The sequence below is a fragment of the Schistocerca gregaria genome, chromosome 1 (assembly GCF_023897955.1).
Source record: "Schistocerca gregaria isolate iqSchGreg1 chromosome 1, iqSchGreg1.2, whole genome shotgun sequence".
Taxonomy (NCBI): domain Eukaryota; kingdom Metazoa; phylum Arthropoda; class Insecta; order Orthoptera; family Acrididae; genus Schistocerca; species Schistocerca gregaria.
The window spans coordinates 750318340-750462518 of NC_064920.1; the positions used below are offsets into that span (position 1 = coordinate 750318340).

The window sequence follows — 144179 nt, forward strand, 5'->3', positions numbered from 1 at the left end:
CCAAAAATTGATTTTCCTCTTGAATGCTCGAACTTTGTCGATAGCAGTGACCTTTGTTTCACTTTGCCCTTGGAGTGAAATACTCATTTTGTTCATTTTGGAGAAAATATCTGGCAGATAGGCAAGTATACACAACCAATTTTCGTCATTAATAAGGTCTGCTAATTTGGTGTTATGCTCCAAAAGGAAAGCTAAGACTTCCAATCTTAATTCGTACAACCTAGAGAGTGCATTCCCACGTGAGAGCCACATCACTTCTGTGTGGAGAAGCAAATGAAGGCTTCCCATATCTTCACACAGTATTGTGAAAAGTCTTGACTTCAGCGGCCTTGATTTTACGTAGTTGATGATTTGAATGGATTCGTCTAAAACTTTCTTGAACGAAGCAGGCATTTGTTTCGTAGCTAAAGCCTATCTGTGAAGAGCACAATGACTACTGCTGCAATTCTTGGCGTTTTCTTTTATTTTCGTTATTGCTCCGACTGTAGGACCCGTCATAGCTTTTGCACCATCTGTGCACACATCTATGCAATTAAACCCTGAAACTTCGTTAGTCCTTAAAAAATCATCCAATAGACGGAATATTTCAGCACCTGTTGTGTTGGCAGGTAGTGATCTGCACAATAAGAGGTCCTCCTCAAAACATCCAGAATATTCATAGCGGACAAAAGCCAATAAAATCGCCAATCCTGCAACATTAGTGGATTCATATATCTGCAGAGAAAACGAATTGTGTTGGATGCGAGAAACAAGAGTGTCTTTCACATCATTTGACATGTCAACAATGCGTCTCTTGACAGTATTGTTTGATAATGGCACCGAAGATACAAGCTTTACTGCCTTTTCGTTTAGCATGCAAGAAACAGTATCATTAACACACGGCTTCTTGTGAATTTCTGCAATGGTATGAGCTTTGCCTGTTTTTGCCACTCGATAACTGACCAATAAAGAAGCTTTAAATGAATTTTCATTAATTGTTTTTGCAAGAGTTTTAATGCAATGCTGAGAAGAAGCTAGTTCAGCACTCTTCCATTTGTTAAAATCGATGTCTTTAGCCTGGAAAACCGGGTGAGTACCTTCAAATTGACGGCACAATTTAACTGGTACCATTGAACTGTTCGGAAGGACTCACGCACAAATTACACACTGAGACTGAGCTTTACTCTCCTTTGTCTCCATGAAACCCATTTCTAAATAGCTTTCGTTGTACTTACGCTTCTTGGTTATTCCACTTCCACAGGACATTGCAACCAATGGAATACTTGCAGCGTTTTCACATAATAAATCTGGCTGTGGAGCTTCTTGTGATTTTCTTCCTTTGGTCGTCCTCCCTCCTCATTCATTTCAACTGAAAACTTCCCGTTGTGAAGGCGATGGAGAAACTACACGCTTCTTCAATGATCCTGACTTCAGCCACCTATCCATGTTAGAGGAAATAAACTGGTCAAAAATTGACTTATGAAATAGGTAGTGCACTGACAAAGCAAGTTTAACATTTAATGATGCCTGGGGCCGCATGCGTGCCAGCGAGCCTGTGATTGGTCGACAAAGCCCGCTCCGCGCATGCGTAAAAGGTTTCAGTGCATCTAGCGCCGTGAGCCGTATTGTTGCGAAACAGACGTCAGACAAGCCGCATTCTCCGGCACTTAATTGTGTATGCGTTCTCACTTAGGCTGCTTGGGAATACGACCTGAAGTAAAAGTACACGTTTTTCACACGAAAAAAAGTGATGAATTTGATTTTCACACTTTTATTCAATAATTTTACTCATTATTTTACACGATTTGGCGAAAGGTGGCCGCGGACCCCCTAGAAAGAGCTGGCGGACCCCTAAGGGATCCGCGGACCACACGTTGGGATGCCCTACTCTATACGATACTATGTACTGACTGTCAGGCGATAGTGTCATACCTGCATGTTTCTTAATCTTCATCTTATATAAGATAGCATACAACTAGAAGATAATGGTCTCCCTATCCCTTCAGAAAAATGAGTAAGGATACGGAGAAATAATTAGTCACCTCTAGGAGACGTTACACTAATACCGTTTATCACCACCTCTAGCCTTGATAAAGGCCTAAGTTCGCCAGATAAGAGAGTCCACAACTCTCTTCAGGTATGCCATATCGAGCCGAAACCACTCATTGATGATTAGATCCCGTAGAGCTAGCAAATTTCTGGGACATTGACTAGTAAGTTTCACAAATTGTTCCAAATAATCCCAGACATATTCTGTGGAATTCAGACGGAGTGATGTAGCGAGGCAGTCGAGATGCGATAGAATACATGAAGTTTCGTCAAAGCTTGGACATATGCGTCCAGATCTGTTGTCAGCTTGGAGTATGTTAGCGCCCAAAACATACTCCTCATGAAGATGTAGAAGACAGGCCAATACTTCGCCATCGAGAACTTTTAAATGAACATTCTAGTTCATGTTCACGATAAGCTGAATGAGTGAGCCCGAGTCATGGTACGAAAACTCCCACAAAATTTGGAAGAACCACCTCCGGCCTGAATTACACCTCCACATGCTCCTCATTGAAAACCTCACTTGACGCCTTACACAATTTGAAATATAGGTAAAATCTTGACTCACCGGACCGCACTACACGACTTCAGTCAGTTGCTGTCCAGCTTTTGCGATGTTTGGGCCACTGCAGATGTGTATCTTCATTTGGCACTGTGAGCAAATTTCCTTTGCACTCAGTTGCCTTCACAGTGACGACGCGAAAACTGGTTGAGAAGGACTTATATTCACTGACAGCAGATAGAGTTTGAAAGCGATTTCACATGGGTTGGAATTTGACTCCTGTCTACGCCGATTACGATCTTTTTACGACCGCTATTCTTACACGCATGTGTTAGATGGCCGCGCGTGGTACACTTTTCCTTGTAGACAGTTAGCTTTAATACACCAATAAATCGGGTAGCTTCAAGTTAGCTTTAATACACCAATAAATCTGGCAGCTTCATTCAGCGTGTGATCACGGACACTACCAAACACGATAGCTTCTCTCTGTTATTCTGTTACGTCCCCATGTACCTTTCCACTCTGACTCCATACGAGTGACTGCCACATACACACCTCTTTACTGTCATGACTTTGTCAGCGGTGAAGGGTCACGTGACCGCCTGGTACCAGTTTTAAAACATCAAGTGCGCTAGAAAGCTACTAGTTGCGCAGTTTTAATATTTTGTCCAGTAAGTTTATACTTTTACTGTTCTTTACTTTTTTTTGCTCAATCACCAAAATTTACTGGACTTGTCTTATTATGTGATCTGTTATCAGCTACTTTGTGATCTATATCAACTTACACAAATCTGTTTTAGTCGTCATATGCACCATTTATGTAATATGGTGCTTCCTGTACGGTATATACACAAAACACGAACATATATCATTAGGTATCGACAGTCATTTCTGGAGCTAGTGTTTCGCCGTACAGGAACCCGTTATCGCAAAGAATGAAGAGATGTCGCTGTTACTGCAAATCGGACCAGGCTGCACGGTAGTGAGACAAACTGCCCTACATCTACATACAAGCTTTGCAATAGAAATGTACAGTGTACCTTCATTCGTAGCCCAGTTACCAGCAAATAGTTCCTGTTCGTCCTAGCTGATACTCTGGGTGCAGCACTGGATCTAATTTGTGCTGCGGTTGCGCGAGCTATCAGTGATAGCTCGTTAGAAGCGGCTGCACGGATCTGTACGTCGCTGCCATCCGGAATCAAGGCGGCGGTCAGGTGCACCTTCCTCAGACATCAGGCGGCAACCCATGTCCAGCATCTTAGATACTCTTCGAAATGCCAAAATAGTTGCCTGCAAGTGAATGACTATACTTCACTGAAAATCAGTTAATGTTTACTGAGCCATTAGATCCTCAAAACAACAAACCGCACTTTTAGCAAATCGGATACAATCGTTACGACGTCAGCGTTTCCATCGTCAAGTGCCCTCCTATTTTTGCTTCGTTTGGTACTGAATTAGATCATTTGTAAAGAAATCTGACAACGTTTAGGGACATTAAGATCGGCGGCGCCCACATTGTAGCCGGAATGTCGACGATCTGGTAGTGTTCGTCATCAATGGAGTATATATCGACGCAATACATGAGGAGGCTGAAATAAACGGGAATGAAAAGGTGTTAATTCATGGGTGGGGTGGTTCTAATTAATAGAACAGCTTAAAGCTGTGGGAGTCTTTTTACAGGTAAACAAGGTAAAAACAACCTCGTACAACTGGTGGTTGATTCTACAACCCGCGAAACAATTAGCGAAAATGTACACAAGTTTTCTGGCCACTGAAAAGAGACTCAGTTCCAACAGCAGACTGAGAACACCTTATTGTGTCACATTCCAGTTATTTCTTTTGTAATAATGTAATATATAGCTTCTGTTATAGCTACATCAAAGTATATATTTAAAAAAATGCGTCGACAGCGTGATGATTTGAGTCTCTGTCTTTACTGTTTCCCGTAATTGCACGACACGACTATATGTGCGTTCACTTTCCGCATAAGTGTCATGAAATTATGCTGGTGTGCGTTTGAGGAGGTGACACAGAACGTCAACGCTCTTGTTCGACGAAGCATAGTTGATTATCGAAGCAACAGGATCGTGGCTGTGCATCGCATTTTAAGTTTAACAATGTGACAATACAATTATTACAACTAGTGCTTTATTTTTATATAGTATTACTGCAAAACATCTTTTGGAAATGTGTCAAAGTGTTTCTGTTTATGGTCACAAATGCAGCCGCAGATCTTGTAGCTTAGCCTAGGATAGAGAAATGACGGCATGTTGCAGCAGCCAGATGAACGCTGGTAATATGAACAACATTGACTCAGATATTCTAAGGACAGTCCATTGTGAACTGGCCAATGAAACACTGGCACAGGCCGCACGATGGCTTCAACCAAGGGCGATGCAACTGCAGGTACACTGATGGCTTCAGAGGATGTCTTCTTGGTAGCTGGAACATATTGTGCATTGGTACTATTACACTTAAGACGAAAGATAATTAAAAACACATCTAGATAGAAGCAGCATTGAAATAAGTATTTGTCTTTATTGCGATTACAGGTAATGGAAATGAGTATGCCAACTTTACGTTTACACCATTAAGGTGGTTTTTAGTACTGCTAAAAATTATTTGCAATCTGAGGAAAACAACTGTCCAGGCACAGGGAACTGACCATGGTACTGATTAAATCACTAAAAAAGAATTTCACTACTAACCTTATATTTCAAACATAACATTAAATTTTCTGCTGAAAAGGTCCTATTCATTTTTATTTAGGACTAACAGCTTCCGTGTTGCATGGAATGGGATTATCGAAGATTATTAAAAATGGTATTTTAATGCTATAAAATTGATGTTTACTGTTAAATGAAGTGGATAAAAGAACAAATATGAAAAGTGTGTACCACATCGAAGTGCAGTAGAAAATTAATAGGGGATAAATTGTGTTCTGTGGATGTAAAAGAGTGGAAAGATGGGGTTGGAGGTAGGAAGTGCCGTAGGTCGCCAGATTGTGGTTGTGCACTTCCCTCCTTCGTAGATCTGCAATATGAAGATTTAGCAGGCAGTTCCCCATTCTCTCTTCTACACTATGTCACAAAAATCAAACTACAGGGTCCAGACTGAAATTTTCACTCTGCAGCGGAGTGTGCGCTGATATGAAACTTCATGGCAGATGAAAACTGTATGCCGGCCCGAGACTCAAACTCGGGACCTTTGCCTTTCGCGGGAAAGGGCTGTAGCAAATGAGCTATCCACGCACGACTCACGATCTCTCCTCACAGCTTTACTTCCGCCAGCACCTCGTCTCCTACCTTCCAAACGCCCGCGAAAGGCAAAGGTCCCGAGTTCGAGTCTCGGTCTGGTACACAATTTTGATCTGCCAGGAAGTTTCAAACTACAGAGTGTTTAACAAAGCTATACCAATCCTTCCAAGCTTGCCTTACGAACCACTGGCGACGCAGTGCGCAGACAATCCTGAGACGGGGGACTATTCTTCACGAAGTGTGTTAGCACTACATTGAACACAATATGAGTTGCTAATAATACTATCGCAAGAAACACATATGGACAGAATCTATACAATTCTCTGCTAGAGGGGAATTGATTTTTTGCCATCTTGTGCGGCAGCTGTTGTGTTCTTCGAGGAAAGGCAACTTTCCCCATCTTGCGTGCTGTTCGTTTTTCAGTTCACAGACAGTCTATACCTCTACAGCATTTCATTTCCATTTCTCTTACGTATGCGGACATAATAACTTTACAGGGCTCATGTTTATATAGTGGAGTTATTTTCAATTTATTAAGTGAGTACTTATTTGAAATTGTTAAATGAGGATGTGTTCGATCACGATCAATTTGGATTTAGGAAATGTAAAGGCGCCACAGAGGCAGTTCTGAAGTTGTGGTTGATAACGGAAACAAGACTAAAAAAACATCAAGACACGTTCATAGTATTTGTCGATTTGGAAATAGCATTCAGCAGTGTCAAATGGTGTAGGTTTTACATATTCTTAGAAAAGTAGGGGGAAGCTATAGGGAGAGATGGGTATTTTGTACAAGAAGCAAGAGGGAATAATAAGAGTGGAGACCAAGAACGAAGTGCTCAGATTTAAGAGGAAGTAAGACAAGGATGTAGTCTTTTGCCCCTACTGTTCAATCTATTCAAAGAAGAAGTAATGATGGAAGTAAAAGAAAGTTTCAAGAATGAAATTAAAATTCAAGGTGAAAGGACATCAATAATGAGATATACTGGTGACATTTCTATCCTCAGTGAAAGTTAAGAAGAATATGGACTGAGACAAAATCGAAAAAAAAGACGAAAACAATCACAAGTAGCAGAAATGAGAACAGTGAGAAACTTAACGTTAGAAAAGATGGTCGCGATGTAGGTGAAGTTGATGAATTCTACTACCTAGGCAGCGAAATGATCCATGATGGATGGAGGAAGGATGACGTCAAAAGCAGACTAGCACTGGCAAAAAGGGCGTTCCTGGCCAAGACAAGTCTACTAGTGTCAAACATAGGACTTAATTTGAGGATGAAATTTCTGAGAATTTACGTTTGGAGCACTGCATTGTACGGTAGTGAAACATTGACTGTGGGAAAACCGGAACAGAAGAGAAGCGAAGCATTTGAGATGTGGTGCTATAGACAAATGTTGAAAATTAGATGGACTGATAAAGTATGAATGAGGAGGTTCTGCGCATAATCTTAGAGGAAAGAACTATTTGGAAAATACTGACAAGAAGAAGGGAGAGCATGATAGAACTTCTGTTAAGACACCAGGGAATGACCTCTGTGGTACTGGAGTGAGCTGTAGAGGGTTAGCTGGCCGTTGTGGCCGAGCGGTTCTAGGCGCTTCAGTCTGGAACTGCGCGACCGCTACGGTCGCAGGTTCGAATCCTGCCTGGGGCATGGATGTGTGTGTGATGTTAGTTATGTTTAAGTAGTTCTAAGTTCTAGGGGACTGATGACCTCCGATGTTAAGTCCCATAGTGCTCAGAGTCATTTTTTGTAGAGGGTTAAAACTGTAGTGGAAGACAGAGATTGGAATATACCCATCAAATAATTGAGGACGTACTTTGCAAGTGTTACTCTGAGCCGAAGAGACTGGCACAGGAAAGGAGTTCGCAGCGGGCCACGTCAAACCAAACTGATGACAAAAAAAAGTGGAATTTTATTTTATGTAAAATATATTTCTATGAACAATGGCGGGAGGTGCTTAATTTGTAAGTGTGATGTTGTCAGTGAGATATGAAGTGTTGGTGGAAAAGGAGTTGGAATTGTAAATGTGGCACCTTGTTGCTGTCTGTCTTTTACAACATATTGTAAAGTCGTCTGGTAGTGAATTAATGAATTGCCAGAAAGTTACTTCACTTCTCTCTCTTGCAACTGTGTCACTAGCAGACTGCGTAATTCTTTTCCAATTGTGGATATTCTGGCACTTGTAGGTGGGCTGCATTGAGAGGAGCAACTTAGCACACATCCACAGTATATCTTGGAAGGTAGACGTCAATATATCTGATGGAATAAGGCAGCCATGTTTAAAACTAGAAAAGTAATCTCTGACTTGCGTTGAAATATATGAAGTTCGATAATACCTACATGATCTATTTTTGTTAAGAGGGAACCAATTTGAGCACTTGCGACTCTTCAGATGTTGGGACTGTTGAGGCTGGGGTGATGCGATTGATACCCTCAAGTATTGTACCCACTGATCGTGGAGACAATGAAATCGAAATTGTTGAATATATTTTCACAGCATGATGCGCCTGTCGCAGGCTCCTCAGTGTGGCAGACAGATGACAGTTCCATCTGTTGAACTATTTTATACGATAGCTCATTTAAGAACTGAAAGTGGCTACTCAGTAAACGGAAAATAGCTCCACCATCTAGATAAAAAAGGTAAGTGAAGTTATTCTGTCTACTCATTTGAGTGAAATGGACATGAAATGTTGGGGAGGTATAGACTGTCCTCAGACTAAACAACGAGTAACAGTCGCCGTGCAGGAAGCTGCCTTTCCCCGAAAAACAATACAACTGCCTCACAGAATAGCAAAAATCAGTTTTCTCTAGCATTATATAACAGTGTGCAGGGATTTAAATAGATTCTGTCCACATGCGTTTCTTGCGTTACTATCATTGGGACTTCATATCTATATTCCAAATGGTGCTAACGCACTTCGTGGAAAATAGACACCCCAGTATATACCCGCAGACTGCGACGCCAGTGGATCCATAAGGCGAGTTGCAGAAGGGTCAGTGTAACTTTGTGAAACACCCTACATTTGCTTTTTGAGATGTAGTGCGGTAGAGCGAATGGAGAATAGCCTAATCGCTCTGAATTTTGCAGACCTATGAAGGAGGGATTTGCATGACCACCCGCTGGAGACGTAACCTCCCTCACACTTCTTACATCCACCCCTGCCTTTACACCCTGTTACAACTCCAGAACACAATTTATTCCTTAATACGTTCCTGACATAGATATGGTACAAACATTTAATATTTGTTCTCATTTAACAATATACATCAATTTATACCACCAAAACAATATTTTTTGATGATCTGCAGATTTTCCATCTCCTGCAACGCAGGAACTATTAGTAGTAGAGAAAAATAAATTGGATCTTTTCTGTTGGAAATTTCATTTCTATACCATGACACCAATTTCTTTGAGTTCTGTACTGGTGGTATGCATGTCAATGTGTCGGCTTACATTACAGAGATACCACAAAAATCTCCGACTGTAATGAATTCGAGAATGCCTTCGTTGGCGTACTGAATGAAAAATTTCAGCGTTTTCGAACGTGTAATCAACTCGAGAATGCCTTCGCTGGCATATTGAGTGATAAAATTCAGCGTTTTCGAACGAGTTGCACTCTAACCTACTGTCCAGTGATGGTGGCATGCTTTTTAAATGCTCTGTACTAGCTATCAGTCCAGAGTGACATACACTGTATGATCAAAAGTATCCGGACACCTGGCTGAAAATGACCTACAAGTTGGTGGCGCCCTCCATCGGCAATTCTGGAATTCAATATGGTGATGGCCCATCCTTAGCCTTGATGCCGCTCGCGGGCATACGTTCAGTCAGGTGCTGGAAGGTTTTTTGGGGAATGGCAGCCCATTCTCCACGAAGTGCTGCATTGAGAAGAGGTATCGATGTTGATCGGTGAGGCCTGGCACTCTGTCGGCGTTCCAAAACATCCCAAAGGTGATCTATAGGATTCGGGAAGAAGGAAGGTGCTCAAAACATCAGTGTAGGCCTGTACTGTGATAGTGTCTCGCAAAACAGCAAGAGGTGCAAGTCCCCTCCAAGAAAAACACGATCACACCATAACACCACCGCCTCCGAATTTTACTGTTGGCACTACACACACTGGCAGATGATGTTCACCGGGCATTCGCCGTATCCACACCCTGCCAGCGGATCGCCACATTGTGTACCGTGACTCATCTCTCCATACAACGTTTTTTCATTGTTCAATCGTCCAATGTTTACGCTCCTTACACCAAGTGAGGCGTCGACTGGTATTTAGCGGCGTTATGTATGGCTTATGGGCAGCCGCTCGACCATGGAATCCAAGTTTTCTTACGTCCCGCCTAACTGTCGTAGTACTTGCAGTGGATCCTGATGCAGTTTGGAATTCCTGCGTAATGGTCTGCTTAGATGTCTGCCTACTATACAAAACGACCCTCTTCAACTGTCGGCGGGCTCTGTTAGTCAACAGACGAGGTCGGCCTGTACACTTTTGTGCTGTACGTGTTCCCTTCACGTTCCCACTTCACTACCGCATCAGGAACAGTGGACCTATGTATCTATAGAAGTGTGGAAATCTCGCGTACAGACGTATCTCGCAAGTGACTCCCAATCACCTGACCACATTCAAAGTCCGTGAGTTCCGCGGAGCGCCCCACTCTGCTCTATCACGATGTCTAATGACTACTGATGACTACTGAGGTTGTGATACGGAGTACCTGGCAGCACAATGCACCTAATATGAAAAATGTATGTTTATGGGGGTGTCCGGATACTTTTGATCACGTAGTGTAGTGGACAAATGTCAGTTAAGGTGCTTTAGAGTGTCTTAGATACAAAATTTAATCTCTTCAGATAATACTGCATGCCATATTAGGCATATCTGGGATATGTTGTGTCTGGGGTATGGTGTGTGGGCAACTATTAATCACGGTCCTCCAGATTCTGCTGTTAATGTTTTGTGATCTCGTGTACAGACTGCGTGGACAGAGATCGAAGCTTTCTTTATCCTATGCCACCCAGTGTAGAGGCTGTCAATACAGCCTGTGACGCTTCCTACCATACTGAATTCTGATAGAAAACTTCATATATATTAAGCAGTGACAATAACAACTACAAAAACTATAGTTTGACAAATCAGTAATGGTTAATGTAGTTGTTTTGATGACCATCATTTTACGATATATGAGGCAACCTCTGCCCTCAGAAAATGAAATACATAAAGCGATTTATGACATATGGAAATAGCACAGGTAATTTGACCAGTGATAGTCTCAAAACCAAAAATTAAGTCTGAGGGACTATCAGTAATCTCCTTAAGGTAGCGGAGGATTATATACAGTGTGAGCAAGACTTCACTTGAAAATTCATTTCCTTGTAAAAGCCGCCTGTTTGATGGAAAGTATTATTTTCCGAGACAAGACGGTACTATAAGCCTTAGAGGATATCCTAGCAGAAAGAACGTGCGCAGCTGGCACTGTTGGGCAATGTCATGTGGAGGGAACGAAGCTCAGCAATTAGCGGAGGAGACATTCCCCAACACAGCAGTTACTTCCAACTATAGCCCCATTAACAACATATGCCACGGGAGAATTTTGTACATCCTCCGTGATTACATATCAGTGGCGAATTTTGTACATACACCGTGACTATATAACAGTTGAGTCGCTGTAAGATTTTTTAAATATTGCAGTTGTACTTACCGGACGATACCTCAGTCAAGTCCACATTAGACTGTCGCCTTGTGAGCTTGTTTCTAAATGCCTTGGCAAATGGGTTGTTGCGAATTTTAAGGGCTGCCAAATCGTCATTCTGAAAATAGGTAATAAACCAAATGAGTATTTGAGCCCAGACGTGGCTTCTCTCTCTCTCTCTCTCTCTCTCTCTCTCTCACGAACGCAAGCATGCACATATAACAACATGCACTTGTAACTGTATAAGATATTTAAAATCATGAGATACTGTAAGCGTCATTTGGTCACATGACAGGTACAAAATATAGGGTGGTTATAATTGCACTTTCACTACTTGAGATAGTAAAGACAGAAAACTATTTACCGTATGGTACCCAACTTTAAAGGAATGAAGTTCAGATTCTGCGTTGTAGGATTTGCTCTGTTAGTAAAGTTAGTATCATGATTTGCCGCTAGGCGCCGTTATTGGTACGGCGACGTGGGGGTGAAAAACAGTCATCAGTGAGCATTATAGTTGCAGACAGTTAACAGGGGGTCTGGGCAGATAGAGCAGGCTTTTAGTCGTAAAGCTGTTTTGTCAAAACAACAGAAATAATGCTGCTACTCTTCGCGAGTATAGACACGTTAAAAGAATATGTAAAGATCCTCTTTTCGCCACTGGTTGAAGAACGTGATTCTGAAGTTCGAATTAACTGAAGATTCGTGAACTGCTTTTAGGAGAGGCCGACAGCAAACTGCGCCACAAAATGTTGAATAATTTACTGTTGCCATGGTTACGATGCAAAGTGCAAAGCACAATGTTCTATTTTCAAGTATTGTACGAGTTGGCCACGACAACTTCATTCCACAGTCCTCAGTTCGAAAAGTGTTGCGAACAATTGTGAAATGGTATCTCTAGTGCGGTTCCAGGCTGTCGTGGACAGAGATGGTCGTCACACTGAGCAAAGTAACTTGGAAATTAAACATGGTACGCAATTAAAAAATGTTGCCCTCTCATGTGGAAATTAAAATGAGTTAGTTTCAATGGTTCATTCATTATTTCTCTTCCACGTGTCCATACAATGTTTCCATAACGTTTCACTGCCCTACGATCATTAGTTTTTAGTAAGGGCACTGAAAAGTAGCGAAAGTATAATTATAACCACCCTGTAATTAAGCATAGTTAAAAATAGCTACTCTTTCCACAACACAATATCGTCAGCAATAACAGTAGCGGCGACGATATACACTACTGGCCATTAAAATTGATACACTACGAAGATGGCATGCTACAGACGCGAAATTTAAGCGACAGGAAGAAGATGCTGTGATACGCAAATTATAAGCTTTTCAGAGCATTCACACAAGGTTGGCGCCGGTGGCGACACCTACAACGTGCAGACATGAGGAAAGTTTCCAACCGATTTCTCATACACAAACAGCAGTTGACCGGCGTTGCCTGGTGAAACGTTGTTGGGATTCCTCGTGTAAGGAGGAGAAATGCGTACCATCACGTTTCCGACTTTGATAAAGGTCGGAATGTAGCCTATCGCGATTGCGGTTTTTTGTATCGTGACATTGCTGCTCGCATTGGTCGAGATCCAATGACTGTTAGCAGAATATGGAATCGGTGGGATCAGGAGAGTAATACGGAACGCCGTGCTGGATGCCAACGGCCTCGTATCACTAGCAGTCGAGATGACAGGCATCTCATCCGCATGGCTGTAACGGATCGTGCAGCCACGTCTCGATCCCTGAGTCAACAGATGGGGACATTTGTAAGACAACAACCATCTGCACGAACAGTTCGACGACGTTGCAGCAGCTGGTTCATGAGCTCGGAGACCATGGCTTCGGTTAACCTTGATGCTGCATCACAGACAGGATCGCCTGCGATGGTGTACTCAACGACGAACCTGGGTGCACGAATGGCAAAACATCATTTTTTCGGATGAATCGATGTTCTGTTTACAGCATCATGATGTTCGCATCCGTGTTTGGCGACATCGCGGTGAATACAAATTAGAAGCGTGTATTCGTCATCGCCATACTGGTGTATAACCCGGCGTGATGCTAAGGAGTGCCATTGGTTACACGTCTCGGTCACCTCTTGTTCGCATTGACGGCGCTTTGATCAGTGGACGTTACATTTCAGATGTGTTACAAATAATGCACGACCATCTTTCTGGATACAGAAAATGTTCGCCTGCTACCCTGGCCAGCACATTCTCCAGATCTCTCACCAACTGAAAACGTCTGGTTAATAGTGGCCGAGCAACTGGCTCGTCACAATACGCCAGTCACTTCATGAACTGTGGTATCGTGTTGAAGCTGCATGGGCAGCTGTACCTGTACACGCCATCCAAACTCTGTTTGACTCAATGCCCAGGCGTATCAAGGCCGTTATTGCGGCCAGAGGTGGTTGTTCTGGGTACTGATTTCTCAGGATCTATGCACCCAAATTGCGTGAAAATGTTATCACATGTCAGTTCTAGTGTAATATATTTGTCCAATGAATACCAATTTATCATATGCATTTCTTCTCAGTGTAGCAATTTTAATGGCGAGTAGTGTATATACGAATGCTAGAATCATGCTCCATATCCACCCGATTGTTAGTTAAAATCTAGTGCGTCTGGGCTCTACGCGGAACGATATTTTGAAATAAAGCATTACGGGAGAATGATTGTTAAATACGGAGCTGTATCAAATATTAACAGGAAATGCGAGATACAGTACCGGAATTTCAGTGAAAGGAGTCGCTCTGTCGCAAGACCCAAACAAGAGCAGCTTATGGTTGAATGTGTAGTAAGTAAGTGTTCGAATGGTTTGCAGTGACAATTGCAGAGCATGTATTGAATAAGAAAGTTCACAGTTGGAAGCAAGATAAACTGACGGAAAAATTGCAACACCGAGAAGGAATTGTGCAACATAAACGGAAGTTGGTAGGCGGGTTTCTTCGCCTGAAATGTGATGTCTATTAAAATTTCGCTCCAGTTGCGTAACAGTGGTGGTATAGCGCCGCCATAAGCATGCAAGTTTGCTTTAAATGCAACCCGTATCGGACATGAGCTTTAGTTATCTCTGTGATTGGACGTGGTGAGTTGATGTTAGTCAAGAATGCCTTTCAGGCGAAGAAGACGCCATTATCGACACCTCTCTGAGATTGAATAAGGTCGTAAAATAGGTCTACGAAGAGCTGATGTTCCTTCTGCGCTAATGCACAAAGATTTGGCATGAATGTGGCCACTGCACATGATTGCTCTCAGCGGTGGTCACGAGTATGTACTGTCTCACAAGAAGACCGGGCTCCGGACGGACATGTGGCACTACCGAAAAGGAAGACTGGTTCCTTCGCATTGTTCTGCATCCGCAGCAGCAATTTGAGTAGAAGTTGGCGCCACAATGGCATAAGGGACTGTTACAAATCGGTTACTTCAAGGACAGCTCCGAGCTGGACGCTCTATAGCGTCCCAAACACTGCCATTTGCGATTTCAGTAGTGTCCAGCGAAACCTCGTTGGAGGGCAGGGTGGAAGACTGTTGTGTTTTCTGATGAAAGCTAGTTCTGCCTTGCTGCCAGCGATAGTCGTGTGTTGGTTAGAAGGAGGCCATTTGGCGCCTGCAACCATCCTCTCTGCGTTCTAGACGCACTGGAGCTACACCCGGAGTTATGGTGTGCGGTGCGATGTCGCATGACAGCAGGAACACTCTCGTGGGAATCCCACGCACTCTCACTGTAAATTTGTACGTCAAGCTGATGATTCGACCTGTTGTGCTCTCACTTATGAATGGCGTTCCACTGCCGGCCGCGGTGGCCGTGCGGTTCTAGGTGCTTCAGTCCGGAACCCCGCCACTGCTACGGTTGCAGGTTCGAGTCCTGCCTCGGGCATGGATGTGTGTGATGTCCTTAGGTTAGTTAGGTTTAAGTAGTTTTAAGTTCTAGGGGAGTGATGACCTCAGATGTTAAGTCCCGTAGTGCTCAGAGCCATTTGAACGGCGTTCCATGTGTTGGTTTTCAACAGGATAACGCTCGCCCACATACCACTGTTCTAACACAAAATGCTTTTACAGAGTGTCGACATGTTACCAGATCTGCCACCAATCGAGCCATATGGGACCTCATCGGACAACTACAGCGTCATCCACAAACACCATTAACCGTCCCTGTATTGACCGACCAACTGCAACAGGCATGGAACTACATCCCACAAACTGACATCCGGCCCCTGTACAACACAGTGCACACACATTTGCACGTTTGAGCAGTCTGGCGGTTACACCGGTTACTTGTGTACCAGCATTTCACAATTGCAATGGCTTGTCTCGCACTTACATTAACCTGTGTTCTTGCTTGTTAATGTCTTAAATACGTTGTCTAGACAAATACATGCACGAAATTTCATTATTCAACATTAATTTGGTGTTGCAGTTTTTTCCCTTCGATCTATTTTGTTACGCTCGTTCAGTTACGGAAGTTACTTTCACTGTCGTCATTGCTTCGGTGATCTGCAATAGCAGGGCACAGTCACCATTCAGCATATCTTGTGGTAGCCTTCCTGGTGAAATCCAAAACCTCTTTGAAGAACAGTACAGTATAACAGCATAATACGCTACTGCTAACTATGGCCGTGGTAAGATATTTAGCTTGTTACTGTTAATAATGCAGTAGGTTACTTGCCGACACCTTGCTCGACCTCCCCCTGATATTCCTTACCGTTCTGCCACGCAGTTGCATAAATAGAACACTGTTATTTACCACATTGTAATAAAGGCTCGATCATACGAAATGCCTTCACAAACTTGTGGTGGCTCGAGGAACGTATGGCTCATAGCGCTTAGGACATTATATCGATTGGCAAATGTTCAACACAACCGAATTCAACACAAGCGAACTTGACATCAGGTCTGTCCCAAGGAAGAGTAATTGGACCGCAAATGCTGTAAACATACAGCAACGATTTAGCGCACTGATTTGACTTAAGTCTCAGATCGTCGTCTGCAGGAAATTATCGTCGCTCGACGCTTGCAAGGAAGTGCGGAACAACTTACACTGTGCTTCTACTTGGTTTGGTGACTGATAGTTCAATAGTTCGCGTATTGATTTAAGTATCAGGAAGTCGTTTCTGAAAGTATTTGTATGGAGTGTAGCCATGTATGAAATCGAAACATGGACGATAGATAGACAAGAAGAGAATAGAAGCTTCTTAAATGTGGTGCTACAGAAGTATGCTGAAGATCAGATGCGTAGATCACATAACTAATGAGAAGGTATTGAATAGAATTGGGGAGAAGAGGAGTTTGTGGCGGTAGTCCATGGTGCTGAAAACGTCATCGAACTGTTCGTGCAGTTTCGGATGAATCCAGGTTCTGTTTACAGCATCATAATGGTCGCATCCGTGTTTGGCGACATCGCGGTGAACGCACATTGGAAGCGTGTATTCGTCATCGCCATACTGGCGTATCACCCGGCGTGATGGTATGGGATGCCATCGATTACACGTCTCGATTACCTCTTGGTCGCATTGACGGCACTTTGAACAGTGGACGTTACATTTCAGATGTGTTACGACCCGTGGAGCTACCATTCATTCGATCCCTGCGAAACCCTACGTTTCAGCAGGATAATGCACGACCGCATGTTGCAGGTCCTGTACCGTCCTTTCTGGATACAGAAAATGTTCGACTGCTACCCTGGCCAGCACATTCTCAAGATCTCTCACCAATTGAAAACGTGTGGTCAATGGTGGCCGAGCAACTGGCGCGTCACCATATGCCAGTTACTACTCTTAATGAACTGTGGTGTCGTGTTGAAGCTGCATGGGCTGCTGTACCTGTACACGCCATCCAAGCTCTGTTTGACTAAATGCTCAGGCGTATCAAGGCCGTTATTACGGCTAGAGGTGGTTGTTCTGGGTACTGATTTCTCAGGATCTATGCACCAAAATCGCTTGAAAATATAATCACATGTCAGTTATAGTAAAATATATTTGTCCAATGAATACCCGTTTATCGTTTCCTTTTCTTCTTGTTGTAGCAATTTTAATGGCCAGTAGTGTATAAGACGGTTTAATGGATCAGATCGTTAACCTTTAGTCGCACTTGTAGTTAGAAAACGCTTCACTACGAGCTTATTGCTGCAAGACACAGAAGCTGGTTCTTCCTTAAACATGTGTCAACTAATGCTCGGGAGGGAATCGCAATGAATGCACACTTAAAGTGGAAGATATATGTGAGTGTTGCTCACTCCTGCTCTCAGTAAGATCCACCTATAATTGGTGAAAGCCATCATTAGTGAAACAAGGAGAAATGAAAACGTGTTACTTCGACAGACGAAACGCTTTCTGCCTGTATGTGAATGTTGCGAAGCCTAATTTTGCAAACGCGTTTTCTCTGCTATTGTGTTCTCGGTAGTATATTGCATGTCCCTGTGCCAGGTGCTAAACCAAGGAGAAAGTGTTTCAGATGTGCGTTAACTGATAGTATGATCTTTGTGCCAAGGTGTGCTTCCTATTGGAGATCCAAAATTTAGATATCATCAGTGTTTTTGTTGACTATAATTCTTCCCAGTTAAAAACATAATGCTGTTTTCCTGAACTTGTATTACCACCTCAGCATTAATGGTACTTGGAAGAAATTCCCGCAAGAAAGAAAAAACACCAACCAACCAATCTTAATAACGCTATTTATTTACACAATTAGAACCGTTACCGTTTTCGAATCGAAAGGCTCATCTTCAGACGGTTGTTCAGGGTTACATTACATTTGTTGTTTTCATTAGCTGTTGGTCAAAAAACAGCCAATGGATAATGTAAACAACGAAAAATGTAGTATAAATTCTGAAGAGCCGTCTGAAAATGAATCTGTCGGTTGGAAACCTGTAACGACGGTATTTGTATGAAGAAATTGTGTTATTAACAGTGACTGGTTGCAGTTTTCTTCCTTACAATAATCAGTATGGAGAAACTTTCTTCTTGGCACTTAGGAGCAATAAGTTCCGTGGTGTTGCACTTAGAATATTGTAAATAAAGTATTTATTTTCTAGGGTGACTCTAGTGATTATTTTGTAGTGATGTGGCGAGCAGTATAATTCCATGGCATCAGAATACCTTCTCAGTTTGGATACAAATCAGTTATGTAGGCTACAAACAGAAAAAAATGTCAGATTTGGCACTTTGAAAGTTTCATTTTCCATTTCCACTCTTGAACTGTAAGCAATATATCTTGCCAATTGCACAAGTATCTGTGCTGACGTGGGCCCGTTTCTGCTGGGGGGGACACGTTCTGTGCTTGAAGTAAAACGTAACCTGAAACATAACGGCGACAATGGGCCGTTAGATGACGATGTTCTGTCGCTAGCTCTTATCTTAACGGCAAGCAAAACACTGCCACTATTGTCTTTGATGACGCTCATTCCTCACGCCACGGTGTTAAAACCGTAACTGTTTGTAATAATATGGATGAACGCACTAGAACTCCAAGTCAACATCCAAATAATCTTGCTGCCTCCTCGAGTTGCTGTGAACGGGAACTTTTGAAGATTTGAGTATACGATGTACAGAACTCTGTCCACTGGTCACGGTGAGTCGTAGCAGCCAATGTGTTACACATTATTAAGACTAACGTAATTTTTTGTTTTTCAACACTAAGCGTATTTGTATTTGCATTATTACTAATATTAGTTGAGCAGCATTAATCAGTCACAACAGTCTTAACTTCAGAGACATAATTCCACTGAGAACATCTAAATTTTTGTTCACTCTTTAGAGATGGAATTAACTGTCATTTTAGCATAGTCAAACAGACTTCTTTTTATCTTTCCAGTCACCAATTGTAGAACGAATGGCTGCTTGGTTTCTGTGATAGATTAGGTTTCGTCCTTAGAAAGTCCACCAGAGAATATTTTTCAAAATTTCTGTATACCCACCTAGGAGTAAAAGACACCGGTGAGCAGCATACTTGTTCACATTTGAAAACATTCAGTATCCACAGTTAGTGCAATCTTATACGATTTCCACGACCTAATTGCAGTATTGCAGTATGTGAGATAAAGTGTTTTCTCAGGAACGTCTTCCATGGAGAAACTGTTGCTTGCCAGTGTCCTATCAAAGAACTGAAGTCTTATTTCCTGTACTCACTGCGAGGCATATGTATTCGTTCATTTTCTTGTCGCCATGCAGTTTTGCTCCAAGTTATTTGTATAAAATGGCTGGGCCATTTATGACTTAAAAATGCAGTCAAATGCCACGAAGATGTTTTGTCGATACACAGTACATTGGATTTTCCTATTTTAGGAGAGATCTAGTCTTTACACCAGACTAATATTTGCGAAAATTTGACTGCATATTACTGCAATAGAACCTTCTCATAGATAATCCGGTATTCTTAAAAATGCCTGACGTTGCAATCAACATCATTCACAAGGAACGTAGATTTGGTTATTTCACTTCCCTAAGAACACACAAAATTAGTTATGTGTCTGTGCATAACTCTGATTCAGAATAACGTGCCATGTTATTGTTATCGAGCATCGAGCATCAGTTCATTAGCAATTCTGATTAGCTTTCCGATACGAAAGCAGTTGCTCGAGGGACCATTGTTGTGACACTGAATCAAAAGACTACCGATAGAGAAGCGACACCCAATCCATTATCTCAGCAGTCTACCAGTCAACATCATGATGGATTTCTGTTGGTCATAGCTGTGATAGCCGATCTAAGGCTAATGCAAAAAGTGAATGGGAAAGAGCTGATCGAGCCGCCAATATACTGCTCCAAGGTCAGCGAATGTGGCGACCTGCTGTAGAGGTTGTGATTGTGGGTCAATGCGGAGGGAGCCATGGCCAGAGGTTGCCTGCTCTACCCCCTATCCCCTGCCCCTCTTTCCATCATCGAAGCCTTATGTGCTGGTACCACACGGTCCGTACCCAGACCGACACAAAAGTCTGGGGATTGCTAGCAGTCCTGATAGTTTTGAGATGATCTCAGTTTAATGCGAGAACTTCATTTCAGTTTTTGGAAACATAGGCGTTTTACCGATATTAATTGGTTACCCTGAGTGAAGGGTGACGCGTTTACAGTGACCTGTAGAACTCCGCCTTGTCCTTTCAAAGCCAGCTGTTGACAGCCATCCACACAAGGATCGGTGACTGACGGTGTGACTGACTGACTGATCAAACGACACTCTCATATCATAGTGCGTGCTTTATCTTACGCATTTCTAGTAAAGGCAATTGAAAAAAAACTTAATCTAAGATCCTCATTCGCTATCAAATATTAACGCAGTCCTCGCTCTCGACACTTCACACGTGTCAGCTCATGTTATTCGTACATCACAAATGTTGTATGTGGAGATTTAATTATATTGTGATTCTTGAGTTTCTCGCGGCGTATTTGATAATCAAAATATCCACGGGTGTACTGCCGGTCTATAGTGTCCAACGGGCACAATATTTCGGCGATCAAACATGTCGCCATCATCAGGTGAACTGACGGACTGAGCTCCTGTGAACGTGCCGGCACGGAGATCCGTACGCTATGGCTGCTCAGGGGGAACTGGGTTCGGTCGCGGTGGCGGCCGATTTAAATACCCATTTAAATACCCATCACACCGACGTCATCTCAGACGCCGTCGAGATCTGTTCCACCGCGAGACCGTGGCGCGGGGCGCGGACGGCGGAAGGAGCGCGCCGCGGGCGGAGGGTATTTAAATCGGCCGCCGCCGCGACCGAACCCAGTTCCCCCTGAGCAGACATAGCGTACGGATCTCCGTGCCGGCACGTTCACAGGAGCTCAGTCCGTCAGTTCACCTGATGATGGCGGCATGTTTGATCGCCGAAATATTGTGCCCGTTGGACACTATAGACCGGCAGTACACCTGTGGATATTTTGATTATGGTTTAATTATATTGTTGCAGTGATGTCAGTTTTGTCTTCAATAAGGCTTCATAATAGTCTGAAATCATTTAGTATTGCTCCTAATTTAGAGTATAATAATAATAATAATAATAATAATAATAATAATAATAATAATTAAAGCTTTCGAATTATGAAGGAGAACCTCTAACATTCATGATGCAACACGTATCTTGGACTCTCTCGATATTTCGTAAACAAATCAAGAGACTGAGACAAGATTTAGAACCGGCCGTTGTGGCCGAACGGTTCTAGACGCTTCAGTCCGGAACCGCGCTGCTGCTACGGTCGCAGGTTCGAATCCTGCCTCGGACATGGATGTGTGTGATGTCCTTAGGTTAGTTAGGTTTAAGTAGTTCTAAGTCTAGGCGACTGATGACCTCAAATGTTAATTCCCATAGTGCTCAGAGCCATCTGAGCCAAGATTTAGACAAGTAACTGTGCTCAGGAAAAATGACTTTACCAATAGATTATACCAGGAAATTTCTTATCTACAGAGATAATGGAGCAACAAGGTTTTCTTAAAAAAAAAGAAAAGAAAACGGGACTATGTGCTTTAACGTCGTATGATGAATTCTTGGGAAGGAGAGATAGCAGTACGACGGTTGTTTGCTTTGCCACTAAACTTTTCTCAGAAAGAAACAAGGAACGTGCTCACCGGTGTATTTTGTCCTGTTAGTCATGTTAACATGGCATGCGTCGAGCTGGCAATTTTGGTCATTTAGTACATTCTTCGCCGCTTTCTGACACAAGTTGTTCGCCAAACCAAAACAAACGTAATGAAACGATACTCGTCTTTTCGCAGGATGCCGTTATGAATATAGACCTCTATTATCAACCCCAGTGCTAGTAGTATCTCAGCAACAATCAGTATTCATCATGTAGTAAAATGACTACTTGACTCCAAAATGTACGTATGACAATAAGATTTCCGCAAAACAAGAGTATATACAAGACTGAATTATCTGGAGGCGGTAGTTTGGGTACTTGTGTAATACTCATTGTAAGTTCCTAGCGTACTGTTATGTCAGAAAGGAACTTTTGATCTTTGTGTTGCGTAAAGAATCAGTAATATAAAATACAAAGTAAAAGACTTCGTCCTTTGAGTGGTCTTACTTTCTGAAAACACAATTTTGAAATACTAGCCGGAGCGCTGGCCGAGCGGTTCTAGGCGTTTCAGTCCGGAACAGCGCTGCTGCTACGGTCGCAGGTTCGAATACTGAATATCTGATGTCCTTAGGTTAGTTAGGTTTATGTACTTCTAAGTTCTAGGTGACTGATGACCTCAGATGTTAACTCCCATAATGCTCAGAGCCATTTGAACCATTTGAAATACTTAACCACTGCATTACAGAAAACATATTATATTAAACTGGGGCCAAAGGCAGCGAAATTTCCACATTTTGAAAAAAAAAAAATGATCCGCAATGGCTATAGAATACCTTTTATTAAAAGTCACGAGTGGTTTCGCGACAACTGAAGACGCATTTTCAGGTGGGAAAGATTCTTTTTAACAAGACATCACCGTAAGGTAACTGCCATAGTGCTACTCCCCATCATTCAAGTCAAGTTGTACACAAACAGCGCGCCAATAGCGGTAGTCTACAATTAAAATGAAGGGGATAGCAGATCAGTGCCACAAGCAGGAAGGCGGTTGAGCGGCAAGCAGACAAGGCAGTGAGTTGTTAATAAGAGTCTTTTCACCTGAAGATTCGTATTCAATTGATGCGAAACCGGTCGTGACTTTTAATAAAAAGTATGTCACAGCCAGTGTGGATAATTTCATTCAAAACTGCGGAAGACACTCTGCATACAGATTATTAGTGACTGGTTTTAAATCGCTGTCGTTGTGCTGGATTAGCCGAGCTGTCTAGGCGCTGCAGTCGTGGACTGTGCGGCTGGTCCCGGCGGAGGTTCGAGTCCTCCCTCGGGCATGAGTGTGTGTGTTTGTCCTTAGGATAATTTAGGTTAAGTAGTGCGTAAGATTAGGGACTGATCACCTTCGCAGTTAAGTCCCAAAAGATTTCACACACATTTGAACATAAATCGCTGTCATTAATATAACGACAAATAGTGTGTTATTAGCCCCGGGAAGTTTCATAGTTAAACTACTACTAAAAGAACGACTGTCCGCATGCCTTAGAGAGAAGTTTCGTTAACGGAAGTCCTTGTAAGTGCACGTTCATACAGCAGTAGCATCGACACGCATCTACTGCATTGAGAAACGCAGACTTAAGTTTCATTGTTTTCTGTTTTACCGGTACCGTTATTTTCATATTGATTTGTGACCTTGAAATATTTAAAAATAGTTTCCATTTGAAGTGAGGAATAAATTTGAATAGTTAATTTTTTCATCAACTTCGAATATTTAAAAAGTGTTTCCGTGGATACTTGAAAGTGAAAAACTTACGAAAAGGACAGTGAGGCGTTCAGGTCTCTTGTTACTCCTTGTTGGGTTGAAGTATTTGCACTACGCAGAAAGTTCCTGCTTTGGTCCGCAAGTGTCGTATCATTAGCGGGAGAAAGCTGGGATATCCTACGGTTCTGATGACATGCAGTGGTGTCTGGTGGTGTTTCGAGACTGTGACGGTGAGGCGGCGAAGTAACACTGTTACAGTTCGGAGCAGTAGTAACAAGGCTGTCCTACGTTAAAATGCAGGCCATCTCGCTTGACTTTTAGTGAGGAAGGCAGTGAAAGATTTGAAAACTTTTCTGAATTCTACTGAGGTGACTAATTTTGCCACACTAGTTAAATTGGAGGGAGTCACTATGTGGGCATTCTAAAAAATTCTATCACCGGATTGCAAAGAGAGATTATGAAATGAAAATTAAAGAAAGAAGGGAGTGACCTTCCAAGCGAGTCGGCAAGTAGCATGTTACATGCATGTCAGAAGTCGCTGCAACATACTGGAATGTCAGAGGGCGCAGACGCTCCACTGTGTATTACCAACTTTGCCTACTGAACCACACCTACAGTAAGGCGGCTGAAGTTAGCCGCTACTAACTCACTATTTGCGCTTGCACTCTCCTCTTATCGTATCCTCGCCCTTTTGACAGCGAACATCTCGTGGCGAGAACGTAGTAATTGTTTGTGTAGCGATAGCTCAATAAAAGGTTTTCCCTTGTTGCAATATGAATTAGCGCATAGTGTAAAAATGAGTAGGATTTCAATGTATTTCTCGAAAACTTGAAGGTGCAGCTATTCTGAGTTCATATACTATAACTGACAAATCAAAAATACAGTTAACAGCACAGAGGGATATGTAGGATATCATTAGCGTCGAAGCTGCTTGAAAAAAAAAATGCTTACGATGAATTCATAAGAGCAATTGTTCAGATTTTACGTGTAAGAATAAATGAACTCACAAAGAGAATATTCATAGCCTTCGTATGCAAACAAGCTAGTCTATTAAAAGGTCTGCTGACAGAATTCCGAGTATTGATGCTCAGACCCGCAAAAGGGGTGAAGAAGATACTGAAAATCCGGACTGACGCGCCTAGAACCGCTCGGCCACCGCGGCCTGCTGCGTCCTGGGGAAAGGTCTCAGTCTTCCACTGTTTTAGAGGGGGACAGAGGTATTGCTCCCGGTGCCATGGCGTGGTGAGCCATCGGATACGACTTCACGACTTCAGATTACGGCTGACAGGAATTGAGCTAACTCTGACGGCAGAACGAGCATCATGTGTCTTCACGTAATTACTTGTCAAGCGACAGTGTTGTGGTGTCATTTTTCAACAGGATAATGCTCATAGACACATCGTACATGTCTCTATGAAATTGATGCTCAGACCCGCAAAAGGGGTGAAGAAGATACTGAAAATCCGGACTGACGCGCCTAGAACCGCTCGGCCACCGCGGCCGGCTGCGTCCTGGGGAAAGGTCTCAGTCTTCCACTGTTTTAGAGGGGGACAGAGGTATTGCTCCCGGTGCCATGGCGTGGTGAGCCATCGGATACGACTTCACGACTTCAGATTACGGCTGACAGGAATTGAGCTAGCTCTGACGGCAGAACGAGCATCATGTGTCTTCACGTAATTACTTGTCAAGCGACAGTGTTGTGGTGTCATTTTTCAACAGGATAATGCTCATAGACACATCGTACATGTCTCTATGAAATACCTGACTGATGTTGAGGTACTTCGTTGGCCAGTAAAATCTGTCTTCAATGGAAGATTTATGAAACAGGCTCGGACGTTAAATCGACCCCAGTGCCATTATCCAAGGAATGAAAGAGCAGTTAAAACAGTTGTGTGCCACTTACCTCAGAAGAGGATACAACGGGTTTACGACACTTTTCCCAACCGAATGAGTGCATGTATTCAGGCCAGAGCGGATACATTGTTATATTGGACTCATCTTGGTAAGTTCTTAGTAAATTAATTTGGAAAATTTGCGGATTTTGTAAATTACTTAATTTTCAAAGAAGTTCCCGGAAATATTGCAAAAAACAGCTCGTGTCCATCCATAAATAAATCCAATCGCATCAAATGACAAGCTGTAGTCGCACAGGAAAAAAATGGTTCAAATGGCTCTGAGCACTATGGGACTCAACTTGTGAGGTCATTAGTCCCCTAGAACTTCGAACTAGTTAAACCTAACTAACCTAAGGACATCACACACATCCACGCCCGAGGCACGATTCGAACCTGCGACTGTAGCGCTCACGCGGAGTCGCAGAGGAAAAAGAAGTGAAAGGGCATGGCAGTGTAAAAAGTGTTTCGATTATCTACGGCTGTTGGGATATCTGTCATACTCACAGTCACACTACCTGATGTGTATTAAGTTTTATTTCACAAAAGCCAGTAGGGTATCTAAATACGATGTCAACGAGTTAAGTTGCGATAAACCGAAAAATGCAAGAGAATCCTCCCGAAATTTTAGAAAAAGGCGGTCCTGTGATAATTCGAGATATAATTTTCCTGTGACAGAGATTATTTAAAAAATATGACAGTGAGCCACTATGTTTGACACAAATATAAAAATGTGTTTGTCTACCGTATTTTGCAACTACGTAAGAAGCAAAAATGTTTGCATTCACTGGCCTCAACCAGAGATAAATCGAATGAATAAGGATGGTACATTGTCCCATTGAGTGTTGGTATCAAATAGTGTAAATAACAAGCAAAAACGATGATCGTCATTTAGTTACATATGACGTTCACTGGCAGGACGTCTTGTCCAGCTGGATAATATAGTCTAAAAAAAAAAAGGTCAGGTGAAAAGGTTTAAGGTGTTTGAGGGTGGATCACCCCCAGTCCTGGAAGTCTTTATGTCAGTAACTTTTAATCTCCAACAGCTTACACTTTCGATTGTACTACATGCCAGTCGAGTACAGTATCAAACGAGAGTCAGACTAACTGCTCCTGTACCTAACAAAAAAATTCGTGAGGTCGCAGACTTGGACTTAAGTCTCATGGGACATCACACAGCGTGGGAGCAAACCTCCGTAATCGCTACAGCCCCCATAGGCGTGCCGGTACATGGATTTTGATTTATTTTCAGCTATGTATTGTTTTTAATGAGGTGCGCTAATGTACAGCTGGAGATCTGAAGCTATCAAGTAGAAAGTGAGGATGGAATTAATGTTTATTTCTACAGGCAGTCGTAAGAGATGCAGTTACTACAGTGTTCAACGTTAAATTTTGTGCCTAGAATAAATTAAGCATCTTCACCGTATGTTTAATAGTTACTACGATAGTGTATTACATTAATAAGGAAGAAATTACATTGCAAAACCAATTGCATTAATTGAAGCTCAAGTTGTAGTGGTAAGTTTCAACAGTTAATGCAAACCTTGGGCGGAGTAGAATTTAAATTAAATTAAACGGGAACTTATTTTGGCTTTGGACCAAACTTATTCATTTACTTCGGTTTTGAATGACTTACAACGCAGTAAATGTTATTGCTTTTAATATAAGAAATGCCCTGTGAAGTAGTTCAAAAGACTGTAAAAGCAACAGCTACAGAGTTACGGAATCTAAGCAAAAGTTTTTACAGATTCCGGTTTGAATTAAGCATAAGTAAGATAGGTGCCACATGTTAAATTATTATCTAATGAATTCTAACAATTTATATACCTTAACACATTCTTATTACTGAGAAAGAATTCCTTATGAGTAATAATGAGATATATGAAGCCCACAGTCATCATAACTACCTATTTCTTTGAAGATGTTTTAATTATATAGTTTCCATCTTCATTGTTGATGTGATATAGGTGGAAATTCTGATATGGCTGAATTATGTTTTCCACCCTAATTAAATGGTAGTGGCCCCTCAACATGTTATTTCAGATGACCTGTTAGAGACTAGCTGAGTTTAGCAAACTACTTGTCATTCTACCGGAGGGTACTCATTGACTACAATGCTGGCACACTATCAGAATGGATCTCGCATATCAATGTAAGCAAATTACTCTCTGCCTCGCTTCTCGAATGACTGATAAGTACAGACAACCAGAGAAATGTAATCTCTATGGAGAATGGGCAATGAGTTAACTTTAACTCCAGTATGCAGATAGAGTTATTTCTATTGAAGGAAGTTACGTATATTTGCTGTCTAGGGTGTCAGTTGTTAGAAATAAAATCTTTTATTTCATCCTTTCGTTGGTCCATTTCTACTGCTTATTGATTATCATACATACATACACTAACATCACTTTTTATTAGTGAGTGCCTGTCACCAGGACGCGTACACTATTTGATGTTGTTATGCAGTGCAAGGTAGGTACACATATCAACAAAAGTGTTGCATCGTCTGTTGCTACTGTGACTGTTCCCGTACCGATCGGAAAGTCACCCCTGATGTTATTTGTAAACATACACACAGTTGCCATGAGCGGTATACCTAAGGTAGAATGTCGAACTCGAATGGATTGTAGCATTTCAGCTGAAGTTAAAGCACCATTAGGAACGCATTAGAGATGTCTGGTGAAACAGTAGAGTTAATAACTACCATGCGACGAAGAAAAGTGGCGACCATCACGTTAGCCGCAGAAGGCTAGTGAACCTGACAAGTTGCTCGACATGTGTGCCTGAGTCAAAGTGATTTAGTGCGGACAGGGAGTCGGTACCAAGTGGCAGGTAGTCTTGAGGACTTACACCGCAAAGGCCGTCCACGTTAGACAGGTGCACAGGATGATCGATACCTACGACTTTTGAGTCAAAAGAACCGTGGTCTTAGTGTTCCATAAGTGAATTCGGTATTCGAAGAGGCAACAGGACGCCATGTATCGTATCGAACTGTTAGGAGGACGATTGCATGATGTGAATTTCCATTCCCGACGGCCATGGCGAGCACTACATTGTGTACCACAACCTCATGGACTCAGAGATGGGCAAGAAATCATGCAAAATGGACGCTCCAGGATTGGCGTCGGGTGTTGTTTACGGACGAAACTCAGATCTGTTAGCACCCTGATAGTAGCAAAAACGTGTTTCAGTACGACCCGGTAATATCGAGCGATCGCAACTCTGTGTCTCGTATGTGCAAAAATGTTGTGCTGGAGAGATGTTCTGAGACGGCCACTGTATACATCTCATCGTTGTTGAGGGTAATGTCAGTGTTCTAAGACACGAGATTCTGCAGCCAATAGCGGGAGCGTTCCTTCTTCATGCTAGTGTTACCAAAATAGAGTGGCCTGCCTGTTCCAGTTGATTGAAGTGAGCTGTTTTTGGATATCGACAACGAGCATGTGCTGTGCGCGACTTACGCAGAACCACCAATGAAGTGTGGACAATTTGTACATGATGTCATCGATGGTATGTCGCGACAAATTTAAGCGTCTTAACGTTGCTCAAGAGTGTAGTTAACCCCCCCCCCCCCCACTCCATGGGGGACAGATGACTTTGTCGTTACACACACACACACACACACACACACACACACACACACACACACATATATATATATATATATATATATATATATATATATATATATATATATATATATTACTAGTGATCTAGACACCTTAACAATCACTATATTCGCATGCCTCGGAGCCAGGTTTTGTTTTCTGTGCTATGAATTTTGTCATGATGGGGTGATACAAAACCTTTGTTGATGTGTGTATTTGCTCTATTGAAGAGGCCACACACTTATCTGTATGGTCGATCATTGTAGTACTCACTCTTGCTAGAGTATTTAGTCATATTCGATAACAAGTTGTCGAAATCGGCTGGTAGTGGAACTGAAATAAAGCAATGTATTTTATTGCCAACCATCAGCAGCCTATCCAGGACAAATGACTTATTTCGATAAGTTTATCATGGCTGTGGATCAACGTTGGAGAAATTTATTTTATCAATATTTTGTGTATAGCATTGAATGCAAATAGAAGGCAGAAACTTCACAAAAGTATAAAAGAATGAAAAATTTTCACAACCAGTACTGACACAAAGGAAATTGTATTCAATGTCCAGATGTTCAATGCATTTTACAGCCGATAGAGATGTCTCCAGGAAGTCAGTCTAGTTTCCATTGCAAGAGCCCGAAGAACATTTGCTGCGAAGATGCTAGTTAGGTTGCCTCAGAGCGCCACAGTCACCGACCAGAGATTTTATTTTTCTCCATGCACAGTGCGCATCCGAGTTAGTGTCATCCGATATAATCAGTTCAATTCAATTCCTGAAAGCACTTCATTTATTTTTCTTATTCTAGTCATGTGTAAGGCTATCTCTTGATTTGCAGCCGTTGTTTTGAAGTTGTTCAGCCAGATGGAACGACAGCTTGTATATAGGTTTTCAAAGACATTTTCCACATTTGGGTATTGAACTGATTAATTTTGGGCCGACAGGGACTCGAACCCGGATCTCCTACTTAAGGCGAGTGGTTACCTTAACGGCTCCGTCTATCTGAGCACGCTTCCCACCTGACCCAAATTCCCACCCTTTCACACGCTACTATCGTAGCGATCCTGAGCGCCAGCAGATCCCGCTCACCGGCCAATCCTGCATGCCTGCCGATCCCGATCGTCGGTCCATCTCGATCGCTAGCCAATGGCATTGAATGGATTACAAAGCCACTCTGCTTCCTTGACTCAGTGCGTTTCCATCCGATTTCAGCTTTAGTGGATGTTGTACTTTATCATAATAACAGTATGTATTTACATAATTATTTTTACATATATAATAGGGAATGTATATACTGTTTTTATTTTTTTTATTTATTTAACTCAATCACAGTAATGCCTTCTGAAGACTTCTTATATTGAACTCGGTTTTTTTATGTAACTTAAAAACTTATTACATCACTGTTACTAGATATTTCTCCTTTTGTCTGTGCGTATTAGTCATTTTCCTGTTACACCCTCTTGTTAGCAGTTATTGATCTTTCCGCCTTTTCCATGGTCTTCCAAAGGGCATTGTGCTCGCTGGGTGATAATTCATTATTAATTTGGGTATGTTGTTTCTCTTTATTTTGACAATGTCCATTCAGTTGTTCGTGTATTCCTTAATCTACTCATTTAAGGTTTTTACTCCTTGTTCTTCTCTAATGTCAGTACCCAGTTACTCTTCTTATAAATCACATCTCCAATGATTGTTATTCTTTGTTCATTCCTTTTTGTTGCAGTCCACGATTCACTTCCAAATGTCATTGTTTGTTTTGACATCGTTTCGTATATCTTAGTTAGAATTTCCTTTCTTCCTTTAGTTCTGAAGGTTCTATACATTGTTCTTTTAATACAATTCAAAGTTTCTAGGTTCTTTTGTATGTCCATTTCTGTTATGAATGCGATAGTGTTTGCTACGATATGTAATGAGTTTACTATGTCTATTTTCTGACAATTTGCTGTTGTTTCGTTGGGAATTGGCCCCTGGCCTCCGAAAGGCATAGCATCTGTTTCTTTGAGATACAAACAAATTATATCCCTTAACTGTTGTGGATAAAATATGGACAGCTGTCTGCAGTGTTTTCTCGACGCCAAGAAAATCATGACAGTGCTGCTATCATCGAACTAGACAAATATTTATCGGAGGCATGTTTTACTAGAAACAGCGATAGCTTGAACTGGTGGGAAAACAGCAAATTCTTGTGCCCAACACTATACCAACAGGTTCTGAAAATATTATGTAATACAGCTATGTAGCGTCCTGTGAATACCGTTTCAAAGCAGGACAAAGATGTGCCAGGAAAAGAACTGACTCTCTTCGAGTAAAATAGATAAAATTTTATTTATAAATCATAATATTTTCTAATTTTTCCTTGTTGGTACATATATTGTCATACGGACTGTAAATGACGCCTAAGCACTTAATTACAATTACGTTTATGTATTCTATTGCATTTTGTCGCCAACAAAATTATGAACACATAACAAGAGTAAGTCTGACGTCTAAAATTTTCGCACTTAATGAAAAATGTATTTCCTATTTTGTTCTAATATTTTTATTTTTACAGGTGATAAAATGCAGAACATTTAAATTTCAGAACTACAAGGGACATAACAAATTTATTACTTATCTGCTGCTCACAGACTGTTAGCAGAATATGGAATCGGTGGGTTCAGGAGGGTAATACGGAACGCCGTGCTGGATATCAACGGCCTCGTATCACTAGCAGTCGAGATGACAGGCATCTTATCCGCATGGCTGTAACGGATCGTACAGCCACGTCTCGATCCCTCCGTCAGCGTATGGGGACGTTTGCAAGACAACAACCATCTCCACGAACAGTTCGACGACGTTTGTAGCATCATGGACTATCAGCTCGGAGACCATGGCTGCGGTTACCCTTGACGCTGCATCACAGACAGGAGCGCTGATATGGTGTACTCAACAACGAACCTGGGTGCACGAATGGCAAAATGTCATTTTTTCGGATAAATCCAGGTTCTGTTTACAACATCATGATGGTCGCATCCGTGTTTGGAGACAGCACGGTGAACGCACACTGGAAGCGTGTATCCGTCATCGTCATACTGGCGTATCACCCGGCGTGATGCTATGGGGTGCCATTGGTTAAACGTCTTGCTCTTTGAACAGTGGACGTTACATTTCAGATGTGTTACGACCCGTGGATCTACCCTTCATTCGATCTCTGCGAAACCCTACATTTCAGTAGGATAATGCACGACCGCATGTTGCAGGTCCTGTACGGGCCTTTCTGAGTACAGAAAATGTTCGACTGCTGCCCTGGACAGCACATTCTCCATATCTCTCACCAACTGAAAACGTCTGGTCAGTGGTGGCCGAGCAACAGGCTCGTCACAATACGCCAGTCACTACTTTGATGAACAGTGGTATCGTGTTGAAGCTGTATGGGCAGCTGTACCTGTACACGCCTCCAAGCTGTGTTTGACTCAATGCCCAGGCATATTAAGGCCGTTATTACGGCCAGAGGTGCTTGTTCTGGGTACTGATTTCTCAGGATCTATGAACCCAAATTGCGTGAAAATTTAATCACATGTCAGTTCTAGTATACTATATTTTTCCAATGAATACCCTTTTATCCTCTGCAGTTCTTCTTGGTGTAGCAACTTTAAAGGCCAGTAGCGTAGAATATTAACAGCGTTTGTTTTCTTTAAAAAGCATTAAGAGTTTTCACGTAAAAATTCAGATGTATTACTTTTCAGGATGCCTTCGCAGAACAATCCGTAACTATTCGGTTTAGGTAGACAGACGTGTTGCGACACTGGAATAATGTAGGTGGGTCATAACGGAAAGTGTTTCTAGGATAAAATTGTAAATACTACGCCATCGGTATTGGCGTGTTTATAGTCTAAATAATATTGCAGTGGCAGCCTGCGGGTAGTTATTGTGTACTCTTACCTGATAAGCAGTGACAGCAATAAATTCTGCTTCTGGGAAGCTGAAGCTCGCTTTCTGACAGGTTTCTAAGTTCATCAAACTGCTTGTCTTGAAAATGTGCACAACTGGAACGTACTTATGCATGGACGACACCAGTATCTGAAATTGAAATAGCCGTTACCGTAAAAATATAACTTTTTTATGAGATACGTGTTTTACACAGTGATAATTGACTTATTGTCCATCTTAATGTGAATGTTAAGACGTATTATTAACGTATTTTTTGTAGAAATGTCCCACGATGTGCACTGAGAGTCATAAGCGAACTCCAGCGTTGAAGAGGCGGCTGACAGTCAGTGTGTGCCATTCTGCGGCGACTGGTGTAAAAATGGATAGAGATAATCTACGTAAACTGGCTAATTCACCATTTTTCAGAAACACTTCAGATGATTCAAAGTCACATATCTAAAATTTTGTAATTACATAGAATTATTGTTAAAATACTTTGTATAAAACTGATTTACTGTTGCCTTACACTATCATTATTTTTAAGTATTTCTTAGTTTATCATTGAGCTAGAAGTGCAGTGCATACGTAACGCGTTTTTGTGAACTGTAATTAGTCATTATTAAAACAAACTGATGTTCGCAGCTAAAGAGAAAAAAAGAAGAACGTACGGAAATTTCGTGCTTCGAGGGCAATGACAGAAACTGTTGTCAAAGCGTTAAAAGTCTGCAAATTGCATAGTAAAATGACGTTCATATGAGACTTCAGATATTAATTCTTGGGTATGACGCAACTTCACGTATGTCACAGGGAAGCCTGTAGGGTCTCTTGCTGATCACGTTGTATATTAATGACCTTGCCCAGCATATTAACAGAAATTTCTAATCGCCCCTTACAGTAACCTCAGACTTTCTGCAGATGATGCAGTTATCTACAGTGGAGTACAGCCTGAAAGATGCTGCACAAATATTCCGTCAGATATTGATAACGTTTCAAAATGGTACACAGACTGACAACTGTGTGTTCAGAAATTTAAATTCTGCATTTGATAAAACGAAGGCATGTAGTATCCTACTGCTACAACATCAACGAATCACATTTGGGATCGGTAAACTCATACAATTACCTCGGTATAACATTCTGTACGGACATGAACTGGAACGATAATACAGGCTCAGTCATGGGTAAAGAAGGTACCAGACTTCGGTTTATTAGTAGAATACTAGGGAAACGCTACAAATCAGATTTCTTACAAATCACACATGCGACCCATCCTTGAACATTACTTGAGAATTTGGGACGTTTTCCAGATAGGACTAACAGGGGATGTTAAACGTGTACATAGAAGGGCACTACGAATGGTTAAGGGTTTATTTTATGCATGAGGGAGTGTTAAAGCGATTGCGCGAACTGCAGTTATTTGATGCTGTGTTGTGATTTTTGAGACGATAACTAGTGTGTGAATGTGTGTATGAATATGTGCTTATGTGTGTGCGTGCGTGTGTGTGTGTGTGTGTGTGTGTGTGTGTGTGTGTGTGTGTGTGTGTGTGTGTGTGTGTGCATGCCATAATTTACCTTTTAGTGGTTAATTAATTGTGTAAAATTTACTGGTAACAGTATGATACCAGTTCTGTTTCAAGCTGTCTTCGGTTACAAAGATTGATTACACTACTGCGCAAAATATTTATTATTAAATTTCACATATCGATATGCATATTCAAAAGTTAACCAGCTGTTAACGCGATGGACTGAAAACTTAGTATCTGATGCATGATGCACTGATTGTCATAATTATTACGGTCTAGTTTTCTTTTGTGAACGTAATTTAGTGTAATAATTTTATCGCACGTGTTATTGTTGTAATACTGTTAGTATACGTGTATGTCGGATGAACATAATCAATGTGCAGTCATTATGCTTTTTTCATAGAAATGAAATTGTTGGTATAATCGGGGGAAGTTCTCACTTGGGAAAGTGAAGAACAAATTTTGGTATTTAACTGCACCAGACTTAAATGAGAGTTTCAGAGTCGGTCAGAAGCGTGGTTGGAAAGCCCAAACAAAATTTTATAGCATCCATATCCCTTGTTTAACAAGCTGTGTCGCAATACACTGAGGAAACAAAAGTCATGGGATAGCGATATGCACATAGGCAGGTGGCGGTAGTATCGCATATACAATGTATAAAAGGGCAGTGAATTGGTGGAGCTGTCTTTTGTACTCAGGTGATTCTTGCTAAGAGATTTCCGACGTGCTTATGGCAGCACAACGGGAATTAACAGGCCTTGAACGCGGAATGGTAGTTGGAGCTAGACGCACGAGACAATCCATTTCGGAAGTCATTAGGGAATGCAGTACTCCGAGATCCACAGTGTCAAGAGCGTGCCAAATTTCAGGCACTACCTCTCACCATGGACAACGCAGTGGCCGACGGCCGTCACTTAACTCCCGAGAGCAGAGGCGTTTGCGTAGAACTGTCAGTGCTAACAGACAAGCAGCACTGCTTGAAATAACCGCAGAAATCAATGTGCGACGTATGACGAACGTATCCATTAGAACAGTGCGGCGAAATCCAGCGTTAATGGGCTATGGCAGCAGACGACCGATACGAGAGCTAACAATAAGTCATCGTCTGCAACGCCACTCTTGGGCTCGTGACCATTTTGGACCCTAGACCACTGGAAAAACGAGGCCTACTCAGATGAGTCCCAATTTCAGCTGGTAGAAACTGATGGTTGAGCTTTTGTGTTACGCAGGCCGCAAGAAGCCATGGACCTAGGTTATCGCCGAGGCACTGTGCAAGCTGGTGGCGGCTCCATAACGATGTTGATTGTGTTTACGTGGAAAGGGCTGGGTCATTTGAATAGATTGTTGATTGGAAATGGTTATGATCGGCTACTGTGAGTCCATTTGCAGCCGTTCATGGACTTCATGTTCCCAAACAACGGTGGAATTTTTATGGATGACAGTGCGCCATCACCGGGCCACAACTGATCGCGATTTGTTTGAAGAACATTCTGGACAGTTCTAGAGAGTGATTTGGCCACCCTGATCGCCCGTAATTAATCCTATCGAACAATTATAGAACATAGTTGAGTGGTCAGTTCGTGCTCAAAATATTGCTTCGACAACACTTTTGCTGTTATGGACGCTATACAGACAGCATGGTTCAGTATTTCTGCAGAGGACCTCCAACGGCATGTTGGCCCCATGCCACGTGGAGCCGCTACACTACACCGCGAAAATGGAAGTCCGACAGGTTATTGGGAGGTATCCTATGACTTGTCACCTCAGTGTGATACGAGAATTATCGACAAGTGGCTGACAAAAATAGGTGCGAGTAGGATTCGCCCACTGAGCGTTCCGCAGAAGCTTAATCACGTATACCGACAGTTCATTCATTCTGGGAATCGGGGATCTCGACCATTTTTTAATATTATCGACATCGATACTGGCAAGATATCGAGTGATTCCAATATTTTCTGCATGTTTTAATTACAATAATATAAATGTAGCATAATGTAATGCATGAGGCAACCGACCATTATTATAATAATCAGTAGTTATCCATTCCCCCTGACTGATCGCAATGGTAAAAGTCGAACATCAGGGAAGGAATAATTTCGTTTGTAAATTGATGGTGAAGGGGCGGGAAAGGAAAGCAAAGGAGAGGAAAGGGAACGGATTACTGATGTCAGCAGCAGAGGGACATTAACTGAAATCAGCGACGAGTGGAAATGTGTAGCAGAGCGGAATTCTAACCCGGGATCACCAGCTTACTAGTGAACAGGGTGGTAGCCAGTCAAGGAATATATTAGGGAATTTGTTTAAAACATTCATTTCAAAGGGTCAGTCAAATCTTTACAAGTTTTCTTCCAGAACAACTTCCGCTATGCCTAAAAAATGGTTCAAATGGCTCTGAGCACTATGGGACTTAATTTCTGAGGTCATCAGTCCCCTAGAACTTAAAATTACTTAAACCTAACTAACCTAAGGACACCACACACATCCATGCCCGAGGCAGGATTCGAACCTGCGGTCGCGCGGTTCAAGACGGTAGCACCTAGAACCGCTCGGCCACTCTGGCCGGCCGCTGTGCCTACGGGACACAAGTTGCCTGCCTTTCCGAACCGGGGCAGTTCTGCCCAGATGAAACTGCTGACAAGAGACGCCTTGAGCTCTCTGCTGAAACTGCTAGTGAATTCACGCCATCGGTTTTAGTCAATAGCGTGCGCGGGATAAAAATCACGTGTGCGGACGCTGGAGGATTGTGCCGTGCAGAACACAATTGCTACGCTCTTTAGTGATTCAGACCTCGAGCAGAGCAGACGTCTTTTTGGGAGGCAGAGCCTCTGGCTCTGCGTTCCGTGACCGGCCACCGAAATCGGCTCACATGAGCCGCCTGCCCATCCGTTGCCCATTTCAATTACTTGTTCGACATCCTAGACTGGTCTAAGCCTGGTAACTTCCGACCCTTGGAGAGCCCCTTATATACACTGAAATGTACTCTCTTTATTTTACCTAATTTCCTGTTCTGCCACTTAACGGCAGCCCTGGATGCCCACTCAAGTCCTGACCGCTAGACCTCCTGTACACTACGCTCGTAAGCCGGATCCAACAACCTTTTCCCCCCTTCCCTGCCCATGTACGCTAGGCAGGTGCGTTAACCACTGCGCGAGCCGGTATACAGTGTGATCGCAACTGCGCGGACTGTGTAAGTAGGCTGTTTAGGTTTTTTTTATTGGTAACGCCGCCGCCACGTAGCGCTCTGTATGAAAATCACTGGCTGTGCCGTGTGCAGTCTGTGGCTGGTTGGCATTGTTGTAATACTCGCCATTGTAGTGTTGGGCAGCGGCAGCTGGATGCCAACAGCGCGTAGCGTTGCGCAGTTGGAGGTGAGCCCCCAGCAGTGGTGGACGTGGGGAGAGAGATGGCGGAGTTTTGAAATTTGTAAGAATTGGTGTCATGAACTGCTATATATATTATGACTAGTGAGGTAAATACATTGTTTGTTCTCTATTAAAATCTTTCATTTGCTAACTATGCCTATCAGTAGTTAGTGCCTTCAGTAGTTTGAATCTTTTATTTAGCTGGCAGTAGTGGCGCTCGCTGTATTGCAGTAGCTTGAGTAACGAAGATTTTTGTGAGGTAAGTGATTTGTGAAACGTATAGGTTATTGTTAGTCAGGGCCATTCTTTCGTAGGAATTTTTGAAAGTCAGATTGCGTTGCGCTAAAAATATTGTGTGTCAATTTAAGCACATTCGTGTATAATTGTTCAAAGAAGACGTTTCACATAGCACAGTCTTGTAATAATTTTTCTAAGGGGACGTTTCAACTGTATCGGCACGCCTCACGGCCGACCCACATTCCCACCGAGGGCCACCTGTTCGCATTTCCTGTTCCTTTCCTCAGATTACCGCTGGAGGTCGGACGTACTTGTGGATCCGCACTCGAGAAGGTGGATCCATCGGATATGTCCGAAAGAACAGAGAACAAGCATTCATATAGATGACTTTATTGCTCCTATAACGATTTTAGAAATATATCTCAAAAATGGTTCAAATAGCTCTGAGCACTATGTGACTTAACATCTATGGTCGTCAGTCCCCTAGAACTTAGAACTACTTAAACCTAACTAACCTAAGGACATCACACAACACCCAGTCATCACGAGGCAGAGAAAATCCCTGGCCCCGCCGGGAATCGAACCCGGGAAGCGAGAACCCTACCGCACGACCACGAGCTGCGGACTAGAAATTTTTCTATCATCAGATATCCACGAGAGATTACCGCATGTACATATGGGGTTTGTAGTTTATGTGAAAGACCACTTCTTTGTGCAGTAATGCCCCCCCCCCCACACACCCTCCGCCCCCCCCCCCCCCCCCCCCCGGTCTGCCCTTGGCTGTGTAGTGTCATCTTCGTGCCGACTTTTTAGTGCAATGTTTCCATGGAGTGTTAAGTGTTGTGCGTCTTTTCCGAAGTATTTCGAACGGAAATCATACTGTCGCTGGCTGTGATTTTTATATCTCTTGAGAACAGAAACCAGACTGTCGTCGTGTTTTTTTAATTGTCTGTCTACCATTTTACCTGTCTGCTTCCTGTGTATTTTATTCGCATCGCCAACCCTTTGTTTTATGTTTTAACTTTCCAAAATTTTCCGCCGTTTTACAATTTAGGTCACCGTTTTATCGCCCTTCGGGAGGAATCGAAATCCAATAAAGGAAAAAAAAATCTGTGCAGTAATCGCTCCTGGATATCCGATCATGGATAAATTCCGAAACGCGTCATATGAGCAATAAAGTCATTCTTCGCCTGATGTTTGACATTTACCATTGTGACCCAGTTAACATAAAAACACAACTACTGATCGTTATAATTTCAAATTTGACGGCGGATAACAAATGAGGACTGAAAAACTTTTTTCATGTGATATTGGTACAAATTCATAATTTTAGTATTTTTCCATTGAAAACTTGTATTCTGAAATCCTGCGTCTTCCCAAATTTCATGATTCTACGTCAATGGGAAGTATCCTGTAGGTTTTGATAAGTGACTTTGTGTGCATCAAAATATGTGACATAAACGGCCGTATCTTTTGACTGCATTGACTTAGAACCTTCAATTTGTGATACCGCCGAGGGACCGTAGACCTTAGTATGTGACATTAATTACAACTTGATACGTCTGACCGTTCCTAGTAAAAGCAGGTCTTAACAGACGGACTGACAGAGAGAGTCAGATGATAAATGACAAAAAAATGTTTCGTCGGGCTATAGAATTACAAATTTACAGTTCTCTGAATTTTTCCTTAGGTTGTATTGTGAAACCTTCCTCTTCACCATATTTCATGATTACAGGTCAACGAGAAGTACCCTACAGATTATGATGAGTGTGTTTTCGAGTATCAATTTATGTGGCATAAATAGGAGTAACCTTTAACTGCATTGACTTACAACCTAAAAATTCTTGCACTGCCAACTGACTATAAACCATAGTTTGCGACAAAAATTTGAATTTGATACTTGTTCAAAGCAACACGTGTCTAAACAGACAGAGAGACACACGGATGAAATTTACAAAAATATATTTGTGTTATAATATTACAAATATATAGTTTTCGGTTTTTTTCCTTTGATTGTACAATGAAACTTGGATATTGCCAAATTTTATGATTCTACGTCAACAGGAAACACCCTGTAGGTTTTAATGAGTGAGTTTTTGAGTATCAAAATATGTGATCTAAATGGCCTTATCTTGTACTGTATTGACTTGAAATGTTTACACTGCCAAGGATCCATAGCCCTTAATGTGTGACATAAATTTGAACTTGACACGTCTACTTATACCTGAGAAAACTGATTCTTAACAGCTGAACAGACACACAGAGAGACGGACAAGAAAGCGAACCGACAGGTTTTCGGTTTTACATGTTGAGGCACAGATCCCTAAAATGCGACAGTGTTACAATTTTAATTTCAAAATCTTTGCTTTTCACTGTGCAGCTATTTCTTTCTATATATGTGGTATCCGCTTTTTTCATTTAATCCTGGACCCACTGTGGATCACCATACAAATGAATTAGTGGCGTTAGCTACCATAGCGCACTGATTTAAATCGATGGAGAAAGTTGGAAATTTGTGCTGGCTCGGGATTCGAACACATGTCTGTTACGTAGTAGGCACATTCGCTGACCACTAAGCCATCCGGACACAGTGGTCGTTCCAACTGCACGCACTACCCAAGCAAGCTTCCCGTCAGAGCCAAATTCTCAGCTTATCCGCACACCACTGATGTAGTGCCCCTTGGCCATTATCCTCATTACTCGCGGCATTTCACCGAAAGCCGTAAGAATTTGAGCGAGGTGTGCATCCGCACTGAAGTGATCAACCGGTCGTCCTTGTCTCACTTATATATGTGGTGTCTGTTCTTTCTGACACGTTCGAAAAGTTCACCCCCTTAGTTGAGTGGTCAGCGCGTCTGACTGCTATGCGGTGGGCCCAGTTTCGACTCCTAGCCGAATCGGAGCTTTCCTCCTCAGGGAGTGGGTGTTGTGCTGGCATCACGGTAGCTCAGCGTGATCGGTTAGAAGGCTGCCTGCCCTCTGTAATAAAAAAAGAAAAACTGATATAAGTATTCCATGATGAATTTGAAGGTGTGTTATGTGACGTCCGTCCAGGCCAAATGCCGAGTATAATGACGAAAAATACAGAGAGAGAGAGAGAGAGAGAGAGAGAGTGAGAGAGGGGGGGGAGGGAGAGGGAGAGAGCGCAGAAGACCCAGTTCGGATCGCAGTCTGGCACAAATTTTCAGCTTTTCCCATTCACGTAAATCAATGGCCACGGCAGCTACTGTCATTAATTCATTTGTGTCTACTTCTTCCTATTCATTTTGTGGTTTTTTTTTTTTTTTTTTTTTTTTTTTTTTTTTTTTTTTTTTTTTTTTTTTTTTAGGAGCAGGGTATTCTGTGTCAGAACAAACTCATCTAATTACATTACGTTTCAACACTGCGCAAGACAACTAGATCATCACATCATAGGCATTCCTCGACGTTAATTAATAAAGAAAGATTTGCCTGAGCGATTCCTTGTTGCTGAGTTGGCGTTCTCGGTAGTTGTGGCACGCTGGAGATTGTTGAAATGGGTTTTTATCCGTATCCTACAATTGATATAAGGAACAATTAAATGAAATCGAGACGGACTATTGAAGGGGTATGGAGTGGACTTTAGAAAAGCAGGAGGTATATATATATACTAGGAATCAGAAAAGAACAGCGCGAACATTTACCGCTGTGTCATCTGACTGTGAATAACATGCTCGTAGCCTACACGTGATCGACGTGAGGTCAAGCGAGTCGTGTGTGCGTAGGACTTCACTATGGAAACCGGGAAAGAGGAAGAGCGAGGAGAAGTGCTGTTTCTGACTGCGTAGAGTATCAAGAAGTGAAATTCATGCCCGAATGCCTGCTGTGTATGGCGAACTGAGCAAGTCACGTAGGCGTGTGTTTGCGTCGAATAAACTATTTCGAGAAGGTCGGGTGTCATTGAGAAAGACAGCACTCGTCAAGGACAGGCTTGTCGTGTCATAACCCCTTTCTGTCATTACTGCAGTGGATGCTAACGCCAGAACTGACCGATGGCGGAAGACATTCGGGGTACCGCTCACACCATCACGACAGGGCATCCGAAGTTCCGGAAAATCTGTGCGCAGTGTCTTCGTTACAGCCCGACGGAGGAGAAGAAGTTGAACAGAGTGTCGAGAACACTGCAGCACCTGCAACGGTATCACGATAAAGAATATCTTATCAGCAGTGTCGCGCGAGATGAAACATGGTGTCATCATTTTCTGTCGGGGAGAAAACATCAGAGCCAATAATGGAAGTATATGATTCCGCTTGTAAGTAGGTTTAGGTTTTTTTATTGGTAACGCCACGTAGCGCTCTGTATGAAAGTCACTGGCTGTGCTTTGTGCAGTCTGTGGCTGGGTGGCATTGCTGTAATATTCGCTATTGTAGTGTTGGGCTGTTGGCTGTTAACAGCGCGTAGCGTTGCGCAGTTGGAGGTGAGCCGCCAGCAGTGGTGGATGTGGGGAGAGAAATGGCGGAGTTTTGAGAGCGGAGACAGTACATTTGTAATACTGGATGTCATGAACTGCTATATATATTATGACTTTTGAACACTATTAAGGTAAATACATTGTTTGTTCTCTATCAAAATCTTTCATTTGCTAACTATGCCTATTAGTAGTTAGTGCCTTCAGTAGTTTGAATCTTTTATTTAGCTGGCAGTAGTGGCGCTCGCAGTATTGTAGTTGTTCGAGTAACGAAGATTTTTGTGAGGTAAGTGATTTGTGAAAGGTATAGGTTAATGTTAGTCAGGGCCATTCTTTTGTAGGGATTATTGAAAGTCAGATTGCGCTGCGCTAAAAATATTGTGTGTCAGTTTAGTGTTGATCAGAATAGGTAAAGAGCGATATGTCTGTGTACTTTCAGTTTTGCTCAGCTGTTTGAAAATCAAATAGCGTAAGAGTTTTATCAGCATAGCAATTCATAAATTTTTCTAAGGGGACGTTTCAACCTCCACCGAAAAATCCAAAGTTATGTACGCCAGGTGCGGGAAACTTATGACGACCTCTTTCATTGACTGCAAAGACCGACTGGTCATTGACTTTCTAAAACACACAGCGCCACAATTAACGCTCTGCTGTATGCGGATGCTTTGAAAAATCTGGCGCGTGCCATAAAGAACAAACGCTAAGGGATATTGACGGGTGGCATCATTCCATTGCAGAATAATCTCCACCTACGTGTTGCCGAGGTTGTTTAGACTGGGCTGCAGAAGTTTCGCAAGGAAGGTCTTAAACATGCTCTTTATAGTCTCGATCTCTTCCCACTCGATTTCCAAATTCTTGGAGCCCTGAAGAAAGAAATTCGTGGCTGTCAGTTAGCTTCGGACGAAGAGGTGCACGCAGGAGTACAATCACTGTTCTGTAGGCAACAGCATATTTTTTCCAGGGAGGCGTTGACCATCTTGTCTCACCGTGGGATAAATGTTTAACGTTTTCTTTTGAAATAATAACCAGTTTACTTACTTTTTCCATATGTCTAGTTTTCATTTCACTGCCCCTAATAGTGCGTACTTTCAAATTACACGTCTTAAACTCTAGGCTAATTTAACGTTTTCTGTTGGTGTCTCTGTAGAGTGCCCTGTTCTGTCAAAAAACTTAAAGAAAATAAATTGTGTATTCGTCGTATTTTACTTCATCAGCATAGAAAAGAAAAGTTCCATCTCTAGATGTTGATAACTGATACAACGCGTTACGTCTGTGGGACGCCTTGCATTGAGTGAATAGTGTCTGTGTTGCACCACGATCCTTTCGTGCGACAGATATAGACTCGGGTAATGTTAATGAAGCCTGACAATGCTGGTGCCCATAATGTATTCAGCAGGGCCGGGAAAACTCAGGCAACATGGTGAGACTCTAGACACATATACAGAGGAGCCTAGATTCAAATTACACTAAACTCATACCAGTTGAGATTATCTGTGACTGCCGTATCAACTGTCACAATCAAATTCTCTGTTGGTCCTTCACAAAGACCACGAACTTTTACTTAGCCAATAAGCGATTTGAAATGCAAATACACGTATTTGATATGGAAATAAGGTGACACATCAGCTACGGCTCACAGGTTAATGGCACGCTAAGTTAGTTTACAAGGTCTGTGACAGTTCCGGCAAGCAGGCAGCGAATAGAAAAGCCTGCAAATGGAATCAGCCTCTACGTGGGACGGAGACTAGATAAAAAGAAGTAACTTATAAAAATGTGCTTGCTACTACATTCCGCAGAATAAAGTCTTTCTTGTCAATTCGACCACACGAATATCGCTATGAAAAGGTCGAAATGCTGAGAGAGGACATAATTTTGACACACCTACTGACATAAAACGAGAAATGGATCGTCTACGGCAATGCAATTTGTAAAATGACATGGAGACATAACGATGAGTGATGGCAAACAAGGCGAAATTGCATCCCAAGATGGGAATCTCTTTCGTGAAGTAGAAATTATGTGGCAGTTATTTAACAACTGGTAGCGATAAAGGAGGGATTAGAACATGTTCTGTTCAGTAAATAGCACCCAACCCAATTTAGAAAGAACTGGTGAGTAAAAATAGCAAAAGAAAGAAAAAGATCGTGGAGAGTGATATAACTTAAATTTTGTTAAACAATGACAGTTTGACAGACTCGATTAGAACGTACCCTCGATTAGAATGTGCCTCAGGTAGGAGAGATGAGAACTTTTAAGATGTATTAAGATATGCAGTGTCTTGATAACATGACGCACAAAGACATCAATGAAGAATGCCTAAAAGGCAGGTGGACCACATAAGCTATCTAACGCTTCTTTAGAGGGTAATCGACTGAAAAATAAATTCAGAACTGATGACGGCGATGACAACTTGGGGTACAACGAAGTGGGGCAGTCAGTAAGATCAATGGGTCGATAACTGGCAAATCTGAAGCGAGCTCACTTTGATCACAACAGGTTTGATATACTTTTCATTCTACTTCGACAGTCTTTTTCTTCGTTTACAACAATTTACGTATGAACGACTGTATTTAAAAGTGACGGTAATTTTCTTGAAAATGTTTCAGATGAAGGACGTCCCGAAACTGCAACCACAGAAGAAATTACCGAGAAAATATACAACATTATATTGAACAACCAGCGACTGAAGGCGCATGAAACAGATGGTTCCATAGATATATCGGAAAATGACAACGGTACGCTCTGGACACATAATTAGCTACAAGAAAGCCGCATAAAAGATGGATGCTACGTGGGCTGAGCGCTGAACAAAATCAAATCCAAAAATGTATTAATCATGAATATTTTAAAAATAATTCAACTGATGTTGTCCATTGTTCAAAATGTTCAAATGTGTGTGAAATCTTATGGGACTTAACTGCTAAGGTCATCAGTCCCTAAGCTTACACATTACTTAACCTAAATTATCCTAAGGACAAACACACACACCCATGCCCGAGGGAGGACTCGAGCCTCCGCCGGGACCAGCCGCACAGTCCATGTTGTCCATTGATTTGTTGCTGTCGATGAAACGTAAGTCCGCCGTCTGCTACTTCACCAGTTAAAGTAGTAGGTGGAAGCGGATGGCTATGCGAAAAAAAGAAAGGACTTTTATCTCCTCGAAAGGGTTTGGACAGCGTTTTGTAGGATGCAAAAGGGATTCGAGTTAAGGACATGTCACAGAAGATAAAATAATAAGTGCCAAAAATTATACAAGTTTTCTAGATTAGCTAGATAAAATTTTTCGAAAGAACGACATTTTTGTCGTACTGGTAACGTCAGTGATGTTTCAAATGCTAGTTTTGAAAATAGTGTATTTTCGGCACAATTCTTATAGAAACTGTACGCACGCGATTGTGTCGAAAATAAACTGTTTCCAAACAGACAAAAATTATCTTTCCTCAGATCAACCTATATGCCAACAGTAGTGTTTTGGTAACTCTCCAGTTTTGGCACAGTCTAACTTCCGCCTTTCCCCACATCTGATGAAGTCATGGCTGAAAAATACACCGAGAGCAATGTGAAAGCTATGGCTGCCGTAGAAGACGTGTTGCAGACCTCCCACAATCGCTCTGAATGGAGAGCATCTACAAAATTTAAATGATTGTGCAAGGTATATTGATCAAAATGGATAGTACGTCTAAAAATAAGCAAGCCAGATAATGTTTTACCGCATCTCCACTAGCTATTGTGGCGTGACTAAGAAACATAACATATTTACAAATAGTGATCTGAGGTAGAGACTGGTATTGAAAGTCAAAGAGAAAAAAGGGACGAGGCCCTGACAGGATCAACATCACATTTTACGCTGATTACGATGCGCAGTTATACAGTTTCCCAACATATAATTATCACAGTTATAGAGAAAAATTCCGTGCAGCGAAAAGTCCAGCGTGACTGGAAAAACTCGCAAGTCATTCCCTTTTACAAAAAGGATAAAACAACGAATGCACAACGTTGCGTACGAATATAACTAACGTTAGTTTGTTAGAAAATATTATAAGCACAAACATTATGACCTTTCTGGAGGAAATTAAGCTTCTTTCGAAGAATGAGGAAGATCTGCTCGTGTGAAATACAACTTGCTTTATCTCAAAATGCTATCTGGCAAACACTAGGCGCGATTAAACTCCTCTGGTCTTCATAGATTTCCCAAAAAGAATTTGGCACAGTGTCGGCTGGCAACCAAGATAGTATCATTTAGAGAATCTTCACAGATATGCGATTGGTGGTAGTTTCTTGATTATTAGAATGCCGAACAGAAACGAAAGAAAGGCCGGGTGTGCCCCAAGGAAGTGTAATAGGAATACTTCTAGTTTCAATATACATAAACAATTTAACAGATAGGGGTTCCCTACCAGACTGTTTGCTGACGAAACAGCTGCCTATGCGAAAGCACCGTCTTTGGACACACACACACACACACACACACACACACACACACAGAGAGAGAGAGAGAGAGAGAGAGAGAGAGAGAGAGAGAGAGAGAGAGAGGATTCGTGTAGTTAGAGCATTGTAAATAAACAATAGTGATTAAATATTTGGTCATCCTACATCAGGAAATGTATGATGCTGCAAGCCTAGGTGAAACAAGACCAGAAAGACCGGTGTCGAACGCACGACTATCAAAAAAATGTGCATGCAGACGAGACTTTCAGGTGCAAGCAGAAATTAGACGAAGATACAGTGCACGAAAACCGCGTTCCAATACCTTATGAAACGACCTGATTTTAGCTCTAAGCAATCCACTGGCGTCATCTCTGAAGACCGATCTGGCTGTGCAACAGGACAACCGCGCCAAATTCATTGTTGTCCAAACTGATATCAACAGCAAGTACCGTGAGTAAATGCAACAAGTTTGTTTTCAAAGAAGACACACACACACATAGTCGATGTTTCCAGTGCTGTGCATTTATACTGCAAAACAAAAAAACCAATGCACTACGATGCAAATTGGTCACGATCTGATATTCATACAATCATCGACGGCAAATGCAAAACTAAACTTTGGCGGATGATGGATGGATATGTGACGCTGCAGTGCACTTTCACTGCGCAGCTGCAGAGAACAGTAAAATGGGGACATGTCGATACCAGGGCATATGTTATTGTTGTTGTGGTCTTCAGTCCTGAGACTAGTTTGATGCAGCTCTCCATGCTACTCTATCAAGTACAAGTTTCTTCATTCCCAGTACCTACTGCAACCTACATCTTTCTGTATCTGTTTAGTGTATTCATCTCTTGGTCTCCCTCTATGATTTTTACCCTTCACGCTGCCCTCCAATACTAAACTGGTGATCCCTTGATGCCTCAGAACCTGTCCTACCAACCGATCCCTTCTTCTAGTCAAGTAGTGCCACAAACTTCTCTTCTCCCCAATCCTATTCAATAACTCCTCATTAGTTATATGATCTACCCACCTAATCTTCAGCATTCTTCTGTAGCAACACATTTCAAAAGCTTCTAGTATCTTCTTGTCCAAACTAGTTATCGTACATGTTTCACTTCCATACATGACTACACTCCATAAAAATACTTTCAGAAACGACTTCCTGAAACTTAAATCTAAACTCGATGTTAACAAATTTGTCTTCTTCAGAAACACTTTCCTTCCCATTGCCGGTCTACATTTCATATCCTCTCTACTTCGACCATCATCAGTTATTTTCCTCCCCAAATATGAAACCTCATTTACTACCTTAAGTGTGTGATTTCCTAATTTGATTCCCTCAACATCACCCGACTTAATTCGACTACATTCCATTATCATGGTTTTGCTTTTGTTGATGTTCATCTTATATCCTCCTTTCAAGACACTATCCATTCTGTTCAACTGCTCTTCCAAGTTCTTTGCTGTCTCTGACAGAATTACAATGTCATCGGCGAACCTTACAGTTTTTATTTCTTCTCCATGGATTTTAATACATACTCCGAACTTTTCTTTTGTTTCCCTCACAACTTACTCAATATACAGATTGAATAACATTGGGGATAGGCTCCAACCCTGTCTCACTCCCTTCCCAACCACTGCTTCCCTTTCATGCCCAACGACTCTTATAACTGCCATCTGGTTTCTGTACAAATTGTAAATAGCCTTTCACTCCCTGTATTTTACCCCTGCCACCTTCAGAATTTGAAAGATAGTATTCCATTCAACATTGTCAAAAGCTTTCTCTAAGTCTGCAAATGCTAGAAACGTAGGTTTGCCTTTTATTAATCTAGCTTCTAAGATAAATCGTAAGGTCAGTATTGCCTCACTCGCTCCAATATTTTTTACGGAATCCAAACTGATCTCCTCCGAGGTTAGCTTCTACCAGTTTTTCCATTGGTCTGTAAAGCATTCGAGTAAGCATTTTGTATCCGTGACTTATTAAACTGTTTGTTTGGTAATTTTCACATCTGTCAACACCTGTTCTCTTTGGGAGTGGAATTATTATATTCTTCTTGAAGTCTGAGGGTATTTCGCCTGTCTCATACATCTTGCTCACCACATGGTAGAGTTTTGTCAGAACTGGCTCTCCCAAGGCCGTCAGTAGTTCTAATGGGATGTTGTCTACTCCCGGGGCCTTGTTTCGACTCAGGTCTTTCAGTGCTCTGTCAAACTCTTCTGCCATTTCATCTTCACCTACATCCTCTTCCATTTCCATAATATTATCCTCAAGTACATCGCCCTTGTATAGACCCTCTATATACTCCTTCCACCTTTATGCTTTCCCTTCTTTGCTTAGAACTGAGTTCCATCTGAGCTCTTGATATTCGATAAGTGGCTCTTTTTTCTCCAAAGGTCTCTTTAATCTTCCTGTAGGCAGTATCTATCTTACCCCTAGTGAGATAAGCCTCTACATCTTACATTTGTCCTCTAGCCATCCCTGCTTAGCCATTTTGCACTTCCTATCGATCTCATTTTTGAGACGTTTGTATTCCTTTTTGCCTGCTTCATTTACTGCATTTTTATATTTCCTCCTTTCATCAATTAAACTCAGTATTTCTTCTGTTACCCAAGGATTTCTACTAGCCCTCGTCTTTTTACCTACTTGATCCTCTGCTGCCTTCACTACTTCATCCCTCAAAGGTACCCATTCTTCTTCTACTGTATTTCTTTCCCCCATTCCTGTCAATTGTTCCCTTATGCTCTCCCTGAAACCTTTACAACCTCTGGTTCTTTTAGTTTATCCAGGTCCCATCTCCTTAAATTCCCACCTTTTTGCAGTTTCTTCAGTTTTAATCTACAGTTCATAACCAATACATTATGGTCAAAGTCCACATCTGCCCCTGGAAATGTATTACTATTTAAAACCTGGTTCCTAAATCTCTGTCTTACCATTATATAATCTATCTGAAACCTGTCAGTATCTCCATGCTTCTTCCATGTATACAACCTTCTTTTATTATTCTTGAACCAAGTGTTAGCAATGATTAAGTTGTACTCTGTGCAGAATTCTACCAGGCGGCTAATTTCTTTCCGTGTACTCAGTTGGACAATAAATATTCCTCGCAGACTGGCGATTGAACACTGTATGCAGACATCAGCATTTGAGAGAGGACAGAATATAGTTGCATAGCAGCGACGCCACTATTCGACTATTTGGCAGGAATGGATGGACCATGGCTGGACACAGCGTCAAGAAGGAGAAAATCGACCTAGAGAGACGACAGAATGTGTGGACGGAGCAATCGTCAGAGAGGCACACAGAGCCCAGGATTCATCATTATCATCCATCCGACGTCAACTGGTGCTGAAGTGACCACAAGGACCACTCATAGGTGGCTTACAGAAAGGTGGCTTAGCTCACATCGCCCCTTGCACCGACTACTATTGACCTCTCTACACCAACAACCTCGTTCGCAGTGGTGTCGGACCCATTCGGCCTGGAAGTTCATTGAATGGAGTGGAATTGTCTTCAGTGGTGAGTTCCGCTTCGGACTGTGCTCGGATGACCAGCAAAGACGTGTATGGAGACGACCCAGACAGCGGTGGGATACCAACCTGTCGCCCGCCAGAACGCCTGACAACGAAGAATGATGGTCTCGGGTGCCACTACTTTTCATAGCAGGAGCCTTTTGATAGCCATCCGCGGCACACTTAGAGCACAGCGGTACGTCAACGATATAATACCCCCCGTTTTGTTGCCCTTTATGGCAAACCAGCCTGTGCTTACAATTCAGCAAGATACTTCCCGCACACAAACAGCGACAGTTTCTACTGCTTGTCTTCCGGCTTGCCAAACCCTGCCTTGGGCGACAAGGTTACCTGATTTCTCCTCGACTGAGAACGTTTGGAGCCTCGTAGGCACAGCCCTCCAACTAGCTCCGAATTTTGACGAGCTAACGCGCCACTTGGAAGAATTTCGCACCAGATTCGTCGGGTGAACATCCAACGCCAAGCCGAATAGCTGGTTGCAAGAGGTCCAGAGGTAGACCGTCACTTTATTGACTTGCTCAGTTTGTACGTTCTCCCTTGAATAAATTACCCAATATTTCTGAAATTATGATCATTCATTGGTCTGCACATGTGCTTCACATCGACCGATTTCCATCCCATTCGCATAATTCCTTCGTGGTGCATCGTTTTTTTCTGTTGCGTATTATCAGTGCAATACACATACAGAGGTAAATAGGGGTAAGAAATCAAACCAAATACAATTACGCTGAAATAACGCGCAGAAGATCACGGCTCCCTTATACCAAAATACTCAAAACGTATCATGGAATAACCCACGGAACTTTGTCGGTGGAGTTGGAGCTCAACTTGTATAAAGCTTACTCAAATGTTCAAATGTGTGTGAATTTCCAAAGGGACCAAACTGCTGAGGTCATCGGTCCCTAGTCTTACACACTACTTAAACTAACTTACGCTAAGAACAAAACACACACCCATGCCCGAGAGAGGACTCGAACCTCCGGCAGGAGGGGCCTCGCAGTCCGAGACATGGTGCCATAGACCGCTCGGCCACTCCGCGCGGCTAAAGCTTACTGAGACAGGATGTCTTTGTAAGGGGAAACCAGCCTGTTAGACGACAGTATCAAACAAATGGCTGGATAAGATGGGACGATCACAGTAAGCAGCTGCTTGAGCCTCTGCAACTGATCGAGTGGAAGATTTTTAAAGGAATAAAACGGTATTGTTTATAGTCGGCTGTAATTTACCACAAGCAACAGCACCTCAAACGGTGCAAAAATCTGGGAATTGACAATCCACATACTGTTGTGAAACACGTTTTATGCTCGTCACAGTTTCATTTCCTTGATGGGGCCGATCATTAAAGGGCATTTTTATTTGGATAAGTTGCAAAGCAGGTTCCTGCCACAGATAGTATGAACAATGTGGATTTCATGTAGCTACAGGATGATGGCCCACCTAGCATGATTTATTTGTTATCTTTGACTGGAGTCACACTAGTGGAACAGAAATGCTGTGACTGCTAGCATGTAGCCATATGGTGATCGTGCCAGGACTCAACTAATAACGGATCCTGTCAACCACTGACACCAAAAAAACATGCAAATGAGCAAAGCAACATTAGTTTATGAACTAAGTTTTTCAGGAAATGTTCTATTTTTTGCATGAAAATTAAAAATCGGTGATTGCCGATTAGTGTACTAACTTTGTCATGCAATTTTTCTTGTGACTCTTAAAGTAAATTTTTCGTTTAAAATCTGGTTTCTTCGAAGTTTATACTCTTAACTTGCAGTTTGATATTTGATTCGAATTTTTCATGTTGTCATAATTATTGTGATATTCTAAATTAAATAATAAATCTATTTAATTTGGGGAGTTTGCAATGGAAGCCTTAGTTACTGGTTATATTTCGCTTGGTTCACTTTTGTTATATATTGGCGCAGTAGAAACGAAGCTAACATATCGAAAACGTTTTAAAGCTGGAGGAAAAGCCATATCTCTCCTCTCTGGAGTAAATAGATCTTATCTAGTAGAGATATAATGCGCCACGCCGCTCTTGTAGCCGTCCAAGCGTGCCAAGCTAAATGAGCTGACGTGTGCCTGCGTTTCTCTTTCACATATGATTTACCAACTCACTTACACAAGTTTACTTTTTAGTTAATGTTTAGCATGCCTTTAGAGATAAAGATCCGAAGTTCCAGCAGTATTCAGGTCTACAGGGTTATTCTAAAGTAACTATACATGCTTCGTGGTTGCAATGTATGCATCAAAATAAGAGTAAAATGATAAATATAGTTTAGTCTGAGAGTGGTTTACTTACGAGATATGCAGCAGAGTAGGAATCACAAGCTCACTACAGGTAACACAAAATAAATTCTTGGCGATTCAAGAGCAACTGTACTCACTTCGTGGGTTTAATGTACGTATCAAAATAACTGTATAATGTCAAATAATGTTTTCGTCTGAAATTGCTTATTTCCGAGCTGCGCAGTAAAGTAGGGATCAAAAGTGAAAGAGAGAAACACAGCATTAATTCTTCTCAGAAAACAACGACACAAGGCGACCCAAACTTCAACACAACTAAGTACTGCAGATGTACCACAGACCATGATCAAGATGATGTCCATATAGGTGAAGACGTCATATCACTCTCGGAATATTACAGGCTCCGTTCATCTTATTCTGCACAGTTACACAGCCACTTGCAATTCGCTGCTGTAGTTGTGCTACATTCTCAGTTGTAGCACCATACACGAGCACCTTGAGACGCCCCCAAAAGTGCAAGTCCATGGAGCTAAGACCCGGAGACCTGGCATGCCAAGCAACTGGTCCTGTACCACCTGTCCACGTATCGGGGATAAGCAACATTGAGAAACTCTCTTGCCTCCCGACTGAAATTAGGAGGGACACCGATGTGCAAAGCTCGTAAGTTAGTACGTTTAGCAAATGGAACATCATGAAGTAGACCAGCCAATTCATGTTACAAAAACGTCGACACAATCCGCCAGTTGGGTGCTGTGGAACAGCATTTACATCTACATCTTCATGGATACTCTGAAAATCTCATTTAAGTGAAACTTCCTGGCAGATTAAAACTGTGTGCCGGACCGAGATTCGAACTTGGGACCTTTGCCTTTCGCGGGCAAGTGTTCTACCAACTGAGCTACCCAAGCACGACTCACGACCCCTTCTCACAGCTTTAATTCCGCCAGTACCTCGTCTCCTACCTTCCAAACTTCACAGAAGCTCTTCTGCGAACCTTACAGAACTAGCACTCCTGGAAGAAAGGATATTTCGGAGACATGGCTTAGCCACAGTCTGGGGGATGTTTCCAGAATGAGATTTTCACTCTGCAGCGGAGTGTGCGCTGATGTGAAACTTCCTGGCAGATTAAAACTGTGTGCCGGACAGAGAGCACTTGCCCGCGAAAGGCAAAGGTCCCGAGTTTGAGTCTCGGTCCGGCACACAGTTTTAATCTGCCAGGAAGTTTCACACTAGCGCACACTCGGCTTCAGAGTGAAAATCTCATTCAGGCACATTTAAGTGCCTGACAGAGGGTTTATCGAACCACCTTCACAATTCTCTATTATTTCAATAGCTCGCGGAAAGAATGAGCACCTATATCTGGTTTCCTTTGTTTTATCGTGGTGATCGTTTCTCCCTATTTAGGTCGGTGTCAGCAAAATATTTTCGCATTCGGAGGAGAAAGTTCGTGATTGCAATTTCGTGAGAAGATTCCGTCGCAACGAAAAACGCCTTTCTTTTAATGATGTCCAGCCCAAATCCTTTATCATTTCTGTGACACGCTCTCCCATATTTCGCGATAATACAGAACGTGCTTCCTTTCTCTGAACTTTTTAGATGTACTCCGTTAGTCCTATCTGGCAACGATCCCACATCGCGGAACAGTATTCTAAAAGAAGACGGACAAGCGTAGTGTGGTCGGAGAAACTGATTGTCCACTATGCCGTACCAAATGTTCCCCGCAAAACGATGTTGATATCCCCGTAATGTAGTTCGCGAGAATCCTTATGCGCTCACACGTGCATATCATAAGCTTTCACGATACGCGCTTGGGCAAAGAGGCTCTCATACGTAAACAGTACCCGACAATCGAACAGTGGATCATCAACATGGCGCTCGAGTAAACAATGACAGAAATTCTGACTTGTAGGGTAGCATGCAGGTGTCAGCTCCCGTACCTTCTGCAGGTGAAATGGGAGGAAACAGCGGGCGAAATACAGTTGACTGACGAATCTCTACAGCAGTGTAGAGTGGTGTGCAAAGTGGCTTCAGTCGATATGCAGAGGAACACTTGACGATCCGACGTTGTAATGCCTACCACAAATGACATTATTCGTCATAACTCAGAAATAAAGCAATTTCAGGAAAAACTTTGTGTAACATTTTACTTTTATTTTGATGGATACATTATGCTCGCGAATATACAGAGAATCATCCTGTATATTTGTCATCCTATTTTGTCTGATGTGAAAAAGCTTAATGGAAGAAACCACCTTTCAGTAACTTCTGTTGTAAATAATGCTTTAACGTAGAGTTGAAAGGGGAATAAATAATGGTGAATTAGATAAATTGAAATACATTCGTAAATTAATTTTGAAAGATATGAGCATGTAGCAACTTTTCCTTTCATTGACATAATTTAGTTTAAAATGTACTGATCAGCCCTGACATTATAGCCACTGCTCACCGCGAGATTGAATGCCGCCTGACAGCGTTGTGAGCAGGTTCCTGCCTCGGGCATGGATGTGTGTGATGTTCTTAGGTTAGTTAGGTTTAAGTAGTTCTAGGTTCTAGGGCACTGATGACCTGAGATGTTAAGTTCAAAAATGGTTCAAATGGCTCTGAACACTATGGGACTCAACTGCTGTCGTCATCACTCCCCTAGAACGTGGAACTACTTAAACCTAATTAACCTAAGGACATCGCACACATCCATGCCCGAGGCAGGATTCGAACCTGCGACCGTAGAAGTCGCTCGGTTCCAGACTGCGCGTAGAACCGCGAGACCACCGCGGCCGGCAGATGTTGAGTCCCATAGTGCTGAGAGCCATTTGTAAGCAGGTGACGCGGCAAGAAAAGTGTATAAGCGGAGCACAGACGGCTGCGGATTCATCCCAGCAACCATACAGGCCGTAAATAGAGAAGTCAACCTAAATACGAGACTTTGCTTAAGGACAGATTGTTGCAGAACAGCTCCTACGGACTAGCGACTCGGAAACTGAGTAAGTGGTTGGCTGTTCGCGAGCTGCTGTCGCGAGCATCTATAGAACGTGGTTGAAGGTTCAGCGCACGTTATTGAACCCCGCAGCAGACGATCCTTACGTGTCCCCATGTTGACTGGACGACATCATCAGTTACTACTGCCGTTGGCACAGAAAATTTGACATTGGTCCGTGCGTCAGTGGAAACGTGTTGCCTAGTCGGATAAATCGTGTTTTGTTTCACTAGTGACGTCATAAGCGCGTGACTGCGTGTGAGATCGCTCTCCAAGTTTTTATATATTTTTAGGTTTCAGATATATATTTTAACGGTTTTTTGTGATAATATTTACTATATAAGTGACTTATTAGTGGTTTCTTCATTCACCTCTGTCTTTCTTATGTTGTGACCTGATATTTGTGAGTGTTTCGTGTCGAGCAACTTAACCTCTTACCCGTGTTTACATTCCGCGCTGACCAGTTGCAGCTGTAGCGGCGCATCGAAAGCTAAGTACTAATTAATTGTTTGTGTATAATAGTTTATTTAGGAACTTTAGTAGTTTTCAACCGGTGTTCTTAGTGTTCTTCAGAAGAAATTTTTGTGAACTGCTTTCAGTTTCGTTACTGTGTTACTAGACGTTTGATTTTCTTTCTGTGTTAGTATTTTGTTATATTCTCATTTGTTGTTGATTAATACTGTCAATAACAGTAGTTACTTCCCTTGTAGAGCAAGTTTGTGATTATTGTAGTCAGTTTTTAACATCTTCTTATTGTAGAAGCTGAATTTAGATAAAGTTGTTTTCTTGTTTCAATAACTGTAAAATTTTACCTTGAGTGAGAAGTGTGGGCTTTGCTGTAGGTTCGTGAGTAGTGGATTGCGGTGTGAAACTTGTTCGAAGTATTTTCACTGGGGGGAATGCAGTGGGGAAGCCAGTGGGTATTCTGGTGAGATCCTCTCCTGGAACTGCAGGTTATGTAGCAAGAGTATGTTGATAGAGGAGCAGGAGCGTAAGATCTGTGCCCTTCAGGTGCAGTTGAAAAACCCACAGGAGGAGCTAGATAGGATGAGGAGGGAGAAGGGGGTTGGGGAATGGGAGCTGGCTGTTGGCAAGAGATCTGCTAGGAGAAGGAGATTTTCAGATAGTTTTACTGTTGGTGTTTGTAATAGATATGACCAACTGTCAGAGTCTAGTGGAGAGGAATCTCTAGTAGCTGTAGATGTAGGAAGTATGCAGCAGACCTCAGCAGTTACGGTGGCTAGGACAGTTGCAAAGTCTAAGAGAAAGAAGAAGGTTCTGCTGTTAGGTAGTTCTCATGGTAGAGGTGTAGGCCAGCAGTTGCAGGAAGTTTTGGGGAGTGAGTACCAGGTCACCAGCATTGTGAAGCCTAATGCAGGATTGGCCCAGGTGACTGTTAACATAGGGAGGTTATGTAGGGATTTTACTAAAGAGGATCAGGTAGTGATTGTGGGTGGGGCTGGTAATAGTATTGATAGGGATGGGGAGTATGACATAGATGGTGACCTGGAAAAGATAGCCACTCAGACTGGCAACACGAACGTGCATTTCGTGGAACTGTTTCAGCGTCACGATCGGCCTCATCTTAATACAGCCGTCAGGCGTAATAACATGAGACTTGGGGGTGCGCTGATGACAGAAGGCATGAGTCACATTTCAGTGGTGTCGGTGGAGTCTATCAGCAGGACGGGTTTCACTAGACATGGCCTGCACCTCAACAGGTATGGAAAGGGGAGGTTGGCAAAGCTTATAGGTGACAGCATAAGTGGGGGTGGTGGGATCACTCATGGGAAAATTACGGTAGTTGTGGGTGTTAGAGCTGCACCTTTTTTAGATTGAAGTCAGCTGATAGGTATTCCTGCTTAAGTGAAGTCTCTCTAACAAAGAAACCACTTTCGACAAAGCTTAGGTATCAGATTAATGAGGGAATTAGTATATTTCATCAAAATATACAGGGTATTAGAGATAAAGTCAGTGAACTGCTTATAGATGTTGACTCTGAAATTATTGGTATATCTGAACACTTCTTAAATAAGGAGATAATTCAGAGGCTTCCTTTACCAGGATACAGGTTGGCTGGGAGCTTTTCTAGGAGTTCTTTGCGGTGTGGGGGAGCAGCCATGTATGTGAAAAACGGTATCCCATTTGAGTCAATTGATGTTTCAAAGTACTGCACTGAAAAGTTGTTTGAATGTTGTGCAGGTGTGGTTAAATTTAGTGGAGCTAAACCTTTTACTGTTGTTATTTATAGATCCCCAGACTCCGAGTTCACAACATTTTTGCTAAAGCTAGAGGAGGTTCTTGGTTCACTTTATAGGAAATACAAAAAGTTAGTTATATGTGGTGACTTCAATATTAATTGTATAAGTGATTGTGCAAGTAAAAGGATGCTGGTAGAACTCCTTAATTCATATAATCTTATGCAAACCATATTCTTTCCAACGAGAGTGTAAGGGAACAGTAGAACAACCATAGACAATATTTTTGTTCATTCCTCATTACTGGAAGGGCATTCTGTTAACAAAAAGGTGAATGGCCTTTCAGATCATGATGCACAAATTTTAACTCTAAAAGATTTTTGTGCTGCATCACGTGTTAAATATAGTCATCAGCTGTTTAGGAAAGCAGATTCAGTTGCTGTAGAGACATTTGTAAACCTCAACAAGGAACAAGAGTGGCAAGATGTTTATAGCGCTGATACGGTAGACGATAAATATAATGCTTTCCTCAAGACTTTTCTAATGCTCTTTGAAAGTTGCTTTCCATTAGAACGTTCAAAACAGGGTACTAGCACAAACAGGCATCCTGGGTGGTTGACTAGAGGGATAAGAACATCTTGTAGAACAAAGTGGCAATTATATCAAAACGTTAGAAACAGTCACAATCTAAATGCAGCAGCCCCTTACAAACAGTATTGTAAGGTGCTTAAAAAAGTTATTAGGAAGGCAAAAAGTATGTGGTATGCAGATAGAATAGCTAAGTCTCAGGATAAAATTAAAACCATATGGTCAGTCGTAAAGGAAGAGGCTGGTCTGCAGAGACAGGTAGAGGATATAGAATCAGTGCATAGTGGGAATGTCCGTGTTACTGATAAGTCGCATATATGTACAGTATTTAATAATCACTTTCTGGATATAGCAGGTGAACTAAATAGAAACCTAGTCCCAACAGGGAATCATATAGCGCTCATAAAAAAAAGTGTTCCAAGACTGTTACCTGAAATGCTCCTCCATGATACTGACAAGAGGGAGATTGAGTTAATAATTAAATCACTAAAGACCAAGAACTCTCATGGATATGACGGGGTATCTAGCAGAATACTGAAGTATTGTTCCATGTATGTTAGCCCAGTACTTAGTCATATCTGTAACTTTTCCTTTAGGAGTGGTCGGTTACTTGACCGATGAAAGTACTCGGTAGTGAAGCCACTTTATAAAAAGGGAGACAGGGATAATATTGACAATTATAGACCTATTTCTATGCCATCGATGTTTGCTAACGTTATGGAGAAGGTTGTATATACAAGGTTACTGGAGCATTTAAATCCACATAATTTGCTTTCAAATGTACAGTTTGGTTTTAGAAATAGTTTAACAACTGAAAATGCTATATTCTCTTTTCTCTGTGAGGTTTTGGACGGATTAAATAAAAGGTTACGAACGTTAGGTGTTTTCTTTGATTTAACGAAGGCTTTTGACTGTGTTGACCACAAAATATTACTGCAGAAGCTGGACCATTATGGAGTAAGGGGAGTAGCTTACAATTGGTTCGCCTCTTACTTTAAGAACAGAAAACAGAAGGTAATTCTCCGCAATATTGAGAGTGGTAGTGATGTTCAGTCCCAATGAGGCACTGTTAAGTGGGGCGTTCCCCAAGGGTCGGTGGTGAGGCCACTGCTGTTTCTTATTTATATAAATGATATGCCTTCCAGTATTACAGGTGATTCAAAAATATTTCTGTTTGTTGATGACACCAGCTTGGTAGTGAAGGATCTTATGTGTAATATTGAAACATTATCAAATAATGTAGTTCATGAAATAAGTTCATGGCTTGTGGAAAATAATTTGATGCTAAATCACAGTAAGACTCAGTTTTTACAGTTTCTAACTCACAATTCAAGAAGAACTGATATTTTAATCAGACAGAATGGGCATATTATAAGCGAGACGGAACAGTTCAAGTTCCTAGGCGTTCAGATAGATAGTAAGCTGTTGTGGAAAGCCCATGTTCAGGATCTTGTCCAGAAACTAAATGCCGCTTTATTTACCATTAGAACAGTATCTGAAATAAGTGACATTTCAACACGAAAAGTAGTCTACTTCGCATATTTTCATACGCTTATGTCATATGGTATTATTTTTTGGGGTAATTCTTCTGATTCAAAAAGGGTATTTTTGGCTCAAAAACGGGCTGTTCGAGCTATATGTGGTGTAAGTTCGAGAAGCTCTTGTCGACCCCAATTCAACAGTCTGAGAATTTTGACATTTCCCTCACAGTATATATTTTCTTTAATGTCGTTTGTTGTTAGCAATATTAGCTTATTCCCAAAAGTTAGCAGCTTTCACTCAGTTAATACTAGGCAGAAATCAAATCTGCATGTGGAATGTACTTCCTTGACTCTTGTGCAGAAAGGAGTGGAGTATTCTGCTTCATCCATTGTCAATAAGCTACCACAAGAACTCAAAAATTTTAGCAGTAGCCCAAACACTTTTAAGTCTGAACTGAAAAGTTTCCTCATGGCTCACTCCTTCTATTCTGTCGAGGAGCTCCTGGAAGAGCTAAAAAATTAAGCAAATTCCAGTGTTACATTTTTGATTTTCTTTATTTAAGTTAACGACTTGTCGCCTGAATATGTTTCTTATATTTCATTTTGTCTGTTTGTACAATCCACTACTTAATATGTTTCTTATATTTCATTTTATCTGTTTCTACAATCGTGACACAATTTCATGTACTGACTCGTTCCATGACCATGGAGACTTCTCCTTAATGTGGTCCCACGGAAGAATAAATAAATAAATAAATAGTTCGATGGTCGCGTCCAGATACGCCGACATCCAGGCGAACGACTGGTAGAAACATGCACCGCGCCTCGCATGCTCGCCGGTAGGGGCAGTATTATGCTATGGAGGATATTATCTTGGTGTTCCATTGGATATGTGGTAGTAATAGAGGGTATTAAGACAGCTGATAAATAATGTAAACATCATCACATTATTGCGGACCATCTGCATCCCTTCACGCTTGATGTCTCCCCTAGGGACGTTGGGATCTTCCAGCAGGATAAACGTCCGTGTCCCGTGCTACAGTGGTTTGAGGAGCATGATAGCAAACTCACTTTAAGATGTTGGCCACCAAATTCTGGTGATGTCAACCTGTTGGAACACATATGGAGCGCCAGCACTGCGCTAACAACCAAACATCCTATAATATGCAGGAATTACGTGACTTGTGCGTAAACTCTGGTGCCACGTACCCCAGGACATCTAACAAGGACTTATCGGACGAGCTAGAGAATCGCTGCTGTATTTAAATCCAAAGGTGGACCAACAAGCTGTTAAGCAGTCACAGTGTATTGGATCATCGGTTTGAATTCAGGAAAAGTGAGAGCAAATACACTGCTCATCATGGTACGCTGAGAAATTTTCCTAGAAGGTAGATAGTGCTCCATGTAGTTGTGAGGAAGCGACGCAGAGACCGTGAGATTTGATCCACTACATTCCGTGCGTACAACGGAAGAACCTCCAGTGCTTGAACTGATATTTCGACCGTATACCTTTCTGCCATGTTTCGTGTGATCTGATAGACTGAAGCTAAAAAACCTGCAACCGTTATTTTAAATACGGGGCCGTGTCACAGAATACACAAGACCAGAAGAGGTTTTCGGCTCCATACAGCTTGGTCTGAACTGAATCTGTGGTTAGGCGCTTCATCCATGGTGGGATATCGATGCTTAAACGAGAGCTGCTACGAAACGACGGCTGTGCAAGTTAATCAAAGAAAGCGTCAGATCCTATGCTTCGTTCAGGCCGAAATCGCTGTTTTTATTAATTAAATCCTTAGCCAGTCGAATTTCCACGGCTTCCTTCACCACCGAATCCCACAGTGATGAAGTCGATGCTAGAATTTCGACATTGTTATGAAGTACAGAGTGGTCCGCGTCGATGTCATGCTCTGCAACAGATGACTTATTGGTATGTAAAGAGCCAAGTGTATCTTCACTGTTACGTCCATAACTCAAACACTCTAGGTGTCGTGTGCTCGATGTGTAAAAATCGCTGACGATCTTCAAAGTCCTAGGCTTGCAAGTCGTAATTGTCGGAATCAAAACGTGCTGCTGTCCTCGGAGGAGAGAAAAAGATCACTTTAACTTTGTACTTGGTGAGGATCCGACATGAGCTTTGACGACAGACGTCTACATATGGCAGGAAATCTATGGGCCGTGCGCGGTTGCCTTGCCACGGTTCGCGCAGCTCCCCCCGTCGGAGGTTCGAGTCCCCCCCCCCCCCTCGGCATGGGTGTATGTGTTGTCCTTAGCGTAAATTAGTTAAAATTAGACTAAGTAGTGTTTAAGCTTAGGGACCGATGACCTCAGTAGTTTGGTCCCGTAGGACCTTAGCACAAATTTCCAAAAAATCTGTGGATTTATGTCTTTCTTCTTCACCTCCATCATTCCTTAAGTTAATCTTAGGTTTTATCCATATCTTCTCGCGTACGGTATTGTTTGTGGAGAGTACACTTTTGCTGCACAAACACCTCTCAAGCGTTAAAGCTCATCCTGTCATATGCGGCTTCTGTATGTTCAGTCTGTCGTTTCAGTCGGAAGATGGCCGAAAGGCACGGCGGAAGAAACGGAGATTCCACGGCTACACGTTCGAAGTCTAAGGGATCAGTCAATACGTCGGGTAAATATGAAGATGTACAGCGTGGGATTCATTTTCACCCTCAGTGCAAGGGAAGGAACAGAAGCCCTATCCAGAAACTTACATAATTTACCTTCAGTATTGGGTTTGATAATTCAGAAGGTCGACACTTTAAATTCATTTCCATTGCCATAGAGAGCGGAGCAGACACTGCTTCTTACAACAACGTAGCAATTTCGGACCTTTAACACCAGATGCGGACTGATATAAATCATAGGAATGTTTTCGTGTCCAAGTGGAACTCACTCGGAACTAAGTGTATAGTGTGGATGTTGAAAAACGTCACATTTCAACTGACACAATAATTCTCGTTTTCCAGACAGAGTACGGTCGAGCATTACCGTACGAAACCACACATGTAGCCAAGAGATCGAGTCACTTATTTTGGATCGCTCTTCTCAGGTTTGTTAGTTTCACACAATAGGCTTTAGGAGTAACTGTCCTTCCATATTTCATAAAATCCACAAACAGCCTTTTAACGGCTCAAAAAAGAAAAATGATTCAAATGCTCTGAGCACTATGGGAGTCAACAAAAAAAAAAATGGTTCAAATGGCTCTGAGCACTATGGGACTCAACATCTGAGGTCATCAGTCTCCTAGAACTTAGAACTACTTAAGCCTAACTAACCTATGGACATCACACACATCCATGCTCGAAGCAGGATTCGAAACTGCCACCGTAGATGTCGCACGGGTCCAGACTGGAGCTCCTAGAACCGCTTGGCCACCCCGGCCGGCTTTTAACGTCTCAAAAACCTGTAGTCATAACCCTTTAGGCTGAGTACGCAGAAGTACCCCATACCACTGAATGCTGTTTTGTCTTCGCGTGTGCATGGGAAACCCACGTGTCGACACAGCTCACTACTATGTTCAGTAGGCCCTCAAAATCTGCATCGTAATGAAAGTGACATACCAGAGAAGCAGTCATGTGTGGAGCTTTGTGGTTCTCAGAAAGGAATTTTGAACTGCAACGAACACAGAATTTGCTGTGTGGTAATTTCTCCGCCGCGATCAAATTGAAACATAAAGATGGTTCAAATGGCTCTGAGCACTATGGGACTTAAGCTCGGAGATCATCAGACTCCTAGGACTTAGAACTACTTAAACCTAACTAACCTAAGGACATCACACACACCCATGCCCGAGGCAGGATTCGAACCTGCGACCGTTGCGGTCGAGCGGCTCCAGACTGTAGCGCCTAGAACCACTCGGCCACCCCGGCAGGCCGAAACATAAAGAGAAATCTGCTACAATTGTCTGACAGCGAGCGATCATGAAACACAGATTTTGATGAAATTGTTTCGTCACGTGTCTGTACTCGTTCGCTGCTGACTACAGGCAGACTGCTATTTCTGTCATCACAATTAACATTCGTTCATCCACTCTTAAAAAATTACACTATTGACCCACGACACCCCTAGTTCTCACATTCAGTCTGTGTGCAGCAGGAATTTCGGGATGAATGCCGACTTCGAAATGTATTTGCTACTAAAAATCTTATCATAAAACTGATTTCAAAATCGTGGGCCGGCCGCGGTGGTCTAGCGGTTCAGGCGCTCAGTCCGGAACCGCGCGACTGCTACGGTCGCAGGTTCGAATCCTGCCTCGGGAATGGATGTGTGTGGTGTCCTTAGGTTAGTTAGGTTTAAGTAGTTCTAAGTTCTGATGACCACAGATGTTAAGTCCCATAGTGCTCAGAGCCATTTGAACCATTTGAACTCAAAATCGTGGGATCTATTTCGCTATCGTAGCTCTAACCACACTGAGCTACACTGCTCCCAACTATGTTGTCCGCAGCTGAGAAGAAAGTGCACAACGGAAGTGCGGCAGCGAGTCGGGTGCGTTTTGTGAGGTAATGACCCAAGTGCGTATTCTTGTAGATACAGGCACTAACAGATTAGGAAAGTAATTACTTGGCTTGTTAATACTGACTTCACTCAGAATCATTTGAACTGATCGTACTGTTGACAGTTGTAGAAAGTAAAATCCAGTAAAGAGGAACAAGTGAACGAACAGCGACATAGTTAAACTGAGACTTGACTGATTATTAAATACGAGTGGCCAATTTTCATTTAAGAAAGTCTAGTGGGGTCGCAAACCGCCGACACCTGAAGAGCATAGGCTTTGTTGAATTGTATACCTTTCAGGGACTGAAGAGGTGGTAGCACTTAGGTTTCTTTCTTCCTTAATTTTTATGTGTATCCTTACTGTTCGTGGGTGAAATTATTAGGTTTGGTGCAGGTACGTACACATGTTTCATTGTTCTGAAATACCTAAAGTTGAAAACAAAACAAGCTACGTGCATTAGTGAAAGTATAAACGAAACTAAAAAGTTTATGTTGATTGTTAAATTCGGTAGATAGACATATTTCTGGTCTTATTGTTAAAATGAAATATTTTGATACTACGGTCTAGGTAAACAAAATTTTTTTAAAAAAGAAAAGACATTAAAAATTCTCACTCTTTCCTATAAAAGCTAAGTTCATCAGTTCTGATAAATTAAGTTCATTTAAAGTGACAAAACCCATAAGGAAAGCCAGTAACTGAAATTCTTAAAAATAAAACAAAGATTATCATATCTTTGGTTATTGAACAGTCAGTTGGTCGTATGTTTTGTTATTAAGGTAGCAAAAGCGGGGTAGGAAATTTTAATTACGTGTTTAGCCACTAACTAAGGAGAAAAATAGCTAAAGGAGAACAACTGAAATCATTCTAAATCAGTATTTTAGTTTTGTGTAGAAAGCTATCGGTGGCTTATCTAATTCTTTTCCGTAGTTGTTACGTGTGATCGTAGGTAGTCAGAGGTAGCATTATCATTGCAATACATAACGACGAGTTTTTTAAAGTTTTAGCTCGTTTATAAAGTTTTTGTTCGTAAATAAATTTTCTCGTATAAAGCTGTTGACTCGTAATATTATTCTGAGCTGAACTCATTTGTTAATTGTTTGTTAGTCTTGAGTGGGATCTGTGATGATTTAGATATTGATATAAAGCATTTAATTCTGCGTTAGGTAATGCAAAGCGGAGTGCGTTTATATATTTATATGTGTAGGACTGTAAAACATAGTCTTCTCTGTGGTAATTAATGGATTTACTTACTCCACAACTTTTATTTAAACTGTTAGGACTCTCAACAACCATGAAATCTAATGTGAAGGGTTAGGGGTGACGTACAAAAGTACCATATGTTAAAATCACTGCACGCATAATTAAATTTCTGGACCTGTATAACAGGTGTACTGGAATGGTAGTGCTACATGAAGCTGTTTAAACACAGTGTGACGCTTTTTACAGTGGCTCACTTTGTTTTGACATGTTGTTGTTGTTGTTGTTATGGTCTTCACTCCTGAGACTGGTTTGATGCAGCTACTCTATCCTGTGCAAGCTTCTTCATCTCCCAGTACCTACTGCAACCTACATCCTTCTGAATCTGTTTGGTGTATTCATCTCTTGGTCTCCCTCTATGATTTTTACAGTCCACGCTGCCCTCCAATACTAAATTGGTGATCCCTTGATGCCTCAGAACATGTCCTACCAACCCATCCCTTCTTCTAGTCAAGTTGTGCCACAAACTTCTCTTCTCCCCAATCCTATTCAATACCTCCTCATTAGTTATGTGATGTGAATATCTAATCTTCATCAGTCATCTGTAGCACCACATTTCGAAAGCTTCTATTCTCTTCTTGTCTAAACTAGTTATCGTCCATATTTCACTTCCATACATGGCTACACTCCACACTAATACTTTCAGAAACGACTTCCTGACACGTAAATCTATACTCGATGCTAACAAATTTCTCTTCTTCAGTAAAGCTTTCCTTGTCATTGTCAGTCTACATTTTATATCCTCTCTACTTCGACCATCATCAGTTACTTTGCTTCCCAAACAGCAAAAGTCCTTTGCTACTTTAAGTGTCTCATTTCCTAATCTAAGTCCCCCAACATCACCCAACTTAATTCGACTACATTCCATTATCATGGTTTTGCTTTTGTTGATGTTCATCTTATATCCTCCCTTCAAGACACTATTCATTCCGTTCAACTGCTCTTCTAAGTCCTTTGCTGTCTCTAACAGAATTACAATGTCATCGGCGAACCTCAAACTTTTTGTTTCTTCTCCATGGATTTTAATTCCTACTCCGAATTTTTCTTTTGTTTCCTTTACTGCTTGCTCAATATACAGATTGAATAACATCAGGGATAGGCTCCAACCCTGTCTCACTCCCTTTCTAACCACTGCTTCCCTTTCATGTCCCTCGACTCTTATAACTGCCATCTGGTTTCGGTGCAAATTTCTAATATCCTTTCGCTCCCTGTATTTTACCCCTGCCATCTTCAGAATTTGAAAGAGAGTATTCCAGTCAACAATGTCAAAAGCTTTCTCCAAATCTACAAATACTAGAAACCCTGGTTTGCCTTTTCTTAATCTAGCTTCTAAGATAAGTCGTAGGGTCAGTATTGCCTCACGTGTTCCAATATTTTTTCGGAATCCAAACTGATCTTCCCCGAGGTCGGCTTCAACTAGTTTTTACATTCGTCTGTAAAGAATTCGCGTTAGTATTTGGCAGCAGTGACTTATTAAACTGATAGTTCTGTAATTTTCACATCTGTCAACACCTCCTTTCTTTGGGATTGAAATTGTTACATTCTTCTTGAAGTCTGAGGGTATTTCGCCTGTCTCATACATCTTGCTCACCAGATGGTAGGGTTTTGTCATGACTGGCTCTCCCAAGCCTGTCAGTAGTTCTAAGGGAATGTTGTCTACTTCTGGGGCCTTGTTTCGACTCAGGTCTTTCAGTGCTCTGTCAGACTCTTCACGCAGAATCATATCTCCCATTTCATCTTCATCTACATCCTCATCCATTTCCAGAATATTGTCCCCAAGTACATCGCCCTTGTATAGACCCTCTATATATCCTTCCACCTTTCTTCTTTCCCTTCTTTGCTTAGAACTGGTTTTCCGCCTGAGCTCTTGATATTCATACAAGTGGTTCTATTTTCTCCAAATGTCTCTTTAATTTTCCTGTAGGCAGTATCTATCTTACCCCTAGTGAGATCAGCCTCTACATTCTTACATTTGTCCTCTAGCCTTGTCTGCTTACCCATTTTGCCCTTCCTGTCGATCTCATTTTTGAGACGTTTGTATTCGTTTTTGCCTTCTTCACTTGCTGCATTTTTGTATTTTCTCATTTCATTAATTAAATTCAGTATCTCTTCTGTTACCCAAGTATTTCTACTAGCCCTAGTCTCTTTACCTACTTGATGCTCTGCTGCCTTCACTATTTCATCCCTCAAAACTACCCAGTCTTCTTCTACTGTAATTATTTCCCCAATTCCTGTAAATTGTTCCCTTACGCTCTCCCTGAAACTCTGCACAACCTCTGGTTAGTTCAGTTTATCCAGGTCCCATCTCCTTAAATTCCCACCTTTTTGCAGTTTCTTCAGTTTTAATCTACAGTTCATAACCAATAGATTGTGTTCAGAGTCCACATCTGCCCCTGGAAATGTCTTACAATTTAAAACCTGGTTCCCAAACCTCTGTCTTACCCTTATATAATCTATCTGAAACCTGTCAGTATCTCCATGCTTCATCCTTATATGCAACCTTCTTTTCTGATTCTTGAACCAAGTGTTAGCCATGATTAAGTTGTGCTCTATGCAAAATTCTACCAGGCGGCTCCCTCTTTCATTTCTTACCCCCAATTCGTAGTCACCTACTACGTTTACTTCCCTCCTTTTTCCTACTACCGAATTCCAGTCATCGATGACTATTAAATTATTGTCTCCTTTCACTATCTGAATAATTTCTTTTATTTCATCATACATTTCTTCAATTTCTTCGTCATCGGCAGAGCTAGTTGGCATATAAACTTGTACTACTGTAGTAGGCGTGGGCTTCGTGTCTATCTTGGGCACAACAATGCGTTTACTATGCCTTTGGTAGTAGCTTACCTGCACTCCTATTTTTTTTATCTATTATTAAGCCAACTCCTGCATTACCCCTACTTGATTTTGTATTTATAACGCTGTATTCGCCTGACCAAAAGTCTTGTTCCTCCTGCCAATGAACTTCACTAATTCCCACAATATCTAACTTTAACCCATCCCTTTCCATTTTTAAATTTTCTAACCTGCCTGTCCGACTAAGGAATCTGACATTCCACGCTCCGATCCGTAGAACGCCAGTTTTCTTTCTCCTGATAACGACGTTGTCTTGGGTAGTCCCCTCCCGGAGATCCGAATGGAGGACTATTGTACCTCCGGAATATTTTACTCAAGAGGACGCCATCATCATTTAGCCATACAGTAAAGCTGAATGCCCTCGGGAAACATTACGGCTGTAGTTTCCCCTAGCTTTCAACCGTTCACAGTACCAGCACAGCAAGCCCGTTTTGGTTAGTGTTACAAGCCCAGATCAGTCAATCATCCAGACTGTTGCCCCTGCAACTACTGAAAAGGCTGCTTCCCCTCTTCAGGAACTGCACGTTTGTCTGGCCTCTCAACAGATACCCCTCCGTTGTGGTTGCACCTATGGTACGGCCATCTGTATCGCTGAGGCACGCAAGCCTCCTCACCAACGGCAAGGTCCATGGTTCATGGGGGGAGGGGGGGGGGGGTGATGTTTTGACATCTCAGATGTAAATAGGACTCCGGTTTACACGCCTCCACAGTTGAGACTTCGGAGTTCTTTCCCAGCTCCCGCTCTAATTCAGTCCCACATTGTGATGCACCAGTTGTCTGTACCACTGAAAAACTGTGTCTGCAGGAAATCCAGAACATGTACTCTCTTCTGACAAGTGAGAAAAAACTGAAATATTGTTTTTGTCGAATTATTGGTCGCACTAACATAACCTGTTAATACGATCATATGCAGTGTCGCACTTGTATGCGCATAGGCGCATAGGCTTCAGCTATCGAACTGCACCTGCTGTACTGTGCGTTGTCCATTCACAACGAAGCCCCGACTCCGGAGGAAACTCATTTTGTTCGATCTGCGCAGTACTTGCCGTGAAACCGCGTGTGGATCTCACCTGAGCGCCTGGCGGCGCGCTCGAGGCAGGGTCGTTGGTGAGCTTGGCGGCGTACAGGGAGACGGCGCCGCGGCTCCAGTGCCGGCCGTCGGCGGGAGCGCCGGCGTGCAGGAAGAGGTTGCGAGCGGGCGCGCGCCGCGGCGGGTCGGCGCGCCCCCACGCCGCCCAGCGGCCCTTGTGGAAGCGGAAACGCTGCCCGCAGCTCAGCCGCGCCCCCAGCGCCACCACGTACTGCTCGCCGGCCTCCAGGCCCGACACGCACACCTTCAGCTCCGGGAAGATGCGTCTGCGTGCCGACGACAGACACTCAACTCACAAGCATTCGTGCGATCATCGGTAATGTAATATGCGTTACTTACGAAATACGCGTTACTTAAGAAAGTGCAAAGGGCAAAAGTTCACCAATCAAACATATTGTTTTTCTCTGTATTCTTTATTCTGTAAAACTGATTAGCAGTTAAATTAACAAATTTCTGACGACGCCTAGCAGACAGCTTCAGATACATTGAAGAACCAAAGAAACTGCTACACCTGCCCAATATCGTGTAAGGCCCCGCGAGCCCGCAGAAGTGCCAAAACACGACGAGGCATGGCTCAAATGGCTCTGAGTACTATGGGACTCAACTGCTGTGGTCATCAGTCCCCTAGATCTTAGAACTACTTAAACCTAACTAACCTAAGGACATCACACACATCCATGCCCGAGGCAGGATTCGAACCTGCGACCGTAGCAGTCGCACGGTTCCGGACTGCGCGCCTAGAACCGCGAGACCACAGCGGCCGGCTGACGAGGCATGGACTCGACTAATGTCTGAAGTAGTACTGCGAGGAACAGACACAATGAATTCTGCAGGGCTGTCAAAAAAATGGTTCAGATGGCTCTAAGCACTATAGGACTTAACATCTGAGGTCACCAGTCCCCTAAACTTAGAGCTTTAAGTGTTCAAACTCTGTAGCAATGCTGGACGTGTGGGGTGTCGCATTGTCCTGCTGGAATTGCCCAAGTCCGTCGGAATTCACATGGACATGAATAGAAGCAGGTGATCAGACAGGATTCTTCGTACGTGTCACCTGTCAGAGTCGTATCTAGACGTATCAGGGGTCTCTCCAATTGCACACACTCCACTCCGCTGCAGAGCCTCCACCAGCTTGAACATTCCGCTGCTGACATGCAGGGTCCTTGTATTCATGAGGTTGTCTCCATGCCCGTACACGGCGATCCGATCGATACAGTTTGAAGCGAGCCTCGTCCGACCAGGCAACATGTTTCCAGTCTTGTTTGGGCCCCATGTTCTTCCACCTACGCTCAATGAAGCACGTTATCATGATTTCATACGGGATACTCTACCTGTGCCTTTACAAGTACGACACAACATGTGGTTCATGCACGATGGAGCTCCTGCACATTTCAGTCGAAGTGTTCGTACGCTTCTCAACAACAGATTCGGTGACCGATGGATTGGTAGAGGCGGACTAATTCCATGGCCTCCACGCTCTCCTGACCTCAACCCTGTTGACTTTCATTTATGGGGGCATTTGAAAGCTCTTGTCTACCCAACCCCGGTACCAAATGTAGAGACTCTTCGTGCTCGTGTTGTGGACGGCTGTGATACAATACGCCATTATCCAGGGCTGCATCAGCGCATCAGGGATTCCATGCGACGGAGGGTGGATGCATGTATCCTCGCTAATGGAGGACATTTTGAACGTTTCCTGTAACAAACTGTTTGAAGTCACGCTGGTACTTTTTGTTGCTGTGTGCTTCCATTCCATGATTAATGTGATTTGAAGAGAAGTAATAAAATGAGCTCTAACATGGAAAGTAAGCGTTTCCGGACACATGTCCACATAATATATTTTGTTTCTTTGTGTGTGAGGAATGTTTCCTGAAAGTTTGGCCGTACCTTTTTGTAACACCCTGTAGAGTCACTAAACGGTTAGGATATCTGTACAGTCATTTAGAGTTCATACTGACACTGGGAAGGGGGATGACACAGCGAATGTCATAATACTTGATTCAGTCTTCCCAAATTATTTCATTATACAAGATCGTGCTAAGGTTCTTGTGTTCAGAAGTCGCACGAATTCCGAAATGGAAAATATTGTCTTAAGTGATCGCAGGATAGAGGAAAAAATACCATCAGCTCTGAATAGATGAATGACAATTGGACCAGATGGGATACTTGTGTGATCCTCTATCCATTATGTGAAAGACGCTACTCCTCTACTGAGAGCAGTTTATGGCAGGATCAGCGAAGCGTTCCTGGCAATTGGAAAAAGGCACAATGCATACCAGTTTAAAAGAGGATCGACGGACAAACGAGGAAAATTATAGATCTATATCACTTATGTCAGTTTATCCTAGAATATGGAACACGTTCTATGCTCGCCTATTATGCACTCCTGGAAGGAGAACGAAAATCCCCTATGTGGGTCACAGTATAGAATCCGTAAACATCCATCGAATCAATCTCAGCTCAGACTGTTCGTCCACGAGATCGAAAGGAGAGTAGATAGCGTCTTTCTTGACTTCATGAAGGCAAACGATTCAGTTCCAAACTTTCACCCTCGAAAAAAATATGAGCTTACGGAATAACGGTCCAGCTCTGATTGTATCGGCATGCATGCTACAATATGCTTACCTAATATTTTTCAAAACGCCGCGCATAAAGCTGCATTTTTCGCTCATACCTCGTGTTCTATTGGTATTAAAAAGATAGGGTCAAGTGTTTTGGATATCGCTTGGGTTAGAGACCATTTGTACACCCAACAGAAGGATCGTCTTAGTGTCGCTATCCCACAGGATCAAAGTATGAATATGGCACACTTCGTCCTGCTTAGGCAAATGGAGCAAATCTGTTAGTACTTTTTGAAATTGATGTGGTGTACATTGGGCTTAATGCGACCTATGGAGGCTCCATTAGCTCAAGGGAGGTTCCTCGTAAAATCCTACAAAAAGGGTGTTTTACTATATTTACTCCGTCACTAGAGGACCAAAACCCAGCCGAGGATTCCAAGACGGCAATGCGCAGCAAGTGCCTGAATTTTTACGTTACATTCCTATGATCCCACTTCTTATAATCTCGAATATTTTCTTGATATTTTTACCTGTTTCCAAGTTACAAAGGTTCAAATTTATCCTACTTGTACACGTTAAATCCAGTATGTAGCGAAATCTCTATACTAAATAACCGTAGCGACTTGCTCGAATTTTAACAATATATTCTCTAGGCATTTATCTAGAAGAGATATCTTTCCGTTTTCAAAAATCTTTATCTGTTATCGAGAAATACCCCCCAAGAAACAACTTTTCTCGGCGAATCGAATGTTCAAATAACTTACGGGTTTGCTGCCGGGTGACGTCGTCGACCACCGCCGATATTTCGACAGGAGCACACCCTGCCATTCTCAAGGCACAAATGCAAGAAGAAAGCATTGTCTCCTTTTTGCATTTGTGCCTTGAGAATGGCAGGGTGTGCTCCTGTCGAAATATCGGCGGTGGTCGACGACGTCACCCGGCAGCAAACCCGTACGTTATTTGACCCCCCAAGAACTTGTTTTTAGGGTAAAAAAACCGAGCCGCGGATTTCGAGACGACTATGCACAGCAAATGGCTCTAATTTTTACGATAGTAGACAGTGGCTGTATTGTAGAAAGACCAAAGGAGACAATGACAGTGTGAGAGAAAGAGAGGGACTCGGGGACGGTGGAACATAATTGACAGTGAGGAAACAGTGTTAGTAAAAGTGTGAAGGAGACAATGCTAGAGGAGGGGAGGAATAAAGAGAATGTGTAAGTTAATGAGAGCCGGTGATAATGAGAGACAGAGTATATGACAATGACAAGAGGAAGAGAGAGATGTTGACAGTGAGAAGAGACAGCAGCAATAGGAAGGAAGGAATGAGATATTAGCAGAAAGAGAGAGCAAGAGGGAGATAGTGACAGTGAGAAGGGACTGTAGTAGTAGGACAGAACGAAGGGGACTGTAGCTGTGGCACAGGAGACAATGAACGAGGGGTACGAAGAGATAATGACAATGATTTGGGCTGAAGTTGTGAGTGAAAAAAGTCAACTGGAAGCGGATGGTTACACAGCGACTTACGTTGATGGACTATGGGGTGTAATTGAGTAATTAGGGGAGCTTGTCGGAGTTTGAGATGAGTTGCATGTTAAAAAAATTGCGAATATGTTCGCATGACAAAATGTTTGGGAAAATTTATAAATGTTCTGAGGTGGGTAGAACAAGGCAGCTGGTACGGCACTTTTCAGTCAGTCTTTTAAATAAACAGGAACATATTGTCATTTTTTGTGCTCCGATAGGTGCATTTTTGCGCTGGTTGAAGACACAAATCAGCACGTGACTCTTCGCGGAGAGAAGTGGCCAGTGTGAAATTAACTTGCATCCTAACTGGATCCCTTCGGCCCGCTGTTTCTTTCTCTACAGTGCCAACGCCTTCACCCCAGAGTAGTGCTTACACCAAACGTCTTCAGGTATTTGCTGTACATATTCTCATATCTGTTTCCCTTCGTGTCATCTCACCGTGTCCTATAGCGTTTTACTCGTATTCCTTTGCTCGCTGATTCTGCCGGGAACTAGATAATTTAATATCATATCAGGCCACTCCATTTTCAATATCTGTCAACAGAACATTTGAAACGCTTCATTTCTCTTCTTTTTCATTTTCCCGTAGTTCATAATTCACTGTCATACAAATCTGTGCTCCAATTATACATTTTCAGAAATTTCTCCCACGAACTGAAGCCTATGTTTGATACTAGTAGATTTTTTTTAAACCGAGGAATGCTCTGTTTGGCTGTGCTAGTTTGCTTCTTACAGCCTCCTTGCTTTGTCCGTCATGCATAATTTTGCTCCCGAGTTAACGGAATCCCTTCACTTCTTCTACTTCGTTGTCCACAATTTCAATATTAAAATTTATCGCCAATCTCACTTCTGTTACTTTCGCTTTTCTTTAGTATACTCCCAGTTCATATGCTGTGCTCATTAGACAGGTCCTGTAATTCTTCCTCATTTTTCTCTGAGGATAGCGATGTCATCTTGGAATTTTATCGTTGATATTATTTTACCCTGAATTCTACTCCCACTTCTGAACATTCTTTTATTTCCGTCATTGCTTCTTTGATGTACAGGTTAACTAGTAGGGGAGAAAGAATGCATTCCTATCTTACACCCGGTTTAATCAGAGCACTTCTATCTTTCATTTCCATTTTTATCGTTCCGTCCTGCTTCTTGTACAATCTGTTTTATACCCCTCTTTCCACATAGCTGTACCTATTTTTCTGAGAATTGCAAACATCTTAAGTGCCTGTCTGGTGCCCTTAACCGTTCAAAGACCAAAATGATCGTTATCTAACAGAGCGTCAATTTTGTTTTCCATTCTTCTGCATTTTATGCTCGTGGTTAAGCTGGTTGTGTGGTAGTTTTCACATTTATCTGACCTTGCTGTCTTCAGAACTGTATGGATGATATTTTTTAGGATGTCTGGTGGTACGTCTCAGTCTAATAGACTATACACAACATCTTGAATAGTCGTTTGTTTGCCAGTTATCCCCAGTGATTTTAGGAATTCCAGATTCTTTTCTCATTTAAGAGATCATCATGATTCTTTCAGTTACAGGCCACAAGTCCTCTGGACACATATTAGGTGTCTTTAATAGAGTGGTTTGCATTGCCTGCTGCATACTCCTGCTGTTTATAATGACTGATTCTTCTGTCTGTAGAAGCAGTTCCCCACCCCAGGAACCGGTGTGCCTTTTTCGCTATGTATATAAATAATATGGTGGACAACACCAGAAGTTCCTTAACACTTTTCGCACATAATGCTGTTGCCCACAGGTAAGTAACAACGAAGTGCAGGAGGATCTACAGAGGATCGACATATGTTATGTTCACACTAACATCAATAAATATAACGAATTGTCCATAAACATGGGGAAAACCGATTACTGTTTGACGACAATTTTGCCGATTATTCGCTGGAGCGACGAAGCGAAACGAACGCATAAAACCAGTTATAGCAAAAACAGGAGAGAGACGGATTCGTAGGGAGAAAATATAAGTCATCCACGAAAGATGTAGCTCAGAAGATTATAGTTTGGCCTATTCTTGACTTTTCCTCGTCGGTCTTGGACCATTATTAAATAGGACTAGTATGGTATGTGGTCGAGATTCGACCAACTGTATTTATCGAAGTAATTCTTTGTTGCATCATTTGAAGTCAGTCCTTCATACAGCGCGTTGAAAAAAAAATTGTATTAACGGTGGCAAATTATCTTCTCCCTTATGACAACATAATGTGAATGCCGTTGTATTACGTGACGTATCCTCAGATGCAAAATATTTTTCATTACGAAGCTGCACTTCTAAATCTCTCAGAATTATTTGGAATTACATTCAGGGCACGTTTAAATGTATCTATCAAAAAAACAACCAAATTAACATTATTAATGCCCACATTATTCATACTACTTCGTCTACGCAAAAATTATCTCTCTCTCAATTTTTTTGTATTTCAATCTGGCCCGTCATTGTCCTCCTTCGAGACATAGCCTGTAAGTAAGCTGTTTAGGTTTTTTTATTGGTAACACCACGTAGCGCTCTGTATGAAGATCACTGACTGTGCTGTGTGCAGTCTGTGGCTAGTTGGCATTGTTGTAATACTCGCCATTGTAGCGTTGGGCAGATGGATGTGAACAGCGCGTAGCGTTGCGCAGTTGGAGGTGAGCTGCCAGTAGTGGTGGATGTGGGGGAGAGATGGCGGAGTTCTGAAATTTGTAAGAATGGATGTCATGAACTGCTATATATATTATGACTATTAAGGTAAATACATTGTTTGTTCTCTATTAAAATCTTTTATTTGATAACTATCCCTATCAGTAGTTAGTGCATTCTGTAGTCTGTATCTTTTATTTAGCTGGCAGTAGTGGCGCTCGCTGTATTGCAGTAGTTCGAGTAACGAAGATTTTTGTGAGGTAAGTCATTTGTGAAAGGTATAAGTTAATATGAAACGTCAACTTAGAAAAATTATACAATACTGTGCTTAAACTGACACACAATATTTTCAGCGCAATGCGATCTGACTTTCAAAAATCCCTGCCAAAAAAAATGGCACTGACTAACATTAACCCATACGTTTCACAAATCGCTTACCTCACAAAAATCTTGATTACTCGAACTACTGCAACACAGCAAGCGACACTACTGCCAGCTAAATAAAAGATTCAAACTACAGAAGGCACTAACTACTGATAGGGATAGTTAGCAAATGAAAGATTTTAATAGAGAACAAACAATGTATTTACCTTAATATCATCAAAAGGCATAACATATATAGCAGTTCATCACATCCATTCTTACAAACTTCAAAACTCCGCCGTTTCTCTTCCCACATCCACCACTGCTGGCGGCTCACCTCGAACTGCCCAACGCTACCCGCTGTTAACAGCCAACTGCCCAACGCCACAATTGCGAGTATTACTACAATGCCAACCAGCCACAGACTGCACACAGCACAGCCAGTGATTTTCATACACAGCGCTACGTGGCGGCGGCGTTACCAACATAAGAACCTAAACAGCCTACTTACATAGCCCCCATGCTCCCCACAAAAAATTTTACAATAATGATTTGATAAAATTTTTCATAATTACAATAACAAAGATATCAAATGCACACACTTATTGATACAATGTTGGTCAAAAGCTAAAATTTTCTCACAGTCCCATAAAGACAGTCCTGATCATTCATTACAGTAAAATTACAGTGTTTGTTTTCTCAAAGTCTGAGTAGTAAAAGAGAATGCACACGGAAGTAGTGGATTTTCATGCCATCTTGAAGAAGTAGTGTTGTCCTTCCAACGGAAAGACAGTGCTGACTCTCGACATGCACACAGGTAATGGGCCACAACAGAGCAAACCCACAGCAGAGTGAGTCGAAGTTTTGAAGAATACTGGTAGGTAGGTCATCACAGAGCAGACCAACTGTAGTCCTGGCAGAGATTACGGTATTTGTGGGCCACCAGAGATGCAGACCCAGTGCAGTCCTTGTAGAAATAATGGTATTGGTGGCCATCAAAGATGCAGACGCACTGTAGTCCACGTAGAGACGGCCAGCAGCCATCTGTTGCGACTGTGCAGGTGCACAATCACCATCGAAGAGTCTTGCGGACAATATAGAAAGTCCATGAACCAGCACTTGTGCACTCACAAATTTTTTTTTTTTTGAAATATCCTTAGAACGAGCAATGCTGTTATCAAGTCCCTTGCTGAAATATTAACACATGTGCAAACACTATCAGTCCCAACTTGTCACATATTGTCCATATACTATGACCAACAGAAATGAGTGCAGTGAAATGTTACTTACAAGTAACTTATTTTGATGAACTGGTGTCAATTACAATTTTATAACATAAGAATACAATACCAAAGGTACAAAATACATCATTAAGAACATAATAATACAGATAACATTTGTAGTAATACAGGCTTTACAAAAGAATCGAAATAACAAATACATCAGTGTTACAGGAATTATGACTTAAGTAAATACATAAAAGATCAGAATAATTATTGAAACATCAACTTCACTCATGAGCATTTAAACAGAACAGAACTAATAATGTCTAACATCTTTACAAAGTAAATAACATATTATTAATGCAAATTATATTTGTGGATAACAGTATTCCTCATCATAGTTCATGTAGCTGAGTATTAGAAAAATTCTACAACATATGTCTTATCAGATTAACATATAAAACAGGAAGAAGATAAATACACAAGGGTACACCATCACATAGTGGGTATAACACAAGGAAAGGACAGGGTTTGTTTTCAGTGTAACATTTGGTACTGCAGTCCAACCCAAAACTTCATTCCATAGATCGTCCCTCTTATTCCAACATTTGCTCCAGCCAAAAAAAAAAAAAAAATCCTATCCAAGCATGCTTTATGTATTCTATTCACATCCTCTTTCAAAAATAGTTTTTCTCCACTGTACACTACTTTTTTGGCCAAACCATTTTCTTACAGCTTCTCAATGATTTTCTTCCAATTCATCATAGTTAGTTTCTTATATAGTCTACCCCCTCTTAAGCTTACTTAAACCTACTGAGCTCAGATGCTAAACTAAGGGACGACGCAATGCGGCGGCACAAAACAATTAACACAAACAGCAATGACAAAAAAATGCAAATTGGCAAAAAAAGATCAGCAATATAGGACTTAGCAAAGCAAATGCAACATTACAACTAATATGAAGCAATGTACAGCAACAAGAAAAGTAAATCAGTAGTAAAACTGGCTTAACAGAGTAATACAAAGTGAAATTCAGTAAACTATGCCTGGCAAACAACAGCAGCAAATGCAATAACTTATATCTAAATATGACAGAGCTCAAGCAGAAAAAATATTACAGTAAAGACAACAATGCAGATAAGGGAAATGTATGTTCACATCTTAATGTCTATGTCATTAAAGTGGTGCACCAGAAAACTAATTCTACAAAAGATATTACCAAGTAGCTGAAAAGGAAATGAAGTATGCAGTTACTGTTATTAATCCCTTCTTATCGTTCTTTCCTTTCCAAGTGCTCTTTTTTTGAAGAATGTGGATCATAAAATGATTATTTAATAGATCTGTTGACAGAAAATGTTTACATTAGTAAATGCATTTAATTTTATTTTATAAAACCAATGCTGCAACATAGCTGGAAACCAGATATCAAATTAAATAAACAACTATGAAAGGCAAAGCATAAAAATATCATTCAGTAATCATGTGACATTTCATAAGTTAGTACAAATTCTCTCAACTCTTGTAGAAAGACAATTGTCATTATCCAGTGTGCAGATGTAAGTAAGTATCTTTCCAAGTAATGAGAGTGTCGTTTTTGGGATGCTTTCTTCAAAGGAATGTCAATAGGGAAGATAATGGCCTTTTTTTCTCCACCTGTGCCTCTGAAAGGCACACACTAATGGCTCGTTTCCAGGTGGCTGTCGCCCAGCTGGGTGCCCTCGACGCATTACGTGCAATTGGTCACTTAACTTTCTTACCGAAATATTTACGACACCAGTTTCTGCTACAGTGGCAGTCTCATACAAAAAAAAAAAAATTCACAGGTCAAGAATTTGCGTTACACATCTGTAGAAACAAAATCCTATTGATATAAATGTGTCCAAAAAATTTTCGTCGGCATTGTAATACATTCACGCATTTACATGCATTTCATAACTCTTAAAGTACGATTCTTGGTTTCCAACAACCTTTTTCACAAACCAGAGTTCCTAACCACTACTCATTATTCCTTACCTTATTCGTCGACATTCTTCAATATTTCATCATTATAAATATGTAGCATAATTAAATTTCTCATATAGCATCAGCTTATTGATCATAAACATACCTCACCAGCATAATACACATCGTCATCCTAAAAATAACATCATAACACCTCAGTCAAATCTAAAAAAACCTCATAGCTTTCTGTAATAATGTCAAAACCCGAAAAAAATTCTCTGCTCACGTCAAAAGTGTCATCTACCTAAAACGTACTTTAAAAATCATGATCCCATACCAAATACATCATTCAAAGCTTTCATAGTATCACAATGGTTCCGAAAAAATATGAACATTTCACAAAGTACAGACAAAATACAATTTCATAAGTGTGAAGTTATCCAGCTGTGTAATTACGTAAACATCTGTCACAGATGTAGTAAAATAAATGTTAGTCTCTCTCAGTTAAATGATCACATAGCTGTGTAATTCTGTGTTAGAGAAATATGGTACTGAAGTGTAAAGTTGTATAAGGAAATACCATATTAGCTAGGTCTCCTTGTCCTTGCCACACACATGGTACACAAAGTAAGCGTGTACCGCCCTGGGGATTAATGTAATCATACCCTCAGGTGTTACAAATTACAGCAATGAAATGGAATGTATCAGGGAAAACCTTTATATCATTGTAATTCAAAAATCTTCAAAAATAAATGTTTTAAGTACAAAGTTAATCACTCAAATACGTGTACTGTAGCGCTAAACTGCGTGTCTTGTTGTAAGATAATCTCTGTGGAAGTGTCGTAGTTATCGTCCTCCGAAAGCTAAGTTGTGCAGAAGACAATGTACTTACCTCATGATAAACAAAATGCCTTGCGTGTAGATATCTTAGTTATTACGCTTATTGCCGTGATGCAGAAAGTACTGTGGTGTAACATATTGTTGTGCTACGGAAATGACTGTTTCATTCTAGCTATACCACAAAAGTTACTACTAAAACATGTTTTACTTTCCAGAATAATTCAGAAAAACTGTGCAGATATAAAACAGATACACCGCAAAAGCAACAGTGTAAATTGTCACTCATTAGAATCTGTTATAGAACTGAGATTATACTGTGTGACTTTAGTGTGTGGACTGTGGCAGACTACACGCTCGTCCTGATTTTGCCGTGCCCGTTGCCGCTGGTGGGAGAAACCTGCAGAACCGCTACGCCCAGTGCAGAATAGCCTCCACCACGTCGTGACTGGATGCTGGCTGGCCCGTGCTCCGCTGTGTCCGTAGCAACCCCTACCTACAGCTACATAGGGTCAACTCGCAGGGGGCAACTTTTAAGGTGACACGCCAGTGACTTTTCTTTGGAAGCACTAGGTCAAGAAGGGAGACCTGCAAGCAGTGGGTGGCAGCGATCGTAGGTAGCAATAGGAGGAACCTGCCCCACCTACATGAAGAGACGAGCTGTTTGTTGGAAAAGGGAAGAGGCAACAGCATGAGCTCGTTTTCGGCTTTTTCGTAACGAGTTGGCCATCTGTGTGACAGAGCGAGTGTTTTCGGATCGCAGCGGCTTGCTCGCCCACGCATTCAGCGCGCGCTCTCGGCCGAGGAGGAGGGTTGTAGGTGACAAGGACAACCGACCGGCATCAGTGTTGCGAGTTTTAATGGCGAGCCGAGCTTCCAGTCTCTCCCAGCGTGCTGCAAGAGGTGGTGGCGACCACAACTTGCAGAGCTGACATTCGTCGGTCCCTCCCACACTTGACGTCGATCTGTGCTTCCGGGTGGAGCTTTTCCCGAGGACTGCTCCATTCGTGGTGTGAAACTGCTACGCATCTGAAGACTGCTCAATACCAGCTCCTCTTCTTCGATAATGTCGACCCAGGCCTACTACAAGGATCGTCTCGGCTTCGACCCGGCGGAGGCCCTCAACGATGGCATGGCGTATGGGAAAACACAACAGGGCTACGAAGAGAGCTTAACAAAGTTCAAAGACGAACGAGATGCAATCCAGAAGGAAACTTTCACGAAGTGGGTCAACAAGCACCTCAAGAAGGCGAGTCGTCACGTTGGTGACCTATTCGAAGATCTCCGTGATGGCCACAATCTTATCTCCCTACTGGAAGTCCTTTCTGGGGAGCATTTGCCAAGAGAACGTGGCCGCATGCGTTTCCATATGCTGCAAAATGTTCAGATCGCACTTGACTTCTTACGATATAGAAAGATTAAACTTGTAAATATGCGTGCAGACGATATTGTGGATGGAAACCCCAAACGTATCCTGGGCCTCATATGGACAATCATTCTGCACTTCCAGATATCCGACATTGTAGTGGGCCAGGAGACAAACACTTCAGCGAGAGATGCACTGCTGAGATGGGCACGCAGATCGATGGCAAAATATCCAGGCGTCCGCGTCTCTGACTTTACATCCTCCTGGAGGGACGGACTGGCATTCAATGCTCTCATTCACCGCAACAGGCCAGGCCTTATTGATCGGCGCTCAATTCGTTCAAGAATTGTGAGAGAACGTCTCGAAACTGCTTTCACAGTAGCCGAAAGGGAGTATGGCGTAACAAGACTTCTTGATCCTGAAGATGTTGACACACCTGAGCCACATGAGAAGTCTCTCATCACATACATATCATCACTTTATTATGTGTTCCCAGAACCACCCCCAATTCATCCACTTTATGATTCAGAATCTCAACAGAGGCTATCTGAATATCGTGAACTGACCAGCAGTCTGCATTTATGAATGAGAGAAAAAATTTCAGTGATATTGGATCGCACATTTCCAAGCACTCTCATAGAAATGAAGAAACTTGCCGCAGAATCTAATCGATTCCGATCAGATGAAATCTCACGTAGACAGCGTGATAAACAGAAACTGCACTTAATCTACAGAGAACTTGAGAAATATTTTGAAGCTGTTGGAGAAGTAGACATTGAATCTGGACTTCGGTATGAGGTTATTGACAAGAATTGGAACAGACTGATGATTGCACACCAGGATCGTAATCATGCCATCCTCGAAGAGATAAAACGACTAGAAAGACTGCAAAGACTTGCTGAGAAATTGCACCGCGAAGTGAAGCAAGTTGATTTTCGTCTGGGCGAGCTCGAGGTACGTGTTGAAGAAGAAGCTCGTCGTCTGCACCGCCTGCATCCTCGTGATGCAAAACATAATGTTGATTTACTGGAAACGGAGCTGAGAGGTACAGAGAATGTCATCAACAGCATGTTCACAGACACACAAGTCCTGCATTAAGGACGGTACCCTCAGGCACCAGAATTGCATAAGAGTGTCCAGAAACTCCATCAACGTTGGGTTTCCCTAAGGCAATTGGTACATACCCATCTGGTTTCTCCTCTTGCATCATTATCATTCCCTGTATAAGAACGAATTGTAACTAGACAGACATGCACTGTGTTGGAGACAAGACTTGTTGATACAAATGTGCATTTTAGACAGCTTCAAGAATGCTCTGAATGGTGTCGTTCTAAATTGAAACAACTACAAGATGTTGAATATGGATCTGATTTACCAAGTGTCCAAAATGAACTTGAACTCCACCAGCGAGAACATAGAATCATTGAGCAGTTTCAGACAAAGGTTGAGCACTGCTCATTAGCAAAGAGCAATTTCCATGGTGAAGAGCTGCAACTGTACAATTAGCACCTCAGACAATTACAAAAGCTTTATAATGAACTGCTGGTCACTTCTAATAAACGACTGTCTGATCTAGAAGTGCGACAAGACTTCGTCCAATCAGCCACAAATGAGCTGGTTTGGTTGAATAACAAGGAAGAAACAGAAGTTACAAGAGACTGGAGTGACAAGTCGCTTAATGTACCTGCTCTGGAACAATATTATGAGTCCCTCATGAGTGAGTTGGAGAAACGAGAGATACAGTTCACAAGATAGAGGAGAGAGCTTGGCTCTGCAGCACCACCCAGCAGCAAAGTGTATAGAAGCATACATGGCTGCTATGCAGACTTAGTTTGCTTGGCTACTGCAGTTGAAACTTTGTCTGGAGACTCATCTCAAGCATGCTGGCCACTACCAGCAGTTGTACTGTGACTTGCATGATGCTGAAGCATGGATAGCCAAGCGAGATGAATTGCTGAACACGATCTACAGTAAGTCCGATTTTACACTGGATGAAGGTGAACGTTTACTGAAAGGAATGCAAGAACTCCGTGATGAGCTTAACCAATACACTACTGTAATACAAAGGATAGCTGAGAGAGCCACAGAAATAATTCCTCTCAAGCAACGAAGACAGCCTGTAACACGCCCCACAGCTGTGACTGCAGTATACTCGTACAAACAAGTCAATATTATTATTGAGAAAGGGGAAAAGTGTGTCCTCCATGATAATTCTGGCAGAGTCAAGTGGCGAGTGAGCAACTCTTCAGGGCAAGAGTCTACTGTACCTGGTGTGTGCTTCCTGATCCCTCCTCCAGATAAGGATGCAATTGATGCTGCCAATAGGTTGCGGCGACAATTTGATTGTTCAAATGCCCTTTGGCAAAAGAAGCAACTTCGCATGCGGCAGAATATGATCTTTGCCACAATCAATGTTGTGAAAAGCTGGGATCTGGCACAGTTCTTAGCAATGGGCCAAGAACAACGTTCAGCTATTCGTAAAGCTCTGAATGAAGATGCAGACAAACTACTGCAGGAAGGTGACCCTGCTGATCCACAGCTGCGACGCCTCAAGAGAGAAATGGAAGAAATTAACAGACTCTTTGATGAATTTGAGAGACGTGCTAGAGATGAGGAGGACAGCAAAAGCACAAGTCGATCTTTCAATGATAGTGGCTCAGAACTTGCAGCAGCACTTGATGACACAGAACGTACAATGAATGCGCGTACCGCAGCACCTCTGCCCAGAGATGTTGACTCATTGGAGCATTTGGTTATTGAACACAAAGATTTTGAGACACGGCTACAAGCTCTTGGTCCAGATGTGGAGAAACTGCAATCTACATTCTGCAGTATTTCCCCTAAGACACCTGAACAGCAGACTCGACTCGACAAAAGCATTTCAAAAAGGAACAACGTCTGGGCCACATCTCATCTCTATATTGAAAGGCAGAAGTGCATTGAAATAGTTCTCAGTGGACTTGAAGAAGCTACAAACATAGTAACAGAATTCGAGCTTAAACTTGCATCTTATAAAGAGCTTCCCTCAGATGTCGAAGCATTAAGAGCCGTTCATGAAGATTTGCTGAATCTACAGAACTCTGTTGCTCAGTATCAGATGGTAATTGATCAACTGACTGAAGATGTGTTAAATGCACGTCGTCTTGTAGAGAAGTCACGACCTAATCATTGGGGTCCTCACTCTGACCTTGAACGCTTAGAAGGAGAAGTTGGACGTCTTACAAATCGCTGGGGGAACGTCTGCTCTTAGCTCGTCGACAGATTGAGCAACTGCGAAGCTGCTTATGGATTGCTGCAGACATACAGCAACTCGTATGAGAAAGAGGTTTCGTGGTTGGATGAGAGCTATGGAAAACTAAGTGGTCTTGCTCCAATTGAAGACCGTGCAAAGGAGCAGTTGGAACCAACAAGAGTGCTGTACAACAATGTATTGGAGAAAGCACCAGCAATTGAGCAGGTCAATGTTGTTGGTGGGCGATTTATCCAGGAAGCGAAGATCTACGACCTGCGCCTGCAGCACTATGCGTCGTGGCTGGTTGATGAGGTTCACCCAAGCATGGACACAGTGATTGGGAGAGGCAGATCCAATGGAGACAATCGTGCTGACCGCATTCCTGGTGCAACTGCTGTTGCTGCGCAGCTGGATGCACTCAACCACCGCTACCAAGCGCTGCTGTCTCTGCTGTACGATCGATTGAAACAGATTACAACTTTGTGCCTCAGTGCAGATACTGGTGTCGCAGATGGAACCAAGGGACCTCAGAACATTCCGAACAGAATTTAATGTATATGAGTCTACGGAAGAATCTCAGTTTAACAGCAGACAGTATACTACAAAGTACCAAGAGATCAGGGATGGCAGCAAAATCACGGTGACCACACGAGGATCTAGAGATGGATCACCTGCTCCAAAGAGACAGGCAACAGAAGTAGTTGGAGGTGAGCCGCCAGCAGTGGTGGATGCTTATACAACTTTACAAATCAGTACCATATTTCACTAACACACAAATTACACAGCTATCTGATCATATAACTGGAAGAGACTAACATTTATTTTACTACATCAGTGACACATGTTTACATAATTACACAGTTGAATAACATCACACTTATGAAACTGTATTTTGTCTGTACTTTGTGAAATGTTCATATTTTTTCGGAACCATTGTGATACTATGAAAGCTTTGAATGATGTATTTGGTATGGGATCATGATTTTTAAAGTACGTTTTAGGTAGATGACACTTTTGACGTGAGCAGAGAATTTTTTTCAGGTTTTGACATTATTACAGATAGCTATGAGGTTTTTTTAGATTTGACTGAGGTGTTATGATGTTATTTTTAGGATGACGATGTGTATTATGCTGGTGAGGTATGTTTATGATCAATAAGCTGATGCTATATGAGAAATTTAATTATGCTACATATTTATAATGATGAAATATTGAAGAATGTCGACGAATAAGGTAAGGAATAATGAGTAGTGGTTAGGAACTCTGGTTTGTGAAAAAGGTTGTTGGAAACCAAGAATCGTACTTTAAGAGTTTTGAAATGCATGTAAATGCGTGAATGTATTACAATGCCGCCGAAAATTTTTTGGACACATTTATATCAATAGGATTTTGTTTCTACAGATGTGTAACGCAAATTCTTGACCTGTGAATTTTTTTATATGAGACTGCCACTGTAGCGGAAACTGGTGTCGTAAATATTTCGCTAAGAAAGTTAAGTGACCACCTGCATGTAATGCGTCGAGGGCACCCAGATGGGCGACAGCCACCTGGAAACAAGCCATTAGTGTGTGCCTTTCAGAGGCACAGGTGGAGAAAAAAAAAAAAGTCCATTATCTTCGCTATTCATATTCCTTTGTAGAAAGCACCGCAAATACGACATGCTCATTACTTGGAAACATTCTTACATCTGCACACATGATTATGACAATTGTCTTTCTACGAAAGTTGAGAGAACTTCTACTGACTTATGAAATGCCACATAGCTATTGAATGATGTTTTTATTCTTTACTTTGCATAATTGCTTATTTCATTGATATCTGCTTTCCAGCTGTGTTACAGCATTGGTTTTATAAAATAAAATTAAATGCATTTGCTAATGTGAAAACTTTCTGCCAACGGATCTGTTAAATGATAATTTTATGATCCACATTCTTCAAAAAAAGGAGCACTTGGAAAGGAAAGAACAATAAGAAGGGACTAGGAACAGTAACTGCATACATAATTTTCTTTTCAAGTACTTGGTAATTTATTTCATAGAATAAGTTTTTGTGGTGCACCACTTTAATTATATAGACATTAAGATGTGAATATACATTTCCCTTATCTGCACTGTTGTCTTTAGTGTGCTATTTTTTCTGCTTGAGCTTTGTCATGTTTAGGTATAAGTTATTGCATTTGCTGCAGCTGTGTGCCAGGCATAGTGCTACTGAATTTCACTTTGTATTACTCTGTTAAGCCAGTTTTACTACGGATTTATTTTTCTTGTTTGTTGCACAGTGCCTTATATTAGTTATAATATTGCAACTGCTTTGCCAATTTCCATTTTTTTGTCGTTGTTGTTTGTGTTAATTGTTTTGTGCTGCTGCATTGCGTCGTCCCTTAGTTTAGCATCTGAGCTCAGTAGGTTTAAGTTAGCTTAAGAGGGGATAGGCTATATAAGAAACTAACTATGATGAATTGGAAGAAAATCATTGAGAAGCTATAAGAAAATGGTTTGGCCAAAAAAATGTGTACAGTGGAGAAAAACTATTTTTGAAAGAGGATGTGAACAGAATACAGAAAACATGCTTGGATAGAATTTTTTTTTGGCTGGAGCAAATGTTGAAATAAGAGGGACGATCTATGGAATGAAGTTTTGGGTTGGACTGCAGTACCAAATGTTACACTGAAAACAAACCCTGTCCTTTCCTTGTGTTATCCCACTATGTGTTGGTGTACCCTTGTGTATTTATGTTCTTCCTGTTTTATATGTTTATCTGATAAGACATATGTTGTAGAATTTTTCTAATACTCAGCTACATGAACTATGATGAGGAATACTGTTATCCACCTGCACAGTCGCAACAGATGGCTGTTGGCCGTCTCTATGTGGGCTACAGTGGGTCTCCATCTTTGATGACCCACCAATACCATTATTTCTACAAGTACTGCACTGGGTCTGCATCTCTGGTGGCCCACCAATACCGTAATCTCTACCAGGACTACAGTTGGTCTGCTCTGTGATGACCTACCTACCAATATTCTTCAAAACTTCGACTCACTCTGCTGTGGGTTTGCTCTGTTGTGGCCCATTACCTGTGTGCATGTCGAGAGTCAGCACTGTCTTTCCGTTGGAAGGACAACACTACTTCTTCAAGATGGCATGGAAATCCACTACTTCCGTGTGCATTCTCTTTTACTACTCAGACTTTGAGAAAACAAACACTGTAATTTTACTATGATGGATGATCAGGACTGTCTTTATGGACTGTGAGAAAATTTTAGCTTTTGACCAACATTGTATCAATAAGTGTGTGCATTTGATATCTTTGTTATTGTAATTTTGAAAATTTTTATCAAATCGTTATTGGCCACTGCCCAAAACAATTAGTAAATTTTTTTTGTGGGGAGCATTGGGGCTATGTAAGTAGGCTGTTTAGGTTTTTTTTATTGGTAACGCCACGTAGCGCTCTGTATGAAGATCACTAACTGTGCTGTGTGCAGTCTGTGGCTGGTTGACATTGTTTTAATACTCGCCATTGTAGCGTTGGGTAGATGAATGTGAACAGCGCGTAGCGCTGCGCAGTTGGAGATGAGCCGCCAGCAGTGGTGGATGCGGGGAGAGAGATGGCGGAATTTTGAAATTTGTAAGAATGGATGTCATGAACTGCTATATATATTATGACTATTAAGGTAATTACATTGTTTGTTCTCTATTAAAATCTTTCATTTGATAATTATCCCTATCAGTAGTTAGTGCCTTCCGTAGTTTGAATCTTTTATTTAGCTGGCAGTAGTGGCGCTCGCTGTATTGCAGTAGTTCGAGTAACGAAGATTTTTGTGAGGTAAGTCATTTGTGAAAGGTATAGGTTAATGTTAGTCAGGGGCAATTTTTTGTAGGGTTTTTTTAAAGTCAGATTGCGTTGCGCTAAAAAAACATATTGCGTGTCAGTTTAAGCACAGTCATGTATAATTTTTCTAAGGGGACGTTTCAAGCTGAAAACGAATGTAGTTTCCATATAATAAGCGAAATCGTAACTATTCAAAATGTAGAAACTTTAATTAGGAACTTCAAATTTTGTGGTAAAGGAGTATAATGAGCAAAAAGTTAGTTCCGTTTACTGTTGGACAAAAGTTAAGCGAAAAGAGGCACCAGTAAACAAGGTGATGTACGGTCCGTGTTACGCTCGAATGCATCATTACTTCGATGTTTTGTTTTTCAATGCTGCTGAAAACATCAACGACATAACACTTGTGTCATCTTAGCTGCCCGGTATGCGTGTGTTATTGCAAATGAAATGCAAAATTTAACCAAGAACGTCCTTAGAATGCGATCGCACGATACGTTGTTACTTTTGTGTCTCTTCTGCATTAGCAGGTGTTCGGTACGTGTAGTAGGAGTAAGAGACGGAGGAACATTTTTCACATGTATCTGTCTTACAGGTTCGTACACACATGAAGTTTTTGTGTACATCTCTTGCAGAACACTCTTCGAATGTTATAAGTTTCATTGACCTCTTTGTATATTTGATACAAAAAATCGGTTACTCATTTTCTGTGTTCACGTAAAATATTACGATTATTAAACGAGATAGAGATGATCACAAGAAGAGTACCCTATTTCATCATGGACTCGTTTCTTCCTAAGAGTGAGAGCAGGAGAGCAGCAAGGAGACGCTGATCCAACGCCAGTGTCGGACGCTAACTGTAAGTATAGGTAACACACCATTACCTTGTGAATGAAAGAAAAGGACAATAGTTTTCATTCATAATGTGCAAAATATTCTAGCAAAAACCGACGAAACAATGTATCAATGTAACACCATTACTCATTATCGCTCAGCTCGTGGTGATATACTTCCTTGCTTTCGTTGTCAGCATGTGTGGCTGGGCATATTTGCGCAGAAATCCGTCGTAGCAGTAATTACCAACAAGTTTTGCAGATAATGCACAGTTAGTTCTGTATTTACGAACACCTTACAGCTTTCGAGAACACAAAAAGCGAAAACTATATGCGTGCGATTCTCTCCTGAGAAAACTAACATAACTGTGAAGGAAAGTTGCAATCTCTCAAATGTGGGGTGTGGCACTTTAAATCGCTGCCACTTCGTAAAGGTCGCGTTAACATTTGGGAACATTACTGGACGATGGTGTTTTGATGTGTAGTACCACGTAATACAATCTACTTAATTAAATCGATATATTTGTTTTCTCAAATATAGAACACAGCACCTTTCTACCGTTAAATATCCAACTGATTCTTAGCGGCAATGACATGGCGATGAAGTACGGCATGTAAAACCGCATGACTTCTGTCAAAGAGTAGAAGTGCACCAGAGCCACCGAATCCCCTTTCCGCTCCCTTTGTTAATGGTTTGCAGTAAGAAAAGGTGTACTTATGCCTCTGCAACCCCTTTGTATGCTGGAAACGCTTCATACTTTTAAAAATATCGACAACGGTAGAGTTCCATTTTTTTGCCAAAGGAAATTTTTCTCTTAACTGCATCATTTAAATGTCTTTCAGCACATCTTTGACATTATTGTTAGATATTTGCTCCATAGCTGATCCTTTTTTTAAATTGCTTGAACACCGCCAGCACAATGAAAACTTAGACCGGCAGTTTTCCGAGTTACTGTTGTTATTTCGTTATCTCTATTGCTATTTTATTTATTTTGTTTATCTAGGTTACAGAACCTGTGATCTACAAAGAGATTTTGATTCATTCATCCAGGAGCTGCGGAAAATGTTAAGAGTACGCTTGTTCCCTCTGGCACTGAAGCTTGCCGAATGGTTCTGCGAGACCCTGAAACTGACGACACAAATTCGTGACAAATCGCGCAGCCCGTTTTTGAATAATCTGTATGTCTGCTGCTAAATCAACTTGCGAACAATTCGAGAACGATCAAAAGCATTAAAAAAAGCAGTTATACTGAGTGACAATCCCCGTGATGAATTTCACTGTCTTGAAATTTTTACAAGTAATATATGAGCACGTGCTTTCTTCATAATTTTTCGTAACATTAAAGCGCTCTTGTTGTACACTCCTGAATATTCACTGGATATTTTGATTCTACTGACTGATTGCCGCCGGCCGCTGTGGTCGATCGGTTCTAGGCGCTTCAGTCCGGAACCACGCGGTTGCTACGGTCGCAGGTTCGAATTCTGCCTCGGGTGTGGATGTGTGTGATGTCCTTGGGTTAGTTATGTTTAAGTAGTTCTAAGTCTAGGGGACAGATGACCTCATATGTTAAGTCCCGTGGTGCTTAGAGCCACATGAACCGTTTTTGATTGATTGCCAATGGCGTAGTAAACAACATCATGTATTTATCGCCAGTGATGGACGATATTGGATATTATTGTTCTGGTGGCCTTGTTTTCTCAAGCGCTGATCATCTGCAAGTCTTTCTGCAAATTATAATAATTTTCTAGAGAATCCACCGCTCTTTATGTGATTTGTTTCAAACGATGTATAACCTCAGTATTGTTAAAGATTTACGTTTGCAATTTCAATGAAATGTTTTATTTTTGTTTTGGTCTTTAGTCTGAAGACTAGTTTGATGCAGCTCTCCAAGCTACTTCATACTGTGCAAGCCTCTTCATCTCCGAATAATTACTGCAACCTACATCCTTGTGAATCTGCTTACTGTACCTATCTCTTGGCCTTCCTTTACGATTTTTGCCTCCTACACTTCCCTCCAGTAGTAAACTAAATTTAAATGTCTCATGATATTTCCTATCAACTGATCCCTAATTTTACTCAAGTTGTGCCACAAATATCTTGTCGCCCCAGTTCTGTTTAGTATCTCCTCATTAGTTATGCGGTCTACCCGTCTAATATTCGGTGTCGTTCTCTACACCACATGTGAAAGTCTTTTAACTATTTGTCGTCCATCTTTTACTGTTCAAATAAATGGCTCAAACTTTCCAGGAAACAAAACAAAATTGATTCTGTACGTTCCGTACACATGTCTGTACATCCCAGGAGGAGCAGAAAACCCGAATTTTCTACCCATACTCAGTATAGCTTCTGGAGGGCTCTAATGGCTCTGAGCACTATGGGACTTAACATATATGGTCATCAGTCCCCTAGAACTTAGAACTACTTAAAACTAACTAACCTACGGACAGCGCACAACACCCAGTCATCACGAGGCAGAGAGTTTCTGGAGGGAAAAAGATTTACTTGAACATATGCTTATTCGCGCTACCCTTCCCCTCGCTATTGTATCCGACGGGAAGAATTTATTGTAAAAAAATACAGGTGTGGAGAAAAATATGGAAAGACCGCGCGAAATGTGTGCTTCAACATATATGCAGATGCTAGCTGAGCCTGAAGGTTGCGCTGTTATATCTAACCATGAATGGCACCTGTGCAATGCCCTCAGTACGTTGTATGTCTGAGTCGTGGCCAGAACGGTGTTACGTGTAGCTGTGAGTGCATCACGTCCGAGCTACGTGTATTCGAATGTGGGAAAGTTTTAAACAGGGAATTACATGGTGAGCTGGACTTTAGAAACCTGGAATATGGAGCAATGGAAGATCCCTTTTTTCAGACGAGACTTGTGTCACACTGTTTCCAACTTGTGGGCGAGTTTACGCCGCAAGAGTGAAACATAGCGGGGATTCAATGACGTTTTGGGCAGCAATATTATGGTATTCCATGGGCAAGACTGCCTTATTTACAAGGATTATGTGGCCATATTGGCTGGTCAGGTTCATCACAAGGTACGAGGGCATTTCGAAAAGTAAAGATACAATGGCTCACAGTTCTTAAATAGAACATTTATTTAGAAAACGTCAGTCACATCTTATTAACAGGGTTATTTGTTATTTTTCGACATAATCACCCGCATTATCCAAACTTTGTTAACTCGGTGCGCAAGCTTTTGTATCCCACAGTCATAGAAGGTTGCCGCCTGTTGTCGGAACCACATTTTAACTTCATCTTTGATCTCTTCATCGTCTTGGAATGATTTTCCACCAAGATGTGACTTCAGGTAACGGAAGACATGAAAGTCTGTGGGCGCAAGGTCCGGGCGGTATGGCGGATGATCCAATACGTCCCATTTGAACAGTCTGAGTAGTGCTTTGGTTACGAGTGCTGTGTGAGGCCGAGCGTTGTCATGAAGCAAGCGGACTCCACTTGTCAGCATTCCCTTGCGTTTGTTTTGAACTGCCCTTCGAAGATGTTTCGAAGTCTGGCAATATGCAGTAGCATTGGCTCAAATGGCTCTGAGCACAATGGGACTTAACTGCTGAGGTCATCAGTCCCCTAGAACGTAGAACTACTTAAACCTAACTAACCTAAGGACATCACACACATCCATGCCCGAGGCAGGATTCGAACCTGCGATTGTAGCGGTCGCGCGGTTCCACACTGTAGCGCCTAGAACCGCTCGACCACTACGGCCGGCGCAGCAGCCTTAATTGTCGTTCCAGGAGGCATAAATTCCATACAGAAGAATGCCTTGTCTGTCCCAAAAAACAGAAGTCATGATTTTCTTCGCTGAAATCGACGTTTTGCATTTCTTGGCTTTTGGCGAATTCGAATGGCGCCATTGCACCGATTGTTGCTTGGATTCAGGTGTATGGTGATCAACTCACGTCTCGTCAGCTGTCACAATGTAATCAAAGAACTCATCACCTGATTCAGCATAGCGTGTGAGGAAGTCGAGTGCAAAGCCCATCCTTTTCGTTTTGTGTTCTTCTGTTAACAGTTTTGGAACCCAGCGCGCACACAATTTGCTGTACCCTAACTTGACAGTCACAACGTCATAAAGAGTTGTCATTGACACGTCCGGTATGATCTGAAGCAATTCTTTCAATGTGAGATGTCTATACGCACGAATTCCTTCCTCCGTTCTCCGACGAAGGGCATCAGAGATCACAGATGGCCGACCTGTTCATTGTTCGTCATGAATATCGGTCCTACCTTCAGAGAAATAATGACACTATTTCGTTACATTTTGTGGATTCATAATGTTTCCATAAACAGAAACAAATTCTTTGTGAATATCCGCTGGCCGCTGAAATTTTGCATGAAGAAAACGTATGACGGAGCGCACTTCGCATTTGGCCGGATTCTGAATCGGCGCAGCCATTTTAAACACGACCTACTCCAACCAGAACCTACGTTCAACTGCCGAACGATCGCGAGGAGAAAGCTAACGGTTCAAGGTTAACAACAGTGTTGCCAACTTGCTCACCAAAACTCTTCTGGTCCTCTGGCGTACGGTGAATCTTTACTTTCCGAAATGCCCTCGTACATTGCTTGTTTCCCAATGGTAGCGCCTCAGCGTCCAAGGGGACAGGGCTGCCGTGGTGCCCTAGACATCAGGCACGACGCAAAATGTCTAAGTACCTGTAGTTTCAGTACCCGCGAGCTTCGCTCCTATGAAACAGACGCCGCGAGAAATCTGAGTTCCAGAACTCCGCGCCCAGACCAACAGCTGGTGACAACAGCGTTCCGACGAGGCTACCAGGAAGCGGTGTAAGTTGCTGACGTACCGCACCTCTTCCTGTATCCGCAGCGCCATGTGACGAAAATATTCCTTCATGTATCCTACTGTGAGACAGCTATTTAGTCCGGCGTGCGTTCCATCGTAGCGTGCAACCGACAAGAATTCACGCAATCCTTGCTATGAACTTCACCACCATATTCCAGGACAGCACACCGCCTGCTCCGTCTGGACTCTTCAGTGTGATCGGCGACGTGCTAGCTGCGACTTGGTATAATTTCTACTCTTTTTACTTCTCCGATAAGATGGTCTCAAGATCTTTCATAGCGCTTCTGTCCTTTCCCGATTTAAAAGTTTTTTATACTGTTGATCGTCGCAACTTCTTCTATGAACGATTGTAAGATACATTGGAGGTGTTTGATTCCGCGACTTATGCTGGAATGGGAACTTTGCTTGTTTTCAAATCCAAGAATTGAGGAATTTGTTTGATGTTGAGCTTTAACTTCATCATACTTTACGATCTTACTCATCTTTATAGAGATCATTTAATTATTTTCACTTGTTGAGGGATTTAGTTACCTTTTTATTTAGTTACTTTAATTTTGTTTGCCATTGGAGAACTGTAGTTTACTTTTCACTTGCAGAAGAACTTTGTTTACTTTCGTAATGCATTGCACACTTTACTGATGTGTTCGAGAAATAAACTTGTTATGTTGTGACTACATTATCTCTAGTGGATATCTCCATGGAACCGAACATATCAAGGGTTCTGTTCACACAGCTCACATCTTGAGGGACTAGTTTTGTGAGCACTATAATGAACTGTTGCATCTCCTTTAGCCACTGCAGTCTCCATGTTTCAGTATTATTGAGCCTTTGTACTATTGAAAGAATGGTGCGTGATCGCTATCTACCTCCATCATCGTTGCCTGAATTTGTCATTATTTTGCAGGATGAATGCTATAAGATTCCCTTGAAAACCACACAGAAGCTGTATTTATATGAATGTAGTTTTATTGTACAAGTATACGAGAGTAAACACTAATCAGTTTTCAATAATCCACTGAACATATCATTTCTTCTCATGCACTCATATCAGAACGTAAGAGATCGAAGGAGGACATGCCACTCCTCTACAATAATGCACATTCATTAAGGCTCTGCTTTGTGGTGGGATTTACGGTAAGTGATGTGTGAATGGATAAATGAAACATTTGGATGATTCTTCGCCGTGCGATCTAGGGCGCTGCAATCACGGACTGTGCGGCTGGTTCCGGCGGAGGTTCGAGTCCTCCCTCGGGCATGCGTGTTTGTGTTTGTCCTTAGGATAATTTAGGTTAAGTAGTGTGTAAGCTTAGGGACTGATGACCTTAGCGGTTAAGTCCCATAAGATTTCACACACATTTGAACATTTGATGATTCTTCTTTAAGGCTGGATCTTTTATAAATTTTTAGGATGAGTATTCTGTTCACTCTATAAACATTACCATTTTGATGACTGCGGTACAGTTTCGATATCTTGATATTTTTATGTTGAACTGAGTGTAATGTAAATTTGGTATTACCATGGGAGAATAACAAGTAATTATTATAGAAAATTTATAAAAGACATCATATTTACGCCAGTGATGTCTTTCATAAAGTTCTACATGACTGTGAATCCCAGATATAAAAAGTTAATTGAGTATTACAGAATTAGAAGACGATTTACAGAAGTCAGAACAAGAGGTGACTGAGACGTGTAACCAATGGCACCCCATACAATCACGCCGGGTGATCCGCCAGTATGGCGATGACGAATACATGCTTCCAAAGTGCGGTCATCGCGATGTCGCCAAACACGGATGCGACCATCATGATGCTGTAAACAGAACCTGGATTCATCCGAAAAAATTACGTTTTGCCACTCGTGCACCCAGGTTCGTCGTTGAGTACACCATCGCAGGCGATCCTGTCTGTGATGCAGCGTCAACGGTAACCGCAGCCATAGTCTCCGAGCTGATAGTCCATGCTGTTGCAAAAGTCGTCGAACTGTTTTTGCAGATGGTAGTTGTCTTACAAACGTCCCCATCTGTTGACTCAGGGATCGAGACGTGGCTGCACGATCCGTTACAGCCATGTGGATAAGATGCCTGGCATGTCGACTGCTAGTGATACGAGGCCGTTGGGATCCAGCATGGCGTTCCGTATTACCCTCCTGAACCCACCGATTCCATATTCTGCTAACAGTCATTGGATCTCGACCAACGCGAGCAGCGATGTCGCGATACGATAAACAGCAATCGCGATAGGCTACAATCCGACTTTTGTCAAAGTCAGGAACGTGATGGTACACATTTCTCCTCCTTACACGAGGCATCCCAACAACGTTTCACCAGACAACGGTCAACTGCTGTTTGTGTATGAGAAATCGGTTGGAAACTTTCCTCATATCAGCACGTTGCAGGTGTCGACACCGGCGCCAACCTTGTGTGAATGCTCTGAAAAGCTAATAATTTGCATATCACAGCATATTCTTCCTGTCGGTTAAATTTCGCGTCTGTAGCACGTAATCTTCGTGGTGTAGGGCCAATAGTGTATTCCAATCTCTGTCTTCCTCTACAGTTTTTGCCCTCTACAGCTCCCTCTGGTACCATGGGAGTCATTCTCTCATGTCTTAACATATGGCCTATCATCCAGTCCCTTCCCCTTATCAGTGTTTTCCACATACTCTTTTCCTCTCCGATTCTGCAGCACCACATCTCAAAGGCTTCGATTCTCTTCTGTTCCGGTTTTCCCATAGATCATGTTTCACTACCATAAAATGCTGTATTCCAGACGTACAATCTCAAAATTTCTTCCTCAATTTAAGGCCGACATTTGATATTAGTAGACTCCTTTTGGCCAAGAATGCCATTTTTTGCCATTGCTAATCTGCGTTTTAAGTCCTCCTTGCTCCGTCCGTCATTGGTTATTTTACTGTCGAGGTAGCAGAATTCTTTAACGTCATCTACTTCTTGATCATCAATCCTTATGTTAAGTTTCTCGCTGTTCTCATCTCTACTACTTCTCATTACCTTCGTCTTTCTTCGGTTTACACTCAATCCAAACTATGGACTCATTAGGCTATTCATTCCGTTCAGCAGATCATGTAATTCTTCTTCACTTTCACTCAGGATAGCAATGTCATCAGCGAATCGTATCATTGATGTCCTTTCACCTTGAATTTTAATTTCACTCCTGAACCTTTCTTTTACTTCCTTCATTGCTTCCTCGATGTACAGATTGAACAGTTGGGGCGAGGGCTACATCCTTGTCTTACACCCTTCTTAATACGGTCGTCCACTCTTATTCCCTCTTGGCTGTCGTACGTACTGTATACGACTCGTCTCTCCTTATAGCTTACTCTTACCTTTTTTAGAATTTCGAACATCTTGCATCATTTTACACTGTCGAACGCTTTTTCCAGGTCGACAAATCGTATGAACGTGTCTTGATTTTTCTTTAGTCTTGCTTCCATTATTAACCGCAACGTGCCTTTACTTTTTCTAAGCCAAACCGATTGTCATCTAGCGCATTCTCAATTTTCTTTTACATTCTTTGTATACTGTTCTTGTAAGCAACTTGGATACGTGAGCTGTTAAGCTGATTGTGCGATTATTCTCGCACTTGGCAGCTCTTACAGTCTTCGGAATAGTGTGGATGGTATTTTTCTGAAAGTTAGATGGTATGTTTTGAGACTCATACATTCTACTCGCCAACGAGAATAGTCGTTTTGTAGCCACTTCCCCCAAAGATTTTAGAAATTCTGGTAGAATGTTATCGATCCCTTCTGCCTTATTTGACCTTAAGTCCTCCAGAGCTCTTTTAAATTCTGATTCTAATACTGCATCCCCTATCTCTTCTAAACCGACTCCTGTTTCTTCTTCTGTCACATCAGACAAATCTTCTCCCTCACAGAGGCTTTCAATGCATTCTTTCTACCTACCCGCTCTCTCCTCTGCATTTAACAGTGGAATTCTCGTTGCATTCTTAGTGTTATCATCCTTGCTTTTAATGCCACCGAAGGTTGTTTTGACATTCCTGTAAGCTGAGTCTGTCCTTTCGAGAATCATTTCTTTTCCGATTTCTTCACATTTTTCCTGCAGCCATTTCGTCTTAGCTTCCCTGCACTTTCTATTTCTTTCATTCGTTAGTGACTTGTATTTCTCTCTTTCTGAGTTTCCCGGAAGATTTTTGTACTTCCTCTTTTCATGGATCAACTGAAGTATTTCTTCTGTTACCCAAACTTTTTTCGCAGTTACCATCTTTGTACCTATGTTTTCCTTCCCAACTTCTGTGATGGCCCTTTTTAGAAATGTTCATTCCTCTTCAACCGTACTGCCTACTGAGCTATTCCTTATTACTGTATCTATAGCCTTAGAGAACTTCAAGCGTTTCTCGTCATTACTTAGTACTTCCGTATCCCACTTCTTTGCGTATTGATTCTTCCTGACTACTGTCTTAAACTTCAGCCTACTCTTCATCACTACTATATTGTGATCTGAGACTACATCTGATCCTGGGTACGCCTTACAATCCAATATCTGATTTCGGAATATCTGTCTAACCATGATGTAATCTAACTGAAATCTTCCCGTATCACCCGGCCTTTGCTCAGTATACCTCCTCCTTTTGTGATTCTTGAGCGTATTCGCTATTACTAACTGAAACTTGTTACAGAACTAAATTAGTCTTTCTCATCTCTCATTCCTTGTCGCAAGCCCATATTTTCCTGTAACATTTTCTTCTACTCCTTCCCCTACTACTGCATTCGTCTTCCCCTCGATACATGATTCTGTACCTCAATAGCGAGCCGATAGCATGTAAAGAGTTGGCACACTGAACTAACTGAGTATGTCGGTACGCCTCCTTGGCTGCTACATCCACCTTTTCGTTATCCACAATACCCATTTGCCCTGATCCCCAACAGAGTAATATTTTAAATATAGCCGGGGGGGGGGAGGCGCCTTGCCGCAGTTCGCGCGGCTCTCCCAGTTGGAGGTCCGAGTCCTCCCATTGCCATGAGTGTGTGTGTTGTCCTTAGCGTAAGCTAGTTAAGTTAGATGAAGTAATTTGTAAGCCTAGGGACCGATGACCTCAGCAGTTTGGTCCCATAGAAACCGACCACAGATATCCAATTTTTTAAAATGTACTTAACTTTACATGACGTTCGCAGATTCAGACTTGAGCTTATCGCATGCACAAGGTATAAAAGGGCAGTGAATTGACGCGGCTGTCATTTTTATTTAGGTGGTTCATGTGAAAAGGTTTCCTACGTGATTCTGGCCGCACGACGGGAATTAACAGACTCGGGACGCGGAATGGTAGTTGGAGCTAGGCGCGTGGGACACTTCATTTCGGAAATCCTAGGGGAATTCGAGATTCCGCGTCCCACAGTGTCAAGAGTGTGCCGAGAACATTAAATTTCAGGCATTACTTCTCAACACGGACAACGCAGTGGCCGACGGTCTCCACTTAACGACCAAGAGCAGCGGCGTTTGGGTATAGTTGTCAGTGCTAACAGACAGGCAACATTGCGTGAAATGACTGCGGAAATCAATGTGGGACGTACAACGAAGGTATCCGTTAGAACAGTGTGGCGAAATGTTGTGTTAATGAGCTATGGCAACATAGGACCGACACGAGTGCCTTTTCTAACAGCACGCCATAGCCTGCACCGCCTCTCCTGCGCTCATGACCTTATCGGTTTAATGCTAGACGACTAGAAAACCGTTGCTTTTCAGATAAGTCCCGATTTCAGTTGTTAAGAGCTGATGGTAGGGTTAGAGAGTGGCGCAGACACCACGAAGCCATGGACCCAGGTTGTCAACAAGGCACTATGCATGCTGGTGATGGATCTGTAGTAGTGTGGGCTGTGTTTACGTGGAATGGACTGGATACTCAGGATGTTCTGCTACTTGGAGGCCATTTGCAGCCATGGACTTCATGTTCCCAAATAAGGATGGAATTTTTACGGATTACAATGTGCCATGTCACTGGGCCACAGCTGTTTTCGACTGCTTTGAAAAACATGCTGGAAAATAGGAGCGAATGATTTGGCTACCCAAATAGCCCGTCATGAATCCCATCGAATGCTTGTGGGACATAATCGAGAGGTCGGTTTCCGCACAAAATCCTGCACCGGCGACTCTTTTGCAATTAAGGACGGCTCTAGAGGGAGCATGGCTCAGTATTTCTACAGCGGATTTCGAACGACTTGTTGAGTCGATTTCACAGCGAGTTGCTGCACTACGGCGGTGAAGAGAACGTCCGACATGATATTAGGAGGTATCCCACGACTTTTATCACCTCAGTGAACAACGCAATAAATAGCAAAAGATGTTGACAATTTAAACATTTGGTAAACTTCATGGCTCATGTTATATTATGTATTTAAATGTAAGTACTATTATTGTTATTAATCACTTTATCATTCACTCACACAGATAACACAACGACAATTCGTCAAGCAATTACAGTGTTACGACTTTGCGGTCGCTGAGGTTGGCAGCAACGTGAACCAGAGGACAATAGACACATAGTGTTCCGAATGGTGCCGAGTTTTTGACTACCAGATCTTGCGTGGCTGGCCTCAACTTATCGCGCACTTACTGCAGCTAGTCTACTGGCGGCTCATAAAATACTAATTTATGGCCAGGGGCGCCGCCTCTTGAGCAATGAAGTTTGTCGATCATTGATCTACAGCCTTAGAGAAATCCGCCCCGCGGACTTGGGTCGAGGTCCGATGAGCCGACCAGTCTGTGAATACTTTTTAGGCGGTTTTCCATGTGCCTCGGCGAATGCGGGCTGGTTCCCCTTATTCCGTCTCACCTACTTCATGTCGGCGATTGCAATGCAAACAAGTTCTCCACTTACGGGTACACCACCATTACTCTACCACGCAAACATAGGGATTACAATAATCGTCTGCTGTGAGAAATTCCGAAGGTGGTGGCGAAGGTGGGGGGGGGGGGGGGAGGGGGGGTCCACCGGGGGCAGATCCGCACAATAACCTTGAAAGAGTGGTTCGATGTGGGGCGGCGGACAGGTGAAGTGGACTGCGGTAGTCGTCGTCGAGTTGTGGACAAATGCGGCTGCGGTGGGGACGGAGCCTCTCTGTCGTTTCTAGGGCCCCGGTTAACATACAATACAATACAGCCTAGAGAACTTCAAATGCATCTTATTTCTCCTCTGTGCTCTGTGCTTCAGTATCCCACTTCTTTACATGTTGACACTTTTGGACGATTCTCTTAAAACTCATTCTTATTACATTATGATGTGAATTTGTATCTGCTCTTCGGTATGCCTTACAATCCAGTATCTCCTTTCGTAATCGCTGTTTGACCGTAATTTAATCCACGAAGAAACTTCAGGTATCTCCAGGCTCTCCTGCTCTAGTGGTTTTTGAACAGTATATTTTCTATTACTAGTTAAAAGTAGAGCAGAACTCAATCTTTTCCCTCTCTCATTCCTACTAGCATGTTGCAAATAGGAAAGACGATTATTAGATTATCATCTTCTTTCAGTGGAAGAAGCGGTAATATTTAAAAATCATGAGGGACTGGAGCACGGCAGTAGGGAAAGGAACAGAAACATAGTGGACAAGGCGCCCAACGTAACGTATAGGATTACCACAGATTGTTTGCGACCATCACCACTTGTTAAACTGTACCAACTCGCTGGCATAGCCGCCACCAGCCATTTGTCGTGAAGTAGCTGCGAACGCGAAGAGAAAACCGTGAGTCTCCTTAGAAAAAACATCAATTACGTTGGCACGCTCTAGCAGCCCCAAGGATGAGATCCAGAAAAGGCTTCCCCAAGACCACTTCAGTCTTACGAACAGCAGCAGCTACAACAAGAAAACAACTGCGGATGTTACATGAATGCGTCGGACATGTCCGAGAAAACAGACACCATGCAGAATCCGCAGCTGTGAAACATTAGTGAAAATTGAAGGGGTACCACTGCTGTCAGCTGCATCGGGACATTAAGCGGAATCAGCGGCGACGATTGAAAATGTGTACCGACCCAGGATTCGAACCCGTGCCTACTTTCTTTAGTTGTTCTCATTTTTGTTAGTTAATGGTCGTTATATTTGCTCGGGGCGGATGGCCCAGACGCTTGTTCACCTTCATAGATGATCCATTAACTCAGTTTTTTTTAATTACAGAGTGCAGCTAGTCCCCTGGCTGAACACGCTGAGCTGTCGTGCTGGCACTTACTGGGCAGGTGCGTTAACCACTTCGCCATCCGGAACACAGCGTTGTCGACTATCTCAGAGCGCCTCACGGCCGATCAACACTCCCATTGAGCGCAACCTATCCCCAGTCCCCGTCCACTACACTCTCGTTCGCTACTAAGACTTTCTTTCATTTGTCTGTAATAGTACTTTGTTATGGCACATGGTCAAGTTTTTAGTCGAAAATGAAAGAAAATAGTCCACTTGTAATGAAATCTGCATTCTACTTCTTTGATGTGATTGTTTCTGGTTGGTGGGGAAATCTCACCAAGTACTGTGGACACTTCGACTGAAAGCGGTAAAACACACTATGTGCTATGAAAACAGTAACTGCAAATTATAAGTAGCAGTACTGACAGAAATTAAGAGTAACTTAGTTTGTAGGACTTAGTAGACCAATATACTACTGGGAATGGAGAGCTTACTTGTAATATTGCGCAAACTTATGTCTTTTGGCTACTATGTTAAATAAATTGAAACAGTGAGAACAATATGAGTGTAAAACATGCCATCGTCGATTTTGAGGTTGTAGCATGTATACATGCTTCTGTCATCTGTTGATCTTACGGTGAACCAGATTCATCCATGCTGAACCCCTACATGGTATACATACAGGGTGTTTCAAAAATGACCGGTATATTTGAAACGGCAATAAAAACTAAACGAGCAGCGATAGAAATACACCGTTTGTTGCAATATGCTTGGGACAACAGTACATTTTCAGGCGGACAAACTTTCGAAATTACAGTATTTACAATTTTCAACAACAGATGGCGCTGCAAGTGATGTGAAAGATATAGAAGACAACGCAGTCTGTGGGTGCGCCATTCTGTACGTCGTCTTTCTGCTGTAAGCGTGTGCTGTTCACAACGTGCAAGTGTGCTGTGGACAACATGGTTTATTCCTTAGAACAGAGGATTTTTCTGGTGTGGGAATTCCACCGCCTAGAACACAGTGTTGTTGCAACAAGACGAAGTTTTCAACGGAGGTTTAATGTAACCAAAGGACCGAACAGCGATACAATAAAGGATCTGTTTGAAAAATTTCAAAGGACTGGGAACGTGACGGATGAACGTGCTGGAAAGGTAGGGCGACCGCGTATGGCAACCACAGAGAGCAACGCGCAGCTAGTGCAGCAGGTGATCCAACAGCGGTACATCGCACGGCCGACGTCTTTAATTTCCTGAATGAATATTTCGATGATCGTGTGATTGCTTTGGGCTATCCGAAACATATAGGAGGCGGCGTGGATTGGTCTCCCTATTCGCCAGACATGAACCCCTGTGACTTCTTTCTGTGGGGACACTTGAAAGACCAGGTGTACCGCCAGAATCCAGAAACAATTGAACAGCTGAAGCAGTACATCTCATCTGCATGTGAAGCCATTCCGCCAGACACGTTGTCAAAGGTTTCGGGTAATTTCATTCAGAGACTACGCCATATTATTGCTACGCATGGTGGATATGTGGAAAATATCGTACTATAGAGTTTCCCAGACCGCAGCGCCATCTGTTGTTGAAAATTGTAACTACTGTAATTTCGAAAGTTTGTCCGCCTGAAAATGTACTGTTGTCCCAAGCATATTGCAACAAACGGTGTATTTCTATCGCTGCTCGTTTAGTTTTTATTGCCGTTTCAAATATACCGGTCATTTTTGAAACACCCTGTATGAACACATGTAAAAAGCTGTCTCACGTGTGGCCGTGCGGTTCTAGGCGCTTCAGTCCGGAACGGCACTGCTGCTACGGTCGCAGGTTCGAATCCTGCCTCGGGCATGGATATGTGTGATGTCCTTAGGTTTAAGAAGTTCTAAGTCTAGGAGACTGACGACCTCAGATGTTAAGTCCCATAGAGATTAGAGCCACTTGAACTATTTTGTTTCACGTGTTTGTTTGATATTCATTTCCATATTTGGCCAAAGGACAAATTTCATTGCTGCTGGAATGCTCACTGGCCACACTGATAGCCATTTCTTCATAAAAAACTGGAATCTTTTGAAGAAATGCCCCACAATAACCTCACTTTTTCCATTGTTTGAGCGTCTCGGTCTGTAAACTGGACATTGAGAATGTAAGAACCTTTAGAAGTGCTACCGACCTAACTACAAACCAAAAGTTGATGTTCATGGGAACCTCGTACATTTCAGAAATTTTACAGTGAATAGGTTTTCAGCAGGTTGGCGTAAACTGTCAGCCGAACGGTCTAGGGCGCTGCAGTCATGGACTGTGCGGCTGGTCCCGGCGGAGGCTCGAGTCCTCTCTCGGGCATGGGTGTGTGTGTGTGTGTTTGTCCTTAGGATAATTTAGGTTAAGTAGTGTGTAAGCTTATGGACTGATGACCTTAGCAGTTAAGTCCCATATGATTTCACACATATTTGAACATTTTGTAAACTGTCGTTTAAAGTGATGTATCCTGGAGTCTACAAGTCGCGTCGAGGTAGACCACAAAAATATGGTTCGGTTTGTTGTTATTCGGAGTGATTACAACATTCAAATCGCATTTACTGTCAATATTCTCACTAAATGTCTCTTATTTTTATGTAATTAAAGCTTAAAAATCATTAAATATCAATATTTGGTCACGTGATCGAAAACGCTCTATTATTGGCTGAAGTTCTGGTAACGTTACAGACTAAGAATAAGACGAAGCTATACATGTGTTACAGGAGTGTTAGCCGAACATACTAGGTTTTTATGTACTTTTTCTTCGAATAGCTTAGCTATATAGTGATGGAAAACGCATTTACAACTTTTAAATAATAAAAGAAAGCAATTTTGTAAACGTTGATAATGGAAACCTTACGAAAATTGATGCGTTTATGCTCCACTCATTTACAGTGGCGATATCTGCAAGAACGGATATTCTTTTGCCTGCTCCCTGCAGCGTCATGAAACCCGCTCAAAACTAAAGACTAGATGAAGTTTTACAAGTAGGTCCATATCTTATATCTAGACTGTCTACTATCAGTCATGAAATACGACCCAAGATACTCAGCAGAGGTATCGCCAGATGCCCGTGCTCTGTGGAGCAAACGGATAGCTCATGTTTCAACGGATAAGAACACTGAATGGAACCCTGGAAAGACTATAAATTTTTAAAGGTTTTACGCGACATATAAAAATAGCGTTAGCAAGAACTCATTGTAGCTGTTGTTTCGATGGTGGGATGAACAGCTCCCCATCAATCTTAGTCTGAGAAATGCACAACTGAGGATAAATATATCTGCTTTGCTTACAAATAGTTACTTTTTTGAAATGCATTTCTAGTAGTGAAGGGGTGTAAGGCGTTGAGGTTTTTCTATGCGGAGAGGTATAAGGCACGAATAACATGCAGGTACGCAAACCCAAGGGCTGTGCTGTTTGTGAGTGTAAGCTAACGTCAGAGTCTGAAGCAGAATTAACTTCATCGTATACGAGATGATGAAGCTTCAAAGCTTAAAGAATAAGGATCGTAGATGCACAATACGAAGATAAAAACATTGTTTTTAATAAAGTAAAATGTGTGTGGTCACATTAACCAGAAAATACCTTTTTGAACGTGAGGTGCGTGAACAGCTAGGGCAAATATAAGCGAATGTGAATAGCCAAGGAAAAAACAATAATACTCTATTTATAATCGGTGTGGTGAAGTTTTATAACTGTGATTTGGTTTTCATATGAAAGGACTGTCGATTTGTTTTATGAATAAGTTAAAATATTGTTACAGGCTAGATTGGAACCAGCGCCCTATGTATATCGCTTCTCAATATTCGAGCGTTCACCACTTTATTGCTGAGCTAACAATGGTGTGCAAGGAAGCGGATATAACGGTACTTTTTACTAAGAGTTTAATTTCGTCGACTGATCCTGTCTTTCTTTGTAAAAACGGGAAAGCGTATCTTGGAGGTAAGTAACAGTTAACTTTAGATTGCAAGACATTTTAAATTAAGTAAGGGAACTTGGGCATCGACAAGGTGGCATTTTGCCGGTAGGCCCTACTGTACAACCAATTTTTACGCAACTTCTCGTTCTCTGAAACACTCACAAGCAATTTTCAAGAATATTTACGGATGTATTTGTACAGTGTGGTAATACACGCCTTTTGTATCCGTTTTCTGAAACGTTAATTCCAGAAAAAGACATCGCTGCGGATTAGCTTTATGACAGTAGGAGCAGATATCACATGGCTCGAATGGAACGTTTCAGTGGGTTTTCAAATTATTTGAATTTTATTTACGTTTTAATAAAAGAATACCGAGATTCATGAAGGAAAAAAGCATGTCAATACTGAATGACATAATTTACCTGCTAAGTCAATTTTCAGAAAACATTTAAATAGCCTATTTATAGATGTTTTGCAGAAACTAGTGGAATGCAAATATCGGTCTCGAAACAAAGACTTAACAAAACTACTTGATCAAACTTGAAACACATAGACTTAACAAAAGTGCCTGAAATGAACAGATAGCTTTATCTGAGTTTCGAGCCAGAGAATGTGTGTAATTTGAAATGCTAACAAAGACTGCCGTGAAGTGTTGAGATAGGTCTTAATGGTATGAGTAGTACATTTAGTGTCTGTTGTTAATGTTTTGATTCTAGTTTCATATTAGTTACAAAATTTACAACTCTGAAAAGAAACACTAGTCTCCAGAGTAAATCTGGAAATTTTGTGAATTAACACTAATAAAAATAATCTCAGACATTACATGAAATATCGTAACACAAAGTAGGAACATAATTTTTTATGGAACACATAGGCTGTTGGGACTTTGTTAAAAATCGAGTCAAACCTAGGATACTGGTGGTTTGCCTACAAATTTGATTTTCATAAACATCTATTTTTTATAAAAACTTTGTATCTATGCTTTGGGTCTTTAAGATTTTTAGTGTCTCTGTTGTTTTGAATACTGTAAGGAAATACATCCAGAACGTATAAGATAAATTGATGAATTCCGTTTCAAGACCTGCAGCACCAAATCATCAGAAACGTGTGCCATTGTGTATAATACTGTAGCTAATTTCCACTACAAGGTTAACTTGGTAGTAACGCTGCGAGTCCTTGCCTTCCAGGTTTGGTGACGATCATCTCGGTGCCCACCTCCGAGAACTGCCGCCAGGTGTCTTGGTCCAGCAGGCGCACCGCGACGCCCGCCAGCTCCTGCTTGCACCACCACGAGTCTTCGCTGCTCTCCCCATCTGCAAGAAGCAGTTTAAATGCGTTGGAGTAGGGCAGCTCAAAACCTGCTGCGAATTACAATTTCTACTGGGTGATAAAAAAACTAACAGTAACTCTCGGTATGTAGCGAATAATCACTCAGACTCGGCCGTATACTAACGCTATGTTCGGGAAGACTCTGCGCTGCCAAATATCTTACAACGATATGATAGTGACGAACTGGTTCAAATGGCTCTGAGCACTATGGGACTTAACATATAAGGCCATCAGTCCCCTAGAACTTAAAACTACTTAAACCTAACTAACCTAAGACATCACACACATCCACGAACGAGGCAGGATTCGAACCTGCGACCGTAGCGATGGCGCGGTTCCAGATGTGATAGTATATCTAAATCATTGGAGCGGGTTGTGTATAATCAATAAATTATTTCAATAAATGAAAGGCACTATATTCCTTATGTTATACAGGATGAATTATTTGCGTTCACCGGTTTTCGGCTTACAAGGCTGTCATCAGACTTAAACTGACTATTGTCGCCGAAGAACTTACAATGTTTGTAAATAACAGAAAAAGATGTTACAATTCTAGGCTGAGACACAACCACACGGTAAATGACATCTTTGATAGTGTAGTGGTAATAAAATTTAAAAGGTAAACTGTTGAACAGTAGATAAATATGATAGGAGAAAATCATTAACACTATATTCGAAAACATAGAAAACCGTGTCTGTATAACAGTTTACATTAGCTAAACTAACCAAATAAAATAAATATACACTAAGTGATCAAAAGCATCCGGACACCCCCAAAAACATACGTTTTTCATATTAGGAGAAGTGTGCTGCCACCTAGTGCCAGGTACTCCATATCAGCGACCGCAGTAGTCATTAGACTTCGTGAGAGAGCAGAATGGGGCGCTCCGCGGAACTCAACGGACTTCTAACGAGATCGGGTAATTGGGTGTCGCTTGTGTCATACGTCTGTATGCGAGATTTACACACTCATAGACATCCCTAGGTCCATTGTTTCCGATGTGACAGTGAAGTGGAAACGTGAAGGGACACGCACAGCAGAAAAGTGTACAGGCCGACCTCGTCTGCTGACTGACAGAGAACGCTGAGAGTTAAAGAGGGTCGTAATGTGTAATAGGAAAACATCTATCCAGACCATCACACAGGAATTCCAAACTGCATCAGGATCCACTGCAAGTACTATGACAATTAGGGGGGAGGTGAGAAAACTTTGATATCATGGTCTAGCGGCTGCTAATAAGCCACACATCATGCCGATAAATGCCAAACAACACCTCGCTTCGTGTAAGGAGCGTAAACATTGGACGACTGAACAGTGGAAAATGTGTGAAGTGATGAATCACGGTACACAATGTGACGATCCAATGGCAGGGTGTGGACTGGTGAATGCTCCGTGAATGTCATCTGCGAGCGTATGTAGTGCCAACAGTAAAATTCAGAGGCGGTGGTGTTATGGGGTGATCGTGGTTTTCATGGAGGGAGGGCTTGCACCCCTTGTTGGTTTGCATGGCGCTATCGCAGCACAGGGCTACATTGATGTTTTAAGCACATCCTTGCTTCCCACTGTTGAAGAGCCATTGGGGAACGGCGATTGCATCTTTCAACACGACTGAGCACCTGTAAGGAATGCACGGCTTGTGGCGGAGTGGTTACATGACAATAACATACCTGTAATGAATTGGCCTGCACAGAGTCCTGACCTGAATCCTGTAGAACACCTTTGGGATGTTTTGGAACGCCGACCGACCGACATCGATACCTCTCTTCAGTGCAGCATTCCGTGAAGAATGGGCTGCCATTCCCCAAGAAACCTTCCAGCACCTGATTGAACGTATGCCTGCGAGAGTGGAAGCTGTCACCAAGGCTAACGGTGGGCCAACACCACATTGAATTCCTACATTACCGATGGAGGGTGCCACAAACTTGTAATTCATTTTCAGTTAGGTATCCGGATACTTTTGATCACATAGTCAAGTACTTGATTACATAAATTCAAGAGGTATTAAACATAGGAAGTGATAGAGAAACCAATTAAAAGAAAGAATTAACAATTGTCTATGTGTCTGCCTGACTGAGCAATATAAAACTTATCACAATCGGAATAAGTGATTTTGTATACTCCATTGTTGTCTAGTAAATTGGTTCTTACCTTCGCTACTGACAGTACACTGCGCTGTCGTGTTCTTCACATAGATATTGTCGGTGAAGCACAACAGCTTAAAAAAAATGGTTCAAATGGCTCTGAGCACTATGGGACTTAACAGCTATGGTCATCAGACCCCTAGAACTTAGAACTACTTAAACCTAACTAACCTAAGAACATCACACAACACCCAGCCATCACGAGGCAGACACAACATCTTAAATCACTTAATAGAGGCAACACATCCGGGCCAGATTGTATGCCAGCTAGGTTCCTTTCAGAATACGCTGATACGATAGTTCCATACAGAGCAATCATATACAACCGCTCGAGAACACACCAAGGCTCAAGAAAGGAAATAAGAGTAAGCCGCTGAATTACAGACCCATATCACTGACGTCAATCTGCACCAGGATTTTTGAATATGTACTGTGCTCGAACATGATGAATTGTCTCGAAGGAAACGAGTTATTGACAAGTAGCCAACACTGATTCAAAAAATATCGTTTTTGTGAAAGATAACTAGCTCTTTACTCTCACGAACTAATGACTGCTATCGACTGGGAAAGTCAAATTGATTCCATGTATTACGTTTTCCAGGAAGCGTTCCCCAAGGAACTGTTACAGGCTTCCGCTGTTCCTGAGCTATATAAACGATTTAGAACACAATATGAGCAACCTTTTTAGGTTGTTTGGAGATGATGCTACCACTTAACGTCTTTTAAAGTAATTAGATGATCAAAACCAATTGCAAAATGGTTTAGATAAGGACAGAGGACATCGAAAAAGTTCTAAGAAGGGAAGTTTGTTTTGTACTATCACGAAATAGAGGAGAGAATGTAACGGATACGATATACGAATTGGGGTGGCAGTCATTACAACGAAGGTGTTGGTCGGCTGGCTCTTCTCATAAAATTTCGATCACCAACTTCCTCCTCCGAATGCGATTACATTTTTTTGGTGTGCAGCTACGTAAGAAGAAATGATCGTTGTAATAAATTAAGAGCCATGAAATCTCCTACTGTTAGAGGATGAAACGGTATATAAATAGCCTGAAGGTGGTCAAATAGACCCTCTGTCAGGCACTTAATTGTAAATTGCAGACTAATCATGTAGATGCAGGTACTGCAAACCTTCCCCTCTCGTGTAAAATGTACCAATTTCTTTCTATCAACATCCTTGTGGCGTTAGCTGTTTCGTACACATTTAATAGCTAAATTTTCAATACCATATTATCCACTTCTCGTAGTTTCCATCTTTTGGTTGCAGTTTAGACGCCGTTCTCAACAGTTGAAAATAAAGGAGTTGGACCTTTTAAACCTTCATCAGCTCTGTGTTAATTTCCTCTGGCGATAAACTGACCAAAACTAAGAATTTAATGACGGTACGATATTGCTGCTTGCTCATGTGAACAAAACGCCTCCAACACGACGGCTGTAAAAAAACATTGCCGGCCGGTGTGGCAGACTGGTTCTAGGAACTTTAGTCTGGAACCGCGGGACCGCTATGGTCGCAGGTTCGAATCCTGCCTCGGGCCTGGGTGTGTGTGGTGTCCTTAGGTTAGTTAGGTTTAAGTAGTTCTCCGTTCTATGGGACTGATGACCTCAGATGTTACGTCCCATAATGCTCAGAGCCATGTGAACATTTAAAAAACATTCCTACAGGTGAAGTCGATACGTAACCTATATTATTGCATAAAATGTATCGACGCTACGAAAACAAATTTTCATTGCTGCCATGGTCACTACTCCCGTTGAAAGCTGTGTGTGTGTGTGTGTGTGTGTGTGTGTGTGTGTGTGTGTGTGTGTTTCGAAAAGTATAAGCTGCAGAATGCCTATCTCTAATGACCTAGAAGCAACTGGAAACGCGATTTGTCTCGAACATAAATCTTCTTCCATAAATTTAGCACAACGAAAGAAAAGGACCTGCACATCTAATACTTGTATATTGTGCACAGCGAATATAGTAGTTCGTAAAGGCACTTGCTTGCATAGAACATACGTTAGCTTTTTGCCTATAGCGTCCAGCTATGCACGGAGGCTGCCTTCTCATTTGCGTAAGCGTAGATTCGGCATACAACAACGGTTAATCACCAAATGAGGCTTTAAATTTTAACTCTCCTCCCTACATACACTTGTAATAGTAAATGAGTTAACGTAGCTCACGAACAGCAGTCAGCAAAGCAGTATAGGTGAACTTGCCTTCATCAGCACCTGAAACCTCATAGCATGCAGAGAAGAATTGCTTCTTACTAACATTGTTTAATTGCACCTCCACAGATGACTATCAATTCATCAGAGTACATGTGAGTCCTGAATTTAGTCCACATAAGACAACAAGATGATGGCAAGCAATCATACACAATTAACCAAAATACAAAAAGATGACAAGGTTGATGGTTAATTCAAACTGAGATAAATAAGGAGTGTCTTGTCATTAACTACAAGAAATTAATATTACAGACCCATAAGGTGATTTCAATCTACAAATCAAAGATTTTAATTTACGAGCAGAAGGAACATTGTATTTGTGACACATAATCCTAACTGAGTGAGAAACTAATCTTTATGCTTCAGGAGAGTGTCATTCCTTTAAATTTATTATATCACGAAGCAAAACATTGCATGTGAGGTACAACAACCAGATTCCAATCAGTTACACTTTAGCAACCTATGAGCACCTATTCAACTGTGCACAAGTATCTGCCCCGATAGCAACACACATAGTGACCTTGAATAAATCGTGGACCCTAAGCTCACCATGAAAACTACTTTCATTACAGCAAAAAAATTGTAATGATTTCAGCGAATTCCTCACGTGTAGTTTGCTTCTATGTAACATCATGGGCCTCCTTCAGAAAAAGCGGCCTTCCTCACAACATGAGAGCACAGCAGAGATCCTTTTCGACTTTTCCACACAGAGTCAGAACAAGTAAATATAATGTAACATAACAGCCTTCTTGTTTAAAACGAGCAGACACACGACTAAAGCTTCAGTAATTTCTATTAGCGCTTGAGGCTCGGTCGATCCGAACACAACTACGACAATTTACAACTACAGTGTCGATTGTTGCTACGTGTACCCTCCTTCAGAAAAGGCGGCCTTCCTCACAACATGAGAGCACAGCAGAGATCCTTTTCGACTTTTCCACACAGAGTCAGAACAAGTAAATATAATGTAACATAACAGCCTTCTTGTTTAAAACGAGCAGACACACGACTAAAGCTTCAGTAATTTCTATTAGCGCGTGAGGCTCGGTTGATCCGAACACAACTACGACAATTTACAACTACAGTGTCGATTGTTGCTACGTGTACCCTCCTTCAGAAAAGGCGGCCTTCCTCACAACATGAGAGCACAGCAGAGATCCTTTTCGACTTTTCCACACAGAGTCAGAACAAGTAAATATAATGTAACATAACAGCCTTCTTGTTTAAAACGAGCAGACACACGACTAAAGCTTCAGTAATTTCTATTAGCGCTTGAGGCTCGGTTCATCCGAACACAACTACGACAATTTACAACTACAGTGTCGATTGTTGCTACGTGTACCCTCCTTCAGAAAAGGCGGCCTTCCTCACAACATGAGAGCACAGCAGAGATCCTTTTCGACTTTTCCACACAGAGTCAGAACAAGTAAATATAATGTAACATAACAGCCTTCTTGTTTAAAACGAGCAGACACACGACTAAAGCTTCAGTAATTTCTATTAGCGCTTGAGGCTCGGTTGATCCGAACACAACTACGACAATTTACAACTACAGTGTCGATTGTTGCTACGTGTACCCTCCTTCAGAAAAGGCGGCCTTCCTCACAACATGAGAGCACAGCAGAGATCCTTTTCGACTTTTCCACACAGAGTCAGAACAAGTAAATATAATGTAACATAACAGCCTTCTTGTTTAAAACGAGCAGACACACGACTAAAGCTTCAGTAATTTCTATTAGCGCTTGAGGCTCGGTTGATCCGAACACAACTACGACAATTTACAACTACAGTGTCGATTGTTGCTACGTGTACCCTCCTTCAGAAAAGGCGGCCTTCCTCACAACATGAGAGCACAGCAGAGATCCTTTTCGACTTTTCCACACAGAGTCAGAACAAGTAAATATAATGTAACATAACAGCCTTCTTGTTTAAAACGAGCAGACACACGACTAAAGCTTCAGTAATTTCTATTAGCGCTTGAGGCTCGGTTGATCCGAACACAACTACGACAATTTACAACTACAGTGTCGATTGTTGCTACGTGTACCCTCCTTCAGAAAAGGCGGCCTTCCTCACAACATGAGAGCACAGCAGAGATCCTTTTCGACTTTTCCACACAGAGTCAGAACAAGTAAATATAATGTAACATAACAGCCTTCTTGTTTAAAACGAGCAGACACACAACTAAAGCTTCAGTAATTTCTATTAGCGCTCGAGGCTCGGTTGATCCGAACACAACTACGACAATTTACAACTACAGTGTCGATTGTTGCTACGTGTACCCTCCTTCAGAAAAGGCGGCCTTCCTCACAACATGAGAGCACAGCAGAGATCCTTTTCGACTTTTCCACACAGAGTCAGAACAAGTAAATATAATGTAACATAACAGCCTTCTTGTTTAAAACGAGCAGACACACGACTAAAGCTTCAGTAATTTCAATTAGCGCTTGAGGCTCGGTTGATCCGAACACAACTATGACAATTTACAACTACAGTGTCGATTGTTGCTACGTGTACCCTCCTTCAGAAAAGGCGGCCTTCCTCACAATATGAGAGCACAGCAGAGATCCTTTTCGACTTTTCCACACAGAGTCAGAACAAGTAAATATAATGTAACATAACAGCCTTCTTGTTTAAAACGAGCAGACACACGACTAAAGCTTCAGTAATTTCTATTAGCGCTTGAGGCTCGGTTCATCCGAACACAACTACGACAATTTACAACTACAGTGTCGATTGTTGCTACGTGTACCCTCCTTCAGAAAAGGCGGCCTTCCTCACAACATGAGAGCACAGCAGAGATCCTTTTCGACTTTTCCACACAGAGTCAGAACAAGTAAATATAATGTAACATAACAGCCTTCTTGTTTAAAACGAGCAGACACACGACTAAAGCTTCAGTAATTTCTATTAGCGCTCGAGGCTCGGTTGATCCGAACACAACTACGACAATTTACAACTACAGTGTCGATTGTTGCTACGTGTACCCTCCTTCAGAAAAGGCGGCCTTCCTCACAACATGAGAGCACAGCAGAGATCCTTTTCGACTTTTCCACACAGAGTCAGAACAAGTAAATATAATGTAACATAACAGCCTTCTTGTTTAAAACGAGCAGACACACGACTAAAGCTTCAGTAATTTCTATTAGCGCTCGAGGCTCGGTTGATCCGAACACAACTACGACAATTTACAACTACAGTGTCGATTGTTGCTACGTGTACCCTCCTTCAGAAAAGGCGGCCTTCCTCACAACATGAGAGCACAGCAGAGATCCTTTTCGACTTTTCCACACAGAGTCAGAACAAGTAAATATAATGTAACATAACAGCCTTCTTGTTTAAAACGAGCAGACACACGACTAAAGCTTCAGAAATTTCTATTAGCGCTTGAGGCTCGGTTGATCCGAACACAACTACGACAATTTACAACTACAGTGTCGATTGTTGCTACGTGTACCCTCCTTCAGAAAAGGCGGCCTTCCTCACAACATGAGAGCACAGCAGAGATCCTTTTCGACTTTTCCACACAGAGTCAGAACAAGTAAATATAATGTAACATAACAGCCTTCTTGTTTAAAACGAGCAGACACACGACTAAAGCTTCAGTAATTTCTATTAGCGCTTGAGGCTCGGTTCATCCGAACACAACTACGACAATTTACAACTACAGTGTCGATTGTTGCTACGTGTACCGTCCTTCAGAAAAGGCGGCCTTCCTCACAACATGAGAGCACAGCAGAGATCCTTTTCGACTTTTCCACACAGAGTCAGAACAAGTAAATATAATGTAACATAACAGCCTTCTTGTTTAAAACGAGCAGACACACAACTAAAGCTTCAGTAATTTCTATTAGCGCTCGAGGCTCGGTTGATCCGAACACAACTACGACAATTTACAACTACAGTGTCGATTGTTGCTACGTGTACCCTCCTTCAGAAAAGGCGGCCTTCCTCACAACATGAGAGCACAGCAGAGATCCTTTTCGACTTTTCCACACAGAGTCAGAACAAGTAAATATAATGTAACATAACAGCCTTCTTGTTTAAAACGAGCAGACACACGACTAAAGCTTCAGTAATTTCTATTAGCGCTTGAGGCTCGGTTGATCCGAACACAACTACGACAATTTACAACTACAGTGTCGATTGTTGCTACGTGTACCCTCCTTCAGAAAAGGCGGCCTTTCCGCACAACATGAGAGCACAGCAGAGATCCTTTTCGACTTTTCCACACAGAGTCAGAACAAGTAAATATAATGTAACATAACAGCCTTCTTGTTTAAACGAGCAGACACACGACTAAAGCTTCAGTAATTTCTATTAGCGCTTGAGGCTCGGTTCATCCGAACACAACTACGACAATTTACAACTACAGTGTCGATTGTTGCTACGTGTACCCTCCTTCAGAAAAGGCGGCCTTCCTCACAACATGAGAGCACAGCAGAGATCCTTTTCGACTTTTCCACACAGAGTCAGAACAAGTAAATATAATGTAACATAACAGCCTTCTTGTTTAAAACGAGCAGACACACGACTAAAGCTTCAGTAATTTCTATTAGCGCTCGAGGCTCGGTTCATCCGAACACAACTACGACAATTTACAACTACAGTGTCGATTGTTGCTACGTGTACACTCCTTCAGAAAAGGCGGCCTTCCTCACAACATGAGAGCACAGCAGAGATCCTTTTCGACTTTTCCACACAGAGTCAGAACAAGTAAATATAATGTAACATAACAGCCTTCTTGTTTAAAACGAGCAGACACACGACTAAAGCTTCAGTAATTTCTATTAGCGCGTGAGGCTCGGTTGATCCGAACACAACTACGACAATTTACAACTACAGTGTCGATTGTTGCTACGTGTACCCTCCTTCAGAAAAGGCGGCCTTCCTCACAACATGAGAGCACAGCAGAGATCCTTTTCGACTTTTCCACACAGAGTCAGAACAAGTAAATATAATGTAACATAACAGCCTTCTTGTTTAAAACGAGCAGACACACGACTAAAGCTTCAGTAATTTCTATTAGCGCTTGAGGCTCGGTTCATCCGAACACAACTACGACAATTTACAACTACAGTGTCGATTGTTGCTACGTGTACCCTCCTTCAGAAAAGGCGGCCTTCCTCACAACATGAGAGCACAGCAGAGATCCTTTTCGACTTTTCCACACAGAGTCAGAACAAGTAAATATAATGTAACATAACAGCCTTCTTGTTTAAAACGAGCAGACACACAACTAAAGCTTCAGTAATTTCTATTAGCGCTTGAGGCTCGGTTCATCCGAACACAACTACGACAATTTACAACTACAGTGTCGATTGTTGCTACGTGTACCCTCCTTCAGAAAAGGCTGCCTTCCTCACAACATGAGAGCACAGCAGAGATCCTTTTCGACTTTTCCACACAGAGTCAGAACAAGTAAATATAATGTAACATAACAGCCTTCTTGTTTAAAACGAGCAGACACACGACTAAAGCTTCAGTAATTTCTATTAGCGCTTGAGGCTCGGTTGATCCGAACACAACTACGACAATTTACAACTACAGTGTCGATTGTTGCTACGTGTACCCTCCTTCAGAAAAGGCGGCCTTCCTCACAACATGAGAGCACAGCAGAGATCCTTTTCGACTTTTCCACACAGAGTCAGAACAAGTAAATATAATGTAACATAACAGCCTTCTTGTTTAAAACGAGCAGACACACGACTAAAGCTTCAGTAATTTCTATTAGCGCTTGAGGCTCGGTTCATCCGAACACAACTACGACAATTTACAACTACAGTGTCGATTGTTGCTACGTGTACCCTCCTTCAGAAAAGGCGGCCTTCCTCACAACATGAGAGCACAGCAGAGATCCTTTTCGACTTTTCCACACAGAGTCAGAACAAGTAAATATAATGTAACATAACAGCCTTCTTGTTTAAAACGAGCAGACACACGACTAAAGCTTCAGTAATTTCTATTAGCGCTTGAGGCTCGGTTGATCCGAACACAACTACGACAATTTACAACTACAGTGTCGATTGTTGCTACGTGTACCCTCCTTCAGAAAAGGCGGCCTTCCTCACAACATGAGAGCACAGCAGAGATCCTTTTCGACTTTTCCACACAGAGTCAGAACAAGTAAATATAATGTAACATAACAGCCTTCTTGTTTAAAACGAGCAGACACACGACTAAAGCTTCAGTAATTTCTATTAGCGCTTGAGGCTCGGTTGATCCGAACACAACTACGACAATTTACAACTACAGTGTCGATTGTTGCTACGTGTACCCTCCTTCAGAAAAGGCGGCCTTCCTCACAACATGAGAGCACACCAGAGATCCTTTTCGACTTTTCCACACAGAGTCAGAACAAGTAAATATAATGTAACATAACAGCCTTCTTGTTTAAAACGAGCAGACACACGACTAAAGCTTCAGTAATTTCTATTAGCGCTTGAGGCTCGGTTCATCCGAACACAACTACGACAATTTACAACTACAGTGTCGATTGTTGCTACGTGTACCCTCCTTCAGAAAAGGCGGCCTTCCTCACAACATGAGAGCACAGCAGAGATCCTTTTCGACTTTTCCACACAGAGTCAGAACAAGTAAATATAATGTAACATAACAGCCTTCTTGTTTAAAACGAGCAGACACACGACTAAAGCTTCAGTAATTTCTATTAGCGCTCGAGGCTCGGTTGATCCGAACACAACTACGACAATTTACAACTACAGTGTCGATTGTTGCTACGTGTACCCTCCTTCAGAAAAGGCGGCCTTCCTCACAACATGAGAGCACAGCAGAGATCCTTTTCGACTTTTCCACACAGAGTCAGAACAAGTAAATATAATGTAACATAACAGCCTTCTTGTTTAAAACGAGCAGACACACGACTAAAGCTTCAGTAATATCAATTAGCGCTTGAGGCTCGGTTGATCCGAACACAACTATGACAATTTACAACTACAGTGTCGATTGTTGCTACGTGTACCCTCCTTCAGAAAAGGCGGCCTTCCTCACAATATGAGAGCACAGCAGAGATCCTTTTCGACTTTTCCACACAGAGTCAGAACAAGTAAATATAATGTAACATAACAGCCTTCTTGTTTAAAACGAGCAGACACACGACTAAAGCTTCAGTAATTTCTATTAGCGCTTGAGGCTCGGTTCATCCGAACACAACTACGACAATTTACAACTACAGTGTCGATTGTTGCTACGTGTACCCTCCTTCAGAAAAGGCGGCCTTCCTCACAACATGAGAGCACAGCAGAGATCCTTTTCGACTTTTCCACACAGAGTCAGAACAAGTAAATATAATGTAACATAACAGCCTTCTTGTTTAAAACGAGCAGACACACGACTAAAGCTTCAGTAATTTCTATTAGCGCTCGAGGCTCGGTTGATCCGAACACAACTACGACAATTTACAACTACAGTGTCGATTGTTGCTACGTGTACCCTCCTTCAGAAAAGGCGGCCTTCCTCACAACATGAGAGCACAGCAGAGATCCTTTTCGACTTTTCCACACAGAGTCAGAACAAGTAAATATAATGTAACATAACAGCCTTCTTGTTTAAAACGAGCAGACACACGACTAAAGCTTCAGTAATTTCTATTAGCGCTTGAGGCTCGGTTCATCCGAACACAACTACGACAATTTACAACTACAGTGTCGATTGTTGCTACGTGTACCCTCCTTCAGAAAAGGCGGCCTTCCTCACAACATGAGAGCACAGCAGAGATCCTTTTCGACTTTTCCACACAGAGTCAGAACAAGTAAATATAATGTAACATAACAGCCTTCTTGTTTAAAACGAGCAGACACACAACTAAAGCTTCAGTAATTTCTATTAGCGCTCGAGGCTCGGTTGATCCGAACACAACTACGACAATTTACAACTACAGTGTCGATTGTTGCTACGTGTACCCTCCTTCAGAAAAGGCGGCCTTCCTCACAACATGAGAGCACAGCAGAGATCCTTTTCGACTTTTCCACACAGAGTCAGAACAAGTAAATATAATGTAACATAACAGCCTTCTTGTTTAAAACGAGCAGACACACGACTAAAGCTTCAGTAATTTCTATTAGCGCTTGAGGCTCGGTTGATCCGAACACAACTACGACAATTTACAACTACAGTGTCGATTGTTGCTACGTGTACCCTCCTTCAGAAAAGGCGGCCTTCCTCACAACATGAGAGCACAGCAGAGATCCTTTTCGACTTTTCCACACAGAGTCAGAACAAGTAAATATAATGTAACATAACAGCCTTCTTGTTTAAAACGAGCAGACACACGACTAAAGCTTCAGTAATTTCTATTAGCGCTTGAGGCTCGGTTCATCCGAACACAACTACGACAATTTACAACTACAGTGTCGATTGTTGCTACGTGTACCCTCCTTCAGAAAAGGCGGCCTTCCTCACAACATGAGAGCACAGCAGAGATCCTTTTCGACTTTTCCACACAGAGTCAGAACAAGTAAATATAATGTAACATAACAGCCTTCTTGTTTAAAACGAGCAGACACACGACTAAAGCTTCAGTAATTTCTATTAGCGCTCGAGGCTCGGTTCATCCGAACACAACTACGACAATTTACAACTACAGTGTCGATTGTTGCTACGTGTACCCTCCTTCAGAAAAGGCGGCCTTCCTCACAACATGAGAGCACAGCAGAGATCCTTTTCGACTTTTCCACACAGAGTCAGAACAAGTAAATATAATGTAACATAACAGCCTTCTTGTTTAAAACGAGCAGACACACGACTAAAGCTTCAGTAATTTCTATTAGCGCTTGAGGCTCGGTTGATCCGAACACAACTACGACAATTTACAACTACAGTGTCGATTGTTGCTACGTGTACCCTCCTTCAGAAAAGGCTGCCTTCCTCACAACATGAGAGCACAGCAGAGATCCTTTTCGACTTTTCCACACAGAGTCAGAACAAGTAAATATAATGTAACATAACAGCCTTCTTGTTTAAAACGAGCAGACACACGACTAAAGCTTCAGTAATTTCTATTAGCGCTTGAGGCTCGGTTCATCCGAACACAACTACGACAATTTACAACTACAGTGTCGATTGTTGCTACGTGTACCCTCCTTCAGAAAAGGCGGCCTTCCTCACAACATGAGAGCACAGCAGAGATCCTTTTCGACTTTTCCACACAGAGTCAGAACAAGTAAATATAATGTAACATAACAGCCTTCTTGTTTAAAACGAGCAGACACACGACTAAAGCTTCAGTAATTTCTATTAGCGCTTGAGGCTCGGTTGATCCGAACACAACTACGACAATTTACAACTACAGTGTCGATTGTTGCTACGTGTACCCTCCTTCAGAAAAGGCGGCCTTCCTCACAACATGAGAGCACAGCAGAGATCCTTTTCGACTTTTCCACACAGAGTCAGAACAAGTAAATATAATGTAACATAACAGCCTTCTTGTTTAAAACGAGCAGACACACGACTAAAGCTTCAGTAATTTCTATTAGCGCTCGAGGCTCGGTTGATCCGAACACAACTACGACAATTTACAACTACAGTGTCGATTGTTGCTACGTGTACCCTCCTTCAGAAAAGGCGGCCTTCCTCACAACATGAGAGCACAGCAGAGATCCTTTTCGACTTTTCCACACAGAGTCAGAACAAGTAAATATAATGTAACATAACAGCCTTCTTGTTTAAAACGAGCAGACACACGACTAAAGCTTCAGTAATTTCTATTAGCGCTTGAGGCTCGGTTGATCCGAACACAACTACGACAATTTACAACTACAGTGTCGATTGTTGCTACGTGTACCCTCCTTCAGAAAAGGCTGCCTTCCTCACAACATGAGAGCACAGCAGAGATCCTTTTCGACTTTTCCACACAGAGTCAGAACAAGTAAATATAATGTAACATAACAGCCTTCTTGTTTAAAACGAGCAGACACACGACTAAAGCTTCAGTAATTTCTATTAGCGCTTGAGGCTCGGTTCATCCGAACACAACTACGACAATTTACAACTACAGTGTCGATTGTTGCTACGTGTACCCTCCTTCAGAAAAGGCGGCCTTCCTCACAACATGAGAGCACAGCAGAGATCCTTTTCGACTTTTCCACACAGAGTCAGAACAAGTAAATATAATGTAACATAACAGCCTTCTTGTTTAAAACGAGCAGACACACGACTAAAGCTTCAGTAATTTCTATTAGCGCTTGAGGCTCGGTTCATCCGAACACAACTACGACAATTTACAACTACAGTGTCGATTGTTGCTACGTGTACCCTCCTTCAGAAAAGGCGGCCTTCCTCACAACATGAGAGCACAGCAGAGATCCTTTTCGACTTTTCCACACAGAGTCAGAACAAGTAAATATAATGTAACATAACAGCCTTCTTGTTTAAAACGAGCAGACACACGACTAAAGCTTCAGTAATTTCTATTAGCGCTCGAGGCTCGGTTCATCCGAACACAACTACGACAATTTACAACTACAGTGTCGATTGTTGCTACGTGTACCCTCCTTCAGAAAAGGCGGCCTTCCTCACAACATGAGAGCACAGCAGAGATCCTTTTCGACTTTTCCACACAGAGTCAGAACAAGTAAATATAATGTAACATAACAGCCTTCTTGTTTAAAACGAGCAGACACACGACTAAAGCTTCAGTAATTTCTATTAGCGCTTGAGGCTCGGTTGATCCGAACACAACTACGACAATTTACAACTACAGTGTCGATTGTTGCTACGTGTACCCTCCTTCAGAAAAGGCGGCCTTCCTCACAACATGAGAGCACAGCAGAGATCCTTTTCGACTTTTCCACACAGAGTCAGAACAAGTAAATATAATGTAACATAACAGCCTTCTTGTTTAAAACGAGCAGACACACGACTAAAGCTTCAGTAATTTCTATTAGCGCTTGAGGCTCGGTTCATCCGAACACAACTACGACAATTTACAACTACAGTGTCGATTGTTGCTACGTGTACCCTCCTTCAGAAAAGGCGGCCTTCCTCACAACATGAGAGCACAGCAGAGATCCTTTTCGACTTTTCCACACAGAGTCAGAACAAGTAAATATAATGTAACATAACAGCCTTCTTGTTTAAAACGAGCAGACACACGACTAAAGCTTCAGTAATTTCTATTAGCGCTTGAGGCTCGGTTCATCCGAACACAACTACGACAATTTACAACTACAGTGTCGATTGTTGCTACGTGTACCCTCCTTCAGAAAAGGCGGCCTTCCTCACAACATGAGAGCACAGCAGAGATCCTTTTCGACTTTTCCACACAGAGTCAGAACAAGTAAATATAATGTAACATAACAGCCTTCTTGTTTAAAACGAGCAGACACACGACTAAAGCTTCAGTAATTTCTATTAGCGCTCGAGGCTCGGTTCATCCGAACACAACTACGACAATTTACAACTACAGTGTCGATTGTTGCTACGTGTACCCTCCTTCAGAAAAGGCGGCCTTCCTCACAACATGAGAGCACAGCAGAGATCCTTTTCGACTTTTCCACACAGAGTCAGAACAAGTAAATATAATGTAACATAACAGCCTTCTTGTTTAAAACGAGCAGACACACGACTAAAGCTTCAGTAATTTCTATTAGCGCTTGAGGCTCGGTTCATCCGAACACAACTACGACAATTTACAACTACAGTGTCGATTGTTGCTACGTGTACCCTCCTTCAGAAAAGGCGGCCTTCCTCACAACATGAGAGCACAGCAGAGATCCTTTTCGACTTTTCCACACAGAGTCAGAACAAGTAAATATAATGTAACATAACAGCCTTCTTGTTTAAAACGAGCAGACACACGACTAAAGCTTCAGTAATTTCTATTAGCGCTTGAGGCTCGGTTCATCCGAACACAACTACGACAATTTACAACTACAGTGTCGATTGTTGCTACGTGTACCCTCCTTCAGAAAAGGCGGCCTTCCTCACAACATGAGAGCACAGCAGAGATCCTTTTCGACTTTTCCACACAGAGTCAGAACAAGTAAATATAATGTAACATAACAGCCTTCTTGTTTAAAACGAGCAGACACACGACTAAAGCTTCAGTAATTTCTATTAGCGCTTGAGGCTCGGTTCATCCGAACACAACTACGACAATTTACAACTACAGTGTCGATTGTTGCTACGTGTACCCTCCTTCAGAAAAGGCGGCCTTCCTCACAACATGAGAGCACAGCAGAGATCCTTTTCGACTTTTCCACACAGAGTCAGAACAAGTAAATATAATGTAACATAACAGCCTTCTTGTTTAAAACGAGCAGACACACGACTAAAGCTTCAGTAATTTCTATTAGCGCTCGAGGCTCGGTTGATCCGAACACAACTACGACAATTTACAACTACAGTGCCGATTGTTGCTACGTGTACCCTCCTTCAGAAAAGGCGGCCTTCCTCACAACATGAGAGCACAGCAGAGATCCTTTTCGACTTTTCCACACAGAGTCAGAACAAGTAAATATAATGTAACATAACAGCCTTCTTGTTTAAAACGAGCAGACACACGACTAAAGCTTCAGTAATTTCTATTAGCGCTTGAGGCTCGGTTGATCCGAACACAACTACGACAATTTACAACTACAGTGTCGATTGTTGCTACGTGTATCCTCGTCCTGTGGTTGCCCTGCGCCCTTTTAGGCCGATACCCTTTCTGTAGTTTTCCGAGAGTCTCTAACCTAAAAAACCTCCGAATCTTCTCCATAGAGCCCATATAGCTGTTTCCTGTGTGTTGTATATCCCTAACCTATTAAGCGGAATCCGAAAAACCCATCGCCTTGTGGCACAAGTTGAGGAATCTGCAGCCTCCACTGTCGCAGTACAGTCCAAGTCCTCTGATCTGGAGCTTCCACTCACCTCTGTATCAAAGATCAGCTGCCGGCTCTGTCGACGATGCTGCAGATGGTGAGCTCCTGGGTGCCATTTCATTCCATAGCAGGACCTCTGTGTAATCTGTGACACTCTTACAACACAGAGATATGTCGACTATATTCTACAGCCCATTTTGTTGCCTTTCATGGCAAGCCACTGCGGACTTACATTGCAGCAAAATAATGCCTGTCCCCACAGAACGAGAGTTTTTACTGTTTGTCGTCGTGCTTTCCATTGACCAACAAGGTCACCAGATCTCCCCCAAGAGAGCTTCAGCAAGATTATCATTAGCCATTCGTTAGACTGCCACTAGTCTGAGTTACCATCTTGTGAAGTGAATGCAACTCTTGGCTGCCTATCTCATCGTTCGCGAAAGTGTTTGTTGCCGGACCTTCTCCGAGGTCGATTCCTGGAGAACCGTTTGTGGTCCTTTGGTTCTTGTGAGAACGTCTGGAGCAATATGGGCAAGGCTCTCTAATCAGCTCGGGATTCTGACGATCTTACGCAGCAATTGGACAGAATTTGCCTCAGTTTTCTTCAGGAGAACATCCAACCACTGTACGAATCAGTGACAACCCAAAAAACTGCTTGCGTAAGGTCCAAAGGTGGACCATTGCGTTATTGACTTGCTCAGTTTGTGAACAAACCCTTTCTCTTGAATAAATGTCCGCCCCGATAGCTGAATGATGCCGACACGCTAGCTCAGTGTGTTGCCGGCACGGTAGCTCAGCGTGTTCGGTTAGAGGGCTAGCTGCCCTCTGTAACAAAAGAAAGAAAGAAAAAAGTGAGTTAATCGATCAACAACGAACTTAAACGGATGTCTTACGACGTCCGCCCGAGCAGATACAACGAATCAAAGCGAACAAAATGAGATTTTTTTAAAAAAAGTGTGTTCGGTCACAGTGTTAGCTGCCGTCTTAAATAAAAAACTGAGTTAATGGATCAGCGATGAACGTAAACGGATGTCTTACGGCGTCCGCCTCGAGCAGATGCAACGAATAAAAACGATAAGAATGAGATTTTTTTTAAAAAGAAAATTGTCAGCGAGACGAACTGCGGTTCTAAGGAGCCAGGATTCGATTCCCGGATGGGTGGGGTATAATTTTCGTTCAGAGACTGGGTGTTGTCTTCATCATCATTTCATTCCCATCCGGCGCGCAGGTCGCCCGATGTTGCGTCGAATGTAATAACACCTACACTAAGGCGGCCGGACCTGCCTCGTAAGGGCACCAAATGCTCATTTTGGATTAAATGATGATTGACTGAAAACCTCAGCTGCCGACAGGTGTTGTTAATATACCTCGATGTGGACAGCTGAGGGTTTCAGTCAATCATCATTTATTCCAGGGAAAAGCTGCACGGACATTAACAGTATCTCTTCTTTCAAGAACAGTTACTGTCCTCGTATATAAATGCTCATTTCATTTCTTGAATAAATCATACAGTTTTTCTGAAATTGTAAACATCGTTCCTCTGCACATGTACATCACATCCACTTACTTCGGTCCCATTCGTGGCGTGTCATCTTATTGTCTCGGAGTGTATTTTTTCCCTGTTCAACTATTTTATTTCTCGTACGGCAAGCTGGCGAGTTTCCCTGATCCGGGTCTCATTAGTACCGACACGCTCAATCACGACAGTTTCCGCGCTCCCGGCCTCGTATTGTGAAGGGTTGTCAGGTGGTCCTGCGGCTCACTGCTTCGCACCGTGTGAGCGGCCGCGCGAGGGGGGGACGTGGCGGGCCGCGAGGCCAGGCGTGACGCGGGGCACAAAGGCGGCGCTGTCTCCGCTGCCGGCGACGGCGAAGGCGCGCGCCGGAAGGCATTACAAAGGCATCAGCGGCGCCTCGGGTTACGCGCCCCGGCCGCCATTGTCTGTCATCATGCGGCCGGGGCCCGCGGCCGGCGATTAGCTGGTCTCGCGCCGCTGTTTTGATCGCCTGCGCGTCGCGCCTTTGTCTCCGTAAGGCTGGCAGCTCTCGCGTCGTTTCTGACGTCGCCCGCGGGTCTGCTGTCTCCTCTCCCACGTCTTCTGAAGGCGCCTAGATGAGCTGCCAAGGGCTCACGCGTTCCTTAACCACTGAGGAGGATTTCTTCCATTGAAAACACAGCTTCTGAATAAAATCTTTTGATTTGTGTAGCTCTTACCCATGTCAGCAAAAATAATAAAAGACATGCGATCCTCCAGTTTATTTTCACGGAAAACACAACGATTTAAACTTTTACGCGCAAATTTGCGGTACAGTCAGATTAATAGGAAGTTGGCCACAAGTCTGAGCAACCAACTTTTGTAGCGTGGACTGGCAGGAAGGCAGTCGGTGAAGTTCTAGAAGGTAGCGACAGGGCTGTAGAGCTATGGTGCCTCCAGTGTCGTGGCCAGTTGCACTAAGCTTCTTCAGCTGAGATCCGAAGCCCGATCAAGGTGATCCTACAAATCGGGTGAAAATCCAGAGAGTTTGGTGGTCAGAGGGGAATGGTAAACTCACTCTTCCCACCACGCACGTACACTGCGAGCTGTCTGACAGTTGCGATGATAGATAGACGCTGATAGATGCCATCGTTCTGAGGAATAAACGAGCTGCATGTAGGAGTGGACATGGTTCCCAGCGATGGACGCATACTTGTATTGATCCGTTATGCCCTCCACAGTGACGAGATCACCCATGGAATGCCACGAAAACAATCCCCAGACCATAACGCTCCCTCCTCCGGCATAGACCCTTCTGGTGATTGTTGCAGGGACATACACGCCAACGGTCATCTGTCAGATGGAGCATAAAACGTGAATCATCTGAAAGCGTCACTGAGTGGACGTCTAATTTCGTTATTAGCGTACAAGTTCCAGTTTTCGTCGGCGATAAACGGCAGTCAGCATGCGTTCACGAACAAGGCACCTGCTGCGGAAGCCCATACATAGCAACGTTTCCTTTAAGGTCATTGAGAAGACACTGTTGGAGGCCTCTTGGTGCACCTGGGCGGTCGGTAGCTCATTGGACTGGATTGTTTGGGGGACGAGACCAAACAGCGAGGTCATCGGTCTCTCCGATTAGGGAAGGACAGGGAAGGAAGTCGGCCGTGCCTTTCAAAGGAACCATTTGCTCGGGGCCGAGTTTTGATAGCATCACCTTGCCATGCAGGGTATACTGTAACCACCGCTGCACGCGTACAGCTTAAAAACAACTGTTTCGGAAATGTTTCCGTCCTTGTCCCGAAAGCCAATTATCGTACCCTTTTGGACTTTGAATAAATCGCTCTGCTTCAACATTACGACACCGACTCCGCTGTTTTTTTTTCCACGTCCTCCCGACACGCTTTATATACCGTCCACTGACAGTGCTGCCACCTGCTGTCAGTGAGTGATTATTGCACGCTGATGTCGAACATAGGCGGTGGTCACATTACCCTGACTGGTCCATGCGTTTTGGTAACCCATGGTTGACGTCGCTCTCAATCAAACGGCACGGCCCTGAAGTGCATGTCACAGCTAACCGTCGTCGTCCACCCAAAAAGATCCGAGACTGATGCTATTCCTGGCGTATAAGCGACGGCAGTGCAGCAATAGGGCGGCAGTTTCAACTAACAGCTGTAAACAATAGCTGTGCATGCGATCTGTCAGTGGTGAGCCGGCAGTGTTAAATAGTGATCGTGTGGTCGTAGCGTGTCAGCGTTGTTGTGTCACAAACTGCAATGGACCAACAAACGGATCATTTCTAAGTCAATGAAATGATAATTAAATCAATACCCGCTGTCGAAAGGCGCTGATATACATTAAAGGGGACAGTTGAATATGTGTGACCCGATGGGGGCTCGAACCCGGTATCTCCTTCTTACATTGCAGACGCTCTATCCATCTGAGCCACCGAGGGCACAGAGGATAGTGCGACTGCAGGAATTGATCCCTTGCACGCTCCCCGTGAGACCCACATTCCCAACTTAATGTCCACGCACTACATTTGTAGTGCCCCTGCCTATTACACTCATTACTCGTGGCAGACAATCTTACCACGTCCTGTAAGAGTTACGGTAATGCATGTGCATCCAGCACAGAAGAAGAAGGTCAATGGCCGGTTAGCCTTAACTATATGAAGATGGTATCTCTTCTTGTGGACATGTCCGAAAGAACAGATACCACCTTCATATTTCTAAGTCAAGTGTTCACGATATTCTGCAGAATATTTTGTAAAAAATAAGTCTGTAGAAACTTTGTCCTACAGGCTTTGACCCTGAAGAAAAACCAACGATGAGTTAGACGCCTGCCGCAGCTTGATTGAAATGAAAAACGCTGCAAGTATTTTCTGCATATTATCATCAAGGGTAACGAAACTTGGTGTCTTCAGTGCGAACTGACCATGAAACTATAAAGTGCAGAATAGGTCTCTCGTGGTTCGCCAACAGCGAAGAAAGTACGAACGTGACGCTTAAGTTGAACAACATCCCAACAAAGGAGTTTTCTGACAGTTTCACATGTTTATGTGAACGCTCAGTGCGTTTTACTCACGTAGGAGGAAGCTACATAGAATACCTGAAGCATTAAAGCCACTATCTTAACTTTTCTTTGTTTTTCATCAATCCAGTGTCGAAACCTCTTTTTGGACAGATGGACTATGTCTCTTCGCTGGCATCACCATCTAATATAGAGGGAAATATCCCCTAAACCAGAACCAGTAACTTTTCTGAGGCCCTGAGTGTATTCGGACGTTAGCTAGTAGCTCCACCCTCTCCCTCAGCCGGTATACTCCAACCCCACCACCATAATTAATCTTTAGAATACAAAAACATTCTTTGAACACTTTCAAATGTCGAAAGATAAATGATAGTTTCAGTGGAGGTGTGACTAAATTGGTACTGTTTATTTCTAACAACCCTTTTTCACGGAATCAACGTTACTTCTCTCCCTACCGACATTTCTTTCGTCCACACCCTGTACTCCATTTAAGTTCAACCAAATTAAAACGCGTACGCAATAATTACATCTACTTGATCGCTAGGTTCCTTACTTCGAAAATGGCAGAAACTGTAAGACTTCTGGCTGCCAATGGTGTCTGACCAGTGTTACTACTACTGCTACTACTACTAATGATAACAATAATAATCCTGTACTATGTAGAAGTACCTGTGACGTATTTCAAAAATGGTTCAAATGGCTCTGAGTACTATGGGACTCAACTGCTGTGGTCATCAGTCCCCTAGAACTTAGAACTACTTAAACCTAACTAACCTAAGGACATCACAAACATCTATGCCCGAGGCAGGATTCGAACCTGTGACCGTAGCAGTCGCACGGTTCCGGACTGCGCGCCTAGAACCGCGAGACCACCGCGGCCGGCTGTGACGTATTTTACTGTTATACGTAGATGCATGGTTAAAAGTACATTGTACGTGCAGTATGAGGTGTACTATGTGAGGAAGATGTTGTTATACATTTGTTATTCGAACGGTAGCCACCAACCTTGTTGTATCATACACTGATGGTAGTAATTGAAGAAAAAATGTAGTTACGGTAACTTTTACAACCGGTATTACAGTCTTATGGAACAGTGATAACAGTTTCGTGACAAACGCAGTTGAACCACTTTGTTTTTAGCTCTCAAAGATTACATTTTATTTTACCACTAAGGGTGTGATTCACCCTCCCCCCCCCCCTCCCCGCCCCCCGGCGCGTTTGGGAACCATTGCCCTAAACAGAAATGAAGAAACGGATAACGGACCTGAGGTACCATCGGAAAGGTCATGAATGAGCTGTACTCACAATCTTCATGTAACAAGACTTTCAAACAGACGACTCCTCATCGATAACAGCCAAAATCTAACGGACTACAGAAACAGAGAGCAAAGAATCAAAGCCCCATTAGCCTACTAAACACAGAACTGACGTCATGTCAGTACCTGCGTTTTCCTACAAGAAAAATTGTGAAGCGATTTCCTACTGGAGTATCAAAGTGCAAGGTGAATGCAAAGTATGGCAGATGCCACATGAAGGATCCAGTTGTGAGTCACAGAAGATCACCACTTACTAAGGTTCACAAAAAAATGCGCAGTCGTCCACAAAGGAGGAAGAGCTGATAGCAGAAGACATGTTGTCAACGGCGGAAAAAGACATGTTGACAGTGACGGCAGGTACTCGATGTACACTCTCTCATGTCTAAAATAAATAACCACATAGATAATATTGTCGGGAAGGCGAGCCAAAGTTTGCGTTTCATTGGCAGGACACTTAGAAGATGCAACAAGTCCACTAAAGAGACAGCTTACACTACACTCGTTCGTCCTCTGTTAGAATATTGCTGCGCGGTGTGGGATCCTTACCAGGTGGGATTGACGGAGGACATCGAGAGGGTGCAAAGAAGGGCAGCTCGTTTTGTATTATCGCGTTATAGGGGAGAGAGTGTGGCAGATATGATACACGAGTTGGGATGGAAGTCATTACAGCATAGACGTTTTTCGTCGCGGCGAGACCTTTTTACGAAATTTCAGTCACCAACTTTCTCTTCCGAATGCGAAAATATTTTGTTGAGCCCAACCTACATAGGTAGGAATGATCATCAAAATAAAATAAGAGAAATCAGAGCTCGAACAGAAAGGTTTAGGTGTTCGTTTTTCCCGCTCGCTGTTCGGGAGTGGAATAGTAGAGAGATAGTATGATTGTGGTTCGATGAACCCTCTGCCAAGCACTTAAATGTGAATTGCAGAGTAGTCATGTAAATGTAGATGCATCTCTCGTTAAGATTAGGGCCTTCAGGCCATTTCTCACATCAGTCAACGGTTTTAGAAACTCACGAACACAGTTTTACAGTCGGCCACAAATATCGTAAGAGACTCAAGGTGGCCAAAATGATTCCGACCAGCCTTATGTGTAATTAACGTACTAGAAATTTCAATAGTTACACTGACAACGTAATCATTACACGGGCCCCAAAAATTCATTCGCTGCTATAAGAAATTCCCACGTCCGGCGATATACACTCCTGGAAATTGAAATAAGAACACCGTGAATTCATTGTCCCAGGAAAGGGAAACTTTATTGACACGTTCCTGGGGTCAGATACATCACATGATCACACTGACAGAACCACAGGCACATAGACACAGGCAACAGAGCATGCACAATGTCGGCACTAGTACAGTGTATATCCACCTTTCGCAGCAATGCAGGCTGCTATTCTCCCATGGAGACGATCGTAGAGATGCTGGATGTAGCCCTGTGGAATGGCTAGCCATGCCATTTCCACCTGGCGCCTCAGTTGGACCAGCGTTCGTGCTGGACGTGCAGACCGCGTGAGACGACGCTTCATCCAGTCCCAAACATGCTCAATGGGGGACAGATCCGGAGATCTTGCTGGCCAGGGTAGTTGACTTACACCTTCTAGAGCACGTTGGGTGGCACGGGATACATACGGACGTGCATTGTCCTGTTGGAACAGCAAGTTCCCTTGCTGGTCTAGGGATGGTAGAACGATGGGTTCGATGACGGTTTGGATGTACCGTGCACTATTCAGTGTCCCCTCGACGATCACCAGAGGTGTACGGCCAGTGTAGGAGATCGCTCCCCACACCATGATGCCGGGTGTTGGCCCTGTGTGCCTCGGTCGTATGCAGTCCTGATTGTGGCGCTCACCTGCACGGCGCCAAACACGCATACGACCATCACTGACACCAAGGCAGAAGCGACTCTCATCGCTGAAGACGACACGTCTCCATTCGTCCCTCCATTCACGCCTGTCGCGACACCACTGGAGGTGGGCTGCACGATGTTGGGGCGTGAGCGGAAGACGGCCTAACGGTGTGCGGGACCGTAGCCCAGCTCATGGAGACGGTTGCGAATGGTCCTCGCCGATACCCCAGGAGCAACAGTGTCCCTAATTTGCTGGGAAGTGGCGGTGCGGTCCCCTAGGGTACTGCGTAGGATCCTACGGTCTTGGCGTGCATCCATGCGTCGCTGTGGTCCGGTCCCAGGTCGACGGGCACGTGCACCTTCCGCGGACCACTGGCGACAACATCGATGTACTGTGGAGACCTCACGCCCCACGTGTTGAGCAATTCGGCGGTACGTCCACCCGGCCTCCCGCATGCCCACTATACGCCCTCGCTCAAAGTCCGTCAACTGCACGTACGGTTCACGTCCACGCTGTCGCGGCATGCTACCAGTGTTAAAGACTGCGATGGAGCTCCGTATGCCACGGCAAACTGGCTGACACTGACGGCGGCGGTGCACAAATGCTGCGCAGCTAGCTCCATTCGACGGCCAACACCGCGGTTCCTGGTGTGTCAGCTGTGCCGTGCGTATGATCATTGCTTGTACAGCCCTCTCGCAGTGTCCGGAGCAAGTATGGTGGGTCTGACACACCGATGTCAATGTGTTCTTTTTTCCATTTCCAGGAGTGTATTTCCTTCATTTCCCGTCTGAAAAATCTAGAACTGTGTCCTCTAAATATGAAGACACGCTCAATTTAGAAATAAACGCAGGTGTGCCAGTTATGTCACGGTCAATCACACAACAGAGCAATTAACCTAAGTGAGTCTACAAAGCTACAGGGCAACCCACCCCTGAAAAATTGGTACAAATCTCATTTATGGTGCTGCAGTACAAAAGGTAGTACTAAATCATCCCCAATACAAATAAATGATACAACCTTACACAAAAAGTTGACTTAATACATGTAGTGCAAATAGATGACAACAAACAGTAAATCATGGGCTTGGGAATATTTTACCTGTGCTTCAAAAAGTAGATTCCAACGTAGTTCTTCAAGGTACATTAGTTGCGGAAAACGAAATTAAAGCATACATGATTTGTCATTTCAAGTACCATTTCAAGGCAGCCAAACATCGCCTTGTATCTACTTTTTGTAAGTTGCTAGTGCAACTGTGACAGTGACTTACCGTTTCTTGGGAGTGAATGATATATATTTTTACGCAGAAGAGGGTGTTGTACCTAGCATTACTTCATGTTTACTGGTCAATATTTCAATCCAGTCATCGATTTTAGAAACACATCAAAGAAAGTCAACACTAGAGGTCACCATAAACAGTTTCCTGCATTTTGTTGTGAGACACGAGGTAATGTTTTGTGCATCATTTGTAAATGTTTTGAGTTGTAGAGATCTAAGTGCTGTATGATCGTACAGACTTGTTTGTTTTGGTTAGTATAGCTCAGAGTCGGATAGACCGTCAGAGACAGACTACCTCGTGTTCCTGCTGTTAATAAGGCGAGTACACCGTTCGTTTATTACATATTTTTACGAGTTTTCAAAAGGAGTGACTTATTTACAGATACCTGTGTAGTTTCCAGATTATTTTTGTAATTTCTAGCGTGTTCGAGTGCTTACCTCGCACAACCTTTTATTTTTAGTTTAATTACAGTTAGTGTACAGTACCGCCGTTGTTATCGACTCTCGTATCGTATAGACTTTTGTTTGTTTCGGATAGTGAAGCTCATTGTCGGTTAGACTGTCAGTGAGAGAGCACTTCGAATTCCTGCTGCTAATAAGCTGAGTACACCGTTCGTTTGTTACGTATTTTTACGAGCTTCAAACAGGAGCGATTGAAGTAATGGAAAGGAACTGTGATTGCTGTGTACAGATGCGAGCTGAGTTGGCGACCCTTCGCTCACATCTCCAAACCATGACGGCTTCCGTCACACAGCTTGAGGCTGCTGCCAAGGGGCACCACTGTGGGGGGTCGGACGCGGGGAAGCGAGAGACGTCGAGTACGTCCCAGGCGTCCTCCAATTGGTCCACTGCTGTGGCCGCCCCAGGTACTGCCTGCACTGAGGTTGACCCCTTACCCGTGGTCCAGTGAGAGATTATTCCGAAGTCTGGCAGGCAGCGAAAAACTTCCCGAGGGGCCGATCATAGGGCCTCCTCGGTTCGTTTGACTTACAGGTTTCCTCACAGGGGTGGGTTTTTTGGTAGTTGGGAGCTCCAACGTTAGGCGCGTAGTCGGCCCTTTTAGGAACATGTCTGCCAAGGAGGAGTAGGAAGCCAGTGTGCACTCCGTGAGCATACCGGGGGGAGTCATTCTGGATGTGGAAAGGGTGCTTCTGGATGCCACGAAGAAAAAGAAACGCAAAGTATGTCTATATAAAAAGTCTGATAAAAATGCTCTTAACTTCTTAAGAGACAGTCTTCACTCCTTCCGATTTGATCATGTAAGTTGTGGAATGATTTCAGACAGATAGTATCGACAGCAATTGAGAGATATATACCACATAAAATAATAAGTGGTGGTACTGATCCCCCATGGTACACAAAACGGGCCAGATCGCTATTGCAGAAGCAGCGAAAAAAGGATGCCAAATTAAAAGAACGCAAAATCCCCAAGACTTGCAAAGTTTTGCACAAGTTCGAAATATGTAGATGCTTTTAATAATTCCCACAACGAAATTCTGTCTCGAAATCTGGCAGAAAACGCAATCAATACTTTCACTGTGCGATAACGACGGTGAAGTTACTGATGATAGTGCCACTAAAGCAGAGTTATTAAACACGGTTTTCCGAAAGTCCTTAACCGAAGAGGCCGAAGTAAATATTCCTGAAGTCCAATCAGGAACAACTACCAAGTTGAGAAACATAGAAGTAGGTATCCTTGGTGTAACAAAGCAGCTTAAGTCACTTAATATAGCCAAGGCATCCGGTCCAGATAGTATACCAGTCAAGTTCCTCTCAGAGTATGCTGATAGAACAGCTCCATATTTAGCAGTTACATACAACCGTTCGCTCATAGAAAGTTCTGTACCTGAAGACTGGAAAATTGCTCAGTCACACCAATACCCAAAAAGGGAAGTAGGAGTAATTCACTGAATTACAGGTCCATATCACTAACGTCGATTTGAAGCAGGGTTTTGTAACAGATATTGTATTCGAACATTGTGAAGCACCTCGAAGAAAAAGATTTATTGACACACAGTCAGCGCGGATACAAAAAATATCATCCTTTGGAAACACAACTAGCTCTTTATACACATGAAGTAATCAGTGCTACCGACAGGTGATGTCAAACTGATTCCATATTTTTAGATTTCCAGAAGGCTTTCGACACCGTTCCTCACAAGCGTCTTCTAACAAATTTGCGTGCCTATGGAATATCATCTCAGCTGTGCGACTGGATTCGTGATTTCCTGTCAGAAAGGTCACAGTTCGTGGTAATAGACGGGAAGTCATTGTGTAAGACAGAAGCAATATCCGGCGGTCCCCAAGGAAGTGTCGTAGGCCCACTATTGTTCGTGATCTATATTAACGACATAGGAGGCAATCCGAGCAGTCGTCTTGGATTGCAGATGATGCTGTCATTCACCGTCCTGTAAAGTCATCAGATGACCAAAATGAATTGCATAATGTCGATGTGATGTGTAAAGTGGCAAATGACTCTGAATAAGGAAAAGTGTGAAGTTACTCACATGAGTATTAAAAGAAATCCGCTAAATTTCGATTACGCGATAAGGCACACAAATCTGAAGGCTGTAAACTCAACTAAACATTTAGCGATTACAATTACAAATAACCTAAGTTGGAACGATCACATAGGTAATGTGCGTAGAGCAAACCAAAGACTGCGATTCATTGGCAGGACACTTAGAAGGAGCAACAGGTCTACTAAATAGACTGATTACACCACCCTTGTCCGGCCTATTCTGGAGTAATGCTGTGCAGTGTGGGATCCGCATCAGGTGGGACTGACGGAGGACATCGAAAAAGTACAAAGAAGGGCAGCTCGTTTTGTACTATCGCGAAAAAAGGGAGATAGTGTCACAGACATGATAAGTGAATAGGAGGGGCAATCATTAACAAAGGGGTTTTTCGTTGCGACGGGATCTTCTCATGAAATATCAATCACCGGTTTTCTCCTCCGATTGCGAAAACATTCTGTTGGCACCCACCGACATAGGGAGAAATGATCATCTCGAGAAAATAAGAGAAATCAGGGCTCGCACGGAAATATTTAAGTGCTCGTTTTTCCAGTGCGCCATTCGAGAGTGGAACGGTAGAGAGACAGCTTGAAGGTGGTTCATTGAATCCTCTGCCAGGCACTTTATTGTGAATAGCAGAGTAATCACGTAGATGTAGGTGTTATATTTAAGCTATTTGGAAGATTTTGTCAATTCTTCAGTTAAAGAATTTTGTGGTGAGTAAAATTGTATATTTTATTGAAACTCGTTATATAATGTGTTGATAGAATAGCTCAGCCATGCTTCGTTGGTCGTGCACCTTCTTGTATCTTGAAGCAGAATAAGAAAGCGCTTGTTGATCAGACCTTTTGCTTCGAATGACCATATTGCGAGATTACTAATAATTCTGATTATAGGCTAAAATGTAAAGTAATCACATTTAATACGTAAGTGGACTCGTTTAAAGATATTTTTTTTCACATACATGAATTTTGGTTGCACTGTTTACTTTGGCCGGCCGCAGTGGTCGAAAGGTTCTAGGCGCTTCAGTCTGGAGCAGCGCGACCGCTACGGTCGCGGGTTCGAATCCTGCCTCGAGCAAGGATGTGTGTGATGTCCTCAGGTTAGTTAGGTTTAAGTAGTTGTAAGTTCTAGAGGACTGGTGGCCTCAGATGTTAAGTCACATAGTGCTCAGAACAATTTTTTGTTTACTTTTTCTTGTAGTGGTTTTAATTCCGTCAGTTGGTTTTAGATTTTGTATCAGCCCAACACGAAAAGCTCTTTGAATGAACGCTCTGAGAAGGCAAAATTGGAAACCGACCAAGCATATTTTCTCTACTTGAAACGCGCAAGAAAAAGAAACGTGTCTATTACTGGATCAACTATGTATTTAAGATCATAAAAATTCTGAAAATGGCTTTCTGACATTGTGTCATTTACGAAAGCACTGTAACATTTTCTGTTTAAAACAACCTGCGTGCACACGACAATCTGAGCAGTTCTCTTAGACTGTTCGCAGATGATGCTGTAATTTACCGTCTAGTAAGGTCATCCGAAGACCAGTATCAGTTGCAAAGCGATTTAGAAAAGATTGCTGTATGGTGTGTCAGGTGGCAGTTGACTCTAAATAACGAAAAGTGTGAGATGATCCACATGAGTTCCAAAAGAATTCCGTTGGAATTCGATTACTCGATAAATAGTACAATTCTCAAGGCTGTCAATTCAACTAAGTACCTGGGTGTTAAAATTACGAACAACTTCAGTTGGAAGGACCACATAGATAATATTGTCGGGAAGGCGAGCCAAAGGTTGCGTTTCATTGGCAGTACAGTTAGAAGATGCAACAAGTCCACTAAAGAGACAGCTTACACTACACTCGTTCGTCCTCTGTTAGAATATTGCTGCGGGGTGTGGGATCCTTACCAGGTGGGATTGACGGAGGACATCGAAAGGGTGCAAAAAAGGGCAGCTCGTTTTGTATTATCGCGTTATAGGGGAGAGAGTGTGGCAGATATGATACACGAGTTGGGATGGAAGTCATTACAGCATAGACGTTTTTCGTCGCGGCGAGACCACTTTACGAAATTTCAGTCACCAACTTTCTCTTCCGAATGCGAAAATATTTTGTTGAGCCCAACCTACATAGGTAGAAATGATCATCAAAATAAAATAAGAGAAATCAGAGCTCTAACAGAAAGGATTAGGTGTTCGTTTTTCCCGCTCGCTGTTCGGGAGTGGAATAGTAGAGAGATAGTATGATTGTGGTTCGATGAACCCTCTGCCAGCACTTAAATGTGAATTGCAGAGCAGTCATGTAGATGTAGATGTACAGCGAAGTCCACAGGGCAATCTCCACCTACTCACTGTTTACAAACATAAAACCATATATCTTTCCCTAAGGTTTCCCTGCAGACAGTGACTCGGTGTACTGTATTAATAAATTACATAAAGGTACAAAAGATGTTAAAAATTGTTTTGCAAAACGTATGTCAAATACAATAAAAACATATTTTGTTTTATTCACAGATGAGATTTCGGAAATTAAAAAAAAAACACATATTTTTTGTTCAAAATTGAAGTATATTTAAGGAAAACCCTTAAAAATCAGATTGTGTTATAGTTTATAACTGGTTTAGGAGACGAATCATTGTGTTAGCAAGAATGTATTCTGCAGTATTTATTTTAGATGTGAAAATGAAACATTACATCAAATAAAACAAAACTTAAAACAGCTTTCCGTTTTAGAAGCACTCAAGTAACCAGTTACTGTTTTCCTTTAATAATTTATGTGGTCAAATTCTCGTTGTAACATCGAATGAATGTATCTCGAAATTAATAAATGGTGTTCTGGCATGGAGGAAAATTGAAATTGATGTATGGGGGTTCAATTGCTGCAAAACTTTCAATGCGCAGAGAAGGCCGAAAATAATAGAGGGAGTGACTTTTATTACATGTAAAATTTGATGTCCAGTGTGAAATGGGAAACAAGTTTTTCATACAGAGCTTCCAAGATTTACATATTCAGACCTTCCTACCCCCCTGGAAAATGCACATAAATTAGTATCTGTATTAGCAACCAGTAACCTACGAAAGAGTAAATCTTATTCTATTTAATTACATATCTATATCTAACATAATTGAGTGCAATTAACTGAAGTTTTGTCCTAGGCAACTTTTCAACATTCGTGTTAATAACAATCTGGATCAGTGGTTGTCAGTCTGGTCTCTACCGGCCACTAATAGGCATTCCAGCTTCGGTGTTTAAAAATATTTTCATTAGGTTTTCATCAAATTGTGACCTAAAGGATGTTGTAAGTGATTATTACTATCTGCTTTAACTTGCTGCAAATCTGCTTTACAAATTTCATGAACTAAATTTACTTCCATACTTCATTAATCGCCACTAATTTGAAACGGGTGGTCTGTCATAAAAATTTTACTACTAACAGAGATACAAAAGAGGGCGGCAGGTAAAAGATATTGATCACCCCTGATCTAGATCATTGTACTTAAACATACAAAGATTTTATTACACGCACAAAAGCAAAGAACTGTTTCGAAGTGAATATTATTATACATTTGAGGGAAGATTTTTGTCGTATACTTCAGATACACAACAAGTGATGTCAATAATAAACTGGAGAGACTACTCAGAGGCGCCTTGGCGTAGAAAACCGTGTGTGTTTGGTGATTACGCAGTATTAGGCAGTATTAGAAGGGGCCTTCGAAGTTGTTAGCAGTGCTTGTGCTTGCGACACTCAAGCGATTATTTTTTTAAAATTCAAACTGAACCTAGAGAGTGTCACACGGTTTCAGTAAACAGTAATTTAATGTCTCCAGTTTAGAAGAACAATTTGACTGTTGGCCCCGACCTACCACGATGCCTGTGACGCATTGCATCGCGGTTGGCTTCATGGAATAGTCTCTGCAGAGTATTGAGATTATTGTGTACTGCATACGCTGGATGATGGCAGATTTATGGTGACGAACAGTGTGTGACGCTCCATCACAATGTCAGTTACGAACATTTGTTTATTTTTCACATTTATCGTTCTGTGAGCAATTTTTATGAAGAGCGCTTTAGTAAAAAGTGCCATGCTTATAATGTTAATGTGGAACTAATGCAATCACTGTGATGCGACAGGCCTAAAAATGTTGTAAGGGTGAGGAGTGGTACGTATTCCTAAAAATGGCTCTGAAAACTAGGTGTGCATGCTGGTCGTAGAAGAAATCGACGACCTTACGCGTCGTTATAATACGAGGGTTGTCAAGAAAGTAAGTTGCAATCGGTCGCGAAATGGAAACCACAGTGAAAACCAGAAACGTTTTATTTGCAACAGTTAGGTACACCACCTACTTCTCAACATAGTCGCCGATCCAACTTTGAGAGTTGTCGTACTGCTGTATCAGCTTTCCAATATAATCGTCATAGAAAGCAGCCGCCTGTGCTTTCGGCCAGTGGTCTGCAGCTCGTTATCTGTGGAAAAATTTTGTCTTCATAGCCAGCGGTTCTTGTGAGTAGAGATGAGACTCAGGGGTAGCCAGTTACGGACTGTATTGTGGGTGATCAAACACTTCTCATCGGAAAGCTGCAGGAGCGTCTTCGTTTGCCCCTGCGATGTACAGCCGAGAATTGGCATGAAGAAGGATCTGCTCGACAGTTTTGTTATGTGGACTGCATGACACAGGCGAAATCTCTAACCAGGTCCTCGTACTTGCGCGAGACGCTATTCCCTACGCATATTAACGTGCTCACTGTTCACTCAATACTGAAAAGAGCGACGCGACACGATCGACGGGCATACTAGAGACACTGACCAACATATCTGTGCAAAGCTTTACCGGATTTTCCCAGTGGTTTCTATTTCGCAGCCGATCGGAACTTACTTTCTGGACAACCCTCGTAGGAAAGGGTGTGAGTCGCAAGACGGGCTCGTAGACGGCGGATTACGCTCGCGTGATTTGCGAGGCACGACGTAACAGCATGCGATTTCTCGCAAGCGTGACACTCGTAGATGTGCAGTGGGCAGAGAAGAAAAATTTGACAGTAGTTTCCACCAATGAATAATATTAATGAGACCTCGCAAACTTTGGATGTGGAGCAGTTCTGCACCATTGCCCTGCCGACTAAACTCTCCACAGGATTACGACGTATGACGTACGACGAGTGTTTTGTATAGGCGTAAATTGTGTGTAGTAGAGTACATTATTGACCAGAGTCATTATTACCTCGAGCAGGGTCCTGATTCCAAGACTCCTACTGGCGTGACCGAGTATGACAAATGTGAAACAGAATTTAATGGAGTTATATCGAATTTTGTCCCTTTGAAAATTCAGAAGTAAATCTAAATTAACTAACAGACAGCCGGCCGGAGTGGCCGAGCGGCTCTAGGCGCTACAGTCTGGAACCGCAGGACCGCTACGGTCGCAGGTTCGAATCCTGCCTCGGGCATGGATGTGTGTGATGTCCTTAGGTTAGTTAGGTTCAAGTAGTTCTAAGTTCTAGGGGACTGATGACCTCAGATGTTAAGTCCCATAGTGCTCAGAGCCATTTGAACCATTTTTGAACTAACAGACAGTTTGCACAACAACAGGCCTTTGGTATAATATATTTTTTATTTGAAAGGAATTATTTTATTTGAATGCTGTTACCAAACAAATATTGAATTAAATTTGCTGATATTTGTATATTATTATTTATTATTGAAAGGTGATCGATAGGTGTGCAGTATTTCGGAGTGGTTTCAACAGCTGATATTTAATAACGAATTTCAGTTGTTTGAAAGTTTCAATTTTCTGATCTGATTAATTCATCTAAAAATAAATTTGTAAAGGTGTTAGTGTGCTGCAACACCTACGTATTGTCACGTTTAAGGTCATTTCAGTATTATAGTAATCACAGTTTTTTATTGTACTAAGAATGTTCTGTCACAGTTATTGTGTAGAATGATTCAGTAATCGCAGATGATATATGCATCAGCAGGCATGATACAAAATTGCGTAAATGACATGTATTTGTATTTTAACTGGGGACCTAGAAACGACGGAGAGACTCCGTCCCCGCCGCAGCCGCATTGGTCCACAACCCCACGACGACTACCGCAGTCCACTTCACCCCTCCGCTGCCCCACATCGAACCCAGGGTGATTGTGCGGTTCAGCCCCCGGTGGACCCCACAGGGAACGTCCAACACCAGACGAGTGTAGCCCCTATGTTTGCGTGGTAGAGTAATGGTGTTGTACGCGTACGTGGAGAACCAGCCCGCATTCACCGAGGCAAACGGAAAACCGCCTATAAATCATCCACAGACTGGCCGGTTCACCAGACTTCGATACAAATCCGCCAGGCGGATTCGTGCCGGGGACCAGGTGCTCCTTCCCGCCCGGAAATCCTAGCGTTAGACCGCACGGCCAACCAGACGGGCAAATGATATGTACTCGCAGTTATAGACTACGTACGCCACTGGTGTAATCCATCGATTTTACACTGATGTAAGCTCATCTGGATAGGCGACCGTCAAACGGTTCCTGCCAATTGTTGACTGGGTTGTTTCATTAAAATCGGTCATGATTGGCGAGACCCTGCTGCAGGGAGGACACATCCGTCATGGAACACCGTTCCCACCAACTCTAACGCTCTGTAAACCGTCCTGGCTGAGACACAACGCTGACAAAACGAACGTAACAGCGTGTTGTATATGGGTGATCTGAGACGATTTGTTAAGTGAGATTGTTCTGTAGGGGTCTTGCTGGCGACACAAAGGCGACACCCCAAGCTGCATTTACGCATCTTGCTATATTGTTGTTAGTACTTGTACTGAGAAGGTTTTTTAATATGTTTGGTATAAGTTGCTCCTTGTCTGATGTAAGAGAGGAGTTTAAATCCCTAATCTGATCAGGCTAAATAAACAATAAATAAATAAATAAACTAATTAAGTAAGTCTAAAAGCGGGTCGTTCTCAGACGGAGCGCACTGGTCCAGTGGCGGCTAGAAAGGCAGAGCCAAGGGAGTAACTCCCCGTGGTAGGCGCTCGGACTCTTCTCGGATCACATACTGGAAAGAGAAGTCCTCTTTGTAGGTTCCAAAGCAAGTCTAACCACAGAATATTGTGTAAGATGTTCCAAATCTTTCGACAAGTGGATGACAGGAAGATCCACATCTACATCGAT

At 42.4% G+C, this 144179-nt stretch overlaps 1 protein-coding gene and 1 pseudogene across 1 annotated transcript; one reads left to right on the forward strand and one right to left on the reverse strand.

Annotated features, from left to right (window-relative positions):
* Nucleotides 1-4694: 4694 nt before the first annotated feature.
* LOC126272700 (T-box transcription factor mls-1-like) lies at nucleotides 4695-81633 on the reverse strand. The gene is made up of 5 exons (XM_049975776.1): nucleotides 81551-81633; nucleotides 69810-70095; nucleotides 33141-33278; nucleotides 11486-11594; nucleotides 4695-4972 (listed from the first exon to the last, which is right to left on the reverse strand). The coding sequence occupies exons 1-5, from the start codon at nucleotides 81631-81633 to the stop codon at nucleotides 4695-4697; spliced, it is 894 nt and encodes a 297-aa protein (XP_049831733.1).
* Nucleotides 81634-81982: 349 nt separating this feature from the next.
* On the forward strand, nucleotides 81983-86053 carry LOC126272756 (plectin-like; annotated as a pseudogene).
* The last annotated feature ends 58126 nt before the right edge of the window (nucleotides 86054-144179 follow it).

Bases quoted from the DNA above. Each gene is read 5' to 3' on its own strand.
- LOC126272700 (XM_049975776.1), bottom strand. From the start codon at position 81,633: ATGGCCAACTCGTTACGAAAAAGCCGAAAACGAGCTCATGCTGTTGCC. The intron at 70,096-81,550 runs GTAGGTGGGGCA...GTCGGCACGCAG, and splicing joins CAAACAGCTCGTCTCTTCAT to ACGCATCTTCCCGGAGCTGA. The intron at 11,595-33,140 runs GTAAGAGTACAC...ACCTATTTTCAG, and splicing joins TTGCTGTCACTGCTTATCAG to AATGACGATTTGGCAGCCCT.